This window comes from Gossypium arboreum, chromosome 11 (genome assembly GCF_025698485.1).
Source record: "Gossypium arboreum isolate Shixiya-1 chromosome 11, ASM2569848v2, whole genome shotgun sequence".
In the NCBI taxonomy this organism is placed as follows: domain Eukaryota; kingdom Viridiplantae; phylum Streptophyta; class Magnoliopsida; order Malvales; family Malvaceae; genus Gossypium; species Gossypium arboreum.
The window spans coordinates 28,789,792-28,917,045 of NC_069080.1; the positions used below are offsets into that span (position 1 = coordinate 28,789,792).

Sequence of the window (127,254 nt, forward strand, 5' to 3'; positions counted from 1 at the left end):
GATAGGTACACTTGCCTACATTGTGATAATAGTTAGTTCAAGAACAAGTAATTATAAATATTTAAAACCTATCACGAAATAACGCAATCAGTGTGTCATGGGGGATTGGAGTAGGGATGGACTTGGAGTGATGTATATTTATATTGGCCGAGTAAACTGAGGTTCAGCATTTGTTGCGAACTCTCGTGTTGTACTTTCTATTTAGTGTGTTTCGGTGGGACTAGCTCTTTTGAGCATCTGGTGTGTTTTTGTTGGATTAGCTCTTATGAGCATTGGTGTGATTTGGAGGGATTGGTTCGTGTGAGCATCTGGCATGCTTTTGGTTGGACTGACGATGTAGTCGTTCTTCGAATTGAAATCTCAATAAGGTAATTGTTCAATGAATTTGATGAATTCTCTAGTCATTTGAGTATTAAATTGAACATATGTGATTTATCTATTGAGATTTTGGATGACAGTAAACTTTTGTGGTTGAAATGCTATTGTGTGAATTGTTTTATTTACTTTGGTAAGATTTATCATTTTAATACGTCGAACTTACTAAGCTTCTTTAAGCTTACTTGTGTTAATCTTTGTTCTTGTAGATACTTGGAAGGATAGACAATCAGATCGGCACTCGATTCACACTATCGAGAATAACTCGATAGTTTTTGAAACGTTTATTCCAGATTATATGGCATGTAATAGGTTTGAATGTTGATACTCATATTTTGGATATGTAAATAGTTAAGTATGAACTTGGTTGGATAAGTTGTTTTAGATGATACCTTTTTTATACTTTTGATGTCTTAATAATATGTATTAAGTGGATATGTGATGCATGTTAAGTTGACCAAATTAGTATGTTATGAAATGATTATAGTATAGCTAAGATATGGTATGTTTGAGATGGTATTGAATTAGATGATAGGTTGAAGTAAGTGATAAGTGGTGTTTGAGGTTTATTTTGATATACAATTGTACATACTTGTGGTACCAATGATGGTACATTGGTTAGGCACTTAATAGGTTGATTTGGTATGTTTTTGGCTTCTTTAATGTCACTTTGAATATGTGTTTTGGTTGGTATTTGAGTTTTTTAAAGTCCAAGTAAGCTTGAGATGGTACACTTATGGTTTAAGGTTCATTTTGGATCTACAAGGCCTGATACACGACCGTGTAACTTAGCTATGTGTGACACATGGCCAAGCGACATGACCTTGTGTCACCTGTAGGTTGTAAAGGTTGTATTTCGACAGTTACACAGCCGTGTGAGCCATTTCGAAAGATACACATGTTGGAATGCCGGTACCTCCATAGCATAGCTGAAAAAAAAATATATATTCTGACGATCCAAACCATGGATCCATGTACAATGAACGAATCAGGGTGAAAAAGGTTTCGAAATTACCGAAACTTCAATTTGAGAAGACAGTGAAGCCTCGGCAATGAGAATACTGTTTTGCTTTCGAATCCAAGCCTCAATCTTTATGATCCCGACCTCTACGTAATCCACCCAGTTGACAATAAACGAAAGAAATCCCCAAAACTATTTTCAGAGATATTTTGCTTGAAGGCTGCTAGACCTAGTAGCAAAGCTTCGGGTTTGTATATATATTCACTTTTTAGGGTTTTTCTCTCTTTCTATATATAACTCCCCTTATAATTGGTATGTATATAACGAATTCTTAATTTATTAAATTTTAATCAGAACATAATAATCATAATTAAAATAAATAAATATAATAATGTTTTAACTGAAAATTATAATTACATTAATTATAATAAAGATTTGATAAACTATATTTATTTAAATTTATATCTGAACCAAATTCATATATTAATAGAATTATGTTCTCCTTATGTGTACAACATCCTTATACATATAATATGTTTGATATTTGATTGCCCAATTAAATTATTTCTATAATTAATTTTATTCATGTGACAACCAAACACAATACCAACTATGTTTTATTCCGTTCATTTCAACCATAGGGTGTGACCCTGTAGGTTCTTGTAATGTTAGAAGTAATACTAAAACAATTATAATGTTACAAACAAAGAGTGGCATCTAGCAATACATCATTGCTACCTAAGTTACAAGAAGTCATGATTCGACATAACCTTTTGTGATTAACCTCTCATGCATTAATCCTTAAGTCCTTTATCTCTGGAATGGACACAAGTCATGGAATAGTCACACTTGCATAATCCATCCCATGTTTCTTGATACCTTGAGTAGACTATGATATACAAATAAGTATGACATCTCATATCAACTTATTTGAGCATGCCCATGCATTTTTAGTCTCAATCAATCAAGTGGCCTAAGATATTACTCCCATTATATAGGAGGGACTTATCCTATATTGATCAACCATATCCCTCTACATAGATTGTGGTATATCCAACATCAGCCTTTATAAAACAACCAGTTACGGTGTATGTTTGACTGTATCAAATATACAGCTCACGATGCTGGGATAATAATGATCTCAAGTTTGAGGATCATATACAGATTAATCACTATGAGTAATGTTGTGACAATTACATAATAATCCAAAAAACATACCCATAGCGGGTCAATCCAATATGTTGTTCTCTAACACACATATTCATTCATTGATTCTGACACTCCATATCAATGACAACTCTTTATCATCAATCAACTACATGTTAGTCTTAATGCATTATTGTTGTCCTAGTCAACAATAATACTTGACTAAGGACCTTTTAAGAATAATCATATTATTCTCAGGATATTATTATAAAATAGTTTATTTATACACACAGAAAAGAAACTGAAATAATAATGGCAACGCCTTATATTAATAAACATGGTAAATCAAGTATGTTATTACAAGCATCTCATGATTGATCTTTGGGCATACTCTTACAATCTCCCACTAGCACTAAGGCCAATCACTCATATATCTAATACCAAGTGACTTAGAGTGACGATCATGCTTCTGCTGTGTCAGAGGCTTGGTCAAGGGATCAGCAATGTTATCATCTGTAGGTACTCTGCATATCTCTACATTCCCTCGATCGATAATCTCTCGAATAAGATGGTAGTGCCTAAATATATGTTTGAATCGCTAGTGAGATCTGGGTTCTTTAGCTTGTGCAATGGCTCCATTGTTATCACATCGGAGTTCTATAGCATCTGATATGCTAGGCACAACCCCTAGTCCAGTGATGAAATTCTTGATCCAAACTGCTTCTTTTGCTGCCTCACTAGCTGCAATATACTTGGCCTCTATTGTAGAATCGGCTACTGTACTTTGCTTTGAACTCTTCCAGCTCACAGCACCACCTTAAGGCAAAACACAAAACCTGATTGCAATCGAGAATCATCCTTGTTGGTTTGGAAGCTGGCATCAGTGTAACCTTTTACACTTAACTCTTCCTCACCATCATATATTAAGAACGTATCCTTAGTTCTTCTCAAGTACTTAAGGATATTCTTGACTGTGGTCCAGTAACCTTCACCGGGATCTACTTGGTACCTGTTCTTCATACTTAAGGCATATGAGACATCTGGACGGGTACGTAACATGACATACATGATAGATCCAATAGCAGAAGCATATGTAATTTTACTCATGCGTTCTCTCTCTTGTGGAGATGAAGGACACATTTCCTTCAAGAGTGAAATACCATGTCTCATAGGTAGGAATCCTCTCTTATATTCTTCCATGTTGAACCTTTTCAATACTTTAACTATGTATGTACTTTGGCTTAGACCTAGTAGTCGTCTTGATCTATCTCTATAGATCTTGACTCCTAATATGTAAGTGGCTTCGCCCAAGTCCTTTATAGAAAAACAACTTCCTAACCATATCTTAATAGACTGCAAGGTAGGTATGTCATTTCCCATAATAAGTATGTCATCCACATACAGTACCAAGAATGTGATAGTGCTCCCACTAACTTTCTTATAAACACATGGCTCATCTTCATTTTTGATAAAACCAAACTCTTTGATTGCATCGTTAAAACGAAGATTCCAAATTCGAGAAGCTTGCTTTAATCCATAAATGGATCTTTGTAGCTTACATATCTTTCTAGCATCCTTTGGATTGACAAAACCTTCAGGTTGTGTCATGTACACATCCTCTTCAAGTTTCACGTTAAGAAAAGCTATTTTGACGTCCATCTACCAGATTTCATAATCATGGAAAACTATGGCGAGCAAGATCCTGATGGATTTAAACATAGCTACAAGAGAAAAGGTTTTATCATAGTCAACACCATGAATTTGGTGAAAACCTTTAGCGACTAATTGCCCCTTGTATGTTTGTACATTACCATCCATGTTGGTTTTCTTTTTGAAAACTCATTTGCACCCTATGGGTTTAACCCCTTCGGGTGGGTCAATCAAAGTCCATACTTGGTTTTCATACTTGGAATCCACTCAGATCTCATGGCCTCAAGCCATTTCTTAGAGTCTGGGCTCGTCACCGCTTCTAGATAAGTTCTAGGCTCATCTTGATCTACAAGAAGAACGTCACCATGCGTTGTAATGAGAAATCCATATCTGTCAAGTGTATGGTGTTCTCTTAAAGATCTGCACGGTGGTTGTGTTTCTACAGCAGTTACTTGTTCCTCAATTTCTTGTGGAATTTGCTGTTGTTATATCTCTGGTTCAATAGTATCTTGTGATTCTCGAATTTCTTCAAGTTCAATCTTTCTCCCACTTCCTTTTCTAGAAACAAATTCTCTCTCTAGGAAGACACCAGTCCGAGCAATAAACATTTTGTTCTCAGTGGGATTAAAGAAATAATATCCTTTGGTTTTTTTGGATACCCCACAAAAATACACCTTTCAGATTTGGGTTCAAGCTTAGTAGGTATCTGACATTTAACATAAGCTTCACAACCCCAAATTTTCATAAAAGACATACTGGGACGTTTCCCAGTCCACATCTCATATGGCGTCTTTTGAACTGATTTAGATGGAACACGATTTAGTGTGAAAACAACTGTTTCAAGTGCATGTCCCCAAAAGGAAGTCGATAGATCAGCATGACTCATCATGGATCGAACCATGTCTAACAGAGTTTGATTTCTTATTTCAGAAACTCCATTTTATTAAGGAGTACCAGAAGGAGTAAGTTGTGAGACAATTCCATATTCCTTCAAAAGATCATCAAACTCTAGGCTCAAATACTCTCCACCTCGATCAAATCGAAGTGTATTGATAGTTTTGCCTAGTTGATTTTTTTCTTCATTTTTGAATTCCTTGAACTTTTTAAGGGCCTTAGACTTATGGCGCATGAGATAAACATACTCATATCTACTGAAATCATCAATGAAAGTAATGAAGTAGTGAAATCCACCTCTGGCCTGTGTATTTATTGGTCCACATACATCAGAATGTATTAAGCCCAATAAATCACTAGCTCTTTCACTTTTACCAGTAAAAGGAGATTTAGTCATTTTTCCCAATAAGCAAGATTCACATACTTCAAATTTTTCAAAAACAAATGAATCCAAGAGACCATTTTTATGGAGTTTGGATATGCATTTCTCACTTATGTGGCCTAAACGACAATGCCAAAGATAAGTTTGATTTGAGTCGTTTATTTTAGATCTTTTAGTATTTATGTTGTAAATAGGATTCATTTGATCTAAAATATAGAGGCCATTAATCAATTCTGCCGAACCTGTAACACCCCTCACCCGTATCCAACACCGGGACAAGGCTCGAGGCATTACCAAACTTAAACATTCATAAACATACAAAACTGGGTCACCAAATTTCACCCAAAATTAAAACTTCTAGAACATATGCATATCGTCCCTTATACAGGCCATCGAGGCCTATAACCTACATTAAGGCGGTTCGGGACAAAACCGAAAGCATTCGATAAATTTTGGGCAATTTAATAAATTTTTAGCTTTAGAGTGTCACACGCCCGTGTAGGTGAGCTGTGTGGACTCACACACTCGTGTGACTTGGGCCACGCCCATGCCCTTAGCCCGTGGGCAACACTGACTTTTAAACACGGCCATGACACACGCCCATACTGCCTGTCCGTGTTCAATACTGACTTTGGGACACGCCCATGGCACACGCCCGTGTGACCTACCTGTGTCTTGTACTAACTTAAAATTTTAAGTGCAGGGGACGGCCATAGCACACACCCATAGATGGGAACTGTGTGTCACACACGGCCTAGACACACGCCCGTGTGTTCAACCTTGTGGATCCTAGTAGACTATTTTTCAAGCCTTAAGTCACCCCTTTCTACTCCTTATACCATTATACTATGTTTACTAACTTATAAATTAAACATCCACGTTCAGGGCATTAACAACTTATTACCATATCACACATTTATTCTGTGGCCATGACCACCTCAAATGGTCCTAAGGCATTCACCATGTACGTATACCATATACTTCTTATACATAATGAACAAACATAATCACATACCCACATCACAAGACATTTACATATATCATGGATGAATAGGCTTACAAGCCAAAATCTGTGACATCCCTAATTTGACCCTAGTCGGGAAGTGGTGTCGGGACCATTAAACCGAGTCTTATAAGTAATTAAAAGTTATATTCTATGTTTATGATGTTAGCAAATGCATGTGTGAAAGTTGCATGCATTAATTTGATCATTTCTATGTGAATTTATTAAGATGGACTTATATGAAACATTGTTGAAAGGTGATAGGCCAATCTTCAATGGTCTAATAGTATATGCATGCAAAAGAATGGTTTTGCATGTCAATTTACCCAAAGAGAAGGAAGTGGCCGGCCATGGTGATGAAGATGGGCAAAAGAAAACATGTCTTAAACATGTTTTGCTAGTGGTGGATGTTAGAAATAATAAAATAAGAGCATGGGTAAAGAAATGAAAAAAAAATGAGTGTGGATGCTTTCCCCCCTTGTGCCGTACATGAGAGAAACAAAACAAAGAAAAAAAATTTTGTTCATCTATTTTCACTCTCCTTTTGGCCGAAAATACTAAGGATAAGGAAGGAGTTTTGCTTCATACTTGGTTTGGAAGAGGATTAGGAAGAGGTTGGCTATACTTGCATCAAGAGTAAGGTATGTTTGAGGTTGTGCCATGAGATTCATGCATGTTTTTGGTTGCTAGATTGATGTTCTTGTTAGCCCATGGTTCAAATCTTTGTTATGTCATGGGAATGAAATTCGGCCCAAGTGAATATGGTGATAAAGCCATTGCATGCTAAGTGTGAAGCTTGATGATGATGCATGCAAAGATGGATTGTCTACTCTTGAAATTTCTTTGTATCCATCTTGAGTAAGACTTTGAGTTTTCTTTTTTGTTTAACCATGATTGAAGTTGAAAGGGGCATGATTGTGATGTATTCGGCCATGATGCATTCATGAGCATGGTTCATGCTTCTTGCATGATAGTTAAAATTTGTGTTTTGGATGGCTATGGACACCTTGAAATTCGGCCATGCACATATATGTATATATATGTTTGCACATGATGTTTTGGTTATGAAGTAAGTGATGAATATGTTTGTTTAAAGAAGAAAATGTTAAAGGATGTTTGTGAAATTGCAAGTATAATCGGCCATATGAGTGCTTGATGCTATATTATAAGTATTGAGCCACAATATGTAAAATATTAACTAGTAAAATGCATGTTGTTTTTTTTGTGTGGTATTAAGTGGATAATTGGCCTCAAATTGGACATGTATATTCGGCCTTAGGTAGCCTATTGATGGCCTTAGCTTTTCCTTGATGCTTGAATGAATTGTATTGAATTGCTTGATGTAGTATAAAATGTGCATGACCATTGTGTATTCAAGCTAAAGGGTGGCCATATGACCATTTAAACTCCTTGTCATATTCGGCCATAAGCTAGCATAATGAGGTTTTAATAAATTAAATTTGTTTGAATTAGCTCAAGAGCTTAGAGGGCCACAATTGGACAAGGGGAAGGAAAAAGTGATCGAATAGCCGTAAAAGCCGTTCGACAACATCCGAGGTAAGTCCTCAAGAAGTGACCCTACTTGAATTATGTGAAATGAAATATGGATGTGTAATGATTATCGATTTATGTGTGTATGAGTATTTGAATGATACCGGGCTAAGTCCCGGCGATTATGCTAGTGATTACCTTTGTGTTTGAGCCTTAGTAACGAAAATGAAACATGAATGTCTAATGATTATTGATGTATGTGTGCATGAGCAATTGAATGATATCCGGCTAAGTCCAAGACATTTATGCTTGAAATTATATCCGGTTAAGACCAAGGCAATTGTGCTAGCGGCTACATCCGGCTAAGACACGAAGGCATTCGTGCAAGTCGTTCTATCCGGGCTAAGACCAAGGCATTCGTGCACGTGGTTATATCCAGTTGTATTCCGAAGAAGCTTGGGCTGGAGGTGAGTGTTGGTTGCTGTAATAAATTCAATTAGTATGCTCGAAAAGCCCAAAGAATAAGGTATGTTTATATGTGCATTGGAAAAGTCGACATGTTTGAGCAACATTCGCTCAATCGACTAACGAATATCAACTATTGAAGTGGTTGATACCTTGTGAAAGTATATAATGATGAAGTGTGAAGTAAGAATGATTATGTGAATGTGTATTAATGAAATGATGCATTTGGCTATGTGAATGTATTGCTTTAATTAAAGCTGATTTTATTCCTTGAGACTTACTAAGCATAAAAATGCTTACCCGTTGCTTTGGCTCTCTGTTTTATAGATTTTGCTCGATAGCAATCGGATTCGGGATCATTAAAGTCAAAGTCATCTACACTATCAAAGCCTCCATTTTGGTATAATTTTGGTTGAACTTTGAAATGGCATGTATAGGACTACCCCTTGTCGGTTCAATTGTGTTGTGATGTATATGTGTACGGCCATGCGAAAATGGCTCGTAGAAGTCAAGTACTGAACTTAGACCATTTGTGATTTGTATATATATATATATGGTTTCATGATGTAATTATGGATTGGAAATGGGAGTGTTGGTCACATGATCAGCCATTGGAATGGCTAAAATGGTCATAGGTGAACCTATGTATGGCAAGACTAGTTGGATCATGGAGACTACAAATAGATAAGACCTACCTTGAAAACAGATGCTGGCAGCAGTAGTGGAGTGATTTTAAAAAATCACCAAAATTTGTAGGAATGGTATTAAATAGTGAATAAGTTATGTAAATGAACCTTGATGAGTCTACTTTCATATGGAAGAAACGAAATGGTCATAGGAGTTACATGTTAAGAGATATTAATGCTATTGTGAGACAGGGCCAGAACGGTTTCTGGGTCCCCTGTCGCAACTTTAAAAATTTACTATAAATTATCCAAAAAGAATCAGGAGTGATGCATTATATGTACAGATTCCATTTTGAGTCTAGTTTCATTAGAAACAAACGAAACCAGTATTAAATCCCTGTACAGAGAGATATTCAAGTTGTAACGCGCAAAGGTCAGAGCAGTCGATCTCTGTAACATGGGTGACTTTAACTAATAAAATGTACCAATTGGCCTGACCAAAAATTCTAGAAATAAATCCATGGATGGATATATGAGTCTAAATTCAGGAAAAAATTATGAAAATAGTTTCCGAGTTTTGAAACTCGAGATATGATTTTTAGGGCGACAGTGACGCAGTTTTCCAGCCTGACTGGAAATGTCAAATTGATGGGCGAAACATGTGGATTTGGCTTGTTAACCCCTCGTGTCCGACACCGGCGATGGTCTCGGGTTCAGGGTGTTACAATTTTATTGGTATCAGAGCCACGGTTTAGTCGATTCTAGGACTACCGTGATGTGTTTGGGGTCTAGCTATACATGCCATTAAATGATGAATCGATAGTGTGGTGATTTCGACAATTTGACTTTGTGTTGTTTATAGTAATGGATCCCGATCCCAACCGAAAGTGATAGCTGATGATGTGGAGAGTGTGGCGCTGCTCCGCGCAAGGGACAATGGCCATGGACTCTCAACCTATGGCCGACAATCCGAATGATGAGGCTAGGCAAGCCTTTTATAGTGTGATGAATGAATGGTTTAACCAATACATTCGAACTAACACTACTGTTCCACAACCTCCATTCCCGACAAATGCAACCCAAGACCTACAATACCTCCGAATCGACCAAATAAGGTCAAGTAAGCCCCAATCGATAGGATTGAAAACATGGGGCCACTGAATTCAAAGCTACGGATGATGGTAATGCCGAAGCGAGCTAAATTTTGGTTGGACAACACTATCCGGTGCTCGATGAGCTATCTTGTACACCGATGAGTGCCTAAAGTGTACCATCTCCTTGCTACGCGATTTCGCCTACTATTGGTGGAGTACTCGACTTACGTGGTGCCTAGAGAGCAAGTGACTTGGGAATTCTTTCAAACCGAGTTCAAAAAAGTATATCATCGAGATTCATCGACCAAAAGCGAAGGAATTTCTTGATCTTAAGCAAGGTTCTATGTCGCCATCGACACGAACGAAAATTTGTGAGGCTTAGCAGATGCGTGCGAGAATGCATTTCGTCCAAGCTATTATGTGTAAACGCTTCGAGGATGGGCTGAATGATGATATAAGGATGTTCGTTGGCATTCTCGAAATACGAGAGTTCGTAGTACTTGTTGAGCGAACTTGTAAAGTCAAGAGCTTAGAAAGGAGAAACAAAAAGTCGATGTGGGAACCGGAGAATTCGAAGAGGTCCTTGGGAAAGTCTCTTCAACAGCATCAAGAGATTTCGAGATGATGTGAGCCGGTCTAGAGGCGCGGGCTTTTCTAGACGAGGACGCGATTGACCCCTGTGACCACACGAGTCACTTCGATCGCTAGTGGTGGAAATGATCGCCGAGAGAGGGCGAGTGTATCGCATTGTGGCAAATGGCATTTGGGGAGCTGTTGGTTCCGTGATCGCTCTGCTATAAGTGTGGATCGGCCGACCACTTTATGAAGGATTGCCCGAGGATGCTTGAACAAAATGTAAGTCAAAGTGGAAACCCGGTGCTACCATCGCCGAGGTAGGCCACCTAGAAATATGGGCAATGTCGTTGGCGGTCGAGAGGATCTAGAGATGCTACCATCGATCCGAGGCTCGTGCTCTGCTAGGACTTATGCCATACGCGCACGCGAGGATCTTGCCTCTCGGATGTCATTACCGGTACTTTCACTCTTTTCAATACTAATGTGATTGCTTTGATTGACCCCGGTTCTACTCATTCTTATATATGTGAAACCTTAGCATCCAAGAAGACTTTGCCTATTGAGTCTCTCGAGTTTGTAATTCGGTGTCAAACCCTTGGGTCATTACGTGCTTGTCAACAAAGTGTGCAAGAAAAGTCCCCTAGTGTTCCGAGGTTCTTGTTTTCCGCGGACTTGATGCTTTTGCCGTTCGATGAATTCAACGTTATTCTTGGTTTGGATTGGTTGACCATGCACGATGCGGTTGTAAATTGCAAAAGCAAGACTATCGATTTGAGGTGCGCGAATAACGAGATAATTCGGGTTGAGTCTACGGACTTAAAGGGTTGCCACCGTAATATCGCAATGTTGGCCGGAAATATGTAAGAAAAGGGTGCGGCGTACCTTGCGACGTGCTTTCGATGACAAGGAATCGAAAAGAAACCCGAATCTGTGCTCGTGGTTTGTGAATACCGGATGTTTTCCACGAAGAATTGCCGGGTTTACCACTGTTCGGAAATAGATTTTGGCATCGAATTGGTACTGGTACCACTCCAATTTCGATAGCTCCATATCGTATGGCACCAACGGAATTAAAGGAGTTGAAAACTCGGTTGCAAGAATTGGTAGATAGAGGTTTTGCTCGCTTGAGTTGTTCGCCTTTGGGTGCGCCGGTGTTGTTTGTGAAAAGAAGGATGGAACCATGAGGTCGTAGATCGACTATCGTCGACTTAATAAAGCGGCGATAAAGAACAAATATCCGTTACCACGTATCGATGACTTGTTCGATCAACTCAAGGAGCCTCGGTGTTCTCGAAAATAGATTTGAGATCGGGCTATTATCAATTGCGAATCCGAGATTCGGACGTACCCAAGACCGCCTTGAAGCGAGATATGGTCACTATGAGTTCCTAGTGATGCCGTTTGGGCTTACTAATGCCCTGCGGTATTTATGGATTTAATGAATCGGATCTTCGGACCATATTTGGATCGATTCGTAGTCGTGTTCATTGATGACATCTTGGTCTATTCAAGGAATGAGACCGAACATCTTGAACACCGAGGTTAGTCTGCAAATTTTACGGGATAAGCAATTATATGCTAAGTTCAAGAAGTGTGAGTTCGGTTAAGAGAGGTTAGCTTCTTGGGTCATGTGGTATCTGATCGGGTATTCGAGTCGACCCGAATAAAATTTCAGCCATACTTAATTGGAAGCTTCCGAGAAATATTACTGAGGTTCGGAGTTTTTTGGGGCTTGCCAGTTATTACCGACAATTTGTAAAAGGTTTCACAACGATAGCCACGCCGATGACGAAGCTACTCCAAAAGGACGTTAAATTCGAATGGACGGAGAAATGTCAGAAAAGTTTCGATCAACTGAAAACTTATTTGACTGAAGCCCCAATTCTAGTGCAACCCGAATCCAGCAAAGAGTTTGTCATCTATAGTGACGCCTCCCTACTTGGGTTAGGTTGTGTATTGATGCAAGAAGGTCGAGTTGTGGCCTATGCGTCGAGGCAATTAAAGCCACATGAGAAAAATTATCCGACCCATGATCTCGAATTGGTCGCCATCGTATTCGCCTTAAAGATTTGGCGACATTACTTATTTGGTGAGAGGTGCCATGTACTCGGATCACAAAAGTCTCAAATATTTGATGACCCAAAGAGACTTAAATCTGCGACAAAGACGTTGGCTCGAGTGTTAAAGGATTATGAGCTGGTCATTGACTATCACCGGGAAAGGCGAATGTGGTTACGGATGCCTTGAGTCGTAAATCATTATTCGCTTCTGAGCGATGAATGTGCACTTGTGCATTCGATCCGACGGTGTGTTAGTAGCTAAATTGAAAGCCAAACCATTATTGATACATCAAATTCGAGAAGCTCGTAAAGTCGACGACGAGTTGGTCGCAAAACGAAATTTGAGTGTGTTCGAACAAGGACTCGGAGTTTCAAATCGATGATGACGATTGTTTGAGGTTCAAAAGTCGTCGTGTGTTCCAAAAATTGAACTCATTTCGATAATTCAGAATGAAGCCCATTGTAGCCGAATGGCAATCCACCCGGAGTACGAAGATGTACAACGATTTGAAACGCGTCGGTTTTGGTGGCATGGTATGAAACGAGACATCTCCGACTTTGTTTGAGATGTTTAATATGTCAACAAGTGAAAGCGGAACATCAAGTGCCTTGAGATTACTTCACCAATCACGATACCCGAGTGGAAATGGGATAGAGTCACAATGGACTTTGTATCCGGACCGCCATTGTCGTGAGTAAGAAGGATGCGGTTTGGGTCGTGGTAGATAGATTGACTAAGTCGGCTCACTTTGTCCCGTGACGCACGGATTTTTCAATGGACAAATTAGCCAAATTATACGTTCTCAGTTGTGAGATTACACGGGTGCCTATTTCCATCGTGTCGGATAGAGATCCGAGATTTACCTCGCGATTTTGGAAAAAGTTGCAAGAAGCTTTGGGTACCAAGTTGCATTTCAGACCGCCTTTCACCCCAAACCGATGGTTAATCCGAGCGGATAATTCAGATACTTGAGGATATGTTGAGATGTTGCGTCCTCGAGTTTAGTGGTTCATGGGAACGGTATTTGCCGTTGATTGAATTCGCTTACAACAACATCTTTCAATCAAGTATTAAGATGGCACCCTACGAGGCTTTGTACGGTCGTAAATGCCGTACACCATTGTTTTGGACTGAGCTCGGTGAAAGCAAGATTTTCGAGGTGGATTTGATTAGAGATGCTGAATGAAAGTGAAAGTAATCCGTGAAAGTCGAAGATAGCCTCCGATCGTCGAAGTCGTGCGCGGATCTGAAGCGTAAGGATATCGAGTATCGTGGGTGATAAAGTGTTTCTCAAGGTATCGCCTTGGAAAAAGATACTCGATTCTACCGTAAGGGCAAGTTGAGCCCGAGGTTCATTGGGCCATATGAGATATCCGGCGAGTCGGTCGGTGGCATATCATTTGATTTTGCCCCGAACTCGAAAAGGTTCACGATGTCTTTCATGTTTCGATGCTTCGACGCTATAGATCCGATCCATCGCACGTGATTAGTCCATCGAAATTGAAATTCAAGCTAATATGAGTTATGAGGAAGAACCGATTCGTATCCTATCACGGAAGTGAAAGAGTTGCGAAACAAGCGGGTTCCGCTAGTGAAAGTGTTATGGCTCAAGCACGGGATAGAAGAAGCTACTTGGGAGACCGAGAACTCTATGAAAGAGCGATATCCAAACCTATTTACGGTAAGATTTTAGGGACGAAAATTTCTTAAGTGGGGAGAGTTGTGACATCCCTAATTTGACCCTAGTCGGGAAGTGGTGTCGGGACCATTAAACCGAGTCTTATAAGTAATTAAAAGTTATATTCTATGTTTATGATGTTAGCAAATTCATGTGTGAAAGTTGCATGCATTAATTTGATCATTTCTATGTGAATTTATTAAGATGGACTTATATGAAACATTGTTGAAAGGTGATAGGCCAATCTTCAATGGTCTAATAGTATATGCATGCAAAAGAATGGTTTTGCATGTCAATTTACCCAAAGAGAAGGAAGTGGCGGCCATGGTGATGAAGATGGGCAAAAGAAAACATGTCTTAAACATGTTTTGCTAGTGGTGGATGTTAGAAATAATAAAATAAGAGCATGGGTAAAGAAATGAAAAAAAATGAGTGTGGATGCTTTCCCCCCTTGTGCCGTACATGAGAGAAACAAAACAAAGAAAAAAAATTTTTGTTCATCTATTTTCACTCTCCTTTTGGCCGAAAATACTAAGGATAAGGAAGGAGTTTTGCTTCATACTTGGTTTGGAAGAGGATTAGGAAGAGGTTGGCTATACTTGCATCAAGAGTAAGGTATGTTTGAGGTTGTGCCATGAGATTCATGCATGTTTTTGGTTGCTAGATTGATGTTCTTGTTAGCCCATGGTTCAAATCTTTGTTATGTCATGGGAATGAAATTCGGCCCAAGTGAATATGGTGATAAAGCCATTGCATGCTAAGTGTGAAGCTTGATGATGATGCATGCAAAGATGGATTGTCTACTCTTGAAATTTCTTTGTAGCCATATGAGTGCTTGATGCTATATTATAAGTATTGAGCCACAATATGTAAAATATTAACTAGTAAAATGCATGCTGTTTTTTTTGTGTGGTATTAAGTGGATAATTGGCCTCAAATTGGACATGTATATTCGGCCTTAGGTAGCCTATTGATGGCCTTAGCTTTTCCTTGATGCTTGAATGAATTGTATTGAATTGCTTGATGTAGTATAAAATGTGCATGACCATTGTGTATTCAAGCTAAAGGGTGGCCATATGACCATTTAAACTCCTTGTCATATTCGGCCATAAGCTAGCATAATGAGGTTTTAATAAATTAAATTTGTTTGAATTAGCTCAAGAGCTTAGAGGGCCACAATTGGACAAGGGGAAGGAAAAAGTGATCGAATAGCCGTAAAAGCCGTTCGACAACATCCGAGGTAAGTCCTCAAGAAGTGACCCTACTTGAATTATGTGAAATGAAATATGGATGTGTAATGATTATCGATTTATGTGTGTATGAGTATTTGAATGATACCGGGCTAAGTCCCGAAGGCGATTATGCTAGTGATTACCTTTGTGTTTGAGCCTTAGTAACGAAAATGAAACATGAATGTCTAATGATTATTGATGTATGTGTGCATGAGCAATTGAATGATATCCGGGCTAAGTCCCGAAGACATTTATGCTGGAAATTATATCCGGGTTAAGACCCGAAGGCAATTGTGCTAGCGGCTACATCCGGGCTAAGACCCGAAGGCATTCGTGCAAGTCGTTCTATCCGGGCTAAGACCCGAAGGCATTTGTGCACGTGGTTATATCCGGTTGTATTCCGAAGAAGCTTGGGCTGGAGGTGAGTGTTGGTTGCTGTAATAAATTCAATTAGTACGCTCGAAAAGCCCAAAGAATAAGGTATGTTTATATGTGCATTGGAAAAGTCGACATGTTTGAGCAACATTCGCTCAATCGACTAACGAATATCAACTATTGAAGTGGTTGATACCTTGTGAAAGTATATAATGATGAAGTGTGAAGTAAGAATGATTATGTGAATGTGTATTAATGAAATGATGCATTTGGCTATGTGAATGTATTGCTTTAATTAAAGCTGATTTTATTCCTTGAGACTTACTAAGCATAAAAATGCTTACCCCGTTGCTTTGGCTCTCTGTTTTATAGATTTTGCTCGATAGCAATCGGATTCGGGATCATTAAAGTCGAAGTCATCTACACTATCAAAGCCTCCATTTTGGTATAATTTTGGTTGAACTTTGAAATGGCATGTATAGGACTACCCTTGTCGGTTCAATTGTGTTGTGATGTATATGTGTACGGCCATGCGAAAATGGCTCGTAGAAGTCAAGTACGAACTTAGACCATTTGTCATTTGTATATATATATATATGGTTTCATGATGTAATTATGGATTGGAAATGGGAGTGTTGGTCACATGATCAGCCATTGGAATGGCTAAAATGGTCATAGGTGAACCTATGTATGGCAAGACTAGTTGGATCATGGAGACTACAAATAGATAAGACCTACCTTGAAAACAGATGCTGGCAGCAGCAGTGGAGTGGTTTTGAAAAATCACCAAAATTTGTAGGAATGGTATTAAATAGTGAATAAGTTATGTAAATTAACCTTGATGAGTCTACTTTCATATGGAAGAAACGAAACGGTCATAGGAGTTACATGTTAAGAGATATTAATGCTATTGTGAGACAGGGACAGAACGGTTTCTGGGTCCCCTGTCGCAACTTTAAAAATTTACTATAAATTATCCAGAAAGAATCAGGAGTCATGCCTTATATGTACAGATTCTATTTTGAGTATAGTTTCATTAGAAACAAACGGCACCAGTATTAAAGCCCTGTACAGAGAGATATTCAAGTTGTAACGCGAAAAGCTCAGAGCAGTCAATCTCTGTAACATGGGTGACTTTAACTAATAAAATGTACCAATTGGCCCGACCAAAAATTCTAGAAATAAATTCATGGATGGATATATGAGTCTAAATTCAGGGAAAATTTATGAAAACAGTTTCCGAGTTTTGAAACTTGAGATATGATTTTTAAGGCGACAGTGACGCAGTTTTCCAGCCTGACTGGAAATGTCAAATTGATGGGCGAAACATGTGGATTTGGCTTGTTAACCCCTCGTGTCCGACACCGGCGATGGTCTCGGGTTCGGGGTGTTACAAAATCATTATAAGCCACATCTCATGGCTACATACAACAAATAATTATAAGCCAATACATTTGGCTAATCACAACAACATCGATCATAGAAAAACTAAGTCCCTATACATGCCACTCACTTGAACAAGTTTAACATATACATGTCAATACTCCAAAGGTAAAGGCTTGATAGTGTGATGCTGCCTCCGACGATCTCCAACCCTGAGATGACATGTCAAAACAAAAAAGATGGAAAGGGGGAGTAAGATTTACGCTTAGTAAGTCCATATGAAAATAATAAGTATTATAATAACATGTTTCCTTAGGTAAAATAATTATAATTATGCTTTTATTCATATTTTGGTCAAGCTGTCTACTCGAGTCATAGTCAATAAATTATTTACAACTCGAGCTAAGGAACTCCAAATTAATACCCGTTAATTTTATCAAAAACTAGACTCATATCTATTCTTATCATAAAATTTTCAGAATTTTTGGTTTAGCCAATAAGTACAGTTTATTATTCAAAGTCTCCCTTGTTTTGCTGTTTGACAACTTCAACCTTTCTTCACTAAAATTTATTTATTTCCTAGTACGAGACTCAGATAATGTTCCTATCTATTTTTCTTGAAAGTAGACTCATTAAGGATTTCATTCATATGAATTTTAACTCATAATTATTTTTTAACAATTTCTAGTGATTTTCCAAAGTTGAGATAGGGGTGTCTCGAATCACTCCGACTCTGTCTCACAAGAATTCAAATATCTCATGATACAGAATTCTTTTGTTTTCACCATTTTCATATTTTATTAAGCTTCTAACTCAACTTCTACTATTTTTAGTGGATTTTCAAATTTGGACCAATGATGCTGTACCAAATCTGTCCTAGTGCAACAAGGTAATAACCATCACAAATTTGTCATAGAAATTATTCTCATAAATATCATTCATTCATTGGCACCATTGTCATAAGTCTATTTCATTTCACATGTCAAACACATGCTCATGGGCTTCGAGTACTTACCTGTTCTATCATTTAGCACTGCACTCATCCAAACATGACAACTCACATGCATCATATTATTATCATATAACATACATTATGTATCATGGCAAGAGCCTTTTATTTTATTTCTCATATTAATCTCGTTGAATTTCTCGGAATCTCGATGGATATCCCATTCACCGTCAATTCATACAAGTGATCATTTCATATGCGCACTCCTGCGAATCTCACATTTTATGGCAGGATTACCAGTCTAGGCTAAATCCCCCGAAATATAAACTCATGGAGCGGTGTCAGGATTACCAGTCTAGGTTAAATCCCATGTAAACAACAAGCACTCCCAATAGGCTCAGATCTGAATTACCAGTCCAAGCTAAAATTCAGACCTTAATCGGATTACTCGTCTGGGCTAAATCCTTAATACACACATATTCTTTGGGAGGCTCGATCACTTAAGGAACACCCGTCTGGGCTAGATCCTTTCTATATTTGAGATCAACGGATTACCCGTCCGGGCTAAATCCTTTTTTGCAACACATGCAGGATCTTAAGTCATGTAAGCCATGGTTTATCCATCGAATTTCCCTTTTTATCCAACCTAGATTTTTTTTCTCTTTCCATCAAGTATCTCATTAGGCATAGCCACTCATGCAATGTACATCCAATTTAACACATTTCCATGTTTATTTAGACATTAGTCCATAAGATAAACATGGTATTGCATATAATTATAATTTGGCATTTGTTACAATATATAATCTTCATATCAAAAAAATAAATATCCATCACACAATATTAACACATCAATTTAGGTTCAAGTATGAACAATAATAATATCATTGCATTATCATTGACATATGAACTCACCTCGGTTTCGAGTACGACTATTTATTTCGAGTTTGTGCATAACCTTGTTCAACCTCATTCTAAGCCCGGATCTTGTTTTCCTTGATCTATAATATCATATTTATCCTACTACTTAGTCACATTATTCATAGGGGTCCAAAAATCATATTTTTACAAATTTGCATTTTGACCCCTAAACTTTTGTATATTTGCACTTTTGGCCCAAGGCTCGAAAGTTAAAATAAATCCTATTTTCTTATGTTTTTGACATGCTGATCATTTTTCCCTTCTATGGCAACATCAAATTCTCACTCTAACATGTATTTATGAACATTAGGTATTTTTATCGATTATACCGTTTTACTTGTTTTCACGTAAAATCGCTTAGAAAAAGTTGTTTAACACAATTTCAAGCTTCATATTCTACCATTAAACATCAAAATACATGCATATCATTCATGGGTAAATTTTTAAACATAAACCCTAGCTCAAAATAATGGTAGAAATAGCTAGACATGTTACCGGGATTTCAAAAATGTAAAGAACTTTAAAAACGGGGCTCGGGATCACTTACAAATGAGCTTGGAAGCTCGGCCAAACCCTAAACATGGCTGCTCTAGGTAATTTTGGCTGAAGCAAGAAGAAAGGGACACATTTGGGTTTTAAAATTTATCTTTTAATGTATTTTACCCCTAAATAACCAAAATGCCCTTTTTGCCTTTCTTTGAAATTTTATTCATCCAAGGCCTTTTTTGTCCAACAAGTTATAAAATGGTCTAATTACTATTTAAGGAACTCCCATTTAAAATTTCATAACAATTTGATACCTCTAACATGTAGAACTCAACTTTTGCACTTTTTACAAGTTAACCCTTTTAACCAAATTGAGTGCCCAAACGTCGAAATTTTCGAACGAAATTTTCACGGAATCATTCCGTGAAATCGTATACCATAAAAATTTAATAAAAATAAATTTTCTTACATCAGATTTGTGGTCCCGAAACCACTATTCTGACTAAGCCCTAATTCGGGATGTTACATTTCTCCCCCCTTTAAGGATTTTCGTCCCCGAAAATCTTACTAGAAGAGTGGTTTAGTTCCTCATAATCTTTACTATCTCATAATTAGTGCTAAAGAACCTTTTACTTTAGCCTTCATTAAAATCCAGGGTCTTATTTAGCTTTCCCAATAACTCATGATATATGAAAGTCCGTATCCCAATCCAATTAACCAGGACTAGCTTCCCAAGAAATCTGATACTCTCATCAATACATGATTCCATTAACCCGTTGGGCAGATTTAACATTTACCAAGACGATTTGCGAATTTTATCATATGTCAACCAAAAATCCATACATCCTTTTTCTCTTTCAAATATAAGAATAATCCTGACAAGAAATCCATAATCATCTCGTCCTCATTTCCATTCTAATATCACTACTAATGAAGATCATTCTGATATCACCCGATGTTTAGCAGTAGTCCTGATAACCTTTCATGTATTTAATTACAAATATTAGAAATGTCGAGTTCTAAACTCGATCATCAATATATACTCTTGTGATTTTTCTTGCAAACTCTTTGCATAAGCCTGGAATTTTTATTTCAAGTACTTGTAACCACATTCTTCCCTTCTTAGCAATCAAGTAATAGTCGACTTAAGTCAGTTGCACAATCTCACACACAATTCCCTTTAGGACAGTAGATACATTAGCTATCCCGTTGCTTTACTGACTTAAGACACATCACAATTTATTCAATAACACATTATTGAAATTCAATAAATATTTTTATTCAGCACATACCCCATCGGTCCAAAGACTTTGGTCAATAACATTCTCGCTCATTCAAAGCTTTAATAACATGTAATAGACCATTCAACTTTCACAAGATGGAAACTTTATCATTCAGAACAACTTTAAATCGTATCAGGGTCTCTTAAGATATATATATATATATATATATATATATGCACTTTTATTCAGACTATCTATCCTTCACCCAAAGAGAGGTAAAATCTTGTTTCCAGACACGAATACTTTATTTAACCTTTCAAATAATAATAAATACCACTTGAACCACTGAGTTGGTATTAATGATCTATAAATAACATTTTAAAAGATCTTCTTTTTCAGTTGATGGGACAGTCTAACATGAAATCATTCAAACTCACTTATCATACTAACCAAAGTCCATTTCAATTGCATTAGCTCAAGATAAAAAAAATGCCACAATTGAATGCATTAACTTGGATTAACTTACTCGAGGAAAGGAACCCACCATACAAACTGAAACTGCAATTTTCGTCATGTATGCCTTTATTGATATTAGTTCTTTACACGAAGATTTAGAGAAATCTAGATACGGAGGTCATCATGTTACTATAATCAAACCAGGAACACGTTTATAATCGACATAGCCATCATAGGTTGAAGAACATACCTTGGATACAAGTGATCATTGGTAATTTTACGAGATGGAGATAACAAGAAAACCAGAATAAAGAAATCCATGACAGAGGAATCCAAGATAAAGATATCCAAGGTACAGAAATCCAAGATACCATATCATAATGAAAGACCCAGAAAAATGTTCATAAGAAAGATGTGAAGGATCTTGATACTTCTTCAGAGAAAAAAAGTCCAGAAGAATACATCAATCCAACCCACTAGAATTAAATGCAATAAGGATAACTTATCTTCCCATATATGTATATTGAATAGAGCATCAATTTAGAGAGACAGATTTATATCATAGTGCGTATTATTTCATAAAGTCCTATTAGATGGAATGTAATGATATGCCAGAGAGACATAGAGCAATATAGATTATGTACCAGTCAGGCCATCAATATTTTCGTCTATACATCATGATTAGGAAGCACTCCCATAAATCAAGGATTTTATCAGTAAGGCAGCAACCGTAAAAATATTTCCGAGAACAGTTAAACATACAAAATACCTCGAAAAAGACTGCAATAATCTGGTATATTACCTTTCAACATTATTCTTTTAGTTATTTCTGCCATCGTAAATCTCACATTATGCTTCTCATTAAAGAAGTTCAGTTCTGAAGAAATTTCCAGTTAATACATTTCCCAACATCTTACCTTACTCGTCCTGTCGTTATTTATCAACCCGATTTAATCTCTGATCGTGTTCATAACCATTTAATAGCTAAACCCTTTAGTATCATATTTGTGGACTTATTCAATACGATTCTTGTGAAATTCCTTCACAAAACACCACTCTGGTAAGGAGGTGGGGTTGTAAGATCCCTAACTCGTTTCTCATACTCATATACTTATATCACTAGTTTATTATCAAAATAACATTTTCATAAACATATCATTCACTTCAGGAAAACTTTTATTCACGTTCACATGACAAGAACTTTTCAGTTATCTTATTTAAACAAGTATATTTAGGTATGCGTTCTATGGATTTTGGATAGCCTACTAATCTCATTCATTCAATCCATCAAGTCAGGCATATAACCTTTTATAAAGGCCAAACAAACATGGACAAATACATCACAGTTTAAACTTTCATCTTATATGTTATCATGTACATATCATGAACTTTTATTCATAATATTCAAATTTTAAGCTCATCATAACTGTACTTTACCCAAATGCCCTAGCTTCTCATTAAACATGGTCGGTATAGCTCGGTTGGAGGGCACCATTATCTAAACAAAATGACTCTCATGCACGTCGGGAGACATCACACTATCATAGATCGGTGGCATTTATAGCTGAACTCTCATACATATGCTAGTTTAATCCGAGAACCGACTAAACCATAGCTCTAATACCACTAAATGTAAAACCCCTCACCCGTATCCAACACCAGGACAGGGCTCGAGGCATTACCAGACTTAAACATTCATAAACATACAAAACTGGGTCACCAAATTTCGCCCAAAATTAAAACTTCTAGAACATATGCATATCGTCCCTTATACAGGCCATCGAGGCCTATAACCTACATTAAGGCGGTTCGGGACAAAACCGAAAGCATTCGATAAACTTTGGGCAACTTAATAAATTTCTAGCTTTGGAGTGTCATATGCCCGTGTAGGTGGGCCATGTAGACTCACACGCTCGTGTGACTTGGGGCACACCCATACCCTTAGCCCGTGGGCAACACTAACTTTTAAACACAGCCATGACACACGCCCATGCTGCCTGTCTGTGTTCAATATTGACTTTGGACACATCCATGGCACACGCCAGTGTGACCTACCCGTGTCCTGTACTAACTTAAAATCTTAAGTGCAGGGGACACACGGCCATAGCACACACCTATGGGAGGGAATCGTGTGTCACACACGGCCTAGACACACGCCCGTGTGTCCAACTATGTGGACCCTAATAGGCTATTTTCCAAGCCTTAAGTCACCCCTTTCTACTCCTTATACCATTATACTATGTTTACTAACTTATAAATTAAACATTCATGTGCAGGGCATTAACAACTTATTACCATATCACACATTAATTCCATGGCCATGACCACCTCGAATGATCTTAAGGTATTCACCATGTACATATACCATATACTTCTTATACATAATGAACAAGCATAATCACATACCCACATCACAAGACATTTACATATATCATGGATGAATAGGCTTACAAGCCAAAATCATTATAAGCCACATCTCATGGCTACATGCAACAAATCATTATAAGCCAATACATTTGGCTAATCACAACAACATCGATCATAGAAAAACTAAGTCCCTATACATGCCACTCACTTGAACAAGTTTAACATATACATGTCAATACTCCAAGGGTAAAGGCTCGATAATGTGATGTTGCCTCTGACGATCTCCAACCCCGAGCTGACCTGTCAAAACTAAAAAGATGGAAAGGGGGAGTAAGCTTTACGCTTAGTAAGTCCATATGAAAATAATAAGCATTATAATAAGATGTTTCCTTAGGTAAAATAATTATAATTATGCTTTTATTCATATTCTGGTTAAGCTGTCTACTCGAATCATAGTCGATAAATTATTTATAACTCAAGCTAAAAAACTCCAAATTAATATTTGTTAATTTTCTCAAAGACTAGACTCATATCTATTCTTATCATAAAATTTTCAGAATTTTTGGTTTAGCCAATAAGTACAGTTTATTATTCAAAGTCTCCCCTATTTTGCTGTCTAACAGCTTTGACCTTTCTTCACTAAAATTTATTTCTCTCCTAATACAAGACTCAGATAATGTTCTTGTCTATTTCTCTTGAAAGTAGACTCATTAAGGATTTCATTCATATGAATTTTAACTCATAATTATTTTTTTAGAATTTCTACTGATTTGCCAAATTTGAGACAGGGGTGTCTCAAATCACTCCGACTCTGTCTCACAAGAATTCAAATATCTCATGATACAGAATTCTTTTGCCTTCACTGTTTCCTTTATGTGAAACTAGTCTCATTAAGATTTAATTTCATGTTTTATTAAGCTTCTAACTCAACTTCTACTATTTTTTGTGGATTTTCAAAGTCGGACCAATGCTGCTATACCAAATCTGTCCTGGTGCAACAAGGTAATAACCATCACAAATTTGTCATAGAAATTTTTCTCATAAATATCATTCATTCATTTACACCATTGTCATAAGTCCATTTCATTTCACATGTCAAGCACATGCTCATGGGCTTCGAGTACTTACCTGTGCTATCATTTAGCACTGCACTCGCCCAAACATGACAACTCACATGCATCATTATATTATCATATAACATACATTATGTATCATGGCAAGAGCCTTTTATTTCATTTCTCATATTAATCCCGTTGAATTTCTCAGAATCTCGATGGATATCCCATTCACCGTCAATTCATACAAGTAATCACTTCATATGCGCACTCCCGTGAATCTCACATTTTACGGCAGGATTACCAGTCCAAGCTAAATCCTCCGAAATATAAACTCATGGAGAGGTGTCGGGATTACCAGTCTAGGCTAAATCCCTTGTAAATAACAAGCACTCTCAATGAGCTCGGATCTGAATTACCAATCCAGGCTAAATTCAAACCCTAATCGAATTACCTGTCCGGGCTAAATCCTTAATACATACATATTCTTCGGGAGGCTCGATCAATTAAGGAACACCTGTCCGGGCTAGATCCTTTCTATATTTGAGATCAACAGATTAGCCCTCCGGGCTAAATCCCTTTCTGCAACACATGCAGGATCTCAAGTCATGTAAGCCATGGTTTATCCATTGAATTTCCCTTTTTATTCAACCAAGATTTTTTTTCTTTTTCCAGCAAGTATCTCATTAGGCATAGCCGCTCATGCAATGTACATCCAAGTTAACACATTTCCATGTTAATTTACACATTAGTCCATAAGATAAACATGGTACTGCATATAATTATAATTTGGCATTTGTTACAATATTTAATCTTCATATCAACTAAATAAATATCCATCACACAATGTTAACACATCAATTTAGGTTCAGGTATGAACAATAATAATATCATTGCATTATCATTGACATATGAACTTACCTCGGTTTCGAGTACGAATATTTATTTTGAGTTTGTGCTTAACCTTGTTCAACCTCGTTCTAAGCCCGAATATTGTTTTCCTTGACCTATAATATCACATTTAGCCTACTAATTAGTCACATTATTCATAGGGGTCCAAAAATCATTTTTTACAAATTTATATTTTAACCTCTAAACTTTTGCATATTTGCACTTTTTCCCCAAGGCTCAGAAATTAAACTTCATCCTATTTTCTTATGTTTTATGACATGCTGATCATTTTTCCCTTCTATGGAAACATCAAATTCTCCCTCTAACATGTATTTATGAACATTAGGTATTTTTACCGATTATACCGTTTTACTCGTTTTCACGTAAAATCGCTTAGAAAAAGTTGTTTAACACAATTTCAAACTTCATATTATACCATTAAACATCAAAATACATGCATATCATTCATGGGTAAATTTCTAAACATAAACCCTAGCTCAAAATAATGGTAGAAATAGCTAGAACATGTTACCGGGATTTCAAAAATGTAAAGAACTTTAAAAACAGGGCTCGGGACAAATGAGCTTGGAAGCTTGGCCAAAATCTAACCATGGCTACTCTAGGTAATTTCGGCTGAAGCAAGAAGAAAGGGACACATTTGGGTTTTAAAATTTGTCTTTTAATGTATTTTACCCCTAAATGACCAAAATGCCTTTTTTGCCTTTCTTTGAAATTTTATCCATCCAAGGCCATTTTTGTCCAACAAGTTATAAAATGGTCTAATTACCATTTAAGGACCTCCTATTTAAAATTTCATAACAATTTGATACCTCTAACATGCAGAACTCAACTTTTGCACTTTTTACAATTTAGTCATTTTGACCAAATTGAGTGCCCAAACGTCGAAATTTTCACGAAATCATTCTGTGAAATCGTAGACCATAAAAATATAATAAAAATAAATTTTCTTACGTCAGAATTATGGTCCCGAAACCACTGTTCCAACTAGGCCCTAATTCGGGATGTTATAGAACCATAGAAAACATTATTAAGATAAAAGGAACAAAAAATGTTATTAATAATTATCTCAAAACCAATTTTGTCTAAACAAGAAATTGAAATAATGTTTTTAGTCAAACTGGGCACAAAATAACAATCCTCTAAACATAAATCAAGTCCACTAACCAAAGATAAAGTATATGTTCCCACAGCTAATACAGCAACTCTTGCTCCATTTCCAACTCGTAGGTCCACATCTCCTCTAGCCAAAGTCCTACTCCTTTGTAGTCCCTGTACAGAAGTACAAATATGAGAACCACAACCAGTATCTAATACCCAAGAAGTAGTAGTTGATAAATTAATATCAATAACATAAATACCTGAAGCAGACGTTCCGCTTGCCTTGGCCTTCTTGATTTCCTCAAGATAGACAGGGCAGTTCCACTTCCAATGTCCAGTCACACCACAATGAAAATAGTTTCCTTCCTTAGACACCCCACCTTTAGGTTTCAGTGTAGTCTTTCCTTTTCCAGGATTGGGCCTACCTTTTCCCTTGGGCTTTGTCTGAACTTTGGCCTTTCCCTTGCCCTTGTTGTTACAGACCATCAGTACGAGCTTGGGTCCAACCTTTTTCATGTTGCCTTCAGTAGTTCGCAACATACTGAGCAACTGTGGCAGGGTCTTGTCAATTTCATTCATATTGAAATTGAGGAAAAACTGGCTGTAGCTATCCGGCAACAGTTGCAGAATAACATTAGTGGCCAACTCTTGGCTGAATGGAAACCCAAGCTTAGACAGGCTTTCAATATAACCAATCATCTTAAGGACATAAGGTCCTACTGGGATTCCTTCAGCCAACTTACATTGGAATAGGGCCTTAGAGATATCGAACCTCTCTTGCCGTGCTTGCCCCTGATAAAGTTCTTTTAGGTGCTCAATTATATCATAAGCAACCATGTCCTCATGTTGCTTCTGAAGCTCAGGATTCATAGTAGCAAGCATAAGACATCCAACGTCTGCCATGTCATCGAGATGTTTCTTGTAAGCATCTCTATCAACCCTCGAGGCATTAGCGGGTGGTTCATTAGGAAATAGTTATTCAATGACATATAATTTTTGTTCTTGTTTGAGGACAATCCTCAAGTTTTGGAACCAGTCAAGAAAGCTCAAACCATTCAATTTGTCCTTCTCAAGGACCGATCGCAATGAGAGTGTATTATTTTTTGCAGCCATAATATATCTACAACAATAAAATATGCATGTGAATAAATTTACCAAGTTTATATCAATCATTAAAAGGACTTTATTATATGTTCCCACTATTTTATTTCAAAATTAATAACCCTCATATATTAATTTCGAAAAGACTTTCTTGAAAGTATTTCTAGTGGGTTAAGGATCCATATTTCACCTCTTCTTAAGTCAGATTTGGCTTTACTCTCAAGATTATGGTTATTTAGGTAAGCAACACTTGCTAATTACATCATATGTAACTTCTACAATTTGGTGAACAACTCTTGTTCTAGTCATCTTATGATTTATCCAAATTACTTGCCTCTAGGTTTCTAATCCTATTAGAATAACCTAGTTAAGTCATTAACCAATTTTTAACCAGCAAATATCACTTATTTATTCTTCTCATTTAACCAAGATAAATACTAGTACTTTGCTTTGGCAGAACCTACATAGTATTGATCGAGGCCTTAACGAGGGAAAAAATTGGAAGGCCATGTTGACTTAATATTTTAATAGAGGGGTTTTATTAAAGTTGTTGTATCTCACCAATTATGGTCTACTTCAGTCCATTTAATCTTTTAATTGATCTCATCAATTAATGGGGTTTATTATTACCAAATTTGCATGCTTTAGACATTCATAGCATCTCAACATGAATAGATAAAGAAATAAATAAATACAAAAGTTATAGCCAATAAACTATGGTGGTTCAACCCAAGCCAATGGGAGAACCAAAAGGAAACCTAAAGGTGTAAACCGTTTCACAAGCTGTCGGTCCACATTAGTTGGCCCATCTTCCTTCTCATCTAGTCCACAGCAACTTTTGTGAATTACAATATTCAAAAACTTGTTTGACATACGAGGGAGTAAGACGAGAAGAGAAATACAAGAGAATAGTAGTAAGGCACGACACGCAAGCTGTATTTATAAAATTACAACCTTTTATCAAATGGGTCATCGGGCTATAACTATGCATTTCAAACACCTTGTATTTCAAAAATAGCATACATCATTCAATGTTTTTGCTAAATGAATTATAAAATATCCTTTCAACCTTTTTATGGCCTAAGTTTTATTTATTACAAAACATAGTGAAAGATGATGGGGATCTGAGGCGGTCGGAGGGAGCGGGCCGACCAGGAGCCCCCTGCGGTACGAACCGCATACCCCAGCCAAATGAAACCTCACGATTTGATGACTTTTATCAACAGAATCGTGTTTTCAGGATTTAAATCCTTGAGGTTTCATATCGGAACAACCCTTGTTCCACTAGCCAGTTAACTCTTACTAGAAACTATAAATACCACCGTTGCATCATTACAGATTTTTAAAGTTAACAGTAATAACATAAAATCGAATAGGTCATAACACCATGATTAACATTTAATCAATTATCGAAAGGAACAGTAATCAATTTATGCTTAGATGATATAAACAGTCAAAAATCATAATTAAATTAAAGCATGCATCTCATTCAATTGCATCACCCAAGTATTTAAACCTGAGTCCGTATCACACAAGTGGCTCTGATACCACTGTTGGAACACCGGTACCCCCATGCCACAGTGAAAAAAATATATATATTCTGGCGATCCAAACCATGGACCCATGTGCGAGGAACGAATCGTGTGAAAAAGGTTTCGAAATTACCGAACTTCAATCTGAGTAGACAGTGAAGTCTCGGCAATGAGAATACTGTTTTGCTTTCGAATCCAAGCCGTAATCTTTATAATCCCAACCTCTACGTAATCCACCCCGTTGACAATGAACAGAAGAAATCCCCAAAACTATTTTCAGAGATATTTTGCTTGACGGCTGCTAGACCTAGTAGCAAAGCTTCGGGTTTGTATATATATTCACTTTTTAGGGTTTTTCTCCCTTTTTATATATAACTCCCCTTATAATTGGTATGTATATAATGAATTCTTAATTTATTAAATTTTAATCCGAACATAATAATCATAATTAAAATAAATAAATATAATAATGTTTTAACCAAAAATTATAATTACATTAATCATAATAAAGATTTGGTAAACTATATTTATTTAAATTTATATACTGAACCAAATTCATATATTAATAGAATTATGTTCTCATTATGTGTACAACATCCTTGTACATATAATATGTTCTATATTTGATTACCTAATTAAATTAATTCTATAATTAATTTAATTCATATGACAACCAAACACAATACCAACTATGTTTTATTCTGTTCATTTCAACCATAGGGTGTGACCCTATAGGTTCTTGTAACGTTAGCAGTAATACTAGAACAATTCTAATGTTACAAATAATGAGTGGCTTCTAGCAATGCATCATTGCTACCTAAGTTACAAGAAGTCATGATTCGACATAACCTTTTGTGATTAACCTTTCATGCATTAATCCTTAAGTCCTTTATCTCTGGAATATACACAAGTCATGGAATAGTCACACTTGCATAGTCCATCCCATGTTTCTTGATACATTGAGTAGACTATGATACACAAATAAGTATGACATCTCATATCAACTTATTTGAGCATGCCCATGCATTTCTAGTCTCACTCAATCAATTGGCCTAAGACATTACTCCCATTATGTAGAAAGGACTTATCCTATATTGATCAACCATATCCCTCTACATAGATTGTGGTATATCCAACATCAGCCTTTATAAAACAACCAGTTACGGTGTACGTTTGACTGTATTAAAATATACAGCTCACGATGTTGGGATAATGATGATCTCAAGTCTGAGGATCATATACATATTAATCACTATGAATAATTTTGTGACAATTACATAATAATCCAAGAAACATACTCATAGCGGGTCAGTCTAATATGTTGTTCTCTAGCATACATATTCATGCATTGATCCTGACACTCCATATCAATGACAACTCTTTATCATCAATCAACTACATGTTAGTCTTAATGCATTATTGTTGTCCTAGTCAACAATAATACCTGACTAAAGACCTTTTAAGAATAATCATATTATTCTTAGGACATTATTATAAAAAAATTTATTTATACACACAGAAAAGAAACTGAAATAATAATGGCAACGCCTTATATTAATAAACATGGTAAATCAAGTATGTTATTACAACCATCTCATGATTGATCTTTGGGCATACTCTTACAACACGACTTGGCATACAGGTGTGTGGCTTAGCCGTATGACCCAGGTCAAAGAGTTACACAGGCACGGGTACTGGCTGAGGCACCACCGCATATCCTTATTTCAATTGTTACACTGCCTGAGACATGAGCGTGTGTCTCAGCCGTGTAAGTCACATAACCTGGCCACACAGCCATGTGACCCCTACAGTCTAATTTTTCTGACTTTTTCTTAAACTTTCCATATGTTTCCAATTAGTCTTGAAAAGTTTCTAAAGTATTTTTAAGGCTTCGAAGGATCGATTAAGGGTTGTTATGAATGTAATTGAATGTGATTAGACTCTTTTTACATTGATGTATGAATCAAAAGGTTTACTATTCTGTTTATTTGATAATGTTCCATAACCCTATTCTGACGCTAGATACGGGTTAGGGATGTTACAGTAGGCCTTTCGTGGGATCGGTATATGGTTATATAAGGTATTAAGTAGGAATTCTATTAATCTATTAGATGAAACTTGACTAAAATATTTAAATTCATGTATTGTAATGATATATGTATGATCTATTATGTATAAAGCATGTTCTACATCTATTAAACGAGCATGTATGATATGTAAATCCAGGTATCTGATATTTCTGTTATTTCTATTTATATCTAACTATGGGGTGGCACATATACTATATGGAAGAAATGTTCTGTGTGAGGCGATATCTCACCATTATACTGGCAGCACTGCTGTGATTATTCTGAAAAGTATCGTAAGGACACTAAGTGGTGTGTAGGGCTGAGTTGGTGTGTTAAACACCACATGGTATGTTGGGATGGTCGGAGCTGGTGTACAGTGGATGGGGGTAGGATTATATGTATCTGCATCTGTACTACTCTGACATGATTCTGATTCTATAAGAAATGTATGCCTGTATCTGTTCTGCCATGTGATTAAATTTGAAACTCTATTTTCTTACGAGTTACAGACTGAGTTATAAAAACTCACTCTCTGTTTGTCTGATAATTTAAGGTGACCCTTAGAATTAGGCGGGTTGGTGCAATGGGAGCTCGGTTATGTTCATTCCTCCTTAAACTTAATTTTACTAAGTTAAATTATTTAAAAATTTCTGGTTTGAGAGTTTTAGAAATTTTGGAGTCTCTAGACATTTGGGTTTATTTTTGGATTTGGACTTTTATTTTGGGTTTTGGCATGACATACGATAAAACGATATTTTGAAAAATGGCTTTGTTTTTGCGATCAACTATTTTTAAGAAAACAAACTCGGTTTTCCAAAATATAACGTTTAAGGAATTTCCGCTGCAAGATACTCGATTTATTTAGATAATGTAAATAAGCTATGGTTTTAATTAAACAGGTATGACAACAAGTTTTCTAAATAAAACAGTTTTTAAAATACCATAAGTTTATTTGTATTCCAAAATAGTCGGGAACTGGTTTTATAACAGCACACTTTTACATAGCATCTCTAAATCTAGCTATAACGCCAGGCTGAGTTTGAGGTGTTACAAAATAGTAGTTGAAGGAGGATTATAAAATGATCCAAAATACCTATTTGTGTTTTTATAAAGGAATCATTATTAAAGTTTGCTATGATTATTATTAAAACTCCTGAAAAGATCAAAATGTATTTCCCAAAAATTTTCTCTCACTCATGACTTTCAAAAGAATTGTGATATAAATGCTTAGCAAATACATTCAAATAGTCATTTGAAAGACTAGTATTCAAGATTGAATATATAGTAAATAAGTGTTGTACTCTTTTTCCTTTAACCGAGGTTTTGTCCCATTGGGTTTTCCTAGTAAGGTTTTTAATGAGGCAGCATATTATAGATATGTGTACTCTTTTTCCTTCATTAGGAATTTGTTTTCCCATAGGGTTTTTATCTTAGAAAGGTTTTAACGAGGCACATTATTTACTTAGTAAGGTTTTAACGAGGCACATTATTTACCAATGGACATTTAAGGGGGAGTGTTATGAATATCTTATTAAGTGGATGTCCATCAAGATTAAGATAAGTTTTGATATACTTTAAATTCTAATAGTGTAGAAGTAGATCTCTTCTTTATTTATACTTTTTATGCCTATAAATAGAGACTTTAGAAAAACTTTGCAAATATCCCCATTAATCAATAAAATACATTCTCCATTGCTTCCCATATTTTCTTTGTTCTTTACTATTTATCTATGTATTTTATAACACTTACAACTTTATAAAATTTTTAATTTTTTATTTCTATATATTTTATAATTTTTTCTTTTAATTTTAATAATTTTTATATTTTTAAAATTCAATAATTTTATAAATTTTATTGATTTTTATTTTTTTATCATTTTTTCACTTGTCATGATGTGATTGTGACACATGATAGCCTTAACTAGAAAAAATTAGGGGTAGTTAACTTTAATGATTAACTGTTAAAATTAATGGTTAGAGGGCCTTTTTGATACATTTTGGCAGTTCAAGTACCCAATTGAGTGTAAAAAAAATGTAGGGGTTTAATTTTTTTTTTGAAAAAATTTGAAGGCCTTTTTGGCATTTTTGGAAAGTTTAAGCATCTAATTGAGTGTAAAAGAAAACATGAGCTTAATTTTTTTTTTTTGAAAAAATTTGAAGAATTTTACACCACCATTTTACCAAGAAAGGCTCATTTCCTACTTTATTTACGAAAATGGGCCACTTTATTTATTATTTACCGGAATGGGATAAAAATACTAAAATGCGTCCCTGTAGGAGCATTTTAAGGGGAAATTCCAGGAAAACGATTCCTTGAGGGAGCACTTTTGTCGTGCCAGCAAAAAACACATTGACATGGATGCGTTTTGCTGACATGGCAAAAGCCCTCCCTTAGGGACGCGTTTTAGCCCGTGTTTTTCTAGGATTAGGGCTATTTGCATGTTTAGCATCTAGGGTTTATGGGTTTAGGGTTTTAATGGTTTAGGGTTAGGGTTAGGGTTAGGGTTTTGTTAAAATAATTTAGAAATTTATTTGTTTAGGGTTTAGGGATTTTAAAAAATAAATCAAGGTTTAAAATCTTTTAAAAAATTAATTAAATTAGGTTTTAGGGGTTTAAGTAAATTAATTAAATTAAGGTTTATGGTTTTTAAGAAAATTAATTAAATTAAGGTTTAGAGTCTTTTAAAAATAATTTTGTGTTTAGGTTTTAGGGTATTTGTAAACGGGTTTAGGGTTGAGTCTTGAAAAAATTATATTGACAAGAAGGAGTTTGTTTTTTTTTTCTACAGTAGTTTCTAAAAAAAAATTAATTTTGAGAAGACGGTTCTGAAAAAATAGTGAAAAAAAATCTTCAAGCAAGATTCACTATAAGCAAAAGTACTGAAAAAAGCTCCCACGTGGTCGCTCTTTTTCTACAATAGTTTCTGAAAGAATAATTTTGAAAAGATGGTTTTGAAAAAATAATGTAAAAAACACTTCAAGTAGTATGCACTATTAGCAAAAGTACTAAAAAAGCTCCCACGTGGAGTAGTTCCCGAAAAAATAATTTTAAGAAGACGGTTCTAAAAAAATAGTGTGAAAAACATTTCAAGTAGGATGCATTGTCAACAAAATTACTGAAAAAAGCTCCCACGTGGACGCTCTTTTTCTATAATAGTTTTTGAAAAAATAATTTTGAGAAGACTGTTATGAAAAATAATGTAAAAAATGCTTAAAGTAGTATACACTGTCAGCAAAAGTACTAAAAAAGCTCCCACATGGACGCTCTTTTTCTATAGTAGTTGCTGAAAAAATAATTTTGAGAAGACGGTTCTGAAAAAATAGTGTCAAAAACGCTTCAAGCAGGATGCACTTTCAGAAAAATTACTAAAAAAGCTCCCACATGGATGCTCTTTTTCTACAGTAGTTCTTAAAAAAATAATTTTGAGAAGACGATTCTAAAAAATAGTGTCAAAAATGCTTCAAACAAGATGCACTGTCAACAAAATTATTAACAAAAGCTCCCACATAGATGCTTTTTTTTACAGTAGTTCCTGAAAAAATAATTTTGAGAGACAGTTTTGAAAAAATAGTGTCAAAAACGCTTCAAGTAGGATGTATTGTCAGAAAAATTACTAAAACAAGCTCCCACGTGGATGCTCTTTTTCTATAGTAGTTCCTGAAAAATAATTTTGAGAAGACGGTCCTAAAAAAATAGTTTCAAAACTGCTTCAAGCAGGATGCACTATCAGCAAAATTACTGAAAAAAGCTCCCACATGAACACTCTTTTTCTGCAGTAGTTCCTGCTTGGCTTTAGGTTATAAATGAGCCAAATTTCATTTTCATGTTGCATAAGTTATAGTAAGAAAAATTAGAGAGGCTAAGCAGAATAGAAATTAAAGATGAGTGAATGTATTAGTGATGTTATTTACTATGATGCTGGACGCGACTGGTTTTTAACTAGAACATAGATTTGACAGAACTTCATAAAAGAATTAGGTGTAAAATTTTCGGAACGACACCAATGAGAGTTTCATCTATTAAGTATCGATTTTGTGCTTTGGTTGATCTTGTGACATATAACTCATTTGATATCAAAGGTGGTCGTAGCTTGGAGGTAATGGCACAGACTCATCTCGCTAGTGGATCACCCTATCTTGAGTTATATGTATAATTTTCATCGCCAAATGAAACATTTGTGACTTCAACATCTATTGTTGTTCTAAAGGAATACACAACCCCTGCCCGACACTCTGTTAATGGGAGGCAGAACACTGAAGCGCCTGTGTTTGGTAGCAATATAGAATACATAACTCCTGCACGACACTCGGTTTGTGGATGGGAAATGCATCTCAGTGAGTCGATGTTCAATGATAGAAATACGTACTGGGGAATGACATCAACTTTTAGTGGTTGGCAATCCACATCTGATTGGGGATGTTACGAAACTTTCACAAAAAGGGATAATGTACTCCCTATGACGTCCACCAGCGAAGGGACCTCATACGTTGTAGATGATGGTGGGTTAGATGATGAGTCTGATATGAATCCACCTCGAGAGCCCGACCCCGATAATGTAGACATTACATTATTTTCTAAATCAGAGCATGTTCTAACCGAACCTGAAGACAGTGAAGGGGGTTCAGATGAAGAAGAAGAAGATCTACGATTTACGGTGTACTCGCTTCTAGCCGACATGCATAATGTTGATCTATCGGCAGATGATGTGATGAAGTTTCCAAATCTACCACACAGAAGGTGTGACCGTACGAGTTCGTCATTGGATTTGTATGAATTAGAAGTTGGTAAGGATTTTTCCAGTAAGAATAGTTTTCTTGTTGTATTGAAACAATATAGCATCATAAATAGGGTTAACTACCATATGGTTAAATCCAAATCTAAGAAGTTTGAGGCCAAGTTTGCAGTGCAAGACGGTACATGTTCATGGAGAATCATGGCTTCGATTAGGAAAAAGATAGGTTTATGGGAGATAAAGAGGTACAAAGGTCAAAGTGTGTTGCTGGTACAGTATCACTCGGTGTTTAGGGTTTTTGAATAATATTATTTTTACTTAATGTTTCATTATTTAATGTACTTCATTGACAGGTGTTTCACAAAATCATCCAAAGATAGATTCAGATATGATAGCTGGGTTAACACTACCGATGGTGAAAGTGAATCCCAAGACTTCTGTGTCAATCTTAATTTCCAATATTTGTAGCCAATTGAGTTACACGCCCTCTTACCACAAGGCTTGGATAGCTAAACAGAAGGTATTGGAAAAGATGAATAATGGGTGGGGCACTTCATATAATGAGGTGTGGCAGTGGTGACAAGTGCTAGAGAGGTATGTCTCAAGTTGCGTAACAAACCTTGAAATGGGCTCTGCATACTACAACGACCACTTACTCCGTGGATGTCAATTGTTCAAGATCTGTTCTGGAGCTTTAAGAAATGTCAGGATGCATTTGTGTACTTTAAGTCATTGGTACAAATTGGCGATACCTTTATGTATGGTAGATATACCCATCGGCTATTGCTAGTTGTGGCACAGGATGGCGGTGAAAGAAACCTTCTAATTGCATTTGCGATAATACTAGGGGAGTCAGGTGATGACTGAGATTTTTTTTTCATGGTTGAGGAGATATGTCTTCCCCCAACCTGATATTTATGTTATATCAGATCGAGGCAGTGGAATACTAGCCGTAATTGAGCGACAGGGAAACCTATGAGATTGCACATACCATCGGCATTGTCTAACTCACTTTGTGTCTAACTACTACGAGCAATATCGGTCTACCACTGAACAACGACAAGTGACCAACATAGGTATTTAATCTCCACTAATATAATTTCGTTTGTAATATTCAATTTATTCTGAATGGAAGAGTGGTATATAATTTTAGCTATCAACTTATATTGACAGGGTACGAGATCAATAAGGACTGTTTTCATAAGATGTTGGCGATTTTGCTGTTAGTTAGTGATCAAGGCGCAAATTACCTCTTTAACATACCTTTCGATCAGTGGACACAAGCATACAACGGGGCCTACGATATGGTCATATAGCCTCAAACCTGGTTGAATACATAAACTCTGTCCTAAAAGGATCACGTCATTTGCTAATAACCTCAATTGTGCGGGAGACATGTTTATGCTTGGCTGCACTATTTCCAAAACGAGAGCAAGTTATAAAGGCCAAATACAGGGAGGCCATGTATGGCTCCAGAAGGTATTGCAAGAAATTAACAAAGCGAAGGCGCGGGCCAACACCATGCACATAGTGTGTCACTATCGCGAAAACCTATAGCTTCGTGTGATAGAGTTCGACAAATTGAACCAAGCTATTACCGGCAAGCAATATCATGTACACCTAAGAAATAGGACTTGCTACTGTGGGACGTTTGACACACTTCGTTATCTATGCGCTCATGCAATTGTAACTTGTCAAAATCTCTGTTTGGATCTCATGAGCTATGTCGATGAAGTGTATAAATTAAAATCCATGTACAACGTGTGGAGACACGTATTCCCACCGGTCCCAGATGAACGTAAGTGGTTGTCTATATTGTTTGCTCCATTTAAGTTGTTATTAGATAAAGAACTACGTCGCAAATCAAAAGGTCGACTTTACTCGAGTAGAATACGTGATAATATGGATATCTGGGAAAAAACAAAGCAACAAAAGTTGTGTGGATGGTGTAGGAACCCCGGTCATACAATTCGAACATGTCCAAATCGAAATAGTTGATAATTGCTTAAATGAAACTATGTTGCATTATTTCTATCACCTTATTCAAAAGAACTTTTATTTTATTAGATAAGACAAAATATAAAAATAATTGACTATTAAACTATTCAAAATAACTTTTATTTTATTAAATGAACCAATATAAAAATAGTTTGTACAAATATATTAAAAAAATCAATGCATGTGCTAGTCGGAATCAGTGCCACATAGGGGTGGTCGACAATTACGCGCTGGATTCCTTATTGGTTCAACTTTCGACGGGGGTCGCAGTTGCCTCAGCGAGGGTTGTTGTTGTTCTGTTTATGGATGTTAGGAGGATAACCCACCTTGATAGAATAAAGAATACAGAGGTGTTTGCATCACCCATGGCGAAGGTGTTTGAATCCTATAAGGCAATAGGGATTGGAAATAAGATGAGCTCCTCGACGGTGCCTCATGTGATCCCTCCTACGACGATGACCTATATATCGTTGGTTGAGTTGGAGTCATTAGAAAAGGAGATGCACCGGGTCATGAATTCCAACCTGGCATAGGACTGGGAAAATGAAACATATAAAGGTTATGATACATATAACGGTTAGGATACATGCCTAGCATAATCTAAAGGGGTTGTGGTATGGGCATCGTCGCTTAAAGTGTTGGGCTCGGTGATTGTGTAGACGTTGTTGATGGGTCTGCCCCATCATCCCTTCTCCTTTGATTTAAAAGGCCCTGTCGTTCCCTTTCGACACGGATTTGCCGACGCCTCTGCTCTTCCGAGAGCAAATATAACTTGCCATGGATCCTAAACCAAGACATGTAATTCGGCGCACACGCAAACTCTAGAACGATGATCGGTTCGCGAGTAGGTATATAATCATATCGATTTTCCCACATTGCGATATATCCTGGAAAGAATAGTGACCAATGCGTATTCAATTACCGTAAGTCAATTTTGTACTTATCATCGAGCACCTCAGGTGGCACGGGAACCAGTTGTCGGAATCTATATTACCGCAACACTTTATCTATCTGGTGCATCTCGCAAGTAGCATAGTTGATCAATGGAACCTTAACATGTCAAATATTCGTATTTTGAAAGAATTCATCCGGAATTACTACCTGAATTGTTGGATCCTCGTATGGTGTCCATTGAAACTATATAAACGTGATTAAAAATATTAGTTATATACATAATACTAAACACTAAATATGAAACGACTATGTTATGTATATTTATTTCATTTAATACTTAAATGCGCTTCTGACCGTTGGTCTAATAGAAGCTGTATATCTTCAAAAGCGGTAGATATTCCAATATAACTCGCCGAATGGTTCCTCCTAATTAAATAATTTTTTAGCATAAAATTATATTTTAAATCTATGTAATAATTGTAAAATCTAATATAAATTTTATCTCGTTATGAGTAGGAATATATATGGCTGGTTCACTCGAGGACATAAAAATGGAAAGCGAAACCAAGCTCATAATTGTAGTAGTGATAGGCAACCTCCGATTTTGGCTTTATTTGGTTTCATCGCTTCGCACATCTCCCGATACAATGTTGCCAACACGGTACACCCCAGCTAAGTTTGTCAGCTACTCTAAAATCAATGAGTTTCAGCAGCCACCTCAGGTGTACGAGGTTTCGTGACAAGTCCGGCATTAGATAACCTCTAATTATCTCAAAGATATATGCCCAATTATATCTATTCTTTCTACTTCAGTCGAATCATCCCCCGGCTCTAGGAATGTGTTTCGTAACCAGCCCATCTCGATCCTACCTCTGTAAATATTATCCGAAATCGCACCCAAAAGATCGTAGCATATAGCTCCTCAATCAGCAGATTGAGTAGACCTGGTGAATACGAACCTATCCATTGGCAATCCCAATTGTAACTACACGTCCTCCAAAAGGATGGTACACTTCCCGCATGGAAGATGGAATATGTTTCTCGGGTCTCCACCTCTCTATGAACGCACTGATGAGTTTCGGGTCCAACTTGCACCCTCGACCTATATTGGCCACATGTCAAAAAATCTGCTTCCCTCAAGTAATTTTCTATCAACAGTGATGGAGGATCAGACATATTACGAATGTAACATTGTAACACCCGATCTATAAACTGTTATAAAAAATTATAAAATAAAAAATAATTAAAATTACATAAATGAAAAAATATTAAATAATATTCAAAAATTGAAATTAACCCTTATCATTTTCATTTGTTCGACGGAGATATGTTTATAATCGAGACGAATTAATTCCCCGGCCATTGCTAACACGATCAAATATCTTAGAAATTATAAAAAAAATAATACTAATTTAGAAAAAAATTAAAGGAAATAGTTAATTAAAGAGAGCTTTGAGAAATTTAGGGAGAAATTTGAGAGATTTTTTTAAATTTTTGGAAGAAATGTTTGTGTGAAAAAAATAAGAGGGGGTTTTATATATATAAGTTTTACCGTTGGACTCCCAACAGGCAAAATTTTAAATGACCCTGAGGATAAAAAACATGGGCTAAAACGCTTCCCTGAGGGAGCGCTTGTGCCATGTCAGCAAAGCGCGTCCACGTTAGTGCGTTTTTGCTGACATGGCAAAAGCGCTCCTTCAGGGACATATTTTGCTAGAATTTTCTCTTAAAACACTCCCATGTAGATGCATTTTAGTATTTTCGGTCATTCCGGTAAATAATAAATAAAGTGACCTATTTCTTTAAATAAAGTAAAAAATGGGCATTTCTTAATAAAATGGTCAATTTTACACCCTTTTAAGGCAATATATATATATTATTTCATGTTTTCTTGTCATAAAAAGGGAAAAAAATCCCGCCAAGATCTCAATTCCTCGTCTTATTAGTGTATGGCTAGAATCTAGTCTACTATATAACCTTTTCTTAAAGAAAATTTTTAAATTAGGAAACCTTGAATTTCTTTTTTCTGAATGGGATCTTCATCTTAATTAGAGAATCTTGATTTCAAGTGGGCAGTTTTGTTGTTTTTAGAATTTGGTTGTGGACAAAATTCAATTATCAAACCCATCTTTTCTAGAGATAGCAAATGATTTGTTTTGTTCGATCAAATGATTATTTTATGTTTTATAGAAAATGATTATTTGATTATATTTGTTTTTTACAGAATATTTAAAATTATTTATATTTTTTCTTAATTTAATATGATAGTGTATTTAGAATTATATGGTGTTTTTATGATTTTATATTATATGTTATCAATGAATGTTTTTAATGTTGGATTTTGACTAAATTTCTTAAAAATATGAAATCTAAAAATGATATTTTTTCTGTTAAAAAATAAATTTTGAAATTATACAATAATTTAACATATTATGCCATGCCATTGCATGGGCATACAAACTGTGTTGTAATATAGTCGATAATAAACGCTGTATTATTTATTATATTATTTAACAAAAAACTCATAATTTATTATTGGATTTGAAGGATAAATAAAAAAATTGAGGATTATAATAAATAAGTAATTGGTGGGGCGTTAGAAAAGATGCCGATGCTACAAGATGCCCAGTTGCCCACCCAAATCCCAAAATCCAATCTTTGTCCTTCTTTGGCTCTCATTAAAAACTAATGCTCATCCAATCTCCATTGCCATTGCCAGTGCCATTGCCATTGCCATCAATATTTTAGCTTTTCTTCCCCCTTTTCCTTCTCCCTCATACATAAGAGTACTAACATTTTCGTCCAACTTGTCATTGCAGGGCTGCAGAATTCAATCTTTAAGTATTTGAAAACTGGAAATTACGTTAGAATTTGCTACTTTTATTTGTTTCTTGGTTCTCTATTTTCATCCCCGTCGAGCTGTTATTGTGCTTCTGAAATCGAAAAAACCCAATCTTTCAAAATGGCTTCATTGAATCTGGGTTATTGGGTTCAGTCTTACTCCATGTCTAACCAAGTTTCTTCCATATCCAAATCCTTTCCTTTACTTAGATCTCTTCCCTTCAATCCTCTCACAACTCAATCATCTTCTACCCTGAAAAAAGTGAACTTCACTTCTCTTCCTTCCATTACCTCAGTCCTTACCAAAGAAGACATTGTCAAGGAAGAAGAACAAGACCCTCAAAAGTCAAGCTTTGATTTCAATTCCTACATGCTTCAAAAAGCAAGTGCAGTTAACCAAGCCTTGGAATCTGCTGTTTCACTCCGTGACCCTGTTAAAATCCACGAAGCAATGCGGTACTCCCTTTTAGCAGGTGGAAAAAGGGTACGTCCGGTGCTTTGTTTAGCAGCCTGTGCACTTGTTGGTGGCCGGGAATCCATGGCTATGCCCGCAGCTTGTGCTGTTGAAATGATCCACACCATGTCTTTAATCCACGATGATTTGCCTTGCATGGACAACGATGATCTTCGTAGAGGAAAACCAACCAACCACAAAGTTTTTGGTGAGGATATAGCTGTGTTAGCAGGGGATGCTCTTTTAGCTTTTGCTTTTGAACATATAGCTGTTTCTACAGTTGGTGTTCCGCCTTCCAGGATTGTAAGAGCTGTTGGGGAATTAGCCAAAGCTATTGGAGGGGAGGGGTTGGTGGCTGGTCAAGTCGTGGACATAATTAGTGAGGGGCTAACAGATGTGGGATTGGATCATTTAGAATTCATTCATGTTCACAAAACTGCTGCTTTGCTCGAAGCGGCAGTGGTTTTGGGCGCCATTGTTGGAGGTGGATGTGATGAGGAGGTGGAAAAGTTAAGGAAATTCGCAAGGTGCATTGGGCTTTTGTTTCAGGTTGTGGATGACATTCTTGATGTAACCAAGTCGTCTAAGGAATTAGGGAAGACTGCAGGGAAAGATTTGGTGGCTGATAAAGTGACTTATCCAAAGTTGATGGGGATACAGAAATCAAAGGAGTTTGCTGAGAAGTTGAAGACTGATGCGATAGAGTTGCTTCAAGGATTTGACCCTGCCAAAGCTGCTCCTTTGATTGCTTTGGCTAATTATATAGCTTACAGGCAAAACTAACTTTTGTTTCTTCTTGTTGTATAATTTATAATCTTGATTTCATTAGACGAAAGGCCTTCACTCGCTGTTTCTTGTGTTTGATTAAAAAACAATGGCTTAGATAAGGAAGCAGGCGAGTTGTGTTAATGTTGGAAAATTCTTCTACAGGGATAATAAAGATAGAATTTTGTTTTTCTCTCAAATAGAAACGTATAGGATTAATCAGTTGGAGTTTAACTGTTTTGGTCTTATGAGTTCCTATATATATATATACATATGCTGATCTCTATTTTTCTGGTTTCATGCGATGTTGATGACTTTTTAGTATGTACTTGTTGTTGTCCTGCTTTTGGTTCTGAGATTTTCTTTCACAGATTCTGGATGAAAACTAGATATTTTAATTTATTAAGTGCCAGGTTATGTGTATCTTTCCATAAACTGCCTGCTTTGGCACTGCCTTGCAAGTCCTTTACCCTTTCCTGTATGGAACTATCAAGTTAAAATACAAGATTAGAAGTTAGAAACAAAGCTTGCTTTGGTTTAATATTATACTCAGGTTACTTTGTTTCCAAGTGTTTATATACCTGGTACTGGAAATTTCTGGCTTGTTTGCTTATGATATTAAAGGATTACCCCAGGGAGAAATAATAAGCAAGTACATGATCTATGTCACTTGTAGTGGAATTTTTTAGGTAAGCATTGCAAAATAAAAACAAGTCTGTGAATCATGTTTGTTTACTTTTAGTACATTTGGTCTCTGAGAAGTGAAGAATTCAACTAAAGTCGAGGAGTTGCAAACCTAAGAACCGAGCTCCATCTGTCTTCAATGCCAATATTCTCCGCAATATTTGGTTTTTAAGTTATGTCTTTCACTTGCTGCAGGCATTTTGAATCTGGGATTTGTCTGCTGTGATATGTAGCCCTTGGGAGATCTTCGTAATTAGTAGAGTTGAAAATTTTCATTGATTCTACTTGCCTATGCATTTCAAATATCTTTATCTAGATAAAAGAATTGAACAGTACTTGTTGAAGGCTTAAGCTGGGGAAATAGTCAATCAGTGTGGTGCTAGTATTAGTTGATTTTCACATCTACAAACTGTGAATGCTTGAAAGTGTTTTTATCTCTGGTTATGGCACTTAACTGTTCAACAAATCACAATCTTTCTTCTTCCTTGCAGCAAGTCAAGAACTGAGGCTTGCTTCATGTTTGTACTTCATCTTCCATTAATGACTTTTCACTTCAGGGGTTAGGCTGCATTATCAAAGCCTAGGACTAGGGTCACCATTTGGCCAAGAACTGAATTATCTTACAATCTATTCAAGATTCTTATTCATTGTTGTAGCCAGCATAGTAAACAATTTGGTCATTGACCAATCTACAATCTAAGCATCTTTACCCATTCCAGTAGTTGTTTTTTTCTGGTGAGATGTTCTCATAATAAAATATTCAAAGAAATAGAAAGGTATTTGATAAAGACGGTAAAGTTAATTTTTTTGAAACCACATTTTAACTCTCGACAAAATCGCTGAGAGGTCTGAAATTGATATACTATATAATGTTTCAATCATTGATGAACATGTAAATTCTGTCATTTTCCAGGTGCATATGCTAATTTATCCATAGCACAAAAACATTGGACAAGAAAACAAACCAGCCCTTATTTTGCAATATATTTCTCAAGAAAAAATTCTACTCAAGAGGAGCATCTTTGAGGATTCCGCCTTGCTTTTCACTTTCACCTTCACTTCTTACAAGAAAAAAAAAAATCCAACCTCTTTACCCTCTACACCATACAAGACTTTGTGACCAACCATTTCAAGGAAGTATATTGGAGAAACAAAAGCCTGCACCAAGTTAATTTTTTCCAATCGATTGAATTGTTTTTAACAAGTGTCTTTATCTTCTATTAATGCTTTGAATTAGTCCCTTTATCCTTTTTTGCGATTTGTATTTAAACACTAACATCACAAAGATGCCAATCGATAGGCCTGCATTGTTCTGTTTGTCTGCAGAAGTACTTTGGTTGAATGAATCTTATGTTTCCAAAGTTTGTCGTTATTAAAAACAGAAGAAGAAGCAATATTTATGAAAACAATGGATTATTGAGGTGGATTTGTTGGCACAAGGAGCAGGGACCAGGATTGTAAATAATCACACCACCTGGGAACTGGAAATCATTTATGTTAAATTGATTTGAACTGTGTGACGACCATTGTAGGCTGGAATATGGTGTTTTATTGACCTTCAAATACAGTTTGAAAACAACTATAGATCTTGAGAGAGATGCATATCATGATCTGAGATCAAACAATTTCATCACATTGGATGCATGAAAGTGATTGAATGGAAATGAAGAAACCAATATTGCCAATGACATCAAGTTAACTTGTCAATTATCAGAACATAATAAAGGCAACTGTCTTCGATTATTGATACATTAGGCATCTATACCCTTTAAAACTTTACTGTTTAAGCATTTTAATGTTCCTCACCGAGAAATATATATATATATATATATATTCAAAGAGAAAGAACAATGCTGGTCTGATGAAATGACCAGGCTTATTCCTGAAAATATTTTATGGCATTTATTCTTTTTCATATCTATAATTAAGTCCTTCTGTTCCTATTCTTGTGTTGCAGATGGCAAAGAGGCGGACCATTATGGTGGTGTAGGGTCTTGGCCCCCCAAAATTTTGGGAAATTTTAATTTTTTTTGAGAAATTTTTAGAAAATTTTAATTAGGCTTTCCAAAATTTTTGAAAATTTTCATTTCTCTTTTAAAATTTTTTCTTGAAAGTAATCATTATGCCTTTCATTTTTTATAAAAAATTAATTGAATACTGTTAAATTTTTTGAAAATTTCTTATTAATCTCACAAAAAATTTAAAAATTTTAATTACACTCCCAAAATTTTTCTTTAAAAAAATTCTCATTTTAACTTTAAAACTTTTGAAAATTTTACTGGGGCTACTGATGACAACCAAACCAAAGCATCCTCCATCCTCTAAGAAAATTGATGGATTTGATGGTAGGCGTTTCAAAAGCTGCCCAGATAAGGGTATTGAACACATTCAACTAGATTTCAATGAATATTTCAAATAGAGCAAATTATTTTATACCTAAAAATGAGGATTATGTTTGGTAAGACCAAAAAAATTAATTCAGGAGCCAACCAGCTTTGAACAACCGAAGAACATATAGAAATGAAATTAAATGAAGCCAGCTCAAAGAAAGGGTTTGCTGACTAAGTTCTATTCACAACTATACGAGATAACCATTGCCACGCTTGAGTCATTCAAAATCCGACCAAACTTTCACAAGTAGGGGCAATTAATCAATAACGATACAAAGTGGGGGGGGGGGGGGGTTGGCCTGTTTAGTGATGAATGTCAGGCGCAGTTCTTGATGTAGTCATCCAAATCATGCAAGGTTTCATCAGTTTAAACAAACTATAAACTTGAATAAACAATCATATCTTCTTTATAGGAGTAGAGACCTTTGTATTTTGTATGTTAGGAGCTTCCCATGCTTATTATTTTTTAAAAACAAATGGATCAAGCTTCAAAATTTTAACGATAAGGATAAATGTTTTCGGCGTTGACATTGCAAAAAAGAATTCATATTTGATGAAATTCTCGTTTATCCAAAACTAGAAAAAGAACCCCAAGCTATTGCCAATAAATTTCCCCAGAATACAGGGAGAAATAATGCAGGTTGAGGTTACGTCAATCTGATATCATTTTCATTTTCATAGCCTAGAAATCATTGTACCAAGTTAACGGAATTTTTTCTTTAAGGATTTAACAGAGCAACATCATCTACTTTTGACAATCCAATATCAAACATTTTCTATCTCAAGCAAAACTCCATCTATTATTTCTGAATGAAGTTTGGCAAATATAAAATTCCAAAGTCATTGGCTGTTTTGCGGAAATTACCGAAGATGCTGTTGGCATGAGAGCAAATACGAGACCTTTGAGTTCTAAGATTACCTTTTTTTTAATTATATCTAAAATGGATCCTATTTTTAAATTAAATTGTAAATATGATTTTTATTAATAATAATAATAAAATTTTAAATGATAAATATAAACCTGATTCATTAAATTATAATTAAAATTTAAAACTAAAATCTCAACACAAATCACAAAATTGCATGCAACAATGAGATATAATAACATCATACATCACTGTTTTTTTTTAAATCTTATAAAAACATCTTTTAAATATAAAAATTTTCGATATATTTAAACATAATCAACTTTGAAAGCCTAACCGTTAAATTTAAAAATCTATACATGCAATATATTTAATATCTACAAATATATTATATTTCAAATAATTTATATAAATAGTAAACTCGCCCGAACTAGTTAATAAATATTTAAAATGTCTATAATCATGTTAAATCTTTAAAGTTTTATTGATAACTTAAATCATATATATTGGTGAGCAAAAAAGTTATTGATAAATAAACTTCAAGAATCTAATGAAGGTTAATAATTGTTTTAGTTTGGCTCTAACACGACAATATATAACTAGAATATCAACTTTTATAAATAACTTATGTAGTAATTCTTTATAGAACAATCAATTAATATTTAAAGATTGAAGAACATAATAAAATTTTGTTTCAAGTTTTTACGGTTATGACATTCCAAGTGAAATTTGAGTCTTATTTATAAAAACTTCATATCGATCAAATAGAAACATATTTGGATAGTCACATTTTAGTAAGAGTTGAAGCTATCCAAATAAGTATCTAATACCTCTTAATTAATAACTAAGAGATATAATTTTTAGTAATTTAGAGACATAGTTCATTTTTCATAAAAAAAAATCCATAACTCATCACTTATAATTTAGTTGATAATTTTTGGATTATTTATTGTTGGAAAATATACTACTGCCAAAAAAAATTTGTTAGCACTGACTGGAAAAATAAACCAAGAATTAAGAAATCAAAATTTACTACACTGTGGAAGAACTACTACCTTAGAAATGAATTCACCATGATCGGTGTAATCGTCCAATGAACGTCGTCCTCCAAGGTTAACACAGTGCTTTAGTATTCGTACACCCGAATAAAGAAGATGGGACACAATTGGTATTGCTCTTCGCAGGGAAATCACACTAGGATCAATTTCCAAGAAAGTTTGGAGGGGTCACAGTCGATCACGCTTAAAACCCAAACTCCTAGAAATAATTTCTTCTAATGTAATTTAGGGAAAAACGATAGAATTTTTAGAAAAGAATGGGAAAAGAGGCGAGGAGGAGAAAATAGTTCTTTGATTGCTATGTTTGTTTTCTTTGTGAAAAATGAGGAAAAAAACTCTCTATTTATACTAGTAATAGAAAGGTAAAATAGTAAATAGCAAGGGTATTTATACTAGTAATAGAAAGGTAAAATAGTAAATAGCAAGGGCAAAAGAGTAAAATTCGTAGGGCCAGTTATAGTTTTGACCTACCATTTCCGCACAACAGTATAATTTGTTCCATATTTTCGTAATATTAAAAAAAATGTGGAGGAATAAAACTGTTTTAAAGAAATTATTTTCTGGAAAAATATAAGAATTTTATCCAAAAAGAAATGCACGTGATACATGTTGAAGAAACATGTTAACATGGGCACAGACATGGACTGTGTCGGGCATCGACAACGTGCGCGTATGAAGGCTATAGCCTAACTACTCAATGAGAGTAAAAAGTAATGCTATATTCAATGAGAGTAAAAAATAATGTTATTTATAAACCTTCTCAATAGTTTATACTTAACCAATGTGGGATATACCCATTTACCAACAATCCTTTGCATTACCAACAATCCCCCACTAATGCAAAGTAAATTTGAAAATTTTTGTAAACACAAGAATAAGTAGAGATATTTCCAGTTAAAATGTGAGAAGAGCAACAACGAAATTAGTCGCTTAAGCATTAGTATCTTGTGGATTTGAACTAGCATATAGTGAAATGAGTGATTATTTTCTTTAACAAGTGAATGAATCTTGAACTTGTTAAGATAGGAGTTAACTCATGATACACAACTAATCTAAGATCCAATTGATGTTCTGCGATAAATCAGCAAGTTTTTGGCCAATGCACCTCGGGATGCTAGTAAGTACTCTAGAAAAACTACCCAAATGTTTTTCACAGAAGATGGCTAGTCCTTCACACTTATGTAGGTGATTTCATCTAGCCTATCTCAATATAGACCGCCTGAATTAAGGCTATAAAATCATTAGGAGCATTTATTAAGCTCATCCTCTCAAATTTAGATTCTATGAATTCATCAAGTTCATCTCAATAGGACCATCCACACTCTCGGATATGAACTCATTAAGAGTAATAAACTCAACCTCTCAAGTCAGTGAATTTATCAAGTCTGTCTCAATAGGACCACCTAAACTCTTGGCTATGAACTCATTAAGAGTAAGAACTCATCCTTATACATGTATATCGTTTGCCATAGGGATAGGTAAAATGTATACTATGAGTCTTTCCATGGTTTCGTTTGACCACATTGAACTTAAAAAACTATGTTGGGTATCCACCATGAATTCCTCAACCACTGAGCTTAAAACCCATCCCCATCGACGAATCAAGTACCATTCTCCTACTTAACCCTTTGGTTAGTGGATCAGCTAGGTTCCTTTCAAACCTCGCGTACTACAACTTGAGTACTCCATTCTTTATTAAATGTCTCACAGATTCATGTCTTATTCGAATATGCCTCTTCTTACCATTGTAAGCTTGGCTCTTAGCAATGCAATTTGTGGCTTGTGAGTCACATAATAGAGATATGTTAGGTACTAGTTTCCCTTATAAATGAATCTCTGCTAGTAGATTCTTAAGCCACTCGACTTCTTTCTCGACTAAGTCAAGTGCTATGAACTCAGACTCTATCGTGGAGCGAGCAATACAAGTCTGTTTAGTAGACTTCCAAAAAATGGTTGCTCCACCCAAAGTAAAAACATACCCACTTGTAGAGCTCACCTTATCATTATTAGTTACCCAATTTACTTCAGAATAACCTTCAAGGACTGCAGAGTATCCGATAAATTCCAACTCCCAAGTTATTTTACCTTTAAGTTATTTAAGCAAACGCTTTAGAGCATTCCAATGCTCATTGCTTGGATTATGGGTATATCTACTTAATCTACTAACTGCATAAGCAATGTCTGACTGAGTGTAGTTCATCAAGAATATAAGACTTTCAATAATCTTAGTATACTCTAATTGAGAAACATCATTTCCTCTATTCTTTAATAGTTGTATGCTAGAATCATAAGGAGTTCTCAAAGGGATTCCATCAAAGCTATTAAATTTTTTTTAACACTTTCTCTATATAGTGAGACTGGCTTAATGCAAATCCCTTTTTTTGATTTTGTAACCTTAACTCTTAAGATTAAATCTACCTCTCCCAAATCAATCATTTCAAATCTGGTAGATAAGAAAGTGTTGGTTTTATTAATGGATTCTATATTAGAACTAAAAATTAACATGTCATCTACATACAGACTTATGATGACACAATCAGAACCAAACATATTAGAATACATACATGCATCTTCATCATTAACAATAAAACTAAAACTGAGAATAATCTTATAAAATTTCTCATACCATTGTTTTGTTTGAGAACATACAAAGATTTTTTGAGTCTGCAAACTTTATCTTCCATACCAGGTGCCACAAATCTTAAAGGTTGCTCAATGTAGATTTCCTCATCCAAATCACTATTCAAGAAAGTTGTATTCATATCCATTTGATGTACCAGCTGTCGTAACCATTTTTTTGAAAACAAACGGGAATCGACTTGGATTTTGAAAATAAAAGAACGGGAGTCGCCACCGATCCTTTTTGACGAGGTGTGATCGGGTCACCTCATAAAAGTGGTTGTTTTTAATAGATAGTTTGGTTTATTTAAACAACAATTTTGATCTACAAGAATCAAGAAAAGCAGGTTCGGAGTCGATTACATACGAGGAAGGATTAGCACCCTCGATACGCCCAAAATTGGTACCTAGTTGATTAATTAGTGTCTTAGTGTCGAAAATTAAAAAACTTGAAAGAATTTTAAAATACGATCCTTCTTTATAGAAAGCTCAAGTGTTAAAGACCTCTCGTCTCAAAATATAAAATGTCACACCCAGTAAGTTAGGACACGACATCTTAAATTTTCGAGAGCGAGCTTGCCTTTTATGGAATCGTGTATTTTATTAAAAGGGTATTCGATTATTTAGAATAAGCGAGAGAAGTCGAAACCCAGTAAGTTAGGGCACGTTTTCTCAATTCTCAAACACCGAATATTGCCTTTATTTCTAAACAAAATTCTTATTTCGAGATGACGAAATATCATACCCGGTAAGTTAGGGCACAACACTTCACATCTTCGAGAATAAGCATTTTTAAGACTCGTATAGCAATTTAAAAGAGTATCCTGTTATTTAAGTTAAATGAGAAAAATCGTAACCCAGTAAGTTAGGGCACGATTATCTCGAATTACCAAATACGGAATATCACTTTTATGAAAGAATTATTTTGAGGCATTGAGTAAAAACATAATGTGATTTATAGTAAACATAAATTAATATGAATAATAACATAATGACCAGATGCGATAGTGTCGAAAGCAATAATATGAATAGTTGTAAAAGACGATATAATGACTATGTGAAATTAATTAGTCTAACAAAAGAGGGTAATAATATTCAAAATGTTTGAATATAAATAATAACAAAAGGATATGTATATATATATATATGCAATACTAATAATAGTGGGAATAATAATAAAATGACGTTAGAATAAATACAAGCATGAATATAATAATGATGACAATAAGAAGAATAATACATTAAAATATGTTATTATCAATAATATTAGTGAGAAAAAAACGGGATGATGATAGTGTAGTAAGAAAAATAATAATATGTAAATAGAGATAATGGTAGTGAATAAATTTAATAGTAACAATGTTAATAATAGTATTAGTAATAAAACAAAAAAAATAAAATAAAAGTAATAATAATAACTCTTGTAATAATGACAACATAAAATTAATGATACAAGAATATAAAAATAATAATACAAATAACTAAGTATGAAAAGGAAATGTAACTTTAATGGTAATAATAAGGAAAATAATAATAATAACGTAATAATAATAAAGTGGTAACGAAAGTAAAAAGAAAATAATAATAACTATAATGGTAAAGTATAATAATACAAGAAATTAATAAAATTAATTAATTTAATAATAAAGGAGTAAAATATCCCAACTAGGGACTAAATTGAACTTAAAAAAGAATTTGGGGCCGATTCGAAAATATACAAAGAAGAAAGGGACCAATTTGAAGGTGCGAATAGCATATAGGGTCCAAAAATGAAATAATCCCCGCCCTCCTAAACGACGTCGTTCGAATGGGGGCCCAAAATGAAACCAAAGTAAATTTTAAGGTATAATTGAAATAAATAAAAAACTTAATTGCGAGAAGAGGGAAAAGCGGAGGGACTTATTGAGAAAATATCCCATTAGGACAAAAACGCGCGGATCCCCTAGCGTGTCGGGTCGCCTGCGCGGGTCGAGGGCCAAACGGCGCCGTTTTGAGGTCTCCATAATCCCCTTAAAACTACGTCGTTTTATACTCTTATATAAACTAAAATTTTTTAAAATTTCATTCTTCCCTTTTGTTTTTCAAAAAATACTTCTTTTCTCTCTGCAGAGTTCTCTGGTCCGGTCTAGGCTCGTGACGACTCTAGTCTTCATGCATGGCGTAAATCACGACCACCACCGCAAGTTTCGAAAAAGGTGTATTTTTTATTTTATTTTTATATTTTCCTCTTTATTTTAATAATATATATATATGCACCACCATGTAATCGGAAAAAAAAAGTAAAAAGAAGAAAGAAGAACCGATTCAAACTTGGAAAATTTAAACACCTTCGATCTCTCGGTTTTGATTTCTTCCTTGGGCTTCGTTCTTTGCTCTTGATATATTGATGATATCTGTTCTTTGCTTTGTATCTTTTTTTCAAATCTAATATTGTTTCTTACTTATCAAAAATGCCGATCTCTACAATGGTTTTGGATTCACCTCTTATAGGCATTTTTACAACTTGCTTCTTTGTTGTCATCTCTTTTTACTTTATTGATGCAGTAAACGGTGGTGGAGCAGAGGGGAGCACATGCTGGCGTCGGTGGTGGAGCAGAGGGGAGCACATGCTGGCGGCTAGGGTTCCTGTTTCTTTGTTTGTGGTGTTTTTAGGTTACTGTTGGGCTTAGTGGGTTAGTAGATGGGTTTTGGGCTAGGGATTTAGTGGTTTTTGGGTATTGGGTTGGTTAAATTTGGCCTGTACAGCTGCCCCTCTTTGCTCGTTGTCGTGTAACGAGAATGGAGCAAAGACTCCAAAAGGGCCAAATTTGCCTGGTCTCACCGGGTCTCGACTTCTTCGGTGCCCATCTTCTTCAAGTATCTTCAATGTGCTCCCCTGCAACTTCAGGGGATATGATTTGTAATGATCTGCTTTAATGCAACTTCAAAGAGATAAGTTCTGTAATCTGTTCCACTGCAACTCTATGGAGCTAAGACATGTGACTTCAATCTACTCCATTGAAACTTCAAGGAGATCTGTTGTGGCTTCGATCAACTCCACTGCTGTTTTAGAAAGAAGATATTTAATTTTCAGCCTGTTACCCTACTGCTTAAGGGATTAAGGCTCGTCAACTTTGATCTGTTTCCCTACTGCTTAGGGTTTTAGATCTGTATACTTAACCTGTTACCCTACTGCTTAGGGGCTTAAGGTTCTTCGTCTTCGATCTGCTCCACTACTGCTTAGGGAGATAAGATCTGCAATTTAACCTGTTACCCTACTGCTTAGGGGTTTAAGGTTCTTCGTCTTCGATCTACACCACTACTGCTTAGGGAGATAAGATCTGCAATTTGGTTTGTTTCCCTACTGCTTAGGGGTTTAAGACCCTATGAACATCAGCTTGTTACCCTTCTGCTTAGGGGGTTAAAGCTTGGTAGTTTGAATCTGCTTCACTGCATTCGAGGAGGCAAGATCTGTAATTTTCAACCTATTACCCTACTACCTAGGGGGTTAAGGTCTGTAAATCTGGCTTGTTACCCTACTGCTTAGGGGGTTAAAGCTTGTAGATTTGGCTTGTTACCCTACTGCTTAGGGGGTTAAAGCCCATCATCTTTGATCTGTTTCCCTACTGCTTAGGGGGTTAAGATCTTCATCTTCGATCTGTTTCCCTACTGCTTAGGGAGATAAGATCTGCAATTGATCTGTTACCCTACCGATTAGGGGTTTAAGACCCTTCGTCTTCGATCTGTTTCCCTCTTGCTTAGGGGTTAAGATCGTAAATCTTCACTGTTACCCTACTGCTTAGGGAGGTAAGACTTATGAATTCACTGATTCTAGGGACATGGCCTGTAGAATCAGTTCCATGTATTTATGCTTATGTCAAAGAATTAGGATGTTATGATCAAAATGAATCAAATGTTCCTAATTAGATGCATTTATGAATGATCTATGAATGTATGAGTGCAGTATGTTGTGAGCATGAATCCCTGTTTAGGTTGCCATTGCTCTTTGTTCACCAAGGTTCCTTCACTGAAATGGTACCCTGTCTTCTTGTTGAGTTCAAATTTTGAGCGGAAAACCCAAGAGGTAGTCCCCATTTAAACCTCTTCTTCTCGAGATGCTTCCAATCTTTGAGTTTGGTTAGTTCTAAATAATAGTCTGTTTGTGTTCTGTACTATTTAGAAACTTTCAGAGTAATGTGCAGAACTCTTTTTGCAAAAATGGTTTTAGTCCATTAATCATCATTTCAATGCAAAATGCTTGAAAAAGATTATAACAACGACAAAAACTGAAATTTATCAGGAACAACATTTGATGGGAATATATTAATCGCAGTCAACAAACATTGCTGGAATACAAAAATGAATAAAAGGGAATAGGTGCCCCAGATATCGCAGCGTGAGTTTCTCTGTACTAACTTCTTGAGGACTCTTTTTTTTTTTTTTGCCCAACATGTGTTTAGGGGATCTAGAGTACTCTTGCAGATGCCCCAAAATGTAACATCTCTCCTCCTTGTTAATTTAGGTGCCATAAGACCATCGCATGCCCCACCTTTGATCAAAATTTGAATCGCCCTTTTACGGGTTTTCAATTCAAAATCCCTTTGGTCTCAAGGTGCTCTTTGCAAGTTTTCACCCTGGCCTCTCCTTTTTTTTTTTTTTTAGGCGAAGTATTTCTTAACTGAATACGAATTCACGGGATTGGATAAGGTCTTGCCATCCATTTCAGCCAATATCAATGCTCCGCCAGAAAAGGCTTTCTTCACCACATAAGGCCCTTCCCAATTTGGCATCCATTTTCCTCTGAAGTCCTTTTGTATGGGCAGAATCTTTTTTAGTACTAGGTCTCCCTCGTGGAACTCTCTAGGACGAACCTTTTTGTTGTAAGCTCGCATCATTCGCTTTTGGTACATCTGACCATGGCGAATAGCCCGTAGCCTCTTTTCTTCAATCAAATTCAATTGATCGTATCGGGACTGGATCCATTCTGCTTCATCCAACTTTACTTCTGACAAAACTCTGAGGGAAGGGATCTCGACCTCGATAGGTAAAACCGCCTCCATTCCATAGACTAATGAGAAAGGCGTTGCCCCAGTAGAAGTTCTGATAGACGTTCGGTAAGCATAGAGGGCAAATGGTAGCTTCTCATGCCAATCTTTATAAGTTTCTGTCATCTTTCCTACAATCTTCTTAATGTTCTTATTGGCTGCTTCGATTGCACCGTTCATCTTGAGCGTCTGATAACGAGTTGTGGTGTCGATCTTGAGCGACTGCAGACATCCGCTATCGTCTTTGTTATTTAAATTCAATGCGTTGTCAGATATGATCCTTTCTGGCATTCCATATCGACAGATGATTTCCTTTTTTAGGAACTTGCTAACTGCTGATTTAGTGACATATGAAGAGGCCTCCACCCATTTGGTGAAATAATCGATGACCACAAAGATGAAACGATGCCCATTTGAAGCTTTTGGCAAAATTGGCCCAATCACATCCATGCCCCCACATCGAGAAAGGCCATGGCGAGGTCATGATATGCAGAGGTGAGGGAGGCACATTAATCTTGTCTCCATATATTTGGCACTTATGACATCTTTTGGCGTAGTTAATACAGTTTCCTTCCATGGTGGACCAATAATAACCGAACCTCATAATTTGCCTGGCCATTGTAAAACCATTAGCGTGTGTCCCGCAGATGCCCTCGTGGACTTCTTCCAAGATTTTCTTAGCCTCAATGGCGTCTACACATCTTAATAGTACCTGATCCTTCCTTTTTTTGTACAGGATCTCCCCATCTAAGACATAGTCACTGGCCAGTCTTCTCAACGTTCTCTTGTCATTCTCAGTAGCTTAGTTAGGGTACTCACGATTCTTCACATATCATAAGATGTCGTGGTACCAAGGGTGATCATCATTTTCCTCTTCTTCTTCAAGGTTGTAACAATGAGCCGGGGCCTCGTAAATGCTCATTTGGATTGGTTTCACATCCTCTGGTTGGTTCACCTTGATCATAGAGGCCAAAGTTGCTAGGGCGTCAACCATCTGATTTTCTTCTCGTGGGAGGTAGTAGAAGACAATATCACCAAACTCTTTAATTAACTCAAGGATCAACCTCCGGTAATTGATCAGTTTGGGGTCTCTTGTCTCCCATTCACCTTTGAGTTGATAAATCACTAGGGCAGAATCTCCATATACCTCTAACACCTTGATTTTACGTTCTATGGCCGCACGTATTCCCATGATGCATGCCTCGTATTTGCCATATTGTTCGTGCAGTCGAAATCCAATTTACTAGTGAATGGATAATGATCTCCACTCGGGGACACCAGAACTGCCCCGATTCCGTTACCCATGGCATTTGATGCTCCGTCAAAGTTTAGCTTCCAAGGGTGACCCTCTTGAGGATCTTCTTCGGTGGTTGCTATGCACATTAGATCTTCATTTGGGAAATCAAAGTTCAGAGGCTCGTAGTCCTCTAGGGCTCTGCTGGCTAAGAAATCTGCTATCGCACTCCCTTTTACGGCCTTCTAGTTCACATAGACTATATCGAATTCAGAAAGTAGAATTTGCCATCGGGCCATTCTCCCGTTCAAGGCAGTTGACTCCATCAAGTACTTCAGAGGATCCATTTTAGAGATCAGCCAAGTTGTATGGTACAACATGTATTGTCTCAGTCTTCGGGTTGTCCAAATCAAGGCACAGCACAACTTTTCAATGAACGAGTATCTCATCTCACACTCAGTAAACTTTTTACTGAGGTAATATATCGCTTTTTCTTTCCTTCCCGATTCATCGTGTTGGCCAAGTACGCATCCCATAGAATTTTCAAATACCGTCAAATACAGTATCAATGGCTTATCTGGATTAGGTGGTGTTAATACTGGTGCATTAGACAAATATTGCTTAACTTTGTCGAAGGTCTTCTGGCATTCCTCGTCCCAACCACCAGGGTTGTGTTTCTTAAGGAGACGGAATATGGGGTCACATTTCTCGGTTAGTTGTGAAATAAACCGAGTGATGTAATTTAGTCTTCCTAGGAATCCTCAAACTTCCTTCTGAGTGCGTGGTGGAGGTAACTCTTGTATGGCTTTGACTTTGTCTGGGTCAATCTCAATCCCTTTTCCACTGACCACGAATCCTAGTAATTTTCCTGACCTGGCTCCGAAGGTACATTTTACGGGGTTGAGTTTCAACTGGAATTTTCTCAACCTCGAAAATAATTTCCTCAAGACTTGCACATGCTCTTCTTCTGTCCGAGATTTGGCAATCATGTCGTCGATATAGACTTCAATTTCTTTATGCATCATATCATGAAATAGGGTTACCATGGCTCTCTGATATGTTGTTCCTGCATTTTTCAATCCGAATGGCATTACTTTATAGCAAAAGGTTCCCCACATGGTCACAAATGTGGTTTTATTCATGTCTTGAGGATGCATCTTGATCCGATTGTACCCAGAAACCATCCATGAAGGAGAAGAGTGAGTAACTGCCGTGTTGTCCACTAAGGTGTCGATATGAGGCAACGGAAATTATCTTTCGGGTGGCCTTGTTTAAGTCTCGTAGTCTACACACATCCGTACCTTTCCATCCTTTTTAGGGGACGGGACGATGTTGGCTACCCATTCCAAGTACTTAACTACTTGTAAGAAACCAGCATCAAATTGCCTCTTGACTTCCTCTTTTATCTTCAATAGAACATCGGGCCGCATCCTTGAAGCTTTTTTTGGGCGGCTTGCATTCTTCTTTGATGGGGAGCTGTGTACCACAATGTCGAGATTTAGCCGGGCATATCTGGTATGTCCATGCAAAGACATCCTTGAACTCTTGGAGTAACTCAATAAGGTCCCGCTTTATCTCTGTGGTGATGCAAGTTCCGATCTTTACTTCTCTCCTTTCTAGTTCATCTCCCAAGTTCACGACTTCTACGGTCTATTTGTGGGGTAGAATCTGTTTCTCCTCGTGTTGTACCATCCTTAACAAATCAGGGGATAAGTTACAATCTCTGTCATCTTCAAATTCTTCGGATCCCTCTAGACACATATCGCGCTCGAAAGGAGACTCCGAATTAATAGCAAGGTCACTCACATCGTTGATATCTGGAGACCTGTTTTAGGCATAAAGGAAGATACAAAGAACAAAATAATCTAAGAACAATGGTATGTACGTTATGATTATGAATGAAAGAATAAAAGAATATTCGCACTGAATAAGACAAAAGGATGCATTTCATTGAAATAACGATTTTGAACATAGGCTTATTTCACAAAAAGACACTTATTACTTCTAGGCCTAGGGTAATAAGCGTGTTTTGGGCATTACTCTGTGTTAGTTTTAAAGACTACGAGAATCTCTTCCATGATCCAATTATTCAAAACACTTTCGGCTCATAAGGGCGAATGCCGCCCATTTCTTCTCGGTTCCTCCTTGAGCGTGGCATTAATGCTTAAGCTTTCCCACATTTCTTCAGTGGACTCTTGGCCTACCGATCTTCCTTCGGTATAAATAGTTCCTCCCGACACAAATGTTCTGGATATATGGGGAAAGGTCATTGGCTTCCATTTAACCTCTTCCCCTTTCAAACGCGCTCTTCTCTTTTCTTGTTTCTTCTCTTGCTCCTCTTTCTTTTGTCTTGCATCTGGCTTGAATCCTAAGCCAAAGCGGTCCCTTTTGCCCGTGAGCATAGGTACTTTGACCCTTCCTTGTAGGCTTCTTCCAAGTCTTTTCCCTGGCAAGGCTCCCTTCCCAACCATCAGTTGTAGTCCCATTCTTGTGGTTTTGGAAAGTTTGGGTGTCGGGACTTTATTTCCTTCGACAACAAAGGTCGCATTTACAAACTCCAACGATCGAAAAGAACATTCTATGGCTTCATCATCTGTCCTCACATATGGTGCGTTGCTGGTAACAGATGCAATGATGTCTTCCTCCGCATTTATAGTCACCAATCGACCCTCCGTTATAAGTTTGAGCTTCTGATGTAATGATGACGGCACTGCCCCCGCCGAGTGGATCCATGGTCTTCCCAATAGGCAATTGTAAGAGGGTTTGATGTCCATTACTAAGAAGTCTACCTCGTACGTGCTAGGACCGATTTGAAGGGATAATTCAATCCTCCCCATCACTTTCCTTTCAGTACCGTCAAACGCCCTTACTACATTTTGGCATGTTTTCATATGGGAACTATCCACGGGCAACCTATTCAGTGTGGATAGGGGTAAGACGTTTAGTGTTGATCCATTATCGATCAATACACCCGGTAATGTGTACCCCTTGCAACAGCGTGGTAATGTCTTGAGGCCTTTGTGGACCCTATACCTCCGGTGGTATTTCGTTGTCGTTAAAGAAAATAAAATTGTCGGCGCTGATATTGTTGACCAGGCGGTCTAGTTTGTTAACAGAGATGTCATGCGCGACGTATGTCTCGTTCAGCACTTTCATTAACGCGCTCCGATGCGTTTCTGAGCTCAAAAGTAAAGCTAGCACCGAAATACGAGCCGGTTGCTTATGTAACTGTTCCACGACGCTGTACTCACTGTGTTTTAAAAATTTTAAGAATTCCCTGGCTTCATTCTCGGTTACAGACTCATTGACTGGCGATTCGAACCCGACTGTCTTTTCTTTCCTTTGCTCAACTGTTGGGATTCTTTCTTCGGCAATTTTGGTTCCTGTACCCTCGGGAACATAACGTCTCCCACTGCGTGTAAAAAAACCTACATCTTGGTTTTGTTGTGAAGCACTGGCCGGGCTCTTCTTTCCTGGGATCGTCACATTGCAGCTGTAATTCCATTGTACCCTCTTGCTATCTTTATAAGGGAAAGCAACGGGCTTCTGGATCACGACTTTGGGGGTGACTTGTGTCCCGTCTTCATTAGTTCTTAAGCGTGATATGATAACCAATGGGTGGTTGATTTTACAAGTGTTTCTCGTCGACCCTTCATCTGAAGCACACACGTCTGTTCTTTCTGGGCTCCTAGCATACTTGAAGAATTCCAGCTCCTTATTATCCATTAACCCTTGTACTAGAGCCCTGAATTCGCGACATTTCTGAATCTCATGGTCCTCTTGATTATGGAACTCGCAATAACTTTTTGCTCCTTGGTGTCTGTCCCTTGAATTCTGTGTTACCAACCCTTTTTCCACCATTTTCTTCCATACTTCTTTTAGTGGAGTATTCACTTCTGCAACATTCATCTTAATTTCCTTCCCTGAACTCTCGATTATGGCATTTATACCCTTATCCCCATGATTAGGTAACGGGTTTTCTCCACTAGGTGTATCATCGAATTTCACGATACCCATGTTGATGAGTCTTTCAACCAGCTTCTTGAAAGTGGTACAGTTTTCTATCGAGTGCCCTGTGGCTCCTGCATGGTATTCGCATTGGGCGTTTGCGTCGTACCATTTGGGGAATGGGGGTTGCATCGGCTTTAGATAGAAGGGCGACACTACATGGGCATCGAATAAACTCTGGTACAATTCCTTGTAGGACATCGGGATAGGCGTAAACTGGACCCTTTCCGTGTTATGCCTTGGGTTGAAGTCTCGTCTTGCGAAGCCCTGATGGCTAGTAGTCACCACTTTTGGTTGGCTCATAGTGACTGGCTTATTATGTATACTCGTGTTGTTCACATCATTCTCTTTCCTTCTCGGGGCTGGTCTCTTAGCACTTTCCCCTGCTTCAATCCTTCCACATCTTATCGCGTTCTCTATCATTTCTCCAGACATTACTATATGCGAGAAGCTTTAGTAGCGTTCCCTAGCATGTGGTTGATGAATGGAGCCTTGACGTGTTGATAAAGAGCATGGTCGTTTCTTTCTCTAGAAGAGGTGGTTGAACTTGCGTTGCTACCTCTCTCCATCTTTGGGCGTATTGCCTGAAACTCTCATTTTGTTTCTTCTCCATGTTCTGTAACGTGACTCTATCGGGGCCATATGCATCACGTGGATCTTGCTTCATGAAAGCTTGTGCTAAATCCTCCATGAACTGATCAGTTACGACTCGGTTGGTTGTACCACCTAGAAGCGGCCCCAACTAGACTTTCCTGGAAACAGTGGATCAATAGTTGGTCATTATTGACATAGCCTGCCATGCGTCTGCAGAACATAGTGATGTGAGCTTCGGACAGCTAGTCCCGTTGTATTTTTCAAATTCTGGAGTTTTGAACTTGGGAGGCAGTACCAGTTCTGGAACCAAACTTAATTCCTTAGCGTCGATCCCACCACGATAGTCGGTGCTTTCCATTTCTTTAAAATTTTCTTCCAACCATTTACATCTTTCTTCAAGCTCTCTCGGGAATTCTACCCTTGTCTTTTCGGTTTCTATTACTTCATCGAGATTGAGGACCACAGGGTTGGTCGGATTGTTCCCGGATTAGAGCACGAACCGGTCGATAATTCATCGTCGTGCGAGACACCGGCTTGAAATGGTTGAGGCTGATTGTGATGATGGCCTTCTTGGGTACACATCGGGTTGTGTCTGAGCGTCCATTGGGACAAACCCGGAGGGTAGACGGGATCTTCGTTGTCATCTCCATTATTGATTATGGGGCTTTTCCCTTTTTTCTAATCCACTAGCCAATAGACGCGTTAATTGATCCATCATACTCCTTTGGGACTCAAAGATCTCGGTCCCTTACATCTTCTTTGGATTTTGGCCAGCTGTTCTTGCATACGTGTTTGTAGTTGATCCTGCATCTCTTTTTGCATTTGTTCCAATCTCTCTAACCTTTGATCCATTTCTTTTGTTTTCCCTCTTGTACCGTAACGATGTTCCAGGGTAACTGCCATGATTTTTAGGGTTTCTTGTAAGTTTTAGTGCGCATGATGCAATGCTGGTGCATGAATGCAATGAATGCGATGAATGCAAAAAAGCGTTGATTCCAATTCGATTTCATTAGAGTAACTTTTCTAGAAAACAAGTTTCTTTACATAAAATAGATTACATATAAGGCTTGGCCCTGATACTTAAGGCCTTGACCTGTCTAAGAAGCCAAGCTAGCTTTTGGCCTCGGTCCGACTCTGACTCGTATTTTAAACTCACCACATCGGCTTGTACTGCTAACGTTTGCAAGTGGTCAGCCACTTCTCGTACTTGAGTCAAAGCTCCGCCCATGATGTAGTCCCTGCTCCTGACTTGGTCTTGAGATTGATGAAGTTGCTCCTTCTATCGCTCGTTATTTACCTCGAGGAGTTCTATCTGAAGTTCACGATTTTACAGCGCTGTTTTGAGTTCTTCTATATTCTTTTTTAATTCTTCGATTATGTTCTGACTAGCTTTCAACTCGATTGCAGAGTTACGCGAGCGATACTGATACAATAACCTCTCTAACTCTGATACACGGATCTTTAACCCTTCTTTCTCATTTTGACTTTCTACCAAACTTCTTTTCAGAGCACCTTCTCGAGCTTGAGCATCGCGAAATTTTTCCTCCCACTGGTTGGCTTTGCTTTGTTCTTCTTTAACTTCATGTCGCCATTGTTCGGATGTTTTTCATAACCCAGCGGTTCTCATTGATCTGCGCAGCTTCTTATAGTCCGTTTTCAAACTGTCTAAGTCCTCTTCGGCCTTGTTTTTCCCTTTTCTGAGTCTTTCAGCTTCTAGTTTCTAGGCATCGACGTTTAACCCTAACTGTATCTTTTCTTCTTCCAAATACTCAATTCTTTTTTCTAGCTCCAGACTCTTTCTCTCGAAATCTTGCCGGATGATTTCCAGCTCAGATGGGATTACTTTCAAGTGCTCTTCTATCGACTGAGGATTCCTTTGATCTGATGTAGGGATGTTATCGTTAATCCTCTGATTCCACCATCGGTCGTACTCAGGAGTAGTCATGGGATTGGCAGCAAACTTCTTCATTTTACGAGTCTGGTTCCAGGCATTCGATATCTCGCGAACTTTCTTTTTGTAATTATTCCCTGTGAACGTGAACTCGCACTGGGCTAACCCGTATGTTGGTGGTGTAAACTGTCTGGATCTGTATTGTCGCAATGCAAGCAGAGGAGCGTATCCGACGACTCCCCATACTCCCAACAAGGGAACCCAATCAAAATCTCCGCATCGATATAATATTTCATCAGGGACCATCCACGGGGCTCTCCATTCAACATCTTCTTCTTGCAGATTTTGGAGAACCGTCATCCAATTTTCTTCTGTTACATCATCTCGCCTCGGTGTAGCCACTAACTCTTTCAGCGGAGAGTAATTTTCAGAGAAGATACGATATGAGACCTTTTCCACTTTCCAAAAATGGCTGTGGAACCAGGATAGCAAGAGCTGTGCACATCCAATAAATCTCCCTTCACCTGCTCTTCTACAAGCATTTAATGATTTGAAAGTTTTCGCCAAGATTGCAGGTACAGGTATGGTTCCTTTACCAAGCCTATCAAAGAGGTCAACAACAGCCTCGTCTACATGCCCCAAAGCCTTGGGGAAGATGACCAGTCCATAGATGCTCAAGGCGAAGACATCTACCCTTTTCTTCACGTCGGGGTGCGCTAAGATTAGATCCCTCAGGTTCCTCCATGGGATGTATTTACAATCTCCTTTTTGTTTGATCCGGGTTGTCACCCACTGTTCGCTCATCCCCGTGATGTTCATCAGTTTTTTTGAAAATGCTGGGACATTGGCAGGTCTGGTATAAATTCTGTCTATCTGAATCTTTGGGTAATGGAGCAAGGTCGTGTATTCTTCTATAGTAGGTACCAAATCTACCTTCCGAAAGTGAAGCAAGCTGTAGCGAAATTCCAATATTGGGCAAGGGCTCAAAGCAGTGCTCGTCTACCTTGACATCAAGCGAGATAAGGTAAATCACCGTAATGACAATAGAATAACTGTTTGACCTCATCGTCCCACCGGTTCCATATTTCTTTCAACTCTTGGAGATTATTCAGGTTCTGTTGATCCAAGTGAAATTCCATAGCTCGACACATACCCCTTGGTAAGATGTCACCTTTCTCTTGTTGTGTTGTCTCACCCATATCCAGGACAGTAGCGTTGTCTTCTACTTTATCAAAAACCCTTTTCCATGATAAGCTATCTATTTAGGAACCGAACACGAATCAACACCTTTTATGATGAAAATGCCATGCAAATACAATGAAAGTAAAACAAAGCAAGTCGATGGTTTATGCAGTTCAAAGCAAACGAAGAATAATAAATATAGCACTTGCTCGGGTAACCACTAGGGTTTCGGAGTGGCTCTACCTAGGGTGTGTTCTTAAGGCTCGCTATATGGGGCTTGGTTCTAGAGTAAGGGTACCTGAACCAGCAGATTCCTCGATCTTCACCCATTATAGGCTCATACAGACCGAGTTCAATTCAGGGGGATACATTTTCCTATGGCTGCACGGAGATGAAAATCTCACGAAGACATAGGTACGGATGTATCCCGAAAGCGATCCACTATCCTGCACGGAGGTGAAAACCTCACGAAGGAGTAGTTTCTCACTCCCACTTAAAGGGGTGTGACCACTGCGGTCATGCAATGCAATATGCAAAACTATTTAAAGACTCGAACCAATGCAGCGGGTATTGTGCCACAAAAATAGCTGATGCAATGCAATGAGAGGATCGTATTTAAAAATCAAATTTTCAATTTTCGATAAGACAAGAGTTAATCAACTTGTGGCTTGACTCTCTCATTCGTGTCCCCAGTGGAGTCGCCAAGCTGTCGTAACCATTTTTTTGAAAACAAACGGGAATCGACTTGGATTTTGAAAATAAAAGAACGGGAGTCGCCACCGATCCTTTTTGACGAGGTGTGATCGGGTCACCTCATAAAAGTGGTTGTTTTTAATAGATAGTTTGGTTTATTTAAACAACAATTTTGATCTACAAGAATCAAGAAAAGCAGGTTCGGAGTCGGTTACATACGAGGAAGGATTAGCACCCTCGATCGCCCAAAATTGGTACCTAGTTGATTAATTAGTGTCTTAGTGTCTAAAATTAAAAAACTTGAAAGAATTTTAAAATACGATCCTTCTTTATAGAAAGCTCAAGTGTTAAAGACCTCTCGTCTCAAAATATAAAATGTCACACCCGATGAAGTTACGACACGACATCTTAAATTTTCGAGAGCGAGCTTGCCTTTATGGAATCGTGTATTTTATTAAAAGGGTATTCGATTATTTAGAATAAGCGAGAGAAGTCGAAACCCGATAAGTTAGGGCACGTTTTCTCGAATTCTCAAACACCGAATATTGCCTTTATTTCTAAACAAAATTCTTATTTCGAGATGACGAAATATCATACCCGTAAGTTAGGGCACAACACTTCACATCTTTGAGAATAAGCATTTTAAGACTCAGTATAGCAATTTAAAAGAGTATCTGTTATTTAAGTTAAATGAGAAAAATCGTAACCCAGAGAAGTTAGGGCACGATTATCTCGAATTACCAAATCTGAATATCACTTTTATGAAAGAATTATTTTGAGGCATTGAGTAAAAACATAATGTGATTTATAGTAAACATAAATTAATATGAATAATAATATAATGGCCAAATGCGATAGTGTGAAAGCAATAATATGAATAGTTGTAAAAGGCGATATAATGACTATGTGAAATTAATTAGTCTAACAAAAGAGGGTAATAATATTCAAAATGTTTGTATATAAATAATAACAAAAGGATATATATATATATATATATATGCAATACTAATAATAGTGGGAATAATAATAAAAATGACGTTAGAATAAATACAAGCATGAATATAATAATGATGACAATAAGAAGAATAATACATTAAAATATGTTATTATCAATAATATTAGTGAGAAAAAAGCGGGGATGATGATAGTGTAGTAAGAAAAATAATAATATGTAAATAGAGATAATGATAGTGAATAAATTTAATAGTAACAATGTTAATAATAGTATTAGTAATAAAACAAAAAAATAAAATAAAAGTAATAATAATAACTACTGTAATAATGATGACATAAAATTAATGATACAATAATATAAAAATAATAATACAAATAACTAAGTATGAAAAGGAAATGTAACTTTAATGGTAATAATAAGGAAAATAATAATAATAACGTAATAATAATAAAGTGGTAACGAAAGTAAAAAGAAAATAATAATAACTATAATGGTAAAGTATAATAATACAAGAAATTAATAAAATTAATTAATTTAATAATAAAGGAGTAAAATATCCCAACTAGGGACTAAATTGAACTTAAAAAAGAATTTGGGCCGATTCGAAAATATACAAAGAAGAAAGGGACCAATTTGAAGGTGCGAATAGCATATAGGGTCCAAAAATGAAATAATCCCCGCCCTCCTAAACGACGTCGTTCGAATGGGGGCCCAAAATGAAACCAAAGTAAATTTTAAGGTATAATTGAAATAAATAAAAACTTAATTGCGAGAAGAGGGAAAAGCGGAGGACTTATTGAGAAAATATCCCATTAGGACAAAAACGCGGATCCCTAGCGTGTCGGGTCGCTCTCTGGTCGAGGCCAAGCAGCGCCGCTTTTGAGGTCTCCATAATCCCTTAAAACTACGTCGTTTTATACTCTTATATAAACTAAAATTTTTTTTAAAAATTTCATTCTTCCCTTTTGTTTTTCAAAAAATACTTCTTTTCTCTCTGTGCAGGTTCTCCTGGTCCAGTCTAGGCTCGGCGAACAGCCACCGTCTTCCGCCGCGGGCGCCGTCACCGGCCACCGCAAGTTTCGAAAAAGGTGTATTTTTTATTTTATTTTTATATTTTCCTCTTTATTTTAATAATATATATATATGCACCACCATGTAATCGGAAAAAGAAAAGTAAAAAAAGAAGAAAGAAGAACCGATTCGAAACTTGGAAAATTTAAACACCTTTCGATCTCTGGTTTTGATTTCTTCCTTGGGCTTCGTTCTTTGCTCTTGATATATTGATGATATCTGTTCTTTGCTTTGTATCTTTTTTTCAAATCTAATATTGTTTCTTACTTATCAAAAATGCCGATCTCTACAATGGTTTTGGATTCAGCCTCTTATAGGCATTTTTTACAACTTGCTTCTTTGTTGTCTGTCTCTTTTTACTTTATTGATGCAGGTAAACGGTGGTGGAGCAGAGGGGAGCACATGCTGGCGTCGGTGGTGGAGCAGAGGGGAGCACATGCTGGCGGCTAGGGTTCCTGTTTCTTTGTTTGTGGTGTTTTTAGGTTACTGTTGGGCTTAGTGGGTTAGTAGATGGGTTTTGGGCTAGGGATTTAGTGGTTTTTGGGTATTGGGTTGGTTAAATTTGGCCTGTACACCAGCAAATTGTGATTGGAAGCTAAAGCAAACAAAACACGAATGGTTGAGATCTTAGTCACAAGAGAGTATGTATCAAAGTAATCTACTCAAAATTTCTAAGTAGACCCTTTAACCACTAGACTTGCCTTATACTTTTGTATTAACCCACTGGAATAAGTTTCTTTCTAAAGACTCATTTATTACTAATAGGTCTAAAACCTCTAGGCAAGTATACTAATTCCCAAGTGTGATTAGACATAATAGATTCAAGCTCATTATTAATAGCATCTCCCCAAAAACTAGCATCTATTGAATTTATGGCTTCATCATAGGTTTTTGGATCTTTATCTATCAAAAATGCATAAGCAGTAGAGTCACTTATTAAGTCTAAATCATTAACCTCGGTTACAAAGGAATTAAAGAAATCAGGTCTGAAACTAGTTGTAGCCCTTTGCCTTTTCTTCTCCTAGGTTCTACATCATTATTAAGAATATCTCTATTATGTGTACTAGAAGAAGAAACATGCTCATCCAATTGCATATCAGGATTTATATTAGATTTCTTTAAAGGAAAAATATTTTCAAAGAAAACAACATCTCTAGATTCACATATGGAAAAATCATGCAAAAATATGAATCTGTAGCACTATTTAGAGTATAACCAACAAAAACAACATCAACAGTTTTAGATCCGATAATGTTCTATTTAAAAGCAGGCAACCTACTTTTGCTAAGCACCACTACACTTTCAAGTATTGCATATTAGGGGTATAGCCTTTCCACAATTTGTATAGGGTACAATCTAATTTTTTTTATAAGGCACTCTATTAAGAATGTGGTTTGTAGAAAGTACGGCATCCCCCCACATGTGGTCAAGTAAGCCAAAACTAAGTAGTAAAGCATCATCATTTCTTTTAGAGTTCTGCTTTTCCTTTCAGCTATCTCATTTTTTTTGTGGAAAATAGGGAGTGAAAAACTCATGTATAATTCTGTCTTTCTCACAAACCTCTTTAAGAAAGTTAGTGTCATGTTCACCACCTCTATCAGATCTAAGACATTTTATTCTCCTATAAAGCTGGATTTCTACTTCTGCTTTATAAATGAAAAAGGTTTGTTTAGCTTCTTCTTCCGTTCTTAGAAGATAAACCTTTGTATACCTAGAGTAATCATCTACAAAGGTAATATAGTAACGTTTTTCATTTTTGAAGTCTGTGTTTCTATAGCTGCTAGATTAGTATGAACTAACTCTAAAAGTTCAGTTTTTCTATTAGAAATAGTCTTAAGGAAAGTCTAGTATGCTTGGCTTCAACACAAATGTCATATTTATTAAAGCTACTACCATCTAGATTATAAAGTAGATTTATTTTTATGAGTTTTTTAGAAAATAAATATTCATATGTCTTAATCTAGCATGTGATAACTCTAAAATATAGAGTTATCTATAGCACTTTCTAGCTCAAAATTCTTGTAAATTCTGAGTAAATGATAATGATTTTTGTGATTTTTATTAAAAAATAATAAATTGAATAATTTATGTTAAAAAAATATTTTTATTCAATTTTATGTAAATTCCACTTAATTTCATATTATTTTTAGCAGTTGTCACACCGGAGATAGTCTTATCCTGAAGCTCTTCCATTGAGGCCATGACAGTATGGCTTGGAAAAGCATCATCAACCAAGCTGCCAAAAACTCATCAAGGAAATTATAAATAAAGTAATTTGAACCCTTAAATTATTGAAGGACCAAGAGGCAAACAGGTAGCAAAAATTGGATCACTTCTAGCAAAGATAAAGGCCCAAAATACAACCTAAAGAAAGAGAGCTTTACACATCCAATGAAGGCCCAAATCCAACACCCAAGAACCTACCATAATGGTACCAATATCAACTCTTTAAGCTGATTTTAAACATTTGCAAACCAACCCTCAAACTCTTCTACTCATCCATTCTAACCTTCCACTTTTCAAGCTTTGCACTTTGAGCATCATGCTTAAAATAACAAAACCAACAATCTATCCTCTCCACAATTCATGGCCGCCACATGATGGAGAAGATTGTGGATGAAAATCTCTATTTCTAGCCCCTTCTCATGTGTATAAATAGAGGCCAAAACCCCTTTATCATTCATTAAACAACATCAAAGCAACAACGAAAATCGGAGGAAGCCATCACAGATAGTTTTCGGGAAATCATCGAATTCATCTCAAAGTTTCTTCTTCCTTTCTCTTTTAATTGTTTTTAGTTCAAAAACATGATTGAAAATTATTTAATTGATTTTTCATTAATAATAATTACTTAAATTTGTTTTAGCTAGAATGATTGTAATGCCTTGATTTTATTCATTCAATTCATGTTTATATTTTTCTGTGCCTCAATTGTTTATGCTTCCAATTAAAATCATTCATGTTTTTCATGCATTAAGATATGTTTGACTACATTAGAATTAATCGCTTAATCCAAACCAGATGGTGGTTAATGGACATAATAATTAGAAGATGTATGCTTAATTCATATCCGAACCAAAATGAATTAAAGGTTCGTAATAATTCCAAAAGAATATTATTACATTGCATAACTTTATATTTATGTAATTAAACTATTTCAAACATAACCTGTCAATATTACTTTACATAAATTCTAATGAATCTTGAGTTAAACGATGACATAGAAATATGCATGTTTTTCTAAGTGGCAAATCTAATATCTCAAAAGAGCTTATAATTGTGATTCCAAGTTCATAAATGATCTAGTTGCCATGAATTTTTTTTGGAATATTGTTAAAAATGATAAAGAAATTGTTCTAGATTATTCATGTTATTGTTGTCAAAACTTGTGAATTATTGCTAAACCATTTCATTGCATTTTATTTCATTTCATTTGCATATAGTTGATTAATTTAATTTTAACATCCATCACCTTAAAAATTTTGTTTTCTTAACCAACTTGTAAACATTAATTTTACAATTATTGATTTCAACACGGCCCCTGTGGAGATGATACTCTTTTTACTTACTTATTACTTGATAACAATTGTGTATACTTGCACAGTCCATCGCGAACCAGCATGCCACATGTCAAAAGATCAACAATATAAGTAGAAGTGGCGGCTTTATTATTAAATATAGTCTTAATCACAAATAAACCTCTATTCAAATAACTTTTTCCCACATAATCTTTATTTTGGAAAAGTACAAGTTTATCGGATTCGAGGACTAGTTTAATGTCTATCTTATTTAGTAATACACCACTAATCAAATTTCTACACATGGAAAGTACATAAATGACTTATTCAATGTCAATGTTTTACTATAAGTAAGTTTGAGTAAAATATTTCCTTTACCGAATACTTCTGAAGTGCTAGAATTACTCATGTAGACTTGTTCACCTTCAACTATACTTTCAAATTTGGTGAACATTTCTCTATTGGCACAGAAATGTTTGGAAATGTATGTGTCTACAATCCACTTGACATTGTTCTCAACTAGGTTCACTTTGGAAACCACATCGACTATAACCTCATCTGGATTTTCAACTATACGTGCTTGTAGTTTGTTTTGATCCTGGTGGTCAAAACGTTGGGCGTATTGATATGCTTTGTGTCCAACTTTGCCACACATGTAGTAATTCACCTAGTTGTTGGTCTTTTTATTTTTCTTTGGTTTCTTAAAGTTGATAGCCTTCTTGTTCTGGAGTTTTACTATCTTCTTTGAATTCCTAGCACCTTTAAACCTGTTAAATTTAGGACTAGAACTAGATTTAACAAGGTTAACTTTTAAAGGAAATTGAATTAAGGTTACTAAAGCCTTATCTTTAAGAAGATTGACTTCCTCAATCTTTATATGACTAATCAGTTCTTCTAGAAGAATGTCTCGCTTCTTATACTTTAGGAGATTACGGTAGTTGGACCAAGATTTTGACAATTTTTCAATCAAGACGTTTGCTTGGAGAATTTCACACATCTCCATCCCTTCCGCTAGGATATCAGAGACTATCTTCTCGTAGATACAAACTTGATCCATAATCGGCTTATCATCAGTTATTTGGAACTTGAGCCACTCTCTAACAACATATTTCTTGACCCCAGCATCATCGGCTCCATATTTCTTCTCCAATGCATCTCAGATGAATTTAGCTAACTTATTTTTTACAAATAGGTTGAAGAGGTTATTAACCATATGACTTCACATGTGACCTCTTACCATTTATTTGTCCTTTTAAAACTTAGCTTTTGTAGCTATGACTTTCAAACCCTCGAAAGCAGTGGCAGAATCTTTCAGTTTCTAGATGGCAGGTGGACTGAATAGGACATAGTTAACTTCAAGTTGTTTGAAGAAGATGACCATCATTTTAGACCAGTGACAGTAGTTAGTCCTATCAAGATGTACAAACTTGGAGAGATCAATGATGTATTTGTTGATTGGGGTAGACATGTTTAAACAGTAATAATTCATTTCTAAATTGTTGGAAAATATATTACTGCAAAACAAATTCGTTAGCACTGATTGGAAAATTTTATCAGGAATTAAGAAATCAAATTTTACTGCGTCGTGGAAGAACCATTTCTTTAGAAACAAATTCGTATTATGATCGATGTAATCGTGCAACGGACATTGTCTCCTAAGGTTAATACAGTGCTTCGATATTTGTATACCTAAATAAGGAATGTGAAACACAATTAGTATTGCTCTTCTCAAGGAAATCCCACTAGGATAATTCTCAGGAAAGTTTGGAGGGGTCACAATCGGTTTCACTTAAAATCCAAACTCCTAGAGAAAATTTCCTCTAATGTAATTTAAGGAAAAAACGACATAATTTTTAGAAGGGAATGGAAAAAGAGGCGAAAAGGAGAAAAGAGTTCTCTAATTCTTGTGTTTGCTTTCTGTGTGAAAAATAAGAAAAACAACTCTCTATTTATACTAGTAATAGAAGGGTAAAATAGTAAATATACAGGCGTAAAGAGTAAAAATCATAGGGTCAATTACAGTTTTGGACCCACCATTTTCGCACAACAGTATAATTTGTTCCAGATTTTCTTAACAGCAAAAAAAAAAGGGAAAACTAAAATTATTTTAAAGATATTTTCTAGAATAAAGTATAAGAATTTTATCCAAAGTGAAATACATTTACCGTACCAAGTCAAGCAAGTGACAATAGTGTGTGTATAAAGCCTATAGCCTAATTACTTAATCAGAGTAAAAAGTAAGGCTATGTAAAAACTCTCTCAATAGCCTATACTTAACCAATATAGGATATACTCACTTACCAACAACCCTTTGCATTACCAATATTTATAACGTTTACTTATAACTACTGAAATATTATTAAAATTTTGAAAATATACCAATAATCTCTCCCTTTTGAAATATTATAAATTTTGATAATATTAGAAATCAATTATGTTATAGTTGAGCGAGAATATATTAAAATTAAGCGAAATATGTTAAATTTAGATGGTGGAAAGTGATTTTGCACTTTTATATGATTATATGATGGTGAATGATATAATGATATGTTGGGTTAACTTCAATTTGGATCCATTAGGATCACCAAAATATATCCAAACTTATTTACATAATTATTTTTTCAAAAATAAGAAACACGGTTTCTTAAAACTTTAGTAGGTTTTCAAGAGTAATTTAATTTTACCTCAAATTTAAAGGATCTTGGGACCTAAATAGTGGAGGACAGAAGCATTGAAAGTGTGATAGAGGGAAATCATACTCTTCCCAATCCATCCCCTAAATAAGGTCAAGAAATTAATTAGATTTAATATTAGTAATAATTTATAGGAATTAATCTTTTTCTTCACACATTTTAAATGAAGAGCCCAACTCATTTATATGTTCATTATGATAAGACATTATATACCTTTCTTCCAATCTTGATCTTTTAGTTAGCAGATAAGGAATGGATAATGAATTTTAATTCTAATTACGATCTATAATTTTATTTATTAATCTATTATTATTTTTATTCCAATTTTGATTTGGTTTAAGAAATGGTGACTGAGAATGGGTTAGTAAGGAAAGGGTGAAGCTAGAAATTATTTTGGATAAGAATTGAGTTATGTATTTTTATAACAGTTAAAATGTAATTTCATAATTGCATTAATTTATATCTTCATAATTTTTAAAGAATTAATTTCATTATTTATTAATTTATAATTTTATAAAAATATAAAATTATTTTTCCCATTTTAATGGCTGGCAAGTGTCTAGATAATTTTATTTTTTGGTTAACAATTAAATTATGAAAAAATCTTAAATATATATTTATTATATAATTTAATTTTTATGTATTTTCTAATTAAGTTGAATGACAGCAATAATAAATAATAATAATAAAAATTATTTGGTACACTAATAATAAAATATTTTGAACTCCAAAAGTTGTATTAAAAAAGTAACATCTGTCAATCCATTAATTCTTTTCTTAATATTATACCCATAGAAAGTTAAAAAAATAAAATTCACAGCGTGTAGAATAACAATCTTAGAAAAAAGATATCAAAATCCCTAAAACCGTAATTTCAACCAAATTAAACTTTATTAATTTATTCATAAATGTGCCCTAAAATAATTTTTATAATCAGTTGGATTTGCTTAAAATATTGTTGAAGAAAACTTTTAAACATTGTGATCCAACTACTTATTTAGGAGTTATCTGGTTAAGTTGATAGGTTAATATTAATATAAAATAAAGTTTTAATATATTATCTTAAATTATGCAGAAAATTAGATGTATTTTTAAGATGAAAACATTAATCATGTGATTAAATTCTTTTTATTTTATGTTATCTTTTAAAATAAGTGTTGAATCTAGAATCAAATTTGGTTATGGATCTAATCTAAACCCCAGCATTTGAAGAACAACAAAAGAAAATCTAAGCACCACATCACCTTCCTATATTTCTTCTTTATCCTTAAATAAATAACATATATTCATGAAGCTGTCTTGAAACATTTACATTACTTAAGCTTCATTTGATGGATAAGGAAAATAATTTTGTCACATTCATTATTATTTTAGTTTCAAATAATATTGTTTTGTACATCTAAATTATTATCATTAGCATTAATCGTTATTAAAATGATTTAAGTTAACATTTTAAATTTAAATCAAAATAAATTTAGCCACTTTAGAACTGATATGTAAATATTGAATCAATTTGGAATGGTTGAATATATGTTTCTCCCCACAATAAAACCAAAAGAATATGGTCGGATTACAAATGCTTGGGAGGATTTGAGTTAGAATTAGTCGTGAGCTATAATTATGTTAAAATGTTCAATAATTAAGGGATTATAAAGTGAATAAAAAACGAATATTTCAAATTTGTTTTAACCATCAAATCTTTTTCATATTTTATTAACTCCTCAAATGCTTTGACTGTGATACTGTTTTTTTTTTTTTTTTTATCTTACAGCCACCAGGTGGCAATCGTTATATCAACTCCTTGACGAAAATTTTGTCACCCAAAGAAAAATAAAATAAAATGTTGAGGATTTATCGTGAACGCAAACAACTTTAAAGATTTTGTTTATTACATAAATACCAAAATATATGTGGCGACACGTTTGTGTGAACGTTTATATTCATCCATCCAACCCCAAAAAGGAAACTTGATTTGCTTTCCACTTCTGTCTTAGCTGCCGTCAAACACACAGAAATTTTCCCATGTAATCCAAACCCTTCTATTTATTCTCACCTTCTAGATTTCTTCCGCTAATAATGTTACACGTGTTCAACAAATCAGTATTTATGAATTACAAAATGAAAGTCAACATCAGGTAAGGCGCGAATGATAAATTTTCATATGATCTGACGGTTCAAAAGGTCATTTGTAGTTCAAGCTCAACCCTCCACGTGTAGTGTGATTAGCTCATGCTCTTCGATATTTCCTCTCGTGAAATCGGTTCTCCAATTTCTCGTTCCGATAAATTGAAAAGAATCGCCCCTAACGAGATGATCCTATAAGCATGCTCGAAAATGTAAGGCAGGGAGTAATCTAAAGTGCGAAGTATGTTTTCAAATCTCTCAAATTCTCGCGTTATTTTCATTCTTTTTTTTGTAAATTTCTATTTTTCTGTTTATCTTCCTCCATTGTTGGACCCTATAAAACGGGCCAAAACCTTCATTGATTGTGCCAACACCAAGCGAGCAAAGCTTTCAAATCTTCTAAACTCTATCCCCCCCACCCCAGAAAAAAAAAAACAACAACAACAACAGCAACTTTTTGATAATTAGTTAGCTTCTTTAATTTCTAGCAATGGCGTTGAGGAAAACCTTGGCAGAGAAGCTTTTTAATATTTCGAAAATTTCTTCGCAAGCTGTTACTAACTGCCGGATTTCCTCACCGACGGTTCAGAAGCGGATCGCAAGAAAAACGGGGAAAGCAGCAACCGGTATGACGGTGGATCCAGTAGATGCTAAGGGTAACGGCCATGGCATGTTCAGGCGGTTTCTTCATAAAGGATCTATGGCTTCACCGGCGATGAGGAAGTTACCGATGGGGGAGAATTTAATGGAGAGATTAAGGGAAATCGATGTGTCCAGGGATCGCATCCGGTTAGACGGGTTGAGCTCGCACTTGGAGGCGAAATCGGCGGTTTCGGAGCTGCCTGCACTGTCCGTTCGGGAAGCGAAGAAGTTGTTAAAGGTGGCGCAGTTGGAAGTGGTGAAAACGAAGCTGAGAGAGACAGGGAAAATCTGGATTTCTTATTCCGACTTTCTTCGGATTTGCGGAGAAAGTTGTTCGGATCATGAACAAGGATTGCAGTTTGCGAAATTGCTAGATGAATCAGGAACCGTCGTCGTATTAGGAAACATCGTCGTTTTACGATCGGAACAGGTAGATAAATTTTTTTCTCTATTTATTATCTCTTGAAATTTTATATTGAAAGCAGATAAGATCTTATTTATGTTTTGGCTTACAACGATAGCATATATGTATACATTAAAATTACATGCTTATGGTGATGGTGATGAAAAGTAGGTCCCGATTCAGGAATTCACTTATTATTAGCATTAGAAGCTACCGAAAACTGATTTTCTGGGTTTCTTTTTCTGCTAATTTCAACAGGATTTTTTTTTTTTTTTACTACAGGTCTCTAAAAACGTATCACATTTGAGATGGTTTCTGAGAATTGAACTGAAGGACCCAAATTTTTTATAAATAAATCCCTCGGATGTTTCTACAGTATGACCACAAATATCACAACTTTTTTTTCACAGTTAATCTCCTGGGCTTTTATAAATAAAGCCCTTGGATGTTTCTACATTTTGTTTTGCATGCATATTCTCCAACTTTTGAGTTTGTAGAGGGCGAGGGGTGATGATGGGAGTTATGTTTTAATTGGCAACGAATTGGGGAAGATGTGTTTGGATGTTTAGATTTGAGGAGATGTACGAAACTATTGAGCGGAAAGGTGGCGTTGTCGAACAAGGAAAATGGTTGGTGGAGGAATAGAGGTTGGAATGGCCTCATATGATAAGGATGGGCTTCAACTTGACCTGACATAAGCATTAATCACTTTTTATTGTTTACTTGCTTTCATCATCCTTCATAGTCGTAATTACTGGTACGAATTTGAGTCAATTTTTGTTTCTTTCAAGTTGAGCCAACAGAGATTTCCACTTTGTGACTACAGGTAGCAAAAGCACTTGGTGGTCTAATTCCTTTATCTAGATCAAACCCGAATGATCCCAGAAGAAAAGAACTGGCTGCGCTAGAAAAGGAGAAAGCAATAATCGATTCAAAAGCCGATTCCCTGGTCCGTCGCGAACTCTGGCTTGGCCTGGCATTCATGGTGGTCCAAACAGCCGGGTTCATGAGGCTAACCTTTTGGGAACTCACATGGGACGTGATGGAACCCATCTGTTTCTACGTCACCTCCATGTATTTCATGGCTGGATATGCATTTTTCCTCAGGACATCCAAAGAACCTTCTTTTGAAGGGTTTTATAAGAGCAGGTTCAGCACAAAGCAAAGGCAGCTGATCAAGGCATACAATTTTGATATCCAGAGGTATAATGAGCTCAAAGCAATGTTCCCATCCACAGTGGAAGAAGAATTACAGGTCTCATCGGCGGCCTCCTTTGATTATTCTGAAAAGATGCAGATTGGTGCTTTGGACCATTGATGATCCGAAACATGTTAAAAAGCAAAAACAAAAAGATGAATACAAAATAACACAATTTTGTTTTAGGATTAGGCGCGGCTTTCTGTAACATTCTGTTGAAGAGTTTTTCATTTGTTTAAACATATGAAAGATTGGAACTAATAAAAACTTTATCCCCATTGATTTTTAAGCAAATTGCCTGTAAAAAAAAGTGAAATCATCTTTTTTACTATACACAAACTATCAACTTTTTTTTTTATCCGATTTTGATGTGGAAAATATCAGGTTTTTCATTAAACAATATCTTTATTTTAATTTTATAATTATTTTATATTTTTAAAATTATGTTTTAATATTATAAATAGTTTTAATTATAATTCATTAAAATTATAAAAAATTAACTTATATTTTAATTTTGTAAGTATTTTGATTTTTTTTAAAGATTATATATCATATATTTTATTTAGTTTTGTAAAAATGAATATAACATAAAACATTATACAGGTTAAGGTTGGATTCGAAAACCATTTTAATGGTCGAGATTGAAGTCGAGTGGGTAAAAGAAAAATATTATGAAAATTATATACTTATGCCTTTAAAATTAAAATTTATGTGTGTTTCTTGGAGTTATAAGTTAACTGGATATCAATTTAATTAGGAAATTATTATAGTAAAGATAAATTCACATATCTATACTATTATAATGTGCTTGATTGTATTGGTGTTATCCATTAACTAAGTCTCAACTAGACTTGCGTCCGCTCGAAAAATAGGAGCGTTAGTGCAAAAATATAGGTCCAAAAATGGACTTGAGCAAAAAAATAAGGCCCGTTTAAAATACGGGTTAGACCTCGGATAAGACATTTTGGCCTGGGCTCAGCCCACCTCGAATTCACAAAAAGACAAAAATAAATTGCTATTTTTGTTATTTTAATGCTATTTTCTTGTTGTTTTCTCCTTATTTTGCAATCATTTTACTATTTTATTACTACTATTTTGTTGTTATTATTTGACTATTGTATAACACTTGTTTTATTATTAATTTTGTTATTATTTTAGAGACATTTGCTTGTTAAGTTATATGTATCTTAGTGTTATTAAGTATACATATTTTTAACATTTATTTTCAATTTGTTGAGAAATATTTATTTTAATTTTAGTATTTTGATATATTATATATATTTATAAATTATATAAAAATAATATAAATAAAGTTAAAACAGTGAGGCATGGTTTTAGCATTTTTATCCCAGTAGAGCTTGGGCAAAATTTTATGCCTTTTTTTGGGCCGAGCCTAGTAAACGAGCCTAAATTTTTGGTTGGGCCCAACCTAGCCCGACTCATGAGCACCTCTAGTCTCAACTCAATTGTGTAATTACCAAAAGTTTATTTCTTTTTACAAAACAACTAATATTATTTTGAGGATATTTATGTTTTTCTTATATTTTAATAAATTTAAAAATAAATACACATAATGAGAATTATGAGCTTTTAAACTTAAGACATAATAATTTTGGAAATTACTTAAATCAAGATCATCTTAAAATATATAATTTTAGGCACCAATAAAATTGTAACAAATCAATAATTTTAAAAACATATAAGTATTATTATACACTCATCTATATATATATATATATATATATATATATATATGATATTTTCTTAAACTTAATTTAGTTTTAATTAAATTATTTAAAAATAATTAATTTTAAAAAAGCAAAGATGTTGAAAATTAGAAACATATGAGGATAAAAACATGTAAAAATATGAAAATTGAAAATCCTGAAATCAAAAATCAAAATTAAAAAAATGATAAAAAGTTGAAAAGCAAACAAGTGAGAAATGAAAATTTTAGTGATAATATTTTATTAATACCTAAAAACTAAAAACTTTAAGATAACTCTAAAAATATATATTCACAATAAGTTTTACAATTTTAATTAAAACTATTATTTTTAAACAAAATATTCACCAAATAATGCGTGTTGTAGTATTTAAATAAAAAGTGAATCAAAAGCCTTGATACGTTATTACCCCTAACGAGATCATAGTATCGTACACAAATCTCAAATATAAAAGGAAGGAAAATAAAAACATTACATTTTAAGTCAGAATTTCGTTCTCCAACGGTTTTCACTTGTTTGAGCCATGATTTTTCACAGTTATTTCTTGAAATTTTTGACAAGTTCCAAGAACCAAGAAAGCAAAAGGAGAAATAGACATTGGCAATGAAGGTTACAGCAAATTCATCCCCACTCATTGCTTGTTTTGAATAGTGTTTAGACAGATTAGGGTTTCTTTCATTTTTCCTAGCTTTCTATTATCTGGCAACTAAATAAGTGCTCCAAATTCTTTTCTTCTAAACCCTGTAATCTTTCACTAGAGTTTTCTTCCTATATCAATCCATTTATTCCTTATTTAGATTAATGCTCACCTAGGGAAGGTTTTTTTCTTCAAAGTTTTCATGATTATATTGATGGTGAAGCTGATCGGATAATTGATTCTTGGTTCAATTGGTTTAATTAAATAAATTATTAAAAAGTATAAAAATTTTTAAATAATTGAAAAATATAGAGAACTATTTCAACTGTCAGTTTAACCGATTTTGAGCAATTCACAGATTAATCAATCTAACCCCTCTCCGGACCAACACCCTAACCAATTTTTTCCTAAGATCTAGACAACTCACCTTTAAGGATGGTAACCAAGTAACACACTTGATTTCGCACTCAATGAACTCACAAGAAAGTTTACTCAATGAACAAGAATAAGTGCTCTCTGTTCAGTACATCACCTATACAAGTTTCCTTAATTAATAAGAAATTAAACCAAGGCTTGCTAACATATTGTACCAATTACAATCAACCTTCCCATAAACTAGTAAGATAATAAACATGAAGAATATATTCAATGAGCTTAAGATAAGTCTTGAATCTTCAGGATATGCTTCCAAGTTTTACCTAGTTTGATCCAATCTCATCAAAGTTCGAAAGTCGATTTCCTTGAACTAATCCAAACCAATCTTCAGGATATGTTGTAATAAATGGTTTGGATATCATAGATGGACTTGCAATCGTCCAAAGTACTAGTAAGAATCAAAGCCCAATGATTTTGTTATCAAAATATGCTAACACTAAACATAGCAAGTTTCTGAGTTGAACAGTGTTGTACAATAGTGGGAACTACTACTTGGCACTGCTCAAAACTACCTCCACAATCTCCTTCTTTGGTAAAATTTTAAACAAAATCACAAAATAGGAGAACATACACCACAAACAATGCTTGATGTTTTCTTAGAATATAATCTCCCCAAGTTAAACTGCACAGCGTCACATATCTGTTAGGATTTAGTGCCAAGTGTACTTTATTCATCATTTGTACTTGTAATTTTCCAAACATGTTGGTTTAATAAAATTCCATTATCAATGTTGAAACCATTTTTATTAGAAAAATGGGAATCGACTTAAAAACAAAAATGGAGTCGCCACCGACCTTTTTTCGAGGTGTGATCAGATCACCTTGAGATCGATCATTTTAATAAAATATTTTTTATTTATTAAAACAACGCTTTTGGGTCTATGAAATTCGAGAAAAAAAATTTGGGAGCCGGTTACGCATGAGGAAGGGTTAGCACCCTCGTAACGTCCAAAATTAGTACGTAATTGATTAATTAATGTCTTAATGTCGAAAATTTGAAATGATTTTGAAATATGATTTCTTTTAAAACATTTGAATTACTCGAATTGGACATTAAAAATTCTCTTGTTACGAAAGAACAAAATATCACATCCAGCACGTTAGGACATGACCTTTTAAGCTCTCGAAACCACGACCGAGTCTTAATTTCCAAAAGCTCATGTATTTGAAAATTACAAAAAGATACTCAATTATTTGGTCTAACGAAAAACCGAAACCCAACACGTTAGGGCACGATTTCTTGGATTTTCAAATATAGAATATTGCCCTGTTTTGAAATTTAGAAAACACAGACGAAATTTTAAAGGGACATTTGATTATTTGGACAAACGAAAAAAATCGAAACCCAACACGTTAGGGCACAATTTCTCGAATTTCCAAACATCAAACATCTCCTTTTTTTTATAAAGCCGACTCAAAACGCATTAGTTTGATTTACTTTAGGATAAAAAGCAATCTATGTTGGGCAAAAATTTGGAATCTAAAATTTGATGTAATATCAATCATACAAGCTTAGTATTGAGCACGAAATAAAAATATGGGGCAATAATATTTCATGAATAAATTATGAGAAAACACAAAGGAACGAATTAAGGTACACGCAATGGCGACATATCACATACCATATAAATACAAGCGTTAATAACTAAAGAAGAAATAAAAAGAAATAATATATTAAAAAGTAATATACAAATGAATTTTTAAAACAAATATTATAAAATAAATAATATATGACATAATACGTATATCAATTTACATAAAAACAACTTAATATAAATAATTGGTATATAAGAATAAAATATATATATAAAAAGTATTTGGAACAATAAAAAGTGATAAATAGGGTTTTATGGGAAATAAATTATACATAAATAGATTTTAAAGGGAAGAAAATTTTTTATATAAATTAATATAACATCAATAATATATACATGTACATGATAATATAAGGTGACTAACATATGTTTAAAATGAATAAAACCATAAAAGCGATAAAAGAAGCCACGAAAATTGAATAACAATTTTAAAAAAAATATGTAATATACATAAAAGATGATATTCAATGAGTTAAATAATATAAATGATCTAAAAACAATACATAAAATATTAAAATTAATAAATAAATACCCAATATATAAAAAAACTACATGCTAGGGATTAAATCAGAGGAAAAATAAAATCAAGGGAAAAAACAAGAAATATGCGTACAGGGACCAAAAAATAATGCGCATAAAGCACAGGGATCAATTGGGAAATTAATCCCTACCCTCGAAACGCAGCGTTTAAGCATGGGTTAAATTAAAATAGCACATAAATTTCAGGGAAAATTTTAAAAAGTCAAAAGAAATAAAAAACAGGGCCTAATCAAATGGCGGCAAAATAGGGAGGGACCAAAAGCACAAATTCTCCATTAAGGGAAAAAACGCGTGGACCCTCCTTGTGGGTCGAGTCAATGCGCGGACCAAGCCCCCCATTAAACGGTGCCGTTTTTGCTTTTCTATTTAAACAATTTTTTTTTTGTTTTAAAAACATTTTAAGCTTTGTTTTTAGAAAAGAAACCCCAAAAGCCTATAATATTCTCTGCTCCCTCACTTCCCCTTGTTCTCCAGCAGAAGGACTAAGCCTCAAAAGCTGTCGAAATCCGACTGTGATGAACGGAATTGAGCCCTCCAACGGCGTGAGTGTGATGCGACTCCGGTAGGTCTCCCTCTCTCTCTTATATATTTTAGTATATGTTGTGGATTCGAATGAAAAAAATAAAAAGAAAAATAGAATAAAGTTGCAATAAATAACCACCTCTTAAGTATTCTTTGGTTGCTTTCTACTGATTTTGTGTGTATTTTGTATTCAAATTCGTAAAAAAAAAACAAATCAATACTCATGGCTTTTTATAGCCCGAAAAATACAACAGTTTCCTATTGACCCCACATCCATTTTTGCCGATACGTGGGAACGGCATGGTGGAGAACGACGTGGTTTGTGGGTGCGAACGTGGAACGGGGCGTGGAGGCCATGGGACGTGCGGTGGCTGAGACTCTCAAGTAGCTTAGGGTTTCCTTATTTTTTGATTTGGGCTATTAGGGTTTGGGTTTGTAGTTGGGCCTAGGTTTAGTTTTAATTTTTAGTGATTTGGGTTTTTGGTTGTTAATTCGTCTTTAGGCTCGAATTAGGTACTTGGGCTCGGGCTAAAAATTGGGTCTACAATCAACATTAATATTGTTTTTATTTTTCCTCAATAGTTTTTGCACACAAACCAAAATGTAAGCAAATATTAGCTCACTGATTTCCTAATGTTTAACTAATATTAAATTGCATTATGTGGCCGAATCATAATGCACGAAGACAACTTGTATTAGTAGGTAATAAAAAAGGTCCATAGTTTGAATTGAGCAAATCGGTTAAAGGACAATTATGTTGTCTATCAAGTCCAATTAGGAGATATATTGTCTTGGACATAGTAGTGGTTGACTCCCAAAAGATAGAGACATAGGTGTGATTGTCCGGATTGATAATACATTAGACAAGACTTAAGTCGAATTAATCCTAGATCCGGTTATAGATTAATTCACTTGAGACGTTCATAGTGTAACTTACCTCAATCTTGAATAAGTGACAGACTATATGTACCTCAACTAGAAAAACGCACTCCTAGTCTTTCTAGGAGTATAGGGGGCGACAACCCTAGTTAATAATACTAGGGTTTGTCACCCCTCTCATTAACATGAGGGGTTTTTGGGCCTCTCCCGTATCGGGTCCAATTATAAGTACTTCATGGATTTTTAACCCATTACGTTATAATTTGATCCAACTCGATATTTGTGTTTCTATTTCCCAAAATAAACATTTCAATATTTTTCCAATTAAATAATCTTCTCAACCCAATTTCAGTTCCATTAAAATCATGACAATTTTACCATAAAAGAATCTATAAGAAAATATATTTAATATTTCTATATTCAACGGTTCAGTATGACCAAATGATTTATTTCTATTTTCGAACTTCATTTAATTTGAAAAACATAAGTTCATTTTTATTTTGGAGGAAACCACATTCATTTCCAAATGTTTTCATTTCTCCATTTTCATTTTCATTTTGGAGAAAACAATATTTCATTTCCAAATGTTTCTTATTTTTCTATTTCCACCATTTCTATTCTTTTCTGTTCATTTAATTCAACATGCAATTCATTTCTAGTTTCAACGAGCTAACGAATGGACTGATTGGACATATATGATTAGAGCTCAAACGATATATAATTAAGTTCCAGATTTTTGCCTATTAATTATAAACCCATTTAGTCACAAAGTCATTACACTATAGTATCGTGACTGAGCTCTCCCTAATGGCATACCATTATGAAAGCAACTCGATCAATGCTCATCCAATGACCTTGGCATAAATGTATTACCCTAATAGGATATCATTGATCTCTTTGGGGTAATATCTGTTCTCCTAAAATGATACTATTTTATCTCATGTTAACCATTATACATTCTTTCATGAAAAGTCAATTACTATCAAATAGTAATCAAGTCATTCATTACAAAAAAGAATGACCCGTGGCCACGTTTACTTTTCATCAACTATGTAATGCCAATGAGAGGATATCATTTACCCATGTGTCGGGCTATGAATTCCATTGTTGTAAATGAAGCTACATACTGCAGAAGTCGTACACCAATGCACCAATTTTTGGTTCCTTATCTATTTGAACTTAAGCTTTTACTTACATCAAAGTATATGAGTCACGAACACATAGTCCGTCATCCACTTAGGACTTAAGTGTGCCACACTATGAATGTCACAAATGAATAAATCCATAAACAGATTAAGGATCTATTCTTCTTGGGTCCAGTCTGATGTACAGTTAGTCTGGTCAGTCATATCTATGTCTCTATCTTCTAGTAGTTATCCGCTCTGATGCTTAAGACAAAACATCTCCCAATTGGACTTGATAGATGACATATTAGTCTTGCAGTCATTTTATTAATTTCCGATTAGACTAATGACATGTTTAGGTTCGTCTGCTAATACAAGCTGTCTTTCCGTATTATGATCCGACCACATAATACCGCTTAGTATTAGTTAAACATTAGACAACAAGTGAGTCAACATTTGCTTTCATTTTACTTTGCGTATAAAAACCATTTGAGGACAATCATATACAAAGTATATTAATGTAACCAATGAATTTGTTTTATTAACTAATCTGTTAGAAAAAATTACAAGTTTACAAACAAATATACTAAACTCATGGCGCCAGATCCAACATAATAAACTTGGAATTGAAAAGTAATTAAATGAAAACTATTTTTTCTTTCTAAAACCCTTCTAATAACCGATCGAATAATGAAACCAAATGAATTCATTTTCCTATTTGAAGTACAAAAACGAAATGAATTCATTAAATTCAATAAAAATCAAACATGAACAATCCTAGAACTTAATAATGGTGTTGGCCCACTTGAATTGCAGGAATCCAAACGAAAGCCTAAGCCCAAAGTCTTCTCACTCGTTGTTAATCTTAACCCCAAAGGAAGGCTTAGCTTTATAAGAAATAATTTGGTGAGATACAAAATTCAAATTTAATCTATGTATATCCTAAGTCATTATCCTTTATAAAAGAAATAAATGATTTTTTTTTGTCATTAAATTTGAATACCAACTCCATAGCACTAACTTACCTTTAGTTTTTGTGTTTCTAACTTGTATCCCAAAAAACAACTTACAATGTTAAGGTCATGAAAGATGTGTTGAAAATGGATTTAGAGTTTAACATAACTTGTGGGCTGTGAAATCTGACTTCAAACTTACTCCTCAACCTCAAGCAATCTCCCACAATGAGAAGGGAATTTTGACTTTACCAACTTCCGTCTTCATGCACGCTTTACTAATTTATAAAAATGTACAAAAACACTTTTACGAATTGTCAAATAACAAATAAATCATATTTGCCTAATTTTGTAAAATAATAAATAAATAAACAGGAAAGGAAAATAGTTGCTTTTGGTTTTCGTATTTTGGATTCACTCTACGCCATCGCTATTGGTCGAATTTGAAGATTGAAGTCATCAAAATTTACAAGGCCATAAAGCCATAATTTGAAAGGTTATTTTGGGCATAATACAAATTTTAAATATAATGCTTTAGATATTTAGTTATAATATTATAAAATATATATTTGGTTCATCAATCCTGATATATGCTTCCATCATATCCAAATTCTTATACAATAATAATTCATTCATTTTGTTTTGTTCATATATACATCTCATATTACTAATGCTTTTTAATGTCAATCATTTCATAATTTTCTTTTTTACTTAAGAGATGCATCATTATATATATATATATATATATATATATATTATGTTTAAGATTTTAACAAATGATGTGTTTTCAGTAATGATAACAAATAAATAATAATGTTGATAAAACACCTGCCCATCCGAGTTGACTCACCTTCAAATTTTTGGTATCAATTTGTGTCGGATCCACATAAATTCGTTGAAAATTTTCAAATTATTTATATTGTATTAATTATACAATATTGGTAAAATAAATTATATAAAAAATATGGAAGAAAATATAAAATTTAGATTTTTAGTATTTTTATGGATTATAAACTAATTTCAAAAGTGAGAAATTTATAAATTATTTTATTTGATTACAACTAATCTAATGTAGGACTAAATCCAATTAAATAATCATTTTGGATTAAGTTCTAGTTATATGTTGTTTTGATTCAACTCATGTGTTTGCGAGTATGTTAATTTTAAATTAGCTTAAGCATTTGGCTCTTAAATTTGATAATTTTTTAAATTAGTACTTATAATTTTTTTATTCTACTTAATATTCAATTATTTTTAATCTATTATTTTAGTACATTTTTATAACACCGTTATATATAAGATAAATAGTAGCTTATGACATTGACACGTGATAATAATGATATCATAAGAACATCATCATCCTGAAAATTATATATATATATATATATATATATATAAATATGAAAAAAACAAAAAGAAAAAACTATTCATGAAAAATCTAAAATATATATATACATCCAAATTTTAAACTTTTAAATATATATATGTAAATTACAAAAATAAAAATCTAAAAAATCTCTAAATTTATAAATATCAGACCCCAAAATAATTTCAACAATTATCTTCTTCTTCATCATCTTCTTATTCTTCAATTTAATTAAAAATTCTAAACCTAAGAACCTTCGCCCTCACAATTTGACTAAACCCAACCATCCACCCATTATGTATCCTTACTCTCAAACCCCCATAAAATAGTAAGTTAAAAAATCAATGATTTACTCGATTTGATTCTTTGAATGACAGCAATGCAAAAATCATTTTTATCTTTTGCAGTAATTGGGTTTTCGCAACATAGAATTTTATAACAAGAAGAATTGGTTTATTTTTATTTTATTCAATTTTTTATAACAATGTTGAAAAAAAAGTGACCCATAATAATTTTATTTTTCTGGCCCAAAAAACCAATTCTATAATAGTTAGTGTTCTGGGAGTTTAACCTCTCCATCTTGGTCTAAACGTTAAGTTTGAATTCAAGAGGTTATATTGGCCACTGAAATAACTTAATGTTATTGGAGTTTTTGCAATGCAGTCATATTTAAAACAGTTATTTATCTTAGAAGAAAATTTAGTTTATTTTTAAAAAAAACTGGCGAGTTATTAAAAAAACGTTTAACTTTCCTAAGTAATAGTGCCTTCTTTAAGAAAAACTTTAGTTAATTTTCTATTTATTTATTACTCACAATTTTTAATCTTAAGTTGACAGGAAAAATGACTTTTATTTGTTTTTAAATAAAACCCGGGGATTCATGCCTAACTCATTAACAATCATAACTTATTATCCTAAAATTAAATGTCATGCAATGTAAAAGTTCAATTCCTAAATCCCATGTCACAGTTCAAAATAAAATAATTAAGTCTAAAAATATCAAATAATAATCTTAAAATATTTTTAATAAAAAATAAATCATTCCTAGCCGAGGCCCTCCAGATTTTGCATTCGCGACCTAACTTGGGTATTATCTGTAGAGATAGAAATAAAAGGATAGTGAGATATGAAGCTCAATATAAAGCTCAATATGAGTTCAATCATGAGGAAACCAAAGCAAATAGTAGACAAAACATACGAAATATCAATTCATAGAATAATTCACAATTAATTAGCAATATAGAGTATTAGTAAATCAGATTAATTCATCAACATAATATCTCAGTGTTCAAAGCCATATATATGTCTTATGAATGCAATGCAATTTCAATTAATTAGAATAGGTCCTACCCAACTCCATAGTATGAGTTCCCCAGAACTCCTCTACCTTTACACCGTGGTGTGGATGAACCACTAACTTTGCAGATGAATTGATAGTATAGTGTGGATAAACCACTAATAATAAAAACGTGGATGAACCATTGAGTTTTTTTATAAAAGTTTTTGCAAACAAGCTGTTAGTAGGTTGTGGATGCATAACAAATTTGCAGATTATAGTTATTGAGACGATGTGGGTAAACCACTAATCAGTGTAGATAAAAGCTGCTAATATGGTGTGGATAAACCACTAAACGGTGCAGACAAGCTGCTAACACTTCCTTCGTACATATTATCCCACCCCATGTAATGCAATAAGGCAAGCTCAAATAGATCAACATGATAACATTTAATAATGCTTTTAACAAAGTAATACGGCAGCAATCAATATGCTTATAACAGTTCAATAAAGTAGCAAGTAATATGCTTATAACAGATCACCTCAGTAGGAAATTCATGCTTATTAAGTGTTCAGTTTAACAATGTCATAAAGCATACTATACATGCAATCGCAAACACCAAAGGAATAGTCATATATGTATTGTTCACAATTCATGCAATTATATGAACATCATATTAATTTGGCCAGTCAGTTTATGGATTCTAATAGAATACATTATATCATGGACTTATTGGGTAATATAACATAATAAAATAGTCCGAGAATTAATCAGGGACTAAGCTAAACAAATAAAAAAATTCTAGGCAAAAATGTAAAATTTAAAAAACAGGGGACACACAGTCGTGTGATCAGACTGTGTGGAGGGGTTATACAGTCGTGTGGTTAAGTCGTGTGACAGACTATAGCTGTATGGTATTTCCAAAATCAACCTACAGGGAAGATATGACTGTATGGCAGTCCGTGTGGAGGGTCTTAGGCCGTGTGAGAATCGATAAACCTAGAGTTTCAAGGGGCATGGCTGTGTGGCCCTATCCTAGGCACGGTTTTGCCTTGATTCACTTGTAAAAGAACACACACCTTCACCGGGTTCTCGAGCGATGATCCTCATGTTCAAATCTAATTGAGGGTACCTAAAACGGGTCCTTCAAGTGATATTTATACACGAGTAAACATTGGCTATCAAGATTCAATTAAAATTAATGGAAGATTTCAGCAAGAAACATAAAGGATTGATTAATCGAACATAAAATTAGAGTTGGATAGTAATATTACGAAAATTCTGGATTTAAATCTTGGAAACAAGATATACGTACCGATTCTTGGCAAGAATAGAAATGCTATTGATTTCAATCACAAATTCGATAAAAACAACGATTGAATGGAGGATATTGTTAATCCGAGAAAGTAAAATAATCAATAGCAAGAAAATTGAAAATATGGTGTAAAGAAAAAAGAAATAAGATAAAAAGAGAATAAATAGAAGGATAGAGGGCAAATTCTATTAGGATTTGAAAAAAGGGAAAATTGAAATTCTGATTAGGAAAAGAAGATAAAAAAGATTGTAGGATTCTAATTATATTGGAATTTTGAGAAATGGTAATATATGAATTCTAATTAGGACAGAATTAGGTCAATTCTTATGGTTTGTAAACGCTAGGGGCGTCACTTGCAATTTTCCCAATGTTTTGCCAAAATTTTGAAATTAAAATAATAAGAAAGGAGGAGGTGTAACACCCCCATACTCGATTCGGTCACCAAACCCGAGTTACAAGATGCTACAAACAAACTAGATTAAACTTGTTCAAATTAATCATCAATACACAAACATCAACTAATAAGAATGAAAATAAAACTATGTCGAGCTTTAAAACACTATAAAATTTAGACTTGAGCTTAAATATAGACTAAATTATAAAACTTTAAATATTTGCATAAATATCGTTACCAAGTAAATAAGTATTGATATTTTATAAAGAGTATCAATATGAAAATGTTTATCGATACCATTTTGGCATTTTGCCAAATCAAGGTAACAATATTATTTTCAAGGTATTAATAAAAATTAGAAAATATCAATACTAAGTGAAATAATCAATACCAAATTTGTATTATGTTTATTTTGAAACTATTCATTTGGTTTTGTGTTGATACTTTGCTCCATTTTATCGATACTTTTATAAAAATGGTCAAAAATCACAAGTTGAAATGTTCACTTCATGCCCAAACCTAAAACTTAGTTCATAGATGCATATATGTACACATTTGATACGTATAATACTCATTCAAACCAACCTAAGTGTGTAACCAATTTTCTATCAATGGCACCACAAATTCAAATTTAAAAACATTAACCATTCAAGCATGAACAACTTAACATTTCCTGTCCATTCCAACAAAAAATTATGCTTCATTTTCTCTTGGCGTAATCATATTATCAAATAAAGCAATCCAAACTACTTAAACCATATGTACACATTCAATAAGCCAAATATACCAAAGATACTAAACTTGCACAAATAATTTCAACAACCAACAACCAAGCAACCATCAAAGTTTGAATAATTATACACTTGGTCATTCAAAATGGCATAAGCCTAATCAAAGTGCTTATATACACATACAATATCATAATCCCATTTACATATGCATATTCATTAGCTTGAGTAAATCACATTTCGAATTAGCTATTCACTTGTCACTTCATATCTCTTAATAATACCAAATCATCCAACATCATTAGACCAAGATCATGAGCACCCAAAATAACTTAAAAACAAATACAACTGTATATACATGCCACATATCTAAATCTGGAATAAATAAAAGACTAACAAAACATAGGTTGGATAATGTGAGCTCTAAGTTGATCCGACCAACATGTTCCTCAAAATAACATATTCAGAGACAGAAAAGCAAACAAGATAAGCATTACGAATGCTTAGTAAATCTATATGAATTCAACTTAACTTACCTTAACAATTACTACTAAAGTAAGTAATTGAAACACAATTATTCATGACATGGTATCCCCCTCTGGCATTCTTATATATATACATATGTGATTTCACAAAAATAACTAAGAGATCAGCTCATTAATATAACAATATCATAGTTATCAATAGCTTTTACAAGAGAAAACATATCATTTATCTCATGTTATACAATTTGCTCATTTATAACTTAGTGAACAATTCCATATTCAATCTTTTCAACTGTTTCATTTTCGTTTAGTTACCGTTTTCTTATTTGGGTTGCTCAGACAAGCTTCAGATCAGGGTTACAATACATGCTTTACTCGATGCTGCTTACACAAGCTTTAGAAAATTTGTAACACGTGTTGAATCTCAAGCTATCGGTAAAGGATAATTCAATGTTACACACATAAGATTCAGATAATCCACATAAATGTTGGACCTTAAGCCATCGTTATCCGGTGATTCGATGCTACTCACACAAGCTTCAGAGAATTCGCAACACATGCATGATCTCAAGCCATCGATCATGGAATCCCTGATCAAACACCCAATTCTTTCGAACTTTGATAACACTTATTAAATTCCAATGAATACTATTTCTCGATTATGAAACATTTCAAATTTTCTAACATCAATAAATATGTACTATTCAATTATATCATATTTCTTATCCACTTAATTCCATAAAATACTTGTATTTAGCATATAACCCTTGTTTTACGATTTAATCCATCATATGCCAAAACTAAAAATATTACATATAATATAAATTAATATGTGCTAAATATAATTCAAATATAAGTAAAATAACATAGTAAGTTTCATACAAACTTACCTAACCATAACAACCTTAAACACGACTTTGAGGAATATTTTGCAATTTTTTCTTTTTCGCTTTTATTTACCGATTGATTCAAATCCCGATCATGCAAGAAGAAAGAAGCTTGATCGATTATTTGGTTTTCCAAAAATGATGGTTTCGGCGGTAGAGAAATAAGAAAAAAGAAAGTGATGACAATTCATACTTATTTTATGTTTTACCATTTTTATTTAATAAAAATAACTTAAACTTTTTAATACATAATTCATGAAAATCCACTACTAACCATCTACCATCATGGTAAAATGCCTATTTGCCAATCCAACGTCTAAACATTTACTAATTAATCCTTTTAATCAATAAAAATCAATAGCGATTAACTTTTGCAGCTTTTACGATTTAGTCTTTTTTCCTCAAGTAAATATCAAATCATCAAAATTTTCAAACAAAATTTCAATCCACTAATATAATAGCTTTGCAAACATTTAACACTAATATTTATAAGATTGATTTATGAAAACGAGGTTTCGATACCTCATTTTCTAAAACTACTGACTTTTAGTACACACCACTTGTACCTTGACTAACTGACCAATTAATAAAAAATATTAGATCAAAACTCAATAAAACACTATAATAAACTCGTAAATATTATTAAATAATATTTACTGACTTGATCATCGGAATACGAAGTTTCAAAATCGTCATTTCCGGTACCACTAAAAAACATGTTGTTACAGGAGGATACTCAAACTCTAGTTCTAAGGCGGAACTAAAGACTTAATCATTGGGCTACTGCCTATTTCTTGATAGTTTCTAATGCTTAATCATATAGATATGTTTTGGAGTGTCTTTGGTGAAATTGTGAAATAGAAAGGAAATGAGGGATTCAAACTTGGGTCAATTGGGAAGGAAACTAGCGTGTTAACCATTAGATTTAAACTTATTTCTTGTTCAATTTTTACTTTAAATAATATTTGTTTTAGTGTGATTTTTATCCTAGGTTGCTAAAGCTTAAAGGAAAAGAAATGAGAGGAATGAGGTTTGAACTTAAAACTTCTAGGATGGAGACACTAACACCTAACCGCTCAATCTATGTCTTATTTCTTACTTATTTTAGTCACTTAATTGTATATATTTATTTTGAGCTCAACTTACATATTCTTAATTAGCTTACACATTTACTCAATTTTTTTCTTATTAATTTATTTAACTTTATAGTTTTTAACCCATTTCAATTTTTGCTTATATACATTAATTAATACTCATAATCAAGTCTCAGTATTAATATTTTAATTCATTTTACCCCTTTTTCGATTAGGTCTTAATTCAATTAAAACATACTATTTTCAAATTAAACCTCATAATCATTTTTCATTTTAGATTAATTATTATAATAATACCTAATTATATTATTTTAATACTTTAATGAATTGCTTATGACCCTAATTTCAGTATTCGTTTCAAACTCTCGATTTACTTACAAAAGCACAAAGATAACCTTATAAATTGGGGCGTGACTACTCTTGGTTTTCACAAACTCGATTCTTCTAACTCGATTTTGGGGGTGTGACAATTTTCCTCTCCTAAAAAGACATTCGTCCTCGAAATTTCCCTGTTGACACATCAAGCACTTAGCCACAAAGTGCAATATTCCTCCTTTCAAACCAACCACCACACTTTCGTTGTGAACTCTAATTCTTATGCAGTTCCAGATAATATTTCTCCTTAAACCACCTATGACTTGTCTTGAAGATCCTATTCACACGTTTGAGTGATGATTCCTTTAAATCCATGTACTTAAATGCTTGCAAATGTAAAGCTTCCACTGCACTTTCAGTATCGACTAATATTCTCTTCACTCGAGACCTTATTATGGTTGTTGTTACCATTAAATGATCATAGTTATTTGCATCTAAAAGTTTATCTTCATTTATCTCATCAAACCTATGTTTCCATGCCTACCATAATTAAAGCTTCTTTAATGAAGCATTAATAGACATCATACTCTTCAGATATGCCTTTATTTTACCATTAGATCTTGTCTAATCCTTATTGCTGCCCACAATTACATTTGTAACTCACATTACTAGTTGCTTAACTTCTGTTGCATCTTTTAGGGGTACACAATCATCAATCCTATGGCCATGAGCGTTATGAAATTGACATATATCGATTGATTAACTTTTGAAGCAACTAGGTTTCATCAGCGAAGGTGTTTCTAAGATTCCTTAATTTTCTATGTAGCTAAGAATACAAGTTGACGAAGCAAGAAGTGGTGTATAAGTTTCAAACCTATTATAAGAAGCTCTTTCAATCTACCTTCATTACTGATATTGTTGCCTGTCGTTTCTTTTATTTCTTTAATGCCGTGGAGAGTTGCAAGGTTAGAAAAATAATACCTAGAAGTACAGATCAATATTTCTACCCTAGCACAGGGGCGAAGCCAGGGGGCTGGCATGGGCCCTGGCCCCCCCTAAAATGTAAAATTGCATTTTAGGCCCTTAATTTTTTTTAAAAATTTTAAATTAGTAAAGGTAAAATTGCACTTTGCCCCCCTAAAATTATAAAAATTCGATTTAATCATTTTACAAATTATAAAGATATAAACTATAAAAAATTAAAATTTCATTCAGCCCCCCTAAAATATTTTCTGGCTTCGCCCCTACCCTAGCACCTAACTATCTAGTTTTGACTATTGTTAAGGATATTGCTACCTTGTACTGGACTGAACTAGGTTGGCTTTGAGTCGTTTCGAGTTGAGATTGAGCTTGTGGGTCTTGCTATGACTATTCTTCATTTACAGGAACACATAGGTCAGAATGAGTTATGTTTGTTCACGTACATCGTACTAGTTGTTGATATGAGGATTTGGCGTAAAGGTGGAAGTCGATTCACCCTATGAAAGTAGAAAGTCGTATGATAGAGGTGGAAGTACTAGAGTAGAAAGAAAGAAAGAAAGAGGAAGGCTTAAGTTGGGAGAAAAGGAGATAACCCCCTTTATTAAGGAGTAGAAGGGGTATACAAATGGGTTAGCCTTTTAAGCTATTTGGTGCTTCCTTACTATCATTCATCAGTTTTTTGTTAGGCCGATAATGCGATGCAAAGTGATCAAATTGTAAAATATATGTGGTAAGCAATAAATGTTTTGTCGAAATGACTAATTTGTCAAAAATAATTCAATTGTATACTCTCAATAATCTGGTGAAACAAATTTCATAAAGAAGGAAGAGATCATTGACCAACCAGGTTAGATGGAGGGACAGTAAAATCAAATCTTAAAAGATATCCTTAGCAAAGATGTCTTAAGTAACAACAAAGATGCCTCTGGCGGGATTTATGTGACAATTGCCAAATGGTGGGCAGTTGCAATGGCATGAATACAAAATAGGGCGACTTTACCGTAGTTTATTGAATTAGCACTTTGATCTTCAAATTCTGAACTTCCACACAGCATATCGGAACTTTTAATGGCAGACCGACATTTGTCTTACCAACTCTTAATTTTCTACCTGATGTCCGAAAACTAATCATAATTATTTTTATCAATAAAAATAGTTTAGGTGTAGGTTCAGGTTGTTCCCCATCTCTTTAAAGCTGATAATGATATTACAGAAATAAGATTAAGTTGAAATTCTAACCTACGTTAATAAATATTCAATTAATTGAATTAATTTTATAAAAAAATCAAGATTAGTGGTGTGTGCATAAAAAAATTGTTGTCCAACCCACTTGCAACTAATGAGATAAGGTCCCAAGAGACTCAACATGGTAGCTCTTTTTTTTATGTCATCAATCAATATCATAAAAGACTAACCTCAAGGGTTCGCTTTGTTTATACCAAAACAATCATCCTTATCAGTACTCTGTGAAGCATCCAGCAAAAAATATTCCTTTCTTGATTCACCGTTACACCATTGCAAAACACTGTTTCTTTCTGCATTATTCGGTAACATAGTTCATGACAGCACCTGAGGACAAATCTCATATTTTACCTATGTTTTTTTCTTTTTGCCAATTAAAGACACCGTCTATTCTGGCCAAAAAATGGTAATATAAGTAATGAATACGAGTAGGTGTTACAAATTAAAAATTGATGAAAGGAGAACTACAACACCACAATTTCAACCTTGGTTCTTAAAGTGACAACAAATTATTACTCCTCGGATGAGCGCCTGGTTTGAGTTCTCCAATGTAACATCACATTAGACGTCATGAAAATTAAAGCAGAAAACAATTAAATAATTAAGAAGTTAAAGCTAATGCTATATGTCATAGTTATAACCCTTATTTTCACTCATTTTTTTCTTACAAAATAACAAGGGTTTTCTAGTAATCTACTCGGATATTTAATTATAGAACTTTGACAATTTCCTTAACCGGAGCTTGTTTCCTACTTTGAACATGGAACTTCAAAAAAAGTAGCAAACTAATCCCATTCAAGACGGAGTTCAAGACCCAGGCTCCAATTCCATTGCATCCACCTTTCATGATGTGCAACATCAAAACCCCAACATGGCAAACCACGTTGCAGCTTAACAACACAATTTGACAATTTAAAACGAATGGAAAGCAAGCTCTCGGTAACCCTATTTCCGTCCAGAATCTATATCCATAAGCCGCGGAGTAAACCAGGGTGGTAAACAGGATCGCCAACACCTGAAACGACTGTGAAAACTCTAGCCAAAGAAATGACATGATTGTCAATACGGAGTTGTTGAAAAGGTGGAAAACGGTTAACTTCCGATTTTGGAAGATTACGAAGAATGTACGGAGCATGTGGAGGAAGCGAGAGAGGTAGAAAATGTAGGACCAGAAGAAGACGAGGCCCGAGGGACGGGTCCCGAGTGGGAAACAGAGGAGCCATTGGAATGGGGTTTTGGAACGGCGCCAGAACCATCTGGTTTCGTTGATTTCCGCGGCGGCGGAGAAGAGGATTCCGGCGAAGATGACAGCGGAGATGATGGACATGATTAGGCTGTGAAGAGCCTGGACTGGAGCGAGTGGGGCCGGCCTGCTGCCACGGTTGACGAAGAGGGATAATATGAGGTGGAGGGAAGAGAGGGCGAGGTAAACAGCAATGGAGATGACTAGGAATGACCAGGTGGAGCCCCATGATTGTGTGTGGCTCCAACGGAAGGTGACAATGGAAGGGTGTTGGGAGAGGTAGTAGGTCACTGCGGCGGTCATAGCGGTGGATGATCGGAGGAATATTTTGAGCTTGGGATGGCTAGTTAACTACAATGGTTTTCTTGTTTCAACGAAAGTGTTTGTTTTTGAAGGTAAAAAATAATGGTGGGGGCTACGTTTGAAAGCAGCGTGAATGTCTACTCTATTGGCAACACTAACTTCAACTGTAAATTTTTACACAATATTTATATTTATTAATTAAAATTCAACATTTTGTGAAATTCGTTACAATTTTACTTAAAATACTAATGAAACTATATAATTTGAATTGATTTTCACATTCTCCAGACTGGTTTATTACACCAATGTCGAATAACCTACTTTTGTTTTCGTTAATTAAAACAATAAGCGATGTCATTATTATAGCATAAAATTCAAATTATATTATATAATCACACATTTCTAATATCAATATTCTTTTTTTTAATGTTCAGGCCTAATATGAAATTTTGGTGCTTTTTACGTGAAAATTTTATGATTTTAACATTATATTTTTCTATTAAATTATTTATATCTTCATTAATCAAAGTCGAATCGATAATATTAATATATTTTATGTTTTATTAAGTTCTATTCGACTCAAAATATTAACTTAAAATTTTATCAAAACCTGCTTATGCTTATATCATTTTTCAAAAATTTTTTAAAAACATATTATATTATTTTTAAAGGTTAATGTTTTATTTGCGGTTTTTTACTAAAATAAATTAAAAAATTTATTTGTCAAAATAGGTTGTCACCGATTATATACAAAATGGGGTTTTTTTTCATTCGCGCCTATCTAATAGGCGCGAATCATTATTTTATATTAAATTCTTTTTTGTTTTTTAAATAAAATATATTTTTTTATTTTCGGGTTAGTATGACCCATGTATAAAAATACAGGTTGCGCCTACCTGAGAGGCGCGACTAATCGAGCCTTTCTCTGAGGCGCAAATGGTTGTGCCTATCTCAGAGGCGCAAATGGTGGGGCCCCCACGTGCTTGCCTTTTCCTCTATATATACCCCCGAAAATCAAATGAACACATACACAAAGTTTAGCATAGCAAATTGAACGGAAATAAGAAGATAGGGAGAAGAAAAAAAAGAAAAGAGAAGAAAACAAGGAAGAGGATAAGGTATTTTAGTATATTTTTTTGTAAATAGAATGTAAAGTTTTGTTTGTAATTTTATTATTTGAAAGCTATTTTGTTAGGTTATTAATTTTGTTAGCTTATGAATAAAAATTTTTGCATTAAAAATTTAATGTATTTTTTTTGCTATTCGAAACTGTTTTGAAAATTTTAAAATTTTTTTAACAGATCTAGTATTGAAAATGGAGAATCAGTTTTTCGTATGTGTTTTTTTCGATGGAGAAATTTTGACAACAACCGTGGGATGTATATTTGAATGTCGCAAACAAGTAGCAATGAGATTTAATAAAAATATCTCGTTTGATGATATGAAGGAAAAAATTAGTGAAAAAATTTATAGACGTTGTGGGAGAAGGATGTCGAAACTTTTCTACAAGTTTCCAGTTTCGACGGATCCCATAAAATTCACCGAAATGGAACTCGTAGACGATGAAGACGTGGAGACAATGATCGCTCTTTATTGTGGGACTCGAAGCAACCAAAATGCACCGATTCAGTTATTTGCTAAGTTAGCTAGTATAGAGGCAACTGAAGATCCCACTTCATTAGGTGAAGAAGATGGAGCTCAAGAGCCATGTATGGTGGTTCCGATATCGTACGTTGATAGTCAATCAACTATACACGGGATCGACATTGATCTTAATACTGCACCCGAAACTAATGTGGTTGGTGATGATGTATACCAGAGTAGTGATCCTTCTGATCACGAAGTCGATAGTGAGAGTGATCCCGACGTAGACGAAGTTCAGGATGATATTGACGATGAAGGCGTGAATGATGATGGAAACGTTAACGCATCTTCAGTCGAGAACCAGATTCGTCGTATTGTGATACACAATAATCCTAGGGTACACATGTCTCGGATAGACCCCGATGCGGCACAAGCAGTTGAGTTTCTGGAGTACCTTGAAATACTACCTGCTCACCGGATGGTTGTATATTCTGATCCTGAGGAGTTGTTCGTAGGCCAGAGATTCGAAAGTAAGGAAGAATGCGTTTTTGCCATTAAGCGGTATAGCATGAATATATCAGTAGACTATAAAGTTGTAACGTCTAAACTGACATTATATATTGGAGAGTGTTGGAGGTCGGCGGAAGGCTGCAATTGGCGGATACGAGCTGCATTTATCCAGAAGTCGCAGATGTGGGAGATACGAAAATTTGTTGGGCCTCACACATGCACTTCAACACGTATGATGAAGATCATCAAAACTTGATTCCAAAACTATCTCAGACGTGCATCATGCCAATGGTGAAAGACATGCCTACCATTAAAGTTTACATCGATTGTCAAATACGTATACGATTCCGAAGATCGAGTATCATACTAAAAGGCATGGATAGCTAAACAAATGGAAATGGAACAATTATACGGATATTTTGATGTATCGTACAATGAGTTACAGGGATGGATAGCTGCTATGAGGGAGTACGTGCCGGGGACTGTCATTGAGTTGTAGACACGACCTTATTACGGGCCAGATGACCAACTACAATCGGGAAACAACTACAATCGGGAAAAAGAATTTTTCATCGAATGTTCTGGACGTTTGATCCATGTGTGCGCGCATTTCCCCACTGCAAGCCGTTTGTGCAAGGAGATGGGACCTGGCTATATGGAAAATTTACACAAATCCTACTTCTTGCAGTTGCTCAAGACGGCAACAAGAACGTGCTCCCGATAACATTTTCCATCATCGATAAAGAGAACATGGAATCGAGGGAATTCTTCCTTACCAACCTACGAAGGTATGTTATTAGCAACGATAATATTTGCATCATCTCCGATAGAGGGAAAGGATTAATTGCCGCCATTAGGCGTTCCGGTGTGCCATGGAGATCCGTTTACTGCATTCGGCACATCGTGGCTAATTTTCAGCGTGATTATAAGAATGTAGACTGGAAGAGACAAGTTGTGAGAATGGGTAAAGGATTACCTTATCTTTTCAATATAAGTTTTAATATTTTAGGGCAGTGCTGTAACTTATCTTTTCTTAATACATATGCAGTGCACGAGTTAGAACCACACATTTTTCGCTAAAGAATGACTCGACTTGAGAGCGACATGGAGGGTTAAACAAACACATCTTTTCGACAATGGTTGGGTACTATGGAGCCGTGGCAATGGGTTCAAAGTTTTGACGAGGGCTTTCGTTATGGTCAAATGACCACAAACTTGGTAGAGGGGATCAACGCTGCGTTGTTAAAAACACGACATCTTCTAATTTCATCTGTCTTCTCAGCTACATTCTACAGGTTGGCTACCTTGATACCAAGAATGGGTCAACAACAAGTTAACCAAATGGAGGCGGGACACGTATTTGTAGAAGATGTCAGGGATGCAATTGCTGTAAACTGTCGGATGGCGAGGTCAATGACTGAAGAAGTATATTCACAACGTAATGAAACGTTTTGAGTTACTAAGACTATCGGTCGTCAACCCGGTATACCACCTAGATCCTACGGAGTTGATCTTCGAAACAGACGATGCGATTGCAGGAGGTTTCAAACACTTCATTTTGTGGCAGCTTGTGCTAAAGTCTCACTCAATGTAGAACAATTTATCCATGAAGTGCACACCCTCGAGCACATGTTGCGTGTATGGGAGAACGAGTTCCCCGTGCTTCTTGACCTATCTATTTAGGAGGTACCCCCGACGACCTTCGAGCTTATTCTAGATAAAGGGTTACGTAATCATCTAGAATCCATAACGAAATGGACATTAGGGAGAAATCTGACGGAAAGCTGTGTTGCGTATGCAGATTAGCCGGTTATAATTGAAGTAAATGCCCGCTTCAAAATTACCATGTTGGACAATCGTCGCAATTGGGTAGAAATTGATATGTAGTTCATTATATGTTAAAAGGATTGAATCACAAATTTGTCAACAATTTGTTGCAGTTAATCTAATTTGACTTACATATTTAGTATAAAGTTTATTTATTTAAATAATAAATAAAAAACCATAAAATTGATAAATAAAATGGCAAAAAAGTCATTACATAAATACAAAGTTAACTATTTAAATTTAAAAAAAAATTAAATTGTTAATTAAAATGCCAAAAATTCATAACAGAAATAAATATAAAGTTATTTATATTACAAAACCTCCTAAAATTGATGATTTGATGGTGTCGTTCTAGGGGTATATTTTTGTGGAGCTCGACGTTCACGTTGCGGGCGATTACGGCCATCAACATTCTCTTCATCCGTATATGGTGGTATGTAAAACATAGAAGAAAAATCATATGTCTCAAACGCTATCGATGAACTTGAGTCGGGAGGAGTGGAGTACTGCGATTGGTACGAGCCGGAAGGAGCGGAGTGCTGAGGTGGATACGAGCCAGGATGACTGGAGTACTGATGTGGTAGTGGGCTGAAGATATCAAACTCTGAATGATATCCATAGCCTGACGAGCCTGGGAAATAGTCATTGCCCCCCAAATCTGGATGATAAGAACTATCTCCAGAGTGTAGCTCCGGCTCTGCCTCTGGTGCATGATGCGAATATGAAAACGGTTGCCCAATTCGTGTCGTATGCGGAGGGACTACCATCGACCGCCCACCAAATAAAAATGGTTTTCCTATCTCACAGTACCACTGTATGTACTCTAACGAGGGCTGCAGATCCAAAGCACGATCCATTTGAGGTACCCTCTCTAATCAGTTGTTCCACATCGTAATATATTCTTCATGCACTTCTCCCCAATTATTTCCATATGCCCCCCTCTTGCTCATCCCATGGATATCCCCCAATTGTACTGGTAGTGTTAGGATATACTGTATGCAACCGAACTGCCGGAGTACTCGATCGCCATGATACCACTCCACTATATGAAAATTGATAACAAGCGCGCTAATACACCATAGGTTTGAGTGGACGTGGGCAGATGATGGAATAACCACCATAATTTCTGAAACGAAATACGACATCCAAACGAACTGCACATTTAATAATATTTTTATATTAATGCGGGTCGAGTGAGATAAAATAATAAAATTAAGTTTATATTCGAAAAACTTACCCCCTCTCCAGCATGATTCTCAATCATCAGACGGTATATCGGAGCCGTGTATGACCTCTCGATACCCTGATTAGTGCTCCATCTAAGGAAAACAAATTGTTAGAACAATATAATTCGAAAAAAAGTCAACTAATTCTTATAATGAGTAAAAATTCATCACCTGTTAACGAGTGGAAATATATATGATTGATGACTAATGGATGCCAAGAATGGCATTTGGTAATGTGCCCATGACTACAGCAATACAAGGCATCTGCCTATGTCCATCGCAGAAGGATATGTCGTTCGACAAAGTTCGCGATACGGCTTGACTAACACTGCGGACCCCTAACTGTATGAACGGGTGTTATGCAAATTGGATAATAGGGGTAAGTACATCAAGTGAACCATACTACCGTTTGCATCTGGCATGAGTACACCCCCTATAAGGTGCATAATGTAAGCTCGAGCGGCTTGCATCACCTCCCATTCATTGACAATACTCGACAAATGCTCAAAATTGACCTTTAGCCTTGAAAACCTCAAACTGGTAAATTTCCCCTCACTTGGCGAGCATCCAAGTAATTCATAGCAAAGGGTAACTGCCTAGAGATCAAACTTATGCCCGTGACCACATTTCCGTCGATGGGAAGCCCGAGCTGCAGTGCAACATCCTCTAGAGTGATGGTACACTCCCCGCATGGCAAATGAAATGTGTGGGTCTCTGGACGCCATCGCTCGACTAAAGCGGAGATTAAGTCGTATCGCAGATCAAAAGTCCGGAACAATGCTGCTGATCCGAACCCGGCTAATTCCAAGTATGGTATTAAGCGTTCATCTGGTAGAAACCCTACGCTATTAACACGGCCCCTCAATATGCAGATCTGCCCGACATTATTAAATTAGCAAAATAGTTAATACAATATAATTTAATTCCATAAATAACATGAGTATCAAATAAAATTTTATTACCATCTCATTAATAGTACTTGATATGTGATTATTATTATTAATCAAAGAACCCATTTCTTTGCAAATCGCAATTTAAAAATGAATTCATTTAATTTGTTTCAAAAATATAATAAATTATTTCAAATTTCAGAAACAAAACACGGTAAATATCTAATAATTTCCTATAATTTACCTACAATAAAAAAATTATGTTAGATTACAATAATAATATAATTAAAATTAATATAAACTATGTAAACATAAAAACATACGAATTAAAAATAAAAATAGAAATGGAAACATACCGATTAGTTTCTTTCAAACAAACAACCTATAAAAATAACAACAAATTTAATCAATTTTTAATAAATCAATAAAATTGTCAAATAAATGAAAAATAAAATAAAATTACACTGCATAACAAATACTTTATAACTTTTTCAAATATTGTATTGAAAAATCAAACACATGAAAATTAATTATATATAATAGTGATTTGAATTAAGATTTTATAACTTTTCTAATACCAGTAATTCTCCAATCCTTAAATCAAATGATAATTTTATAAATTTAGAGGTTTTAATTAGACAACATATAAATGAAGTATTTATTATGCTCCTATAATTGGTGAATACAATATCAATATTCTAGATTTTGTAGCAGGTGAAAGTTATCAATCGTATTGTTTCTTTTATGGTCCCAATCATATTGTATGTATATGTTAAAGTTTAAAAAAAAATGGGTTTGTATAATTTTTAACTTGATTTTCAAATAAATAAAAATAATAATCATTCTTTACAAGCTCGATCCACTATAAATGAAGCTATTGAGAGGATAGCAAGCAAAAAAGAAAGATCGGTGTGTGTTTAGTGCAAGCAGGTGAGAGAGAGAGAGATAGGCTATGATAATTGGTCTATCTTTTGTATATGTAATTTTTTGGTAAATTCTTAAACCATTCTACGAAAATCAATAGAGGATATGAACGAAAATGGTAGATAGCAGTGGTGGGTGTCTTTGGTCTCCACCCCATAAATTGATATTACCTATAATGCTGAAACCATCATACAGAGGCAATGCCATGGTTTAACATCAATATAATACATATATATATATATATATATATGTTCATAACTAAATGCGATTATTGGTTTAATTTGTTTAAATATGTGAGTTGACATTATGCTTCTTCAATAATCAGACTTATTTACATTTTATATGATATCTTAATGAGTATTTTTAAATAATATTTGCAAGATAGAGTGAGCAAGCATCCACTTCTATGTTATAACATACCAATACTTCTATTTTTAAATATGAATTTTCATTGTTTGGCCTAAAATCAAATAATAACATACCAATACTAACAATAACTTAAAAATTTAAATGACCTTAAACATCATTTGTCCAAATTCATTTTCAAAATGAAATGATTTTAATTTTTTATAAACTTATATGTTAAACTCACCAAATACTAAACTAAACACAACAATTTATAACTTAATCCTAAATTACTAATAAATTAATTTTAAAATAATTAAAAACACAAAAATTTTAACATAATCCTAATGTCAGAACCATTTTTAAATCGAGTTTTAGAAAATGGGAATCGACTTTAAGAAAAACGAAAACGGGAGTCGCCACCAATCTTTTTAGGTGTGATTGGATCACCTTATAAAATGTTTTGTTTTAAAACATTAATTTTGGTCTCTGAAAGTCGAGAAAATAGATTCAGAGTCGGTTACGCATCGAGGAAGGGTTAGCACCCTCGTAACGCCCAAAAATTGGTACCTAATTGATTATCAAGTGTCTTTAATGTCGGAAATTTGAAAGTTTTAAGATGCAAACCTCTTTTAATTAGAATGTCTCAATTTTGAAAATTAAGGCTCACTTATTTCAAACGAGTCAAAACATCACATCCAATAAGTTAGGACGCAACATTTTAAAACCTTTGAAAGTAAGCTCGTCTTTCGAAAATTTCTATCTCGAAACAACAAAACGCCATATCCAGTAAGTTAGGACACTATGTTTTGAAATCTCGAAATAATTGTTTAAGTTTTAAAAACTCAAAATCACTTAGAAGGGTGTTTGATTATTCGAATTCAACGAGAAAAGTCGCAACCCAGTAAGTTAGGGCACTACCTTTCTCGAAATTTCCAAACATCAAGCATTGCCTTTTATTTTTATTTTTAAAAAACCTTGGAATATTATTTTAAATGACGTTTTAGGATTACATATTAATGCATCATGAAGCATAGATGTACAAAATATTCTAACATTTCCATACAAACATAAATAATATCATTAAGACAAAACTAAATAACATGAACATACGTTTAATGAAAAAAATCATACTAGGTAAATATAAGATAATAAACAAATAAAAATATGAGTAAACTAAAAGAAAAACATAATACATGCAAAAATTATACAACAATATATATCATAAAATAGCATATAAAAGAAATAATTAAACATAGCATATAAAAAATGAAACTATGCACAAATAAGATAAATGACATACACTAAAAAATGAATAAATAGAATATTTACAAATTATAAAAATATAATGCAATAGTTCAAAATACATGAAATGAAAATATAATATATATACATGCATAGAAAATATATATTTGAAAATAAACTATATAAAAAGGTTAAATATTATAATATATAAAATACATAATCAAATGTATAAAAGATAGGAATAAATATACATATTTGAAAAATGAAGGAATTAAAATAAAAAAAAGGGTTGAAAAACTAAGATAGACGAAGAATAAAATAAGAACAAACCACGGAAAGTAAGAACCCAAGAGGGAGAGAAATTTGAGTGAATGCTCTCAAGAATTCTTATTGCTTCCCAAACTCTAGTGATTTACAATGAAGGGAGAGGCCTCTATTTATAGTTGAGCCTCCCCAAATCTAACGGTACAGATCAATTACATCAACGGTTAAGATTAAAGGATATCTACAAATTAAATCTCCAAGATTACAAGATCATATCTTCAAGATTGCATATCATATCTAAGATTGCATATCATATCTAAGATTGTATCATATCTAAGATTGCATATCCTTAAAGATTATATTTCCATATGAGTCAAGCTTATAGATGGACCTTAAATCTTTTCAAGTAATGGGCCATTTCGATTGGGCCAAATTATATGTTTGTAATTTTGTACTGGACTTGGACTTTGTTTTATTTTTATTTTTTGGGGTTTATTATTTTAAATACTGAAATGGGCCGGGCAAAAATGGGCTATTACAGTTGCCCCTCTTTGCTCATTGTCGTGTAACGAGAATAGAGCAAAGACTATAAAAGGACCCATTTTTTCCGGTCTCATTAGCTTCAGACTTCATGGTCCTCAATCTGCTCCTTGCAAACTCAGGATTGTCATGTTGATATCTTCGATCTGCTCTCCGTCGAACACAGAGACGCCAAATCTGCTTCTTCAATTTGTTTTCTAGCAATACAGATATGCCAAATCATCTTAGATCTGCTTCAGCGTAAACATGTGAAAGCCAAATCTTCTGTGTCTTCGATTTGCTCCTTGTAAACACAAGGATGCCAAATCATCTTAGATCTGCTTTAATAAAATCATCTGAAGGTTAGATCTTCTATGTATCTGCTCTCCGTCGAAATGGAGATGCCAGATCTGTTATCTTCGATTTGTTCCCTATAAACACAGGGATGCCAAATCTGCTATCTTCAATTTGTTCCCTATAAACATAGGGATGTCATGTTCAAATCTTCGATCTGCTTTGCTATAAGTATAGGAATGTCAGATCTGCTATATTCGATTTGTTCCCTATAAACACAGGGATGCCAAATCTGCTATCTTCAACTTGTTCCCTATAAACACAGGGATGCCATGCTAAAATCTTCGATCTGCTTCGCTGTAATCACAGGAATGTCAGATCTACTATCTTTGATTTGTTCCCTATAAACACAGGGATGCCAAATTTGCTATCTTTAACTTGTTCCCTATAAACACAGGGATGCCATGCTGAAATCTTCGATCTGCTTCATTGTAATCACAGGAGTGTTAGATCTGATATCTTCGATTTGTTCCCTATAAACACAGGGATACCAAATCTGCTATCTTCAACTTGTTCCCTATAAACACAGGGATGCCATGCTGAAATCTTCGATCTGCTTCGCTGTAAGCACAGGAGTGTCAGATCCGCTATCTTCGATCCGTTCCTATAAACACAGGGATGCCAAATCTGCTATCTTCAACTTGTTCCCTATAAACACTGGGATGCCATGCTGAAATCTTCGATCTGCTTCGCTGTAAGCACAGGAGTGTCAGATCTGCTATCTTCGATCTGTTCCCTATAAACACAGGGATGCCAAATCTGCTATCTTCAACTTGTTCCCTATAAACACAGAGATGCCATGCTGAAATCTTCGATCTACTTCGCTGTAAGCACAGGAGTGTCAGATCTGCTATCTTCGATCTATTCCCTATAAACACAGGGATGCCAAATCTGCTATCTTCAACTTGTTCCCTATAAACACAGGGATTCCATGCTGAAATCTTCGATCTGCTTCACTGTAAGCACAGGAGTGTCAGATTTGCTATCTTCGATCTGTTCCCTATAAACAAAGATATGCCAAATCTTGTTTCTGTAATCTACATTGTCCCATAAAAGACATAACTTGTATAATGCGTATGAGTTCATGCCTAATAATTAGGATGCTATGATCGAAGTGAGTCAAATTTTCCTAATTAGACATGTTACAATGCAAAATGTTATGAATATGACCCCTATTTCGGACGTCATCACTTATTCCCTCATCGAAGTTTTATCTTTATATTTCTTGATGTATCAATCATACTCTGCTCGTATGCTTTGAATACACTTAGTCCTATTGTACCATTCTCCGAATGTTGTGACCTTGTTGGAGATGCTTGTGAAATGGTTCTCTCTTAGGATCGAATCTTTTGAATTATCCAATCATCATTTAGACTGAAGAAGAAATTTCAGTTTCCCTGAGTATATCTGACCCTCACATATATGAATTCCTTAAACAATTGTCCTGTTTCAGTTTCTTGTATTATCTAGAAATTTCCAGAGTAATATGCAAAACTTCGTTTGTAAAGATATTTAGTTCATCAATCATTACTTCTATGCAACACACTTTATGAATAATAGAGGACGAATAAATAGATCCAGAGGATAATGAATTTGTCAAAAATACAAAGGAAATTAATTTGATAGCTTATCTTTGAGAAGAAAGAGAATCTAAAGATAGCAAACAGGACAAAAGTTTAGATGCCCTAGATATCGCCGCTTGAGCGTCTATACACTAACTCCATGAAGACCTTTTTTAGTTTAACCTGTGTTTAGAAGACCCAAAGTACTTTGTTAATGCCCTGATATGTAACATACTTCACTTCTCGTCGAATCCGGTATAACAAGGTCACTGCATGACTTTCCAAATTTGAGCTGCCCTTTTGGGTTTTCAACTCAAAACCCCTTTGGTCTCAAGGCGCCCTTTGCGGGTTTTCACCTTGGCCTTTCCATTTTTTTTTCGAAAACTCAAGACGCCCTTTACGGGTTTTCACCCTGAATTCTCCTCTTTTTTAGACAAAGTATTTTTTGACTGAGTCTGAATTCACCGGACCAGATAAATTTTTCCTATCCATTTCTTGTCAAAAGCAGTGCACCTCTAGAGAAAACCCTCTTCGCAACATATGGCCCTTCCCAATTCGGCATCTTTTTGCTGGAAGGATCCCTTTTAGCACAAGGTTTCCTTTATGAAATTCTTTTGGACGAACCTTCTTTGCCATAAGTCTATGTCATCCATTCTTGGTACATTCACTTAGGATGAATACTTTCAAGTTAAGTTTACTAGAGGTATTCAATTCTTGACTCCATCAAAGCTTGGAGGAAAAATCTTGATTCATAAACCCATGAGAAAGGGATTGCCCCAGTAGCAGTCCTGGCTGTTGTTTGTCAAACCCTACAAAAAGATGGTTCAATGATTTTCAGCAGACAAGAATGAAGTTGCTGACTTTATCCATCAACCTGGAAAGCTGAGGTACAGAGATTACTCTCGGAGCATACATCCCACCATGACTCGATGATGTTTCTGAAGTATCCCTAATCTTCATAAATTGCCCCCAACTGTGAAGCTACCAAATGAGTGTAGCAAATAGGAGCCACAACAAATATGGCTGTGGAGATACATATAGGATAGATAATGAACAAACTCTTACAGATCATCAGCCGAAAACCTAGCCTGGTCTAAGAGAACATGATAATGGGTCTGCCTCGTGATTCCAATCATTCCAACATGGGTACCAAGGTAAAAATCATTGTTCTTTGGATGACATACTTTGTTGTCAATGACAGTACCATGTAGCACATTGTCAGGAGATCCCTGCTGAAAAAACTTGGTATGATGGTTTTTCGTACAACAATAACCACAATCTTTAGGGTTCCACTTCTCGTCAAGGAACTTGCAAGCCTCAAAAACTTGATTAAAACTTGATTGAATTGAAACTCGCTAACCCCATCCCTGAAAATAATGATTTGATCAGGTTTCCTCTTCCCTAAACTTGTATAGAAGTCTAAGAGAGCTTTCTTCATGATACCGTCATCCACTTTGTCAGAAACTGGTTTTGAAGAAAGAATCTATCATTTTAAGCTTCAGAGACTGTGTACGGCTTGATGCCCCATAGCTGGAAATCAATGGCCACCACCTGGAGCTAACCATCGCAGCTATTGACGGCATATCAGGCTGCTCAAAAAAGCCAAACAATGTACCCATTCAAAGGATGATGGTTGGAACCTTTGAAACAACTAGAATTGAAGGTGTTTGCCCCAGCGGAAGCATAGAGAGTAGGCGGTAGTTTCTTATGCCAATTTTTACCAGTCTCAGTCATCTTCTGTAATTTGTTTTTTCTTCTTTTTCTTTTCTTTTGGCAACCTTTGTTGTACTGTGGTATGGCGCATTATCTTTGAAAAGACTGCAAACTTTTGGCATTGTACAGTTATATAATCTTTTTTTTTTAAATGGATGACTTTTGACTTTGTAATATTGGCATATGAAGCTATCTCCCCCTCTTAATGGAGTAGTTGACATCCACAAAGATGAGTCATTGTCAACTTGAAACTTTTGACGAGCTCGGGCCCATAACATACATGCCCCATAAGTCTTGACTCCTTTAAATTTGGCATTCATTGTACAACTGATGCGATCCCTTTCCATGGTGGACCAACAGTGCCCCAAAACCTCATGTTTATCCTGGCAATTGCAAATCCTCTTGCATGCGTCTTTGAACCACATTTTTGAATTCCTATAATAGTCTCAAAAAGGTCTTGTTTTGTCTCCTCAGCTAATTCCAATTTCACAATCTTTCCTTCCTCTAAGGCTATATTTCCTACCACCACTTCATGGGGTAAAAACCATTTTCAACAAATTCGAAACAAGTCACAATTTTGTCACCTTCAAATCTTGAGATTCCTCTAAACACATATCGCACTCAAAAGGAACTCGAATCAGAGTATCGTTGTTCTGTCATTGATATCTAGGGATCTATGATAGGCACACAAAAGAATATACAAGGAATAAATGAATTCAAGAATGACTATTTACATGAAATGAAAATTTATAAAGAATGTCAAAGGTCAAAAGAATCAGAATGAAAGAATATTTACTCGGATAAATAATAAAAATATGTTTTATTAAAAATAAAAATGCTTGAACATGAGCCCACTTCTTAAAAGAAATATCATTACTCCTAGGCTTTAGAGCAACAAGAGTGTTCTAAATATTACTCCGTACAATTCTTAAAGATTACAGGAAGTTCTTCTGCAGTCCAATTGTTTAAAGAACTTCTCGGTTCGTAAGGGCGAATGCCCTCAAGGTTTCTTTGTTCAGTCCCTTCCTCATGTATGACATTGATGGGATGATTTTCATTTCCAAACACCCCTTCTCCGGGTAAGCTATCCCTCCTGACACAAAAGTCGGGGATATGTAAGGGAACGTCGTTAATTCCCATTCAACTTCTTTTTCACTTAGCCGTGACCCTCTTCTCTCTCTCTCTTTTTCTTTCTTTTTTAATAACTTTAACTAATTAAGGTCTTTTTATAATTTTGAATGCAAATGATGCAATGAAATGCTATGAGATGCAAATGCATGAATACAAAACGTATCGATCTCGATTCAATCTCATTTAGAAAACTTTATTTAGAAAAAGAATATCTTTACATATAAATGGATTACAAATACGCTTTTGCCCTAATGCCTACAGTTTTAACAACAAAATAAACTCTTGGCCACGATCAGATTGTAGCTCATATTGGTGCTCAATATGTCAGCCTGTGTCGCCAATGTCTGTAAATAATCAGCTGCCTCCAAAGTTTGAGCTACGACCTCACCTGTGGGGTAATCCGTGCAGCTAAGGGCACCTCCTCCAATACCTGTGAAGTTGTTCTGATTATTTTGAGATAGATTAGCGAACAGGTAGGTATACCGTTCTGCAGTGTGCTACCTTAAAATAATATCCTATATCCTTAATGTTTCTTGAGAGCTTTCAGATTTCTACCCACGCAGAGCATCCTGCCTCGGTACCTTTGCAGCATAGCTAATCTCTAAAGGTCTTTGTATGATATGGTCTTTTTTAATCACTTTCTTTCACGCTTACTTGAGCTATCCAGGCCATCGGGGCTTGCATTTCCATTGTTTCTGATAAGTACAACAGTAAACTCAAGCTTGTTGTTTGGTAGTGGTCCTATAGTAAACGAGCTTTTTACCATCATAGGCAAAATTCTTTCCATCCAACTCATTTTTGCAGGTCACATGCACTCTATCAATCACTTTCCTTCCAATACCCTTACCATCCACATGGCAACCGTCTTCATATGAAAGAGAAATGTTATAATGGTAGAAGTGTCCATCAATACTCCCACACTCACTTTGAATTGCTCATCTATCCTCCTATCAAGCAAATACTGCAAGTCTCTTTAGTTATTGTAGAACAATTGCTTGGCTTCATTACTCCATGATCCCATATTTCCTTTAACTCTTGGAGATCATTTTGCGCCACGCTGATGCGAGTGTAACCCCATAATTCTAATGTGTATCCTTCAGCGCTTCCTTTGACCATTTATGGACGTTAGCGTTACCCTCCATTCTATCAAGAAGTCCGTTCTCCATAATAAAACTTACTAACTTAGAAACTGACCGTGAATCGATACCTTTTAAATGCAAAATGACATGCACAAAAGAAAGAAAACAGTCAGTATCATATGAAATTAATAAACACAAAGATAACCTAAATATAATTCTATCTATATTGAGCTCTTACGGTTTTTCTATATGTGGTTTGTTTCTAAAGTTTGAGGTACCCGAACCAACAGATTCCTCGATCCTCACCCATTATAGGCTCATTTGAATCAAGTTCAGTTCAGGGGAATACATTTCCCTATGGCTACACGGAGATGAAAATCTCACGAAACCATAGGTACGAATGTATCCCGAAAGTGATCCACTATCTTGCACGGAGGCAAAAACCTCACGAAGGCGTAGCTTCTCACTCCCACTTATGGGTGTGACCACAATGGTCATGCAAATGCAATGCGTATCAGAATATAGCAACACATGGAATAATACAAACACATGTGTGCAAAGAGGATTAAATTTTAAAATTTTTAATTTTCGACATTAAGACAAGAGATAATCAATTACAGGGCTTGCCTCTCTTATTAGTCCCCAGTGGAGTCGCCAAGCTATCGAGACCATTTTTAAATTTAGTTTTGAAAAATGGGAATCGACTTTAAAAAAACGAAAACGAGAGTCGCCACCAATCTTTTTAGGTGTGATTGGATCACCTTATAAAATGTTTTGTTTTAAAACATTAATTTTGGTCTACGAAAGTCGAGAAAACGGATTCGGGAGTCGGTTACATACGAGGAAGGGTTAGCACCCTCGTAACGCCCAAAAATTGGTACCTAATTGATTATCAAGTGTCTTTAATGTCGGAAATTTGAAAGTTTTAAGATGCAAACCTCTTTTAATTAGAATGTCTCAATTTTGAAAATTAAGGCTCACTTATTTCAAACGAGTCAAAACATCACATCTAGTAAGTTAGGACGCAACATTTTAAAACCTTTGAAAGTAAGCTCGTCTTTCGAAAATTTCTATCTCGAAACAACAAAACGCCATATCCAATAAGTTAGGACACTATGTTTTGAAATCTCGAAATAATTGTTTAAGTTTTGAAAACTCAAAATCACTTAGAAGGGTGCTTCAGTATTCGAATTCAACGAGAAAAGTCGCAACCCAGTAAGTTAGGGCACTACCTTTCTCGAAGTTTCCAAACATCAAGCATTGCCTTTTATTTTTTATTTTAAAAACCTTGGAATATTATTTTAAATGATGTTTTAGGATTACATATTAATGCATCATGAAGCATAGATGTACAAAATATTCTAACATTTCCATACAAACATAAATAATATCATTAAGACAAAACTAAATAACATGAACATACGTTTAATGAAAAAATCATACTAGGGTAAATATAAGATAATAAACAAATAAAAATATGAGTAAACTAAAAGAAAAACATAATAAAGGCAAAAATTATACAACAATAAATATCATAAAATAGCATATAAAAAAATGAAACTATGCACAAATAAGATAAATGACATACACTAAAAAATGAATAAATAGAACATTTACAAATTATAAAAATATAATGCAATAGTTCAAAACACATGAAATGATAATATAATATATATACATGCATAGAAAATATATATTTGAAAATAAACTATATAAAAGGTTAAATATTATAATATATAAAATACATAATCAAATGTATAAAAGATAGGAATAAATATACATATTTGAAAAATGAAGAAATTAAAATAAAAAAAAAGAGTTGAAAAGCTAAGATAGACGAAGAATAAAATAAGAACAAACCACAGAGAGTAAGAACGCAAGCGGGAGAGAAATTTGAGTGAATGCTCTCAAGAATTCTTATTGCTTCCCAAAACTCTAGTGATTTACAATGAAGGGAGAGGCCTCTATTTATAGTTGAGCCTCCCCAAATCCAACGGTACAGATCAATTACATCAACGGTTAAGATTAAAGGATATCTACAAATTAAATCTCTAAGATTACAAGATCATATCTTCAAGATTGCATATCATATCTAAGATTACATATCATATCTAAGATTGCATATCCTTAAAGATTATATTTCCATAAGACTCAAGCTTATAGATGGATCTTAAATCTTTTCAAATAATGGGCCATTTCGATTGGGCCAAATTATATGTTTATAATTTTGTACTGGACTTAGATTTTGTTTTTTTTTGTTTTTTGGGGGGTTTATTATTTTAAATCTTGAAATGGGCCGGGCAAAAATGGGCTATTACACCTAAATTACAAACAAATTATTTTTAAAATAATTATAAAAAACAAAAAAATTACATTCATACAAAATATTAATCCAAAACTATAAACACTAAACATAAATATTTTATAATTAATAATTAATAACAAAAAAAATCAAAATATCTTAATTAAACTCTTTAAATTATAAATAAAATTATTTACTAAAAAATACATTACATTTTTTTTCTTTTTTTCTTTTTTCTTTCTTCTTATTCTCTTTTTCTTCCTTTTTTCTTCTCCTTTGTCTCTTTTCTTTCCCTCTTTCGGTGTGTGGATGGGGTTTGGGGGACCATACTTATAAGGTCCCCCATTTGCTTTTCCCATTGAAGGGACTAAACGGTGCAGCAGCAACAATTGCTGGTTTGTGGAGCTGAGTAGGGGGCATGCATGCAGGCTACAGGGAGGATTGATCGGGCAACATGCAGGTTGCAGGGAGAACTATTCGGGCAGCAGGCAGGCTGCAGGGAGGACTGTTCGAGCAGTATGAAGGGCAGCTCATTTGCGCCTAGCTGCCAGACGCGACCCGTTTTTACCGTATTTTGACCCATTTTTACCCGTATTTTGACCCGTATATATATTTAAATATTTTTAATAAAAATAAAAAAATAATATTTTATTTAAAAAAATTAATATAAAATAATTATTCGAGCTTGTCAGATAGGCACGAATGAAAAAAAACACCCCATTTTCGTATATAATCGGGCTGACAACCTATTTTGACAAATAATTTTTTTTTTAGTTTATTTTAGTAAAAAAACCTTTATTTGCCCCTAAAGTTGCACCCAATTATCACTTTCGTATCTAAAAGCTCTTTTTGTATGAGTTTGATACTTGAAGTTTCCAATCGTAATCAGTAGCCCCAAGTTGTTGATAGGATAAATAAAAGTTCTCAAAAATTTATAAAAATTAGAAAAAAAAAATAGAGAGAGAGAGAAACATATAAAATCTCAAAAATAAAAAATATTTATTTTGTTATTTAATTAATATGGATAATTATAATGCTTCTCCAAAATCTATACTTATAGACATAAGAAGTATATATGATATAAAACTCAATTTCTAATCAACATTAAAGTCCTAATGTATATCAAACTTATATTGATCTTGATAGACATTCACTATGATAAAATATTAATAACATATTTTTATATTTTTAAAATACATAAAACATAAAAAGAGAGAAAATACAAAATATTGTCAACCAAAATTTAAAAATCTCGAAAAATATTAACAAATAAAAATAAATGGAAAATATATAAAATTTATAGAAATTAATAAAATATTTTTTTTATTTTTAAAAGACATATAAATTTCAAAAAATGTGAAAATACAAAAATTGTCAAAAAAGTCCCAGAAAAATATTATAATATCAGAAAAAATATGGAAAGCTTTTAAAATATTGAAAACAAAAATTTTCACTTCACCCAAAGCGAATTTATTCAGATTTTGAATATAATAATCGAATTTAAAGATTTCCATATAAAATAAAGGAAAAAACCAAAATCACATTAAAATTAGATTTTTTGTGTATTTTTCTCTTTATTTTTAAAATAAACATAAAAATATATTTTTAATTTATGAAAATTTTATATAACTTTTCATATATACATTTTTTTCTAATTTGTTCATTTTTGTTGAGATTTTGTAAATTTCATTAACAAGTTATAGTATTTTCTGTATTTTTGTGTTTATGAATTTTTAAAATAAATATAAAATATTATTTAATTTCTTGATTTTGTATAATTCTATATTTCTTTTATTTTTAATAACTTTTTTAGAATTTTTCGGTTGTTTGCTATTTTTATTTTTAATTTTTCCCTTTGTTCCGCTTTTTTAGAATTATTTGAGAAGCTCACCACATTACGTTTTTTGTTAACGACATTAACGAATGGGGCGATGTAAAAAATTCATTAAATCTCAAAATGATTGTAATAGCCCAAATTTGCCCGGCCCGAAAAATAAACAAAAAAAACAAAAAATAAACCAAAAAATAATAAAAGTTCTTTTACAGTCCATTTACAAAACCCAAATTGCTAGCCTATTTACATAGCCCAATTGAAGCACTACTTATGGCCCATTTAGAAATCACACCGATAGCCCACATTTGAACATCATTACACCTAAAACCCTTTAGCCCAAATACCCAAACTAGACCCAAATCAGTGAGGCCCAGGAAGGCCCAATACCTAAATTGAATCAGGAAACCCTAGGGTTTCTTCAAACCTTCGCGCCGCAAGCAAGATCCCAATCATCACGCCGTAGTCAGCGACCCCTAATCTTGCGTAGCAATCGGCGCGCCAGTGCGCCATCATCAGCGCCTGATCGTCGCCTGTTTTCTCGTTGTCACCCGCAAAAAGGGAAAGAAATACACAGCAAATATGGCAATGAATCGAACAGAAGAACACACCAAATTTGTACTTAGAAAATAGGGGCTATAAAAGCCGAATATCTTCACTGTAATAAAACAGGATTTGTACATATATACAAACAGATAGACGAATATATAAATACAAGAAAGAAATACGAGCAGTTTCTTTTTGGAAAAAGGTGATTTTAGTTACATATCTCGTTCCTTATAGTTTATTTCTTTTTGTTCAACACATATGAATCATTTTTTTTCAAAAAACTGTCGGCATTTAGAAAAGAGAAGAGATTACCTGTGATTCGCCTGGAAAAATGAAGGCTTTTAACCTTCCAACCGCCGTGTAAGGCGGCGCGTGGGCGCGTGTAGCCCGATGACTGGAGCTTGGCCTGACGGAGGCCGGAGGCCGGAACCCGGAGGGCTCTTCTCTTCTTCTCTTTCAGAGGATTTCAAGTTTTTATTTAAACCAGCTTTAAAAATGAATTTTTGGGCCAAAATTTGATTTATATAGTATTATAAAAACGGTGTTGTTTTTGCTTAGCTTAATAAGCACCAAAACGACGTCGTTTAAGTGAAGGATCTGCGCGTTGACCCGTGACCCGGGGAGGATCCGCGCGTTTTTGGTAGATGGGCAAATTGCCATTTGAGCCCTTTCACATTTTTCTGTTTTTTTAATTTTGTTCAATTTTAAATTTCTTTATTTTTTAAATCTGGCCCTAATAGTTTGTTTCTGTTTCAATTTGGTCCCTGAACCCTTTAAAGCCCAATCCTCGAAACGACGCCGTTTTGGAAATAGGGTATAATTGCCCAATGAGTCCCCCATTTATTGCGCGCATTTCAATTAAGCCCCAAATTCAGTTTTAATTTCTTTTAATTTATCCCCAGAGTTTTATTGAGTTTTAAATTTAGTCCTATTTTATTTATTCATTTTTTATTTACCTATTTTAATATTTTATATATTATTTATTTCATTCTAAAACTTTTATATATATATAAAATTATTTTTATTACACATGATTTTATATATAATTATTTTCATATATTATTTATCATATAAAAATTGTTTTTTATACATTAGTGTTATATTATTATTCTTATATATTACTTATTATGTATTAAGTATAATTTTAAAATTTGTATATTATTATAAATATTATATATATATTTTTGTATGTTATCATTAAATGTTTTGTATATTATATGATATTCTAAAATTTCTTGTAAAATTTTGTTCCTATTTATCATTGTTCTTATAAATATATGTACTAAGTTATTATATTATATATTGTATATTTTTATTAATTAATTATACAAGTATTAACCATTAAATTTTTGTTTTATTTGTTATTTTTATGTTATTTATTTCTTATATTTGCATGAAATATTAATATATGTATTATGTAATTTATGTTGTTTTTTAGGTTATATTTGCATGAAATATTATTGTATATATTATGTAATTTATATTTCTATATTTATTATTTTCTATGATTATATTTGCATGAAATGTCAATACATATATTATGTAATTTATGTCGTTATTTGTTGTTTTCTATATTATATTTGCATGAAATGTTAAAGTATGTATCATGTAGTTTGTTTTTGTGTTTAGGGATTCGGGAAATAGTGACCTAATATGCTGGGTTGTGATTCCCTGTTTGTCTAAATACTTAAAATATCCTTCTAAATGAATTTTGTAAATTACGAGATGATTTTAGTTACGAGAGTTTAAGAATATCGTGTCCAATCGTGCTGGATGTGATGTTCGTATTATTTCGAGGCAAAGGAATCTCAATTTCCAACTCAAATTATTTCGGTTTTAAAAAAGGGATCCTTTTTTTTTTAAATTCTTTCAAACTTTTAACATTAAGACAGAAAACTATTCAATTTGGTAGCAATTTTGGGCGTTGCGAGGGTGCTAATCTTTCCTCGTACGTAACCGACTCCCGAATCTATTTTCTAACATTTTCGTAGACCAAAATGTTTTATAAGGTGATCCAATCACACCTTAAAGGTTGGTGGCGACTCCTATTTTTGTTTTCAAAAGTCGACCCTGTTTTTCCAAAAACTCATTAAAAAAATGATTTCGACGGCTTGAAGACTCCACTAGGGACAAATAAGAGAGCAAGCCAAGAAATTGATTATTTTCTGTCTTAATGTTAGAAGTTTAGAAAAATTTTAAAAATATCGATCTTTTTACATGTATTTGTTGCATATGTTTGTTATTTTATGTTCGCACACATTGCATTTGCATGACCGCTGTGGTCGCACCCTTAAGTGGGAGTGAGAAGCTACGCTTTCGTGAGGTTTTCACCTCCGCATGGGCTAGTGGATTGCTTCCGGGATACATCCGTACCTATGCCTTCTTGAGATTTTCATCTCTGCATGGCCATGGGGAAATGTGTCCCCCTGAACCGAACTTGGTCTATATGAGCCTATAATGGGTGAGGATCGAGGAATCTGCTGGTTCAGGTACCCTTGCTTTAGAACTGAAACACATATAGTGAACTTTAAGTGCTTACCCTAGGTAGTACAGTGATAACCTTTAGTAAGCTACCCTTATAAGTGCTTGTTTATTATACCTTTTATATATGACACTGACCTATTTTATTTTGTTATCATTGCATGTCATTCAACATTTAAAGTTGTCGATTCACGGTTCGATTTCTAGATTAGAAAGTTTTGTAATGAGGAATGAATATCTTGATAAAGTGGAGGACAACGCTTCTGTCTGTGCGTGGTCAGAGAAAATTCAGTTAGAGAAAGAAGATAGTGTCACCGATGGGTATACGTCAGAATTGTGGGACTTCACTCGTATCAGTTTGACACAGAATGAGTTTCAGGAGTTGAAGGACATTTGGGCCCAATGGGATGACGAGACTAAGCAGCTGTTCTACCAGAATTATGGAGATCTTCCCTATTTGCTAGACATCAAGGTGGATAAGCTTCTGTTTCGAGCTATGGTACAATTTTGGAACCCTGCTTATAGTTGTTTTACATTTGGAGAGGTAGACTTAGTACCCACTTTGGAGGAGTATACAACCTTACTTCGCTATCCAAGAATTCAATGTAACAAGGCTTACGTTAGGGTTGCTAACCTCCCAACTTTTGTGAAGAAATTAATGTCTATCACAGGGATGAGTGAACAGTGGGCCGCAGCTCGAATCCAACAAAAGGGCGATGGTAAATGCATTCCGTGGGCAAGTTTGAGGGATTTGGTATTGGTGCACCCAGATGTGAAGAGGAAGGTTGATATTTTGACCTTAAGTATTTATGGTTTAGTGATTTTCCCCAAATTTATGGGGACATAGATGAGGCAGTTGCGGATTTATTCGATCGACTTGGTAAACAGGTCACACCTGTGCCTGCAATCCTAGCTGAGACGTTTAGATCCTTGAGTGCATGTCGGAGAGCGGATGAAGGTAGATTCATTGGATACACTCATTTGTTGTTAGTATGGTTCCACAATCACTTTTAGAAGGTTAATGTCCCTTGCCAAGTGTTCTTTGAGGATTATTCTCCCTTAAAGGAAGCAGCAGCTACGCCAAGGAGGGACGACATTACAAAGGAAAAGTGGATGGAAATACTTCAGAATCTCCAAGAGGAAGATGTTATGTGGAAAGTCCCTTGGATGGCTCCTAATGAAGTCCTTTATCGTTGCGGAAGCTTTGATTGGGTACCTCTTCCTAGAATTTGGGGAGTTGTTGGTTATGTACCATTACTCGTCCTAAGGCAATACAAAACAGGGCAGTTTATACCGGCAACATAAGGGTTAGCTCAGAGTGATTTCTCATATAAGGGGGATCATTATAAGAAGAAGATGCGAGAGATTTCTGAGGCTTGGAAGAAGGTTTGCTGTGTGAAGATTCTAACTGAAGGTCCGACGACAACCCTTGAATACAAAGGGTGGTTTAGCAAGAGGATCAATGATAACATCCCTAGGCCGAGTTTGGGGGCTGTTCGATCGATGGAGGAGAGTTTACGAATGATTCCATCAGAGTTAGAGGTCATAAAGCAAGAGTTCGAAAGGAAAAATTTGGATCTCGGGAAAAAGATAGAGAGGCTTGAGGAGAAGATGTACCTAAGCTTAGATGTCGACGTTCAAAAAATCGAGGTAAAAAAAGTGAAGAAAGAAAAAAGAAAGATTGAGGAAGACTGAGATGACTTGAAGACGCAATATAAGAGGATACAGCTATCAATGAAGAGAGTTGGATTGGGGAAGTCTTCAGAGCAGTGGCAACAAGAGGTTCAAGAAGAAAGAGCCAAAGCCGAGTATTGGGAGAAGAAGTTCCAAGAGATGTAGGCGCAGAATCAAGCCCTAGAAAAGGAGAATCAAGGATTAAAAGCTAAGGTGACTGAGCTTGGACGATCTCTTCATCATCACCAAAGTCGTAACTCTGCGGTCGAGTTAAAGGCAAGTCTGAACAAGATCGAGGAAATGAAGCACAATATTAGAGGGTTGGAAGCAGCATTGTAGAACTGTGAACTTCGGATTGAGCAGCTTGAGGTAAGAGAAGGACATTGGAAGGGAGAGCTTCACCATTTTCAGGATCAAGTCAGAGATAGGGACTACCTCATGGGAGAAGCCATAGTCCAGATTCGAGAGGTTGCTGATCATTTGCAAGACCTGGCAGCGCAAGCTAATGTATTGAGTGCAAAGTATGAGTCAGTGTCAGATAGAGGTCGAGAGTTAGCTTTGTTATTGGATAGGGTTAAAACTCTAGGCCTGAGGGCGAAAGCGTATTTGTAATCCGCTTTGTGTAAAGATTTTTGTTTCTTAAATAATGTTTTCTAAAAGAAACTGAATCAGAATCGATATTTTTTTGCATTCATGCATTTGCATCTCATCGCATTATATGCATTCAAATTTATAGAAAGACCCTAATTAGTGAGAATTACTAGAGAGAAAGAGAGAGAGTAAGAGAAAGAGAAAACCTGGAAGCAACACATCCTTACAGTACACGCACTAAGACAAAGAATATGGACCAAAGACTTGAGTAGATCCAGAGAGAAATGCAAGAGCAATTGCAGGAACAATTGGCAAAAATCCAACAGGAGATGAAGGATCAAATGTTAGAGGCCCAAAGGAATATGATGGCTGAAATGGCTCAACTACTGAAGGGAGCAACGGATAAAGGAAAGGCCCCTATGACTATCACTGAAGAGGATAATGAGGATCATCCTTCGGGTTTTACCCCACCCCATGTGCAAACTCAACCTGAGGCACATCCTAGAAGGCCGTTCGTCATAATAAGGCCTCAACATGGACAAGTCGAGGCTGGAACACCCATGAACTTCCAAACTAGCTCGGGATCCAACCCAGGAGATAACCCTACCAATCCAATCATCTCTGATTTAGATGTAGCTGAGAGGGAAGGGATGAGACTCGAATTATCAAGGAAATTAGAGGAATATTGCAGATGGTTAGAGAAGAAATTTAAGGCATTGGAAAACGCTGATAATCGTCAGGGAATTGATGCCAAAGACTTGAGTTTGGTCCCAGATTTGGTGTTTCCTCATAAGTTTAAGATGCCGGAATTTGAGAAGTACAATGAGACTACTTGCCCTGAGGCCCATATCAATATGTTCTGTAGGCAGATGACCGGCTTTGTAAACAATGATAAACTATTGATCCATTGTTTCCAGGATAGTTTGGTTGGGGCAGCGGCTAGGTGGTACAATCAATTGAGCCGCGTTAGGATCAGTTCTTGGAGAGACTTAGCGCAAGCCTTCATGCAGCAATATAATCATGTGACTGACATGACTCTTGATAGAATCATTCTGCAGAACATGGAAAAGAAGCCTAATGAGAGCTTTAGGCAATATGCACAGAGGTGGAGGGAGGTTGCCATGCAAGTTCAACCACTGCTCTTGGAGAAAGAAACTACCATGCTATTCATTAACACCTTGAAGGCCCCATTCATTACTCATATGATTGGAAGTACCACCAAGTGCTTTGCTGATATAGTTATGGCAATGGAAATGATTGAGGATGTCATAAGGGGTGGTAAGATAGAGGGGGAAACTGCTAAAAGATCGGCCCCAAGAAGGAAAGATAATAAGGTGAACAATACGAGTAGTTATAACTCAAAAGCGATTACGGTTAGTCAGCCCAGAGCAACTACAGCTGGGCAATAGGGTTCCCAAAAGCAGGGATCTGGTACGAGACAAAACTCTGAAAAGGTCCCATTCATGCCTATCCCAATGACGTACCAGGAGCTTTATCAAAGTTTATTTGAAGCGCACGCAATAGCTCCTTTTCATTTGAAACCATTGCAACCTCCATATCCCAAATGGTACGATGCAAAAGCCAAATGTGAATATTATGCAGGGATATCGGGGCATTCGATCGAAAATTGCACTGGCTTTAAAAAACCAATGGAAAAACTTATCAAGATGGGGGTCGTAAAATTTGACGACACCCCTAATACAGAGAACCCGTTGCCGAACCATGGTGATCAAGGGGTAAACGCAACTGGGAAAACTGGTATGAGAAGGATTAAAGAGGACATGGCCGAGGTAAGAATGTCGATGAAAGTAATCTAGGAAGAAATGACGAAAAGAGAGATGATACTCTCTGAAGAAGGAAATAAAGGAGCGAGGGACTACTGCGAGTTCCATGCAGAAGAGGGATATGAGATCCAGGAATGTGACGAGTTTAAGGCTTTGGTACAAAGCCTTATGGATAATAAGGAGCTGGAATTTTATGAAGCTGGCTCAGATGAGGGACACGTATGCACATTGGAAGGTGAACCAAAGAATCAAAGAATCAACCGGCCAAGGATCATTATTTATCTACCAAGGAATAATAAAGTTGAGACACAAACAGCACCGAAAGTCATTATTCACAAACCCTCTTCCTTTCCTTATAAGGATAACAAGAGGGTACCTTGGAATTATGACTACAATGTGACAATGCCGGAGAGAGAAGATATCGCTAGTACTTATAAGGAGGCTCAAGTTGAAGGTTCCTACACACGTAGTGGGAAGCGTTATGATGCAGGAGGCATCAGAGTTGAGCCCACGAAAGCGAAAGCCTTTGATATTGAGAAGGAGAATGGGGCTGAGGTACTTGTTAATGAGCCAGTGAAGGAAGAAAAAGCTAGAGAGTTTCTAAAATTCCTGAAACACAGTGAGCACAGCGTGGTTGAACAATTGTGCAAACAACCAGCTCGCATATCAGTGTTGGCTTTGCTTCTGAGTTCAGAGGTACATCGTGAGACATTAATGAAGGTGCTCAACGAGACTTACGTTACTAATGATATATCTGTCAACAAGTTGGATCGATTGGTTAGTAACATAAACGCTGACAAATTCATTTATTTCAATGATGATGAAATCCCACCTGATGGCATGGGATCAGCTAAAGCTTTACACATCACCACTCGCTGCAAAGGATATACATTGTCGAGTGTGCTTATTGATAATGGGTCAACCTTAAATGTCCTGCCATTTTCCACATTGAACAGATTGCCCATAGGCAGTTCTCACATGAAAACATGGCATAATGTAGTGAGAGCATTCGATGGCACGGAGAGAAAGGTCATGGGAAGAATTGATATCCCTTTAATGATCGGGCTAAACACGTATGAGGTAGACTTTTTAGTGATGGACATTAAGCTCTCTTATAATTGCTTGTTGGGAAGGCCTTAGATACATTTGGCAGGAGCAGTGCCCTCATCTTTGCACCAAAAATTGAAGCTAGTAACAGACGGACGGCTGGTCACCATAAATACGAAGGAAGACATCATAGCAGCAGTTACCAGTGACGCACCCTATGTAGAGGCGAACGAGGAGGCTGTTGAGTGTTCTTTTCGCTCATTTGAATTCATTAATGCAACATTTATTTTAGAGGGGAATAAGGTGCCAGTACCTAAGATATCCAGAACCACAAGAATGGGTTTATAAATGACAGTGGGGAAAGGAGCTTTGCCAGGAAAAGGATTGGGAAGATATCTCCAAGGAGGGATTCAAGTTCCATAACTAAAGGAGAAAAGAGACCATTTTGGCTTGGGTTTCAGGCCAGATCACAGGCAGAGGAGGAAGGAAATAGAGAAGCGTCAAAAAAGAAAAAAGTGCGCGTTTAAGTGGAAGAGAAGTAGAGTGGGAATCAATGACGTTCCCTCATATATCCTAGACCTTTATATCAGAAGGGATAATTCACCCTAAGAGAGGGTTGCTCGAAAAAGGAAGTCATCACATCAATGCTGTACATAATGAAGAGCCTGAACGAAGAAACCTTGAGGGCATTCGCCCTTACGAACCGGGAAGCTCTTTAAACAATTGGACTGAAGAAGAACTTCCTGTAGTTTTTAAAGATTTTTCAGAATAATTTTTAGAACACTCTTGTTGCTCTAAGAGCCTAGGAGTAATAAGATTTCATTTGTAAAATAGGCTCATGTTCGGATATTTACGTTTCAATAAAACACAACTTTTGTTATCAATTCGAGTGAATATTCTTTTGACCTTTTTAAATTATTTCAATTTTTTTTTCATTTCATTCATAACACATAAATAAACATGCTTAAATTCATTCATTCTTTGTACATTCTTTCATACCCCGTAGGTCCCTAGATATCAATGACATGAGCACTGATAATTCTCTTTTGAGCAAGACATGTGTTTAGAAGAACCTCAGGATTTTGAAGATGACAGGGATTGTGATGTGTCTCCAGATCTGTTGAGAATGGTGAAATAAGAGGAGAAACAAATCCTACCCCGTGAGAAAGAGGTAATAGAGAATGTAGCCTTGGATAAAGGAAAAAAGGTGAAAATTGGGACACACATTGCTAAGGAAACGAGACAAGGTCTTGTTGAGCTGCTACGTGAATTCAAAGATATCTTTGCATGGTCATATCAGGATATGCCGGGGTTGAATACTGATATCGTGGTACATCGTCTCCCCATAAGACAGGATTACAAGCCAAACCAACAAAAATTGCGAAGGATGAGGCCTGATATTGTGCTAAAAATAAAAGATAAAGTCAAGAAGCAGTTTGATACTGGATTCCTACAAGAGGTTAAGTACTCAGAATGGGTGGCTAACATTGTGCCTGTCCCTAAGAAGGATGGAAAGGTACGGATGTGTGTTGATTACAGAGATTTGAACAAAGCTAGCCCAAAGGACAATTTTCCTTTACAGCACATCGACACTTTGGTAGACAATACAGCGAGATATTCGTTGTTCTCCTTTATGGATGGCTTCTCAGGGTACAATCAGATAAAGATGCTTCCTGAGGACATGGAT

General features: G+C 35.0%; 4 protein-coding genes and 1 pseudogene across 4 annotated transcripts; 2 read left to right on the forward strand and 3 right to left on the reverse strand.

Moving 5' to 3' along the window:
- Positions 1 to 41,797: 41,797 nt before the first annotated feature.
- LOC108465020 (geranylgeranyl pyrophosphate synthase, chloroplastic-like) lies at positions 41,798 to 43,452 on the forward strand. Its single transcript, XM_017765322.2, has one exon. The coding sequence runs from the start codon at positions 42,149 to 42,151 to the stop codon at positions 43,262 to 43,264; it is 1,116 nt and encodes a 371-aa protein (XP_017620811.1). The 5' UTR covers positions 41,798 to 42,148; the 3' UTR covers positions 43,265 to 43,452.
- Positions 43,453 to 60,148: 16,696 nt separating this feature from the next.
- On the reverse strand, positions 60,149 to 61,564 carry LOC128283850 (uncharacterized). The gene has a single exon (XM_053021259.1). It carries the CDS (start codon positions 61,562 to 61,564, stop codon positions 60,149 to 60,151), a length of 1,416 nt encoding a protein of 471 aa, XP_052877219.1.
- Positions 61,565 to 76,187: 14,623 nt separating this feature from the next.
- Positions 76,188 to 78,387, forward strand: LOC108465027 (calcium uniporter protein 2, mitochondrial-like). The gene is made up of 2 exons (XM_017765328.2): positions 76,188 to 76,922; positions 77,722 to 78,387. The coding sequence occupies exons 1-2, from the start codon at positions 76,341 to 76,343 to the stop codon at positions 78,211 to 78,213; spliced, it is 1,074 nt and encodes a 357-aa protein (XP_017620817.1). The 5' UTR covers positions 76,188 to 76,340; the 3' UTR covers positions 78,214 to 78,387.
- Positions 78,388 to 97,124: 18,737 nt separating this feature from the next.
- On the reverse strand, positions 97,125 to 98,291 carry LOC108482759 (elongation of fatty acids protein 3-like). Its single transcript, XM_017785871.2, has one exon. It carries the CDS (start codon positions 98,133 to 98,135, stop codon positions 97,299 to 97,301), a length of 837 nt encoding a protein of 278 aa, XP_017641360.1. The 5' UTR covers positions 98,136 to 98,291; the 3' UTR covers positions 97,125 to 97,298.
- An 11,928-nt stretch (positions 98,292 to 110,219) lies between these two features.
- On the reverse strand, positions 110,220 to 111,070 carry LOC128283680 (protein argonaute 4-like; annotated as a pseudogene).
- Positions 111,071 to 127,254: the final 16,184 nt, after the last annotated feature.

Bases quoted from the DNA above. Each gene is read 5' to 3' on its own strand.
- LOC108465020 (XM_017765322.2), top strand. From the start codon at position 42,149: ATGGCTTCATTGAATCTGGGTTATTGGGTTCAGTCTTACTCCATGTCT.
- LOC128283850 (XM_053021259.1), bottom strand. From the start codon at position 61,564: ATGTCTGGAGAAATGATAGAGAACGCGATAAGATGTGGAAGGATTGAA.
- LOC108465027 (XM_017765328.2), top strand. From the start codon at position 76,341: ATGGCGTTGAGGAAAACCTTGGCAGAGAAGCTTTTTAATATTTCGAAA. The intron at 76,923-77,721 runs GTAGATAAATTT...TTGTGACTACAG, and splicing joins TCGTTTTACGATCGGAACAG to GTAGCAAAAGCACTTGGTGG.
- LOC108482759 (XM_017785871.2), bottom strand. From the start codon at position 98,135: ATGACCGCCGCAGTGACCTACTACCTCTCCCAACACCCTTCCATTGTC.